Source organism: Salvelinus alpinus, chromosome 10 (assembly GCF_045679555.1).
Source record: "Salvelinus alpinus chromosome 10, SLU_Salpinus.1, whole genome shotgun sequence".
Taxonomy (NCBI): Eukaryota; Metazoa; Chordata; class Actinopteri; order Salmoniformes; family Salmonidae; genus Salvelinus; species Salvelinus alpinus.
Window position 1 is genome coordinate 46,694,528 of NC_092095.1, and position 121,896 is coordinate 46,816,423.

The 121,896-nt window shown below is 43.4% G+C and overlaps 3 protein-coding genes across 3 annotated transcripts; all 3 read left to right on the plus strand.

The window, feature by feature from the left end:
* Nucleotides 1–57,780: 57,780 nt before the first annotated feature.
* On the plus strand, nt 57,781–87,468 carry LOC139532095 (A disintegrin and metalloproteinase with thrombospondin motifs 5-like). Its single transcript, XM_071329235.1, has 8 exons — nt 57,781–59,558; nt 71,230–71,362; nt 72,027–72,194; nt 72,584–72,867; nt 79,614–79,797; nt 80,053–80,228; nt 83,051–83,226; nt 84,020–87,468. Exons 1-8 carry the CDS (start codon nt 58,464–58,466, stop codon nt 84,681–84,683), a joined length of 2,880 nt encoding a protein of 959 aa, XP_071185336.1. The 5' UTR covers nt 57,781–58,463; the 3' UTR covers nt 84,684–87,468.
* Nucleotides 87,469–91,351: 3,883 nt separating this feature from the next.
* Nucleotides 91,352–98,742, plus strand: LOC139532096 (A disintegrin and metalloproteinase with thrombospondin motifs 1-like). The gene is made up of 8 exons (XM_071329237.1): nt 91,352–92,409; nt 93,533–93,876; nt 94,122–94,254; nt 94,406–94,863; nt 95,359–95,545; nt 95,851–96,029; nt 96,285–96,460; nt 96,657–98,742. The coding sequence occupies exons 1-8, from the start codon at nt 91,785–91,787 to the stop codon at nt 97,393–97,395; spliced, it is 2,841 nt and encodes a 946-aa protein (XP_071185338.1). The 5' UTR covers nt 91,352–91,784; the 3' UTR covers nt 97,396–98,742.
* Nucleotides 98,743–104,279: 5,537 nt separating this feature from the next.
* Nucleotides 104,280–121,621, plus strand: LOC139532097 (cysteine and tyrosine-rich protein 1-like). Its single transcript, XM_071329238.1, has 4 exons — nt 104,280–104,753; nt 107,715–107,814; nt 109,300–109,460; nt 117,755–121,621. The coding sequence occupies exons 1-4, from the start codon at nt 104,672–104,674 to the stop codon at nt 117,880–117,882; spliced, it is 471 nt and encodes a 156-aa protein (XP_071185339.1). The 5' UTR covers nt 104,280–104,671; the 3' UTR covers nt 117,883–121,621.
* The last annotated feature ends 275 nt before the right edge of the window (nt 121,622–121,896 follow it).

Genomic DNA, 121,896 nt, shown 5'->3' on the forward strand with positions numbered 1-121,896 from the left:
GGAGTGTTTTCAATCCAAATCTACTAATAATATGCATATCCTAGCTTCTGGTCCTGAGTAGCAGGCAGTGTACTTTGGGCACGCTTTTCATCCGGACGTGAAAATACTGCCCCCTAGCCCAAAGAGGTTTTAAGGACAGATTTCCACTGGTCTAATGTCCATTGCTCATGTTTCTTGCGCCAAACAAGTCTCCTCTTATTATTGGTGTCCTTTAGTTGGGGTTTCTTTGCAGCATTTCAAACATGAAGGCCTGATTCACACAGTCTCCTCTGATGTTGAGATGTGTCTGTTACTTGAATTCTGCGAAGCATTTATTTGGACTGCAATTTCTGAACCTGGTAACTCTAATGAACTTATCCTCTGCAGCAGAGGTAACTCTGGGTCTTCCTTTCCTGTGGCGGTCCTCATGAGAGCCATTTTTATCATGTCGCTTGATGGTTTTTGCGACTGCACTTGAAGAAACTTTAAACGTTTTTGAAATCTTATGCATTGACTGACCTTCATGTCTTATAGTAATGATGGACTGTCGTTTCTCTTTGCTTATTTGAGCTGTTCTTGCCATAATATGGACTTGGTCTTTTACCAAATAGGGCTATATTCTGTGAACCATCCCTACCTTGTCACAACACAATTGATTGGCTCACAGAAGGAGTGAAATTCCACAAATAAACTTTTACCAAGGCACACCTGTTAATTGAAATGCATTCCAGGTGACTACTTCATGAAGCTGGTTGAGTGAATGCCAAGAGTGTGCAAAGCTGTCATCAAGGCAAGGGTGGCTTCTTTGAAGAATCTCAAATATAAAATATATTTTGATTTGTTAACTTTTTTGGTTCCTACATGATTCCATATGGTGTTATTTCATTGTTTTGACGTCTTCAATATTTTTCTACAATATAGAAAATAGTAAAAATAAAGAAAAACCCTTGAATGAGTAGTTGTGTCCAAAATTTTTACTGGTACTGTATAATAATTTGATACAATATTGAATTGGGCCTTTACTACTATAGCCCATAGAAACGCATTGAATAACACATTCATAAATTGCAAAAAATATCAATTATAAGGAATAAGGTTTTGAAGTGTCTGTCCTATATCTAGGAATTATAAGAAAGCTCAGGAAATATTTGTATTTTTTTGGACACATATTTAACCCCTTATTTTTCTTGGCGCAAAATTACCTCCATTGTTCCCTTAATTTGTATGGCTTACCTTCAGAGGAGCCCCTTTCCACAGTGGGGTTTGTAGCCCATATTAGTTTGTAGCCCAAACAGTTCGTACGCTACAGACATTTTCTCGAGAAGACCAATTTTCAGGACGTCTCATGGTCTGACAAACATCGCTGTAGCTCGGCCACCTTCCACTGCAGATGCGGAAGGCCGAAAGGCAGATGCGGTCGATTGAGACACAGCTTAAACTGACAGATTTTTATGGGGATTGTTTTATTATGTTGCTTAGATTGATGCACGGGTGCGTCAATAGACTCTTACTTTTTCTGATGTTTGCAAGTACGGCCCCAGAGAGTTTCCCACAGGCAGTATCGCGGACTGAATGGCTGATTGCACAAAAGGCCTGTTTAACTGGACTACTACAAAATGTATATCAGCTTTACCATTTACTTGCTAGTTGTTGTATATTATGAATTTCTTGCTGTTTGTATGCTGTTTGTATTATCAGTGCTCTGGTGAGTAAAACGTCCAATATATTTATTTATTACACATGAAGCCCTTTGCTCCACACCAGAAAAATGCAGTGAACTTAGACATCCAAAAGTTGGGATTGAACTGTTCAGTGTCAGTTCAATTTGAAAAATGATTATGTGAAATTAAATATTGTTTGCCTTTGCAACACAAATAGCTGAGTTACGGGTGTCTGGTCCATTAATTGGACCATGACTGAAACTGGAAAGGAGTCAAATGGGACTCTAAGTACAACATTGACATTATTTGTCTCAAGCAAAATAAAAATCTATATCAGCCATCTTAAAAACCAAAATAATTTCCATAGTTGTTAAAACATCTAACAAAGGGATAGTGCGACATTTTGGAAACTGAGACTTTTTTCTACTTAGCCATAGTCAGATGAACTCATGGATACTGCTTTTATGTCTGCTTACAGTTTGAAGGAAGTTGGCACTAGCATTTGCGTTAGCACAATGACTGGAAGTCTGCAGGAACAGCTAGCATGTTAGTTGCTCCTGTAGACTTCCAGTCATTGCGTTAGTTCAATAAAAAATATATTATAATAATCATAGTTGACTCAACTTTTTTTTATATACAGTGCGCTGGGAGCTGAAAGGAATAAATCATCACACAGGGCAAATTAACTTTAAACTTGATGATGGGCATCCTGAGTGGCACAGTGGTCTAAGGCACTGCATCACAGTTACAAGCTTTAATCAGAAGATGGGGAGAGAGACTTTTTATTAGCTGTAGAAGAATGGATTCACGTTTTCAATGCTAGGTAAGGATACTATTAGAGTTATTATGTTTCACGTTGGATTTATCAACTACAAAAATCTAGGATGTGTTTTTAATTCTGGTGCCGCTTTGCACACACAGGCTTGTTAGCTAGCTAGCTCAAAGGACATTCAATGTTCCTCCATAGAAGCCGCTGCTCTTAGGTATAATGTTGTGGAACTAATTCAAATAATGCATGTCATAACAAGATGCACAGCACTTCAAACCTCTTCCTCAACCCTATCTCGCTCTCTCCCCACTCGCAAAAATGTAAGTTGCCTCTTGCGGCATAGGCAATACTTGTCTGTCCATATAAACAACTAGCTTGCCTGCTCTATTCACACTGATTGGTGAAGTAATATAATGAGCTAAATGTAAAAAAAAAAACGTTTAATTTCACAGGTTAAAAAAGTAACGGTATAAATGATATAAACCGGTACTTGTTTTGGGTTCGAACCGGTTCAGAGCTGGTCGGAACAGTGGAAAGAAATTAATAAAAAATACAGTTGTTCTGTTCAGAACTAAACTATTGGAAAATTATTTTGGTTCTAACCGCTGATGGATACACACACATGCATACTGAGAGACCACAGATTTTCAGTGAGGCAGGGTAAGGCTGTGGCTTTTTTACTGGGAAAACAAATGTCAGTCGAGGGAGAGTTGGGTTGGACCACCATGGACCTTATTTGATCCCCCAGCTTATGACCCCCTATCTTATCTAGCCTTATCTTGGGGCTTGACATTCTCCAGATACAACACATCAGCAGCATAGTATTTTTTTGTCACACAAAGACACAGACACACACACACACACACTCCATTCATCACTGGCCCTTGAACTTGAGGAGTGAGGTTTATTGTATAGCGTGTAGTATCGGAGTCTGACAGCCCTGTCTCTAAGATGTCTTATTCATACCTTGGGCCTTGTAAAACTGAATTACCAGAGGGACGTCAAATGACTGAGTCATTCCCCAGCCCCTCAGCGACCGTTTTGGCTCCAGTTCAGCCCAGTGTGAGATGAACGATAAGGAGATCCCAATCTCTCTGCTGTCTCTGGCCTAGCGTGTGGCTCTAGTTTAGTTCCTCCTCATTAAAGTGGGTGGTTACTGATTACCATACTAGGTTACTTACCGCAACAGTATATCTTAGAGAGGGAAACCTAATATCGAGATGATATACCATTCTCCATTCCTTTGTCTATACGTTTGACATTTTACCAATGGATTGTCCATAGGGAGACAGCTTGGGGGACAAAAGGTGGTAAGTAATGTACAATGTATACCTAATGTATGTGAAACAAAATCAATGTTTTTCCTGCCCTTGTAGACTGTATGGTGTTCAAAACGTTCAACCTTAGCCGTAGTAAGTGTAAGAAAGAACACTAGATTGGTACTGGTTTAAGGCATTGAGTGAAATGTAATATAATCTTGCATACGGGCCGTAACCACAACCATGGCTGCGGGAACATGGTTTGGCTTGGGAGTGTTTTTCACTGCTCATACAGGAGTATTAAAGGCATAGTTCACAAATTTTGTGGAAGAAAAAGGTGTTTTTCCTCAGCACTTCCAGGGGTGCTGAGGCCAATTACCATACACAATACATGTACATTACACATGAAATTGAATGACTGTATGGTTGTGCCAAAGCAGCATTTTCACCCCCCACCCCTTCTTCACAGTGCTACTACGCGGTGACATAATTTTGTCTTACAGCATGTGTGTTTTATTTGTGGTCCTATTTAAGTTTTCTGAGCCAGGATCGAGAACCAACCACATATGTTTGGTTCGAGTGACTTTCCATTGGGTTTTCTTTCTTCTCTTAAACCCACACTGCTGATGCAGCTCTTTGGCTTCTGCAGTCACATGCTCCGTGTTTGCTAACTTCACTATTTAGTGGCCTACTGTAGTGGGACCCTGGCCAGCAGTGGGAAAGATGCCTCTTGAAACGCTCTCTTTGAGAATTTCTGGCTGAACTGTAAAGTAATAACTGAAAGCGATGGAAGCTGAGCCCTTCAGCTAAAAAACTGGTCTCGGTTTGGAAGAGCAACCAGAGTGCAAGGGAGGACAATGAATGCGTAGATCTTTTGAAGGCATAGGGTTCCCCTTGGGGACAATGTTGAGTCAAATGCTGGAGCTATTTTCTACTTCTATCCTTCCTACTGAATTCAATGGTAACGGTACTGTTACGGTTTGACTGCCTTGAGGGTCATATGAGGTTGTGTTTTATTGCTTTAGGTAAGATATGTATCTTAGGGTTAAAGTTAGGGTTAAGTTTAGGCGTTAGGTTAAAGTGTTAAGGTGAGGGTTAGGGAAAGGGTTAGCTAAAATGCTAAGTAATTGCAAAGTAGCTGAAAAAAGTAGTAAGTAGTTAAAGTTTCTAATTAGCCAAAGTTGTCTGTGATGAGATTCAAACTCTCAACCTTTGGGTTGATAGACGTTTTCATTAAAGGCTAACCCATTCACCCCGACCAACCACCGTACTTTAGCTTTTGACTTAAGTAACCATCTGTCTTAAGTAACCATACCAAATGTAACATATCATACTAATTTGAGTGTACCGGATTTACTTTACTATGTTACGTCTAGTCTACGTGACCAGGCTTCTGGCCCAGCTCCAGCTCTGAAGCCGGCTCCGCTTTCACTCCTGCCTTGTTTTTATTTGTACATCGGGCCGGAGGATGTGTTGTTGTATGGCTAGTAGGAAACACTCACCAAGGTATCTTCTAACAAGACCCGAGTTTTCCAACCCAGCTTGGAATAACAGACAAAGCCCCATTCCTCGTAGTCTCCCACCACCCCTCCATGACCCCCCTACCTGGTTCCTTTATCCTAGGCCTTAAGCCTCGGGCCCTGGCATGCTGCTCCCTTCACCTCCACTTCCTGGCCCCAACAACAAGATCTTGTTCGTGTTTTCTGTCTGGAGGGGGAACTGAGAGTGAAAACATTTCATGTCAGACCCAGGTGTGACTCTCATGAAATCCTACCCCTAACTCTCCATTCTCTTTCCAAGAAAAGTCATATACTATACGCAAGAGTATTCAACTCTTACCCTACGCGGTCCGGAGCCTGCTGATTTTCTGTTCTACCTAATAATTAATTGCAACTACCTGGTGTCCAAGTCAGTTCCTTCTTAGAGGGGAACAATGAAAGAAAAGAGGGGAACTGGCTTTGAGGTGATCACATGGGCAATAATAGTGGAAAGCTCAGGAGTTATGATCATATACTGCAGGAGGGCTTATGGCAACAATGCGGATGTTTTCTTTGTTCTCTAAATCACATGGACACCCCCCAACATGCACACTGGACTGGGTTGGAAACACACACACACACACACACACTCATTTGATCAGAGGCCATGACTCAGCCTTTAGCTGAGTGCCCCTCTCAACCTCTGATGAGAGAATGTTATTGTTTCAGCCCCTAGTCAACAAGGCCACGGGGGCTTTCCAAAAGAAACCTCAAAACCCCATAACTCAATGGGGCGACGCACCAATACCCCTTGACCTCAAGGTGCTTAACCTCAATTACAGTTTTTTACAATCACGTTGGCACTAATTTCAGAACCTTGTGGTCATTTTTCCAAACTATAGACACAAAACTCAAAACGGTCATCACTTGTAGCACAGGCTGTCCAATGTTCAAAACATTGCATTGTGCATTCATATCTTTAAAGAAACCTTGCACTTGCAGAATCATTGGTTCAAATAACTTATTCATCATGAAATACCATAGGAACATTCATTTATATCACCCACACACAAGATACCGATAGTTTCACTGTGTAGTTGTTCGTACAATCATTAAATATTGTAGTACAAAATATTTGACACGTTTCATTATGCTACTGCACGTAAATACATTACTGTAAAAGGACTAGTAGAGAGAATACTACAGACACAGTGGAATCATTGAACAAAATATGAAATGTATTGATGAAATACAATAAAATCACAATATAGGTTTCTTTGAAAAACTACAGTAAAACGTCAACTGCAGTGTTCCTCACCTGGCTTACTGTAAAAAGCAAGACAAAGGATTGATTACTGTACTTCTATATTTCCCTCAACCCTGTCTTGTGGATTTGGCCAAAGGTTCTCATTCACATCACAATGGATGTTTTCATTAGCCAAATATCTTGGGAAGAATCTTTGGGCATGGCGAATCCAGGCCTGACACTGGTCTGCCGTGATGTCATTGCATGCGTCATCCATGGCCTGGAGAAGGGTGGCTTGTTCGTGAGGGCGCCTATCATATACCTTCCACCTCCATGTGGAGAAAAATTCCTCAATCGGGTTAAGGAAAGGAGAGTATGGGGGTAAGTACAGGGTGGTAAATTGTGGTTGGGCCTGAAACCATGCTTGCACCATTTGACCATGGTGGAACCTGACATTATCCCACACAATGACATAGGTCATGCCATCAGCTCTACAGACCTGATTTATCTCATCAAGGAAGGTTACATTCGAACAGTGAATCATGTGGCTGCCTGCAACTCAATATATAGAGTATATAGAGTAGAGAGCTTTAGATGTTGTTCGACCAAACATTAGAACAGGCAAGATGAGTAATCTAAGCAACTTTGACCGTGGTATGATTGTTGATGCCACACTTGGTGATTCCAGCATCTCAGAAACAGCTGCCCTCCTGGGATTTTTACGCACTACAGTCTCTAGAGTTAACAGAGAATGGTGCGATAAACAAAACACATTCAGTGAGCGGATATTTCTGTGGGCAAAAACACCTTGTTAAAACTTCTTAGGGCTGCAATCCCGTTAACGGGATCGATATGACAACAGCCAGTGAAAGTGCAGGGCGCCAAATTCAAACAACAGAAATCTCATAATTAAAATTCCTCAAACATTTTATAGGCAATCTTGTTGTTAATCCCACCACAGTGTTCGATTTCAAAAAGGCTTTACAGCGAAAGCACTACAAACGATTATGTTAGGTCACCGCCAAATCACAGAAAAACACAGCCATTTTTCCAGCCAAAGACAGGAGTCACAAAAAAGCAGAAATAGAGATGAAATTAATCACTAACCTTTGATGATCTTCATCAGATGACACTCATAGGACTTCATGTTACACAATACATGTATGTTTTGTTCGGTAAAGTTCATATTTACTGTATATAAAAAAATCGCAGTATACATTGGCGTGTTATGTTCAGTAGTTCCAAAAACATCCAGTGATTTTGCAGAGAGCCACATCAATTTCCAGAAATACTCATAATAAACGTTGATCAAAGATCAAGTGTTATACATGGAATTTTAGATCCACTTCTCCTTAATGCAACCGCCGTGTCAGATTTCAAAAAAGCTTTACGAAAAAAGCAAACCATGCAATAATCTGAGGTCGGCACTCAGAGCCCAATCAAGACAAAAATATATCCGCCATATTGTGCAGTCAACAGAAGTCAGAAATAACATTATAAATATTCACTTACCTTTGATGATCTTCATCAGAATGCACTCCCAGGAATCCCAGTTCCACAATAAATGTTTGATTTGTTCGGTAATGTCCATCATTTATGTCCAAATAGCTACTTTTGTTAGCGCGTTTGGTAAACAAATCCAAAGTCACGAAGCGCGTTCACTAAAAGCAGACAAAATGTCAAAAAGTTTAGTAACAGTCAGTAGAAACATGTCAAACGATGTATTGAATCAATCTTTAGGATGTTTTTAACATAAATCTTCAATAATGTTCCAACTGGAGAATTCCTTTGTCTTCAGAAGTGCAATGGAACAGAGCTCGCTCTCACATGAACGCGCATGGTCAGCGCATGGTAGACCTTACTCAATCCCCTCTCATTCGGTCCCCCCTCACAGTAGAAGCATCAGACAAGGTTCTAAAGACTGTTGACATCTAGTGGAAGCCGTGGGAAGTGCAAAATGACCCATATCCCACTGTGTATTCGATAGGCGATGAGTTGAAAACCTACAAACCTCAGATTTCCCACTTCCTGGTTGGATTTTTTTCTCAGGTTTTTGCCTGCCATATGAGTTCTGTTATACTCACAGACATCATTCAAAGTTTTAGAAACTTCAGAGTGTTTTCTATCCAATACTAATAATAATATGCATATATTAGCAACTGGGACTGAGGAGCAGGCAGTTTACTCTGGGCACCTCTGGGCACCTTTTCATCCAAGCTACTCAATACTGCCCCTGCAGCCATAAGAAGTTTTAATGAGAGAGGTCAGAGGAGAATGTCCAGACTCATTCAAGCTAACAGAAAGGCCACAAGTGCTCAAATAACAGCTGTTTAAAACAGTGGTGTGCAGAATGGCATCTCTTAACGTACAACACCATGAATAATTCAGGCTGTTGTGGAGGCAAAAGGGGGTCCTACCCAGTACTAGATAGGTGTACCTAATAAAGTGTCCGGTTAGTGTACAGTAATGTCAAATCTGAAAACATGGTCTGGAAAAGTGGTACATGGGACCATAGAAACAGTGTCTCATAAAGAATGATGATGAAATATTACAGCCATAGATAATGTAGTCCAATTGGTTCATATTCCACGGTAATTGGTGTCAATGGATCTCGATATCCTGAAACGTTCATGATCTAAACATGGAATATTGTTTGTCAGTTTCCATAAAACTATGCATTAAGAGTAATGCAACAGTTACTTATCATTTTGAGCAGTTGTATCAATTGATAGTTAGATCATTGTAATGAAATGAATAGACAGTCATCTCAGATGTAATGTGTGAATTGCATTTTGAAATGGTTAAAGTTGTGTCATTTTGAACAGGTGATTTTAGTTCAATGAACAAAGGATCTTAGCTTTATGTGTATTGTATCCAAGCAATTGGAAAAAGTGTTAGAGTTTTGAAAAATTAACATTTTGATCATTGGTTGTGAGTTTTGTGTCTAGAGTTTTGAAAAATGACATCAAGGTTCCGAAATTAGTGCCAAAGTGATTGTAAAAAAAACTGTAAGGTCCTGGTATCCAGGCATATCAATAGGCCCTGTCTGTGGAATGTTAAAACCAAGGTGAACCTGCCAAGCGAGCCGGAGACTATACTCATGCAATAATCCAATAACACTCTAATGCAGGGTTTCTTAAACTATGGGTCGGGAAAGGTGGGTCACGAGTTATAAGAATACATCTATAATTACACTGTAATTATTCTTAATTTTAGTAGTTGGAGGACAATTTGGATCATGGGAGGAGCGTTCAATTTCTCATTTGGGTCTCGAAAAAAATATAAAGAATTACCTGCTCTAATGAAAGCAGAGTGACGCTAATTAAACTATTTATTTATTATATAGGAACCCCCCCCCACATCATCTTTACAGTATGGAAACGTGCGTGCCAATAATAGTTCTTACCGAATTAGAATAAGGACTTTAATAGTATGTAGGTTACCAAACATTTCTTTGAGAATGGGGTGCTGGTCTAGGTGAACATTGTAGATTCTGTGCCTTCCAAAAAATAAAACACGACACCCAAATATTACCTCAACAAGGACTTGAGTCCTGGTGTGCTATTTTCTTCTTAATTTAAAGGGCTGGTTGTATACCTTCAATTTCCCATGGTCCTCCTTGGTTGCCCAAACACTTTATCTCATGGCGTCTGTGTTGGCACAATCAGAAGGCTTTATTTACTCTCCCTGTTCACCCAGTATGAGGGACAAACAAACTCTTTCTATTCACCGGCAGCGGTGGAAGCCTGCAGAGAAAGCGATTGTTATTAATTTCCCAAGATAATTCAATTGCGCTCGGAGGACTAGTTCGGCATTCCTTACATGCAACGGCTACCCTGGTTGTAAGTCTACCATACCTCCTACAAACCACCATCCAGACCCCCAGAGACCTCCAGCAGGCCTGTACCGCATCTTCTGACCCAGTTCTGAACAGGTGTTTTGGGGTGGGTTGTACTGAGGGCTTTGTTGAGGATGTGTGGGTGAATACTGCTAGAGGGCTACAAAATGTATCTGGGTGAAACATTCATATTAGCATTAGCAAATGGGCTTGGGACCCGTGTGATGAGTTTTCATTGAGGACACAATGTATTTGGTGGTCGGTTGCGTTGTACAGTAAGTGTGTACTGGTGCAGTGAAAGGATATTGGCTGGTCATGTGTAGTAGTATTAGTTCATGGTTGATTAGTATTTGGGTGAAGGGATTATGTGCTTTTATGCACCTGTTGGTTGGTCTTGTGGTCAACGATGGGGAGTTGTGCATTGCTAAACCAAGATACGTGTCTGTGTGTTTAAAGTTTTACTTGTCAGGTGCAACGAAATGCTTAACTTGCAAGCAGTATTCAATATCAAAATAGTATAACTAATAAAATATTTAAATAAAACACGAGAAAAAAGAAATTAGAGAGGAAGCTATATACAGGGTCAGTGCCAATACCGAAATTACAGTGTGCAGGGATACTGGAGTATTTGAGGTAGATATGCACAGTACATGTATGCAGGAAATAATAGTATAGTAAACAGTATGGCAGGAGCATAAGTGGTGGGTGGGTGTATGGTGGTGGTGAGTGTGTGTAAGTGTGTGGGTGTTTGTTTGTGTGTGTGTGTGTGTGTGTGTGTGTGTGTGTGTGTGTGTGTGTGTGTGTGTGTGTGTGTGTGTGTGTGTGTGTGTGTGTGTGTGTGTGTGTGTGTGTGTGTGTGTGTGTGTGTGTGTGTGTGTGTGTGTGTGTGTGTGTGTGTGTGTGTGTGGGTGTGTGGGTGTGTGTGTGGGTGTGGGTGTGGGTGTGTGGGTGTGGGTGTTAGTGTAAGTGTGTGGGTGTGGGTGTTAGTGTAAGTGTGTGGGTGTTAGTGTAAGTGTGTGGGTGTTAGTGTTAGTGTAAGTGGGTGGGTGTTAGTGTAAGCGTGTGCATGTGCATGTAAGTGTGGATGTAAGTGTGTGTTTGTGTAAGTGTAAGTGTGTGGGTGTAAGTGTGTGGGTGTTAGTGTAAGTGTGTGGGTGTTAGTCTTAGTGTAAGTGTGTTAGTGTACGTGTGTGGTTGTTAGTGTGTGGGTGTTAGTGTACGTGTGTGGGTGTGAGCGTGTGGGTGTTAGGGGGAGTGTGTGGGTGTTAGTTTAAGTGTGAGTGTAGGTATGATAGGCGGATATACACTGAACAAAAATATAAATGAAACACGTAAAGTGTTGGTCCTATGTTTCATGAGCTGAAATAAAAGATTGCAGAAATGTTCTATAATTACAAAGAGCTTATGTCTCTCAAATTTGTTTAGATCCCTGTTAGTGAGCATTTCTCCTTTGCCAAAATAATCCATCCACCTGACAGGTGTGGGATATCAAGTAGCTAATTAAACAGCAAGATCATTACACAGGTGCACCTTGCGCTGGGGACAATAAAAGGGCTCTCTAAAATGTGCAGTTTTGTCAAACAACACAATGTCACAGATGTCTCATGTTTTGAAGGAACATGCAATTGGCATGCTGACTGCAGGAATGTCTACCAGAGCTGTTGCCAGAGAATTGAATGTTAATTTCTCTCAGCCACCGCAAACGTCGTTTTAGAGAATTTGGTAGTATGTCCAAGACCACGTGTATGGCGTCGTGTGGGCGAGCGGTTTGCTGATGTCAACGTTGTCAACAGAGTGCCCCATGGTGGCGGTGGGGTTATGGTGTGGGCAGGCACAAGCTACAGACAACGATCACAATTGCTTTTTATCAATGGCAATTTGAATGCACAGAGATACCGTGACGAGATCCGGACACCCATTGTCATGCAATTCATCCGCCACCATCATCTCATGTTTCAGCATGAAAATGCACGTGCCCATGTCGCAAGGATCTGTACACAATTCCTGGAAGCTGTAAATGTTACAGTTCTTCCATGGCCTGCATACTCACCAGACATGTCACCCATTGACCTTTGGGATGCTCTGGATTGACGTGTACGACAGCGTGTTCCAGTTCTCGCCAATATCCAGCAACTTCGCACAGCCATTGAAGAGGAGTGGGACAACATTCCACAGGCCAAAATCAACAACCGGATCAACTCTGTGTAGGAGATGTGTCGTGCTGCATGAGGCAAATGGTGGTCACACCAGATACTGACTGGTTTTCTGATCCACGCGCCTACCTTTTTTTAGTAAGGTATCTGTGACCAACAGATGCATATCTGTATTCCCAGTCATGTGAAATCCATAGATTAGGGCCTAATGAATTTATTTAAATGAACTGATTTAATTTCATGAACTGTAGAATTATTGAATGTTGCGTTTTATATATATTTTTCAGTAAACATGTAAACAGGGTTGAAAAGGGACTGGTAGCAGGAATGTATAAACACTTATGGTAATATACTAATGGTAATATTCACTGAGCGTACAAAACATTAAGAACACCTGCTCTTTCCATGACATAGACTGACCAGGTGAATCCAGATGAAAGCTATGATCCCTTATTGATGTCACTTGTTAAATCACTTCAATCAGTGTAGATGAAGGGGAGGACACAGGTTATAGAAGGATTTTACATGTAAACTCGAGAAAATGGTGACCAGTACCAGGATAAATAGATAGATACTCAATTCAATGAACAGCAGCACAGTGGTAGTAACACATCTAATCATTCATTATTTTAGCAGTATCGTACACTGTAAAACCATGAAACATGTGACACATGTATAAGCTAAACATCAGTCTTTAAAACCTAAACGTTAGGCATTTAGATTAGCCAAAAAGTGTTCTCATATTCAACACAGGTGTTTAGAATGTAAGATTAAACATGCTAGTCAGCTTTTTCCAGTCAGTTTCCAAACAGGAGAACACCTATGTACAGTATATCTCCTAAGTTTTCAGATTTTAAACACTAGTGTTTACTTTCCCATCATCCTGTTTATAGTGTATTTATTCATTAGAAATGGGATGTGACTTTCCATGCCTTTTATTCAGATCAGTGTTAGGAATGTCTGTCAACTTACCAACGTTTCAGCTGAACAGGACAATTGATTCAAGAAATGTTTTCAATAGTGTAGTGTTGTTGTTGTTCCCGAGTGGTGCAACGGTCTAAGGCACTGCATCTCAGTGCTAGAGGTGTCACTACAGACCCTGGTTTGATCCCAGGCTGTATCACAACCGGCCGTGATCAGGAGTCCCATAAGATGGCGCACAATTGGCCCAGCATCGTCCGGGTTACGGGAGAGTTTGGCAGGGGTAGGCCGTCATTGTAAAATAAGAATTTGTTCTTAACTGACTTAACTGACTTCAATAAAAATAAAATACTAATTTCTGTTAACTCAGAGTGAAAAAGAAGTGGGAGGGGGAACATTATCATATTTCCCAGCATACTTTGTTGCAGGTTGATTTTTAGAATAGTTTGTTATAATACAGTATCTATATTTCCTCATTCCTCATTCCTCATCAGGGGTGTAAAATACTTAAGTAAAAATACTTTAAAGTACGATTTAAGTAGTTTTTTGGGTATCTGTACTTTACTATTTATATTTTTGACAACTTTTACTTTTACTTCACTACATTCCTAAAGAAAATAATGTACTTTTTACTCCATACATTTTCCTTGACACCCAAAAGTACTCTTTACAATTTGAATACTTAGCAGTACAGGAAAATGGTCCAATTCAATGACTTATCAAGAGAACGTCCTTGGTCATCCCTACTGCCTCTGATCTGGTAGACTCACTCAACACAAATGCCTAGTTTGTAAATTATGTGTGAGTGATGGAGTGTGCCCCTGGCTGTCAAAAAATATATATATAATAATAAGGAAATCGTGCCAATCTGGTTTGCTTAATAGAAGTAATTTGATGTATAGCATTTACTTTTTACTTTTACTCAAGTGTGACAATTGAGTACTTTTTCCACCACTGTACTTAAGTACATTTAAAACCAGATACTTTTAGACTTTTACTCAAGTAGTATTTTACTGGGTGACTTTCACTTTTACTTAAGTCATTTTCTATTAAAGTATCTTTACTTTTACTCAAGTATGACAATTTAGTACTTTTTCCACCTCTGACCTTGATTGATGAATTGATCTTATACTATAGAAAGAAAGAAATACAGATAAATAACTTTCTAAATTAATCCAATCTGTTGGATTTATTGCACCTATTACTGAGATGGTTGTTCCAGTTTAGATGGTTTAGGTAGTCTTATTTGTTAAGTCCTTCACCATAGCAGTCATTCTGAGTGCAGGTTGTGGGTGATAACACTTTAAAATTGTTGGATATCTTCCCACTGGTTGGATTCTGATAGGAATTACCAATCACTTCACTAGCCAGCATATTGTGACTTGCAGGTCTTATTTGGCCCATAATCCAGAATTTTCCAACCAGAATGTTGAGAATAACTAGGCCATAACTACTAAGGCCTTAAGAAATGTATAATATATGGTCATAAAGGGTGATTGAAACACATTCACTTAGGCAGTCAATTGGTTAAGGCTTCAGGAATAGAATAATTAATTGAATGCAACAACCATGTCTCTGTCACTAATAAACACAGTCATGGTTGTGTATCTCTCACATTCACTCATAAGGCATGCTGGGAAATATATACATTTTAACCCTACAGTGTTAAAATGACACCCGGAGTGTTGTTTAAAACTTAACCGCCTTGTGCAGAATAAACGTGTTCATGTGTTTAAAAAGTGTTAACAGCGAATAAACATGTTCTGGTGTTTACAATCTAAACCCTATGATACATTTTCATTGAAATTCAAAATGCCTTGACGCATTTAAAAAGTGTTAGAGAAAAGTGTTTAGTTATGTGTTCACATCCTAAACACTTGTACAGTGTAAGTGTGAGGGGGAGCAGCAGTTGTTAGCCATTTAACACTCTTATGTCCAGGAGATGGAAGCTGTTTAGGAGTCTGTTGATATGAGCCTTGATGCACTGGTACCTCCTGCCGGACAGGAGCATGGAGAACAGTCCATGTCTTGGGTGGCTGGAGTCTTTGACAATTTTTTGACCTTTCTCAGACGCCTCCTGGCAGTGGTGGAAAAAGTACCCAATTGTCATACTTGAGTAAAAGTATCGATACATTTAATAGAAAGTAAAAGTAAAAGTCACCCAGTAAAATACTACTTGAGTAGAAGTCAAAAAATATTTGGTTCTAAATATACTTAAGTAAATGTAATTGCTAGAATATACTTAAGTATCAAAAGTAAAAGTGTAAATCATTTCAAATACCTTATATAAAGCAAACTAGACGGCACCATTGTCTTATTTTTAAAACGACGGATAGCCAGGGGTACACTCCAACAGACATAATTTACAAACGATGCATTTGTGTTTAGTAAGTCTGCCAGATCAGAGGTAGTAGGGATGACCACGTGTTGTCTTGATAAATGCATGAATTGGACCATTTCCCTGTCCTGCTAAGCACTCAACATGTAACGAGTACTTTTGGGTGTCAGGGAAAATGTATGGAGTAAAAAGTTCATTCTTTTCTTTAGGAATGTTGTGAAATAAAAGTAAAATAGTTTTAGCCTCCTGAGGGAGAGGAGGCACTGCCATGCCTTCTTCACGACTGTGCTGGTGGGAGAGGACCATGTTAAGCCCTCAGTGATGTGGACACCGAGGAACTTAGTGTGTGTGTGCTTGTGTGTGTGCTTGCGTGCATACCTGTGTATGTGTACATGCATTACAGTGTAAATGCATGTGTGTGTACGTGTGTGTGTGTGTGCATGTGTGTGTGTTGGTTCGTAGCCTGGTCTCGTGGTTAGACTGTTTAGACCTGGGCTCCAGGATCAGTGAGCAGTAGGAATCTGTGTTTGTTTGGCTTCTCTGGATCCGTCTCTTCCCAGCCCGGATCACTGGAGCATGCGATGGGAATTTGACCACCAGGTGGGTCTGTGGTCTGTACATATTGCCCCATCCATGGTCTTCCTGATCACTAGCGTTCCTGGGAATCCTATAGGATTCGATAAATTGGGAACTGGAAATGCTGCCTCTCGTCCTCATCCATCTTGCTTGTGCAGTACATCAACTCAAAGTGTTTATTCAACACAGACACACTCATGTACACACAGACACATGTACATGAACACATACACAAATACACACTGCACTCATGTACACAGACACACACACATGCACACACACACTCATGTACACAGACACACATGTACACACACCAACACACACGCTTACCTCCATCATCCATGTTGATGTTTTTGTGTATGGCCCCATTAACTGTGTCAGTATTTGCACTGTGTAATGTATGGTCTTGCTGAAAGCAGTGGCATAGTGTGCTGCAGAAGAGACTGGATGTTGACAGGACTTTACTGATAGGTTTGACTTCCTTGAGAAGAACCATGGTCTTAGTTTGACTCTGAGAAGCAACTGGAACCTAAGAGATCATCACCTGTAACCCCTAACTTGAGATCAACACCTGTAACCCCTAACTTGAGATCAACACCTGTAACCCCTAACTTGAGATCAACACTTGTGACTCCTAATTTGAGATCAACACCCGTAACTCCTAACTTGAGATCGACACTCATAACTCAGACTGTAAACCATGCTTTATGTCAACGGAAGATTTGCTGTCCCTACCCAATGTACTTCCATAGAGAGAGAGTGAGCTTAATTTCCTACTCAAATGTCTCCAGCCTATAGGCCAGCCTGCTTAGTCTGGCCTCACTAAACTAGCTCCTAACCCCAATTAGCCCTCTTGGATAGAGGATGGGGTGTGGGAGTGGGTTTGTACACTCTAATCCAAGGAGAGCGAGAGAGACCATTGTTTCAGAGGAACTCCAGACTGAGGGGTAGTAGTCAGTCACCCTCCATCTCAGCCCAGAGCACATAAAATCCAAAGGAAGGACTATTAACAGTAAAGCGTCAGTCACAATAAAAACATCATTAAATGGCCTTCCTCGATCGCCTCAGGGGAGCCCTGCCCAACGGCAAACTTTTAGGGCAAAATGCTACAAGAGAATATTAGATTAATGCGTTCCCCCTTTTTGACGTGGAGGGCAGGGGGTTGAGAGTAAGGGAGCTACCAACCATACTGACCACATCCGAGAAAGAGGAAATGTGTGAAGGGGTCGGAGACAGGGGAGCAGTGGTGAGGGAAGAGCAAGGGCCTGTATCCACAACATCTCAGAAAAGGTCTTAGGAAAGGTCTTAGGAATCCTGTTAAAACCTGTTTTAAGACAAAAAATCCCAGCTCAGAGTATATTTTAAGATGATGCTAAAACACAGCCCTGACAAATGGACCTAATGTGAAATCACTGTCAAATGCGCAAGAGATGCTTTTGCATGTAGGTCTAGATTATTTATGGATTGATCATAGGCCTGTAGAAATATCAAAACATTATTTGAACAACTCCAAAGCAATTGCATGTGGCACAGGAACTACTGACTTGCTGCATTTTTCTATTATCAGGACACCTGCTGGTAACTCTTAACTGGTTAGGACAGCTCATGAGCATAGCCGCGTGAAGTAGGGTTGCTGAGGGTGCTGCAGCACCACCTGAAAAATCTAAATAAAAACAAAAGTAGTGCACTGGGCCTTTACTAGTCCTGTATCAGCGGACAGATATAGCCATCTGTACCGCAGTCACAAAAAAAATCTGCATCGGCCATGATTATGTTAAGTTTAGATAGTTGGCTAGACTAACTACCAATCTCAAAAGTGTTAGCTGACATGGCTAATTTAGTCTGACATAACAAGAGGAAAACTGTTGAATTATGGACAACCAAGAATTGCAACTGGAGTATTCTAGAATTTTTACTGTCAAGAGTTCCCCCCAAAACAATTCAGAGTAGGTCGTCGCTTATGCCTGGAGCCGGCCCAGCCTGGTACTCTGCTAATGTCAGTAGTGTCTGGACACCTGAAGTAACATCTTAGACCACCAATACAATGCCTTATATTCAGACCCCTTGACATTTTCCACATTTTGCTACGTTATATATGTTTTTGCATTGTCATTATGGGGTATTGTGTGTATATTGACGAGGGGGGAAAAACGATTTAATACATTTTAGTATAAGACTGTAATGTAGCAAAATGTGGAAAAAGTCAAGAGGTTGACATGTGGAAAAAGTCAAGAGGTCGGAAAACTTTCAGAATGCACTGTATGTAGCAAATGCACCTTAAGTTGATACAGTGGCTCAGTGAGTTTTGTCAGAACATAGCGCTCGCATCACATGTTGAATCGGGACCTACGAAGAGCGAATACACTATGTCCAGCTGTGACCAACTGTATTCAGTATTTCTGTTGTTGTTATTATACTTTGTTTGATTGCTTGAGTCTGCCTGGAGTACCAGGTGGGCAGGCTTTGCACTTCTAGGACTATTCCATTGGTTACATTCATCCAGGTAAACTCAATCAAGCACAGCTACAGTTCTCACAAAGATTTCAAATAAACATTTTCAGGACTAGTATTAACACGAAAATCCCTCACACAGCTACCCCTAACGACCCCAAAATACTGCAATACCCCAATGGCTAGACCTCTGTGGTGATGGATAGCGCTGAATCCAGGTGAGTGATGCTGGGGGTCTTACAGTGTCAACATGGCGAAGGGGGAGGTGGGGAATGTGTGAACCAGTGCCCTGCCTGCCAGACACCAGTTAAAGGCACCATAAAGAATGCCGCTGGGCACAGACGTCAGTTCAACGTCTAGATTTGATTTACATTTGAGTTGGCAACTAATGTGAATTCAACGTAAAATCAACAAAAAAAATTACCATGTCATTGGACTTAGGTTAAAAGTGTGAAAAAATACAACATTCCTGTATGTTGATTGCTTTTTGCAAGTCCATTTACTTTTCCTCGTTGATTCAACATCATCACATTGAATATATTGGTAGAAATGACGTGGAAGCAACGTTGATTCAACCAGTTTCTGCCCAGTGGGATGCTAGTCGAGGCCCATGATTGTGCCTGGGCTGAATTATGCCACTAATTTACAGGGACTCCAGGTCTGTCCTGCATAGAACAATGGCCACTGTGTGAAAAGACTCATAACGCTGCTATTTGATTTGTCCCAAGTAGCTGAATGGAGTCTGGAGTTGGGTTTGGAATGTGGATATGAAAAAGTGTGTGGGGTGGGGTCTGTGTGTGTTGGGGGGGGGGGGGGGGGGGATTTCTGTGTGTGTGTGTGTCTTTCTGTCAAACAGAAATGTTTAACAGGTACGCAACTATTAACAAAAACAGAGTCTGAAGAGGATCTTGAATTGCCATTGTGTGTGTTTGTGTGTGTGGTTTTCTGGACTTCCTTACTGTTGACCCTCAATGACCAGCCCAGTGCAGACCAGCCTGTGTAGGTCAATAGTTAGCTTTGCTGTGGATGAATGGCATTCCCACTGAGTCATGTTATGGTAGTACGTGTTGTTGTGATGCACGGGTTGACTCAAAACCTGCAGTCCCCACCTTAATATCTGCTGAGCAGGCAGTTTTATGGTCATTAAATATTGTGTGGATGAAGGGCTGGTGGGTTGAATAAAGAGAAAACAATACCATACAAAATCTTGTAAATAAGAATTTGTTCTTAAACTGACTTGCCTAAAATAAATAAATGTATCATTCTTGTGCAATTTATATCTATAGGCTACAATGAGGTTTTTATTTCATTATTAAGCTATCTGGCATTAGTGCGTAAGTCTAAGCTTTAGAGCCTAACTGTATGTGCACCAAATAGCCTACACGCCAATCACCAAATGCTTTGGGGAACAGGCAAAAAAATATATCCACGAAGGCAAAAGGGACAATGTCAGAGTAGAATTCAATAAGAGAAAAAGCTGCGAAATGGAGTTGAAAATAAGGAGAAGGGAGGGCCTGAAAAGTGATGTTTGGGAAAGATTTGGTGAAGTGGTAATAGAGGATGATAACAGTGCCGGATATGTTAGTTTAGTTTAGTTTATTAGGATCCCCATTAGCTACTGCACATGCAGCAGCTACTCTTTCTGGGTTCCACATAAAACGTACAAATACACGACACAGTACAGAACAGTAATAGACAAGAACAACATAAGATATTATCTTAAATTCAAAAGTTATTTATATATATATATATATGGGAAAGACACCAAGACACAACACAAATACTATTTACACACTATTCATATATACATATTCATATTCTTATATCCAGTGCAGTTTGATCTTTAGAAAGAGGAGAGGCTCTGTGATACAAGATGTTTTTAAGCTAAACTTGCTTTTTGCCTGAGTAACCTCTGGTGGTAGAGCATTCCACGATGACAAGGCTGTATAAATAACTCAGCGACGGATTAAATCTGTTTTTGGTTTGGGTACCCTGAAGAAACCCATAGTGGCGTATCTGGTGGGGTATGTATGTCTGTTTGAAGTGTATGCAAATAGATTATACAAGTGGTTAGGCATTTTTAACACACAAATGTTTCTTAAAAAGACTAGAAGAGAAGTAGTCTACCCTCAACCATGAAAGACTATTGTGCATGTTGTTGATGTTAGTTCTGTGTGTGCAGTTTAGGGTTTTGAGCCAGCTGCAGCTTTGCTAGGTCTTTCTTTGCTGCACCTGACCATATTACCGGACAGTACTCAAGATGAGACAATATCATAACCTGAACATTTAGTAAAGTTGATCTTTGTGTCAAAAATGCAGAACATGTTTTTATAACAGACATACCTCTCCCCATCTTCACAACCACATTGTCAAAATGGCTTGACCATGATAACTGACTATCCAATCATAATTCTAGGAGTTCCGTTTCTTCAACTCATTCAATGGTCACACCCTTTATGCACAACTCCAGTTGAGGTTTAGATCTAAGAGAATCCTTTGAACCAAATACAATGCTTTTGGTTTTAGATGTATTTAAGAACAGTGTATTGTTAATTACCCATTCTGACACTGACAGTAACTCTTTGCTAAGACTCTCAGTGGCTGTAGGTGCTGATGTGTAGTGTGCAATCATCAGCATACATAATGATTTTAGCTTCTTCTAAGACAAGGGGCAAATCATTTGTAAAAATAGAGAAGAGTAACGGACCAAGGCAACTGCCCTGAGGGATCCCGCAGTGAACATATCTGATGTTAGAGAAGCTTCCATTGAAGAATCCTCTCTGAGTTCTATTGGATAAGTAACTCTCCAACCATGTGACGGCAGGTGATGTAAAGCCATAACAAGTGAGTTTTTTCAACAACAAATTATGATCAATAACATCAAAGACTGCACTGAAAAAAGCTGATAGTATTTCAACCACATAAAATACTGTAATGACAGGAGAAAAGCCGCATGTATCTAAAAATAGACAAGTATACTAATAAATAACCTACCAAAATGTTGGAAATTATAAGCAGAAACATAGCCTATCTACAGTGCATTCGGAAATTATTCAGACCCCTTGACTTTTTCCACATTTTGTTACGTTACAGCCTTATTCTAAAATGGATTAAATAGTTTTTTCCCCCTCATTACTCTACACACAATACCCCATAATGACAAATCAAAAACAGGTTTTTAGAAATTTGGGCAAATATATCAAATATGTAGAACTTAAATATCACATTTACATAAGTATTCAGACCCTTCACTCAGTACTTTGTTGAAGCACCTTTGGCAGCAATTACAGCCTTGAGTCTTCTGGGGTATGATACTACACGCTTGGCATACTGGTATTTGGGGAGTTTCTCCCATTCTTCTCTGCAGATTCTCTCAAGCTCTGTCAGGTTGGATGGGGACCAATGCTGCACAGCTATTTTCAGATTTCTGCAGAGATATTCGATCAGGTTCAAGTCCTGGCTCGGCTGGGCCACTCAAGGACATTCAGAGACATGTCCCAAAGCTGTCTTGGCTCTGTGCTAAGGGTCGTTGTCCTGTTGGAAGGTGAACCTTCACCCCAGTCTGAGGTCCTGAGCGCTCTGGAACAGGTTTTCATCAAGGGTCTCTCTGTACTTTGCTCTGTTGATCTTTCCCTCAATCCTGACTAGTCTCCCAGTCCCTGCCGCTGAAAAACATCCCCACAGTATGATGCTGCCACCACCATGCTTCACCGTATTGATGTTGCCAGGTTTCCTCCAGACGTGATGCAATCTTCATTTGATCAGACCAGAGAATCTTGTTTCTCATGGTCTGAGAGTCCTTTAGGTGCCTTTCGGAAAACTCCAAGTGGGCTGTCATGTGCCTTTTACTGATGAGTAGCTTCTGGCCACTCTACCATAAAGGCCTGATTGGTGGAGTAATGCAGAGAAGGTTGTCCTTCTGGAAGGTTCTTCCATCTCCACAGAGGAACTCTGGAGCTCTGTCAGAGTGACCATCGGGTTCTTGGTCACCTAGCTGACCAAGGCCCTTCTCCACCGATTGCTCAGTTTAGAGTCTTGGTGGTTCCAAACTTCTTCCATTTAAGAATGATGAAGGCCATCCTGGGGACCTTCAATTCTGCCTACATTTTTTGGTACCCTTCCCCAGATCTGTGACTCAACAAAATCCTGTCTCTGAGCTCTATGGACAATTCCTTCGACCTCATGGCTTGGTTTTTGCTCTGACATCTGTGGGACCTTATATAGACAGGTGTGTGCCTTTCCAAATCATGTCCAATCAATTGAATTTAACACAGGTGGACTCCAATGAAGTTGTAGAAACATCTCAAGGATGAACAATGGAAATAGGATGCACCTGAGCTCAATTTCGAGTCTCATAGCAAAGGGTCTGAATACTTATGTAAATAAGGTATTTGTATTTTATATTTTTTATACATTTGCTAAAATACTGTTTTTGCTTTGTCATTATGGGGTATTGTGTGTAGATTGATGAGGAAAATGTTTTATCCATTTAAGTATAGGGCTGTAACATAATGTGGAAAAAGGGAAGGGATCAGAATACTTTCCGAATGCACTGTATATCAAGCAAAAATAAATCCTGCACAGGTTGAAGGATTCCAGATTTCCAGCTTATTCCCTCCTGATTCCGGGAAACATCCAGCTGTGATTTTATGAATACCAGGGAATTTTGGGAAAATTTCAGGAATTTTGCAACCTTATTTGTGTTTGCTCTTGCACCAGTAATATACAACATTCATGTTCTTGCTTGATTTTCCATATATTAGTTCATGATTTAGGCATCTACAATGACTTCAGAAAGTATTCATACCACCTTCAGAAAGTATTCATACCGCCTTCAGAAAGTATTCATACCGCCTTCAGAAAGTATTCATACCGCCTTCAGAAAGTATTCATACCTCCTTCAGAAAGTATTCATACCGCCTTCAGAAAGTATTCATACCGCCTTCAGAAAGTATTCATACCGCCTTCAGAAAGTATTCATACCGCCTTCAGAAAGTATTCATACCCATTGACTTATCGCTAATTTTGTTGTTACAACCTGAATTTAAAATGGATTAAATATTTGTTTAATTATCTCGGACACAATACCCCATTATGACAAAATTTCGAGAATTTATTAAAATGAAATACAGAAATGTCTAATTTACATAAGTGTTCACACCCCTGAGTCAATACATGTTAGACTCACCTTTTGCAGGGATTACAGCTGTGAGTCTTTCTACAATATTTTGTGCACATTATTTTTTTTAATCTTCAAGCTCTGTCAAGTTTGTTGTTGGTCATTGCTAGACAGCCATTTTCAAGTCTTGCCATAGATTTTCAAACCAATTTAAGTCAAAACTGGAAAAAGGCAACTCAGGAACATTCAATGTTGTCTTGGTAAGCAACTCCAGTGTATATATTTTACATTATGGGCGGGAGTCTTGGTTTTACAGTGCCTATAAAAAGCAGGCTGGATGAGCACAGCCAATGACACAGGTTGTTAACTTGTTGAGAATTGCCTGGGATGGCCTAAATGGCAAAGATGCTATTTATAGAACGACAGGCTCCACAATAGCCAAAACTAAGAGCAACTTATTAAGAATTTCTCAAGTTATAGTTAGCTTATAGCTAGCTTCGTCTTCACAGATGGACTCTTTATTCTCAACCCATCAGATTGGAGATGGCGTTCCTCTCTCATCTATTTTCCTTCTCGCCTGTCCTATTATTTTACTTAATTTAATAACATTTTGGGGCTCCCGAGTGGCGCAGCGGTCTAAGGCACTGCATCTCAGTGCTAGATGCATCACTACAGACCCTGGTTTGATTCCAGGCTGTATCACAACCGGCCGTGATTGGGAGTCCCATAGGGCGGGGCACAATTGGCCCAGCATCGTTAGAGTTTGGCTGGGGTAGGCCGTCATTGTAAATATGAATTTGTTCTTAATTAAATAAAGGTTAAATATAAATAAATAGGGATGGAGAGAGTTTTAACACTGAGGCTAGCAATTAGCATCCCAGGCAAACTGACAGCTTGGGATGGTGAGACGATAACAGCTCAGAATGTTAAGGGCCCCATATGACAGATCCCTGTTGTAAACAGCCAATGATCTAACCGAGTATTAAAGAGTAGATGACAGACTTGTAACAAGAAACTGATGATAGATCAGAAAAGTGATGTGTTAATTGTGTTACGAGATGTCGCCAAGCCAAAAGATGGTGCTGCTGTTATGTGTGTCTGAGTGTGATACTATATAGTATTTGTGACACCCTGATCTGTTTCACCTGTCCTTGTGATTGTCTCCACCCCTTCCAGGTGTTGCTTGTTTTCCCAGTGTATTTATCCCTGTGTTTCCTGTCTCTCTGTGCCCGTTCGTCTTGTATGTCCAAGTCAACCAGTGTGGTTTTCCCGTGCTCCTGCCTTTTCTATTCACTTTTTGCTAGTTTGGTTTTGACCCTTGCCTGTTTCTGGACTCTGTACCTGCCTGCCTGACCAGTCTGCCTGCCTTGACCTTGAGCCTGCCTTCCACTTTGTACCTCCTGGACTCTGAACTGGTTTTGACCTTTTGCCTGTCCAAGACCATTCTCTTGCCTACCCCTTTTTGGATCAATAAACATCTAAGACTCCAACCGTCTGTCTCCTGTGTCTGCATCTGGGTCTCGCCTTGTGCCCTGATAGTATTAGTGAGCCAAGTTAGGAATGACTTCCTATGCACTGAATGGAGCTGTATGCATGCTACCAAGTGATGCTTAAGTAAAGACTTTCTAATCAACATTACCTTGGTCTTGTATAGAACAAATAGCACACAAAGCAAATGACAGAAAGATGGTGTAACACATCTAAGTTGGTCAGTGTCTAGTGTGTGTGCATGCATGCGTTACAAGCAAGTCCAACCTCACAGTACAAGCAAGTCCACAGGCCTGCACTTTGTAAGAGCAGGCAGATAGCTTCATAAATTCTATGTGAGCTTTTCCAAAATAACACCAACTGACATGGAAATAACAACTGCAGTCAAAGGTCGAAGGTGGAAGTGCATTTTGGTACATTGGTTCTCTCTCTTATGTTCCTTCTGTCCCTGGTGGACATTGGGGATGGTGGTAGCAGGAGGCCCTGGCAGCTAGGCCGCTAAGGTCACCTGTATGTAGTTGTGGCATGTTATGCTAGGTGCACTAGGGATGGAATGAATGTAAGATCACACTGAAGCTAGTATACTGAATCCAGACATGACTCAGCTTAGAATCGTCATCAGCCAAAAACTGATTCAGTAGAGAATGTATGCTAAACTTGGAAAAGCAGATATTTATCTTAACTAAGTTGTTTGTTCTACTCAAATGGGTAATGGTTGTCTCGGAAGTCTTACACGTGGCTGGGGACACCTGGAGGAGAACGCCGTTGACACAAATGTCTACGCACTACCTAACCTACAACACTATAGTCTAGTCAGAACCTTATGTTCACTTCCTTTGCAGGTGGCAAAAACTGGATAAAGCAACGGGTGACAGCGACCTCACTTCATTTTGGCCTTAACACTTCGTTCAGCTGTTGCTCAACCTACATCCATCCACCAACATTCTTGTACTTTTTTTTATGGCTTTTGGGCGGGCGAAGAGCTATTCTGAATTAATAGAAAGGCTGTCATATACGGTTACTTTAATATTGAATATACACACTAGATTTCATGTGGACTTTGAGTCAAGACACTAAGTAATCCATTTAAGGTCTCAATCTTGGATAAATAAAATGGGTAGGCAATATACTGGTCAATACATTTTAGAGCCTACAAGGCTATGAGCTTCACATGCTTGGGGAATGGGGAGAGAGTGCAAATACAGACATTTCTTAAAGGCTTATAGTTGAATCCACTCAGTGCACAGTTATTCAGGCCTTTTCACACTGCATTGTTCTTAGCCCCTGGCTTGCCTTAGCCCTTGGCTAAGACTGGCCCTGGGCTAGCTTAGCCTGTGTTCACACAAGCAGGGCTAACTGAAACCGACGGTCACTTTTCTGGAGTAGAGTATTCATATTAGGTGACTGTGATTGGCTCGCTCTGGGCTAAGGTTGGCGCTATCCTACATTAATATGTGTAAGCAGTCGCTTAGCCCTGGGCTAAAAGCTCTCTTGGTCCAGGGCTAAGGAGGCTCTTAGCCCTGGGCTAAGTGCAGTGTGAACACTATTGACAATTGCATGACATCTATAAAAAAAGGGGAACATTTTGAAAATAATATATATATAATTTTTAAAACATTTTTAGCACACTCTTATCCAGAGCAACTGGGGTTAAGTGCCTTGCTCAAGGGCAAATTAACAGATTCCTCACCTAGTCAGATCGGGGACTCGATCCAGTAATCTTTTGGTTACTGGCCGAATACTTTTAACCACTAGACTACCTGCCTCCCCCTTTAAAAAAATGGAAAAGTTAAAAAAAGTAATACCCTATACAAGTCTCTTTCACTCTTTAAAAACAGTCCTGGGAATTGAACCCACAACCCTAGTGTTTCAAGCAACATGCTTGCTCTACCAACTGAGCTAAAAAGGACCTCAAGCTTTATTTTTTGTGTTTTTTCCAAAACCCTATTCTTTCCTTATTAATTTTGAATGTAAGAATCGCTGAATGAACCAGAGGTAAATCATTTCCGCTTTTTTGGACTACAAGCTGGTGAGCTTGTGAGTGAGCTCTATGGAGCTCTAAGAATAACATCTCACGTGACTTCCTACTGTACAGACATAAAACTATGTAGGCCTTATCTTGGAACCCAGAATTAAATGTTATGGTAAGAGTCTGTCACAAGAGACTAAAGTAGGCCTACATGTACAGTGGATATGATAAGTATTCACCCCCATTGGATTTTTTCACGTTATGTTGCGTTACAAAGTGGGATTATATTGCGTTACACCCTCTTTTGTTTAGGCAAGCCTAAATTAGTTCAGGAGTAAACTGTGGCTTAAGAAATCACATAATAAGTTACATGGACTCACTCTGTGTGAAATAATAGGGGTTGACATGATGTTTTTATAACTACCCCTTCCTCTGTCCCCCATACATACAACATATGTAAGGTCCCTCAGTCAAGTATTGAATTTCAAGCACAGATTGAACTACAAAGATCAGGGTGTTTTTTGAATGGTTTATAAAGAAGGGTAGTGATTGGTAGATGGGTAACAATAACAAATCAGACATTGAATATCTCTTTAAGCATGGTCAAGTTAATAATAATGCTGTAGACAATGTATGAAACCACACAGACACATCAAAGATACAGGCGTCCTGAACTGAGCTGCAGGACAGGAAAGAAACTGCTCAGGGATGTCACCATGAGGCCATTGGGGATTTTAAAACAGCTACGGAGTACAATGGCTGTGATGGGAGAAAATATGAGGGTGGATAAACATCATTGTAGTAACTCCACAATAATGACCTACACTTAGAAAAAAATCTACAACCTTAAAAGGGTTATTTGGCTGTCCCAATAGGATAACTCTTTGAAGAACCCTTTTTAGTTCAATGTAGAACCTTTTCCATAGAGGGTTCTACATGGAACCAAAAAGGGTTCTAACTGGAACCATAAGGGTTCTCCTATGGGGCCAGCCAAATAACCCTTTTGGTACACTTTTTTCTAAGAGCGCAATTGAGCGAGTGAAAAGAACAATAACAATATATAGAATACAATGCACTAAAGTGATACTGAAAAAGAAAACACAGCAAAGGAATACACTTTTTGGCCTAAATACAAAGCCTTATGTTTGGGGAAAATCCAACAAAACACATCCATGAGAAACTGCCTCCTGAGTGGCGCTGTGGTCTAAGACACTGCATCTCAGTGCAAGAGGTGTCACTGCATCTCAGTGCAAGAGGTGTCACTGCAGTGCCTGGTTTGAATCCAAGCTGCATCACATCCGGCTGTGATTGGGAGTCTAATAAGGTGGCGTACAATTGGCCCAGCATCGTCCGTGTTTGGCAGGGGTAGGTGGTCATTGTAAATAAGTATTTGTTCTTATTAACTGACTTGCCTAGTTAAATAAAGGTTAGAAATGTCTTGGGTGGGCTGCCTAGGTGTTTTTTCAGGCCTCCTATGTCCAAACAATCAAAAAAACATATTATTATTTTTGGAGATGTAAAAATGTTTTCAGTGTAAAGTTAAATGACTAAAACTAGATCTAAAGTATGTAGAAAGGATAATGGACCTATATATTTTTAAATAAGATCATCTTTGAGAACTATCAATCACCAAAATAAAAGCTAGACAGGCAGAGAGAATCTAAAATTCAAATAATTATACATCCAGTTGTAGTTTTGTCATTGTATGGGGCCCACATTGATTTTGTTATAATGTTTGAGTCTCTCCGTAAGCATAAGCCATGGCAAAATGTGTAGAATTCCATGAAATTAGCTTTAAAACTGCACATTCTCTTTTAGTCCCATGGAAAGATGTGTAGAATTGCAGGAAATTTGCTTTAGAGGGCCTTTTCAAATCATAGTCGCACAACTCATGTAGCCTAGCCCATAGGCCTATATGTTTTGATAAGATTTGTATCACAACTGAAGTGGCCAAATAACTTCTTAAAATTAAGCACATTAATCCGCTTTACAACTGGTATAGAGCCTAGCCTAACTGGCATACATACTCAGAGCATGAGTTTCAAGTTTGGGGAAGATAATTTTCACCATTTAAAATGCACCTTTATAATAAAAGCATTACATGCATAATCGCATTTGAAGTCACTTATTAGAAGGGTGTTTTCCAGCTAATTGATTGCATGTTGGAACATTTATGCTGATATCCTACTGCTGTGTGCGCATTGCTGTGCTTATAATGTGAAGAAATAGCCTAATAGTTTGCCAACAATTTAAGCTAAACGTTCTGATCTGTTGCGTCAACCTCATTGCTTACAAAATGTTTTTTGATGCTAATGGTTCTATTCATTTGGGAACTATCTCATCCCACAACTGTCCCAGACTATGTTTGGAATATTTGTTTCTGGCACAGAATAGAATAGGTCAATTTTTGTACTAAGGGGGAATGACACACATAACAAGTCATTAATTTACTCCGCTAAGTCTGTAGTTTCAGCGGGGAAAAGTACACTAAAACTCTTTGCAGAAATATCCACGTTTTTGCAAACTTTGAATAGTCTACATCTTGCTAACCAATGAAGTAATCCAAAAGTATTCAGATTGCATTACTCATTTCGAGTAATTCAATATTATTATGTTACTCAAATTATATGCACATACACACACGTATACACACACACGCACCTTTTATACATGCCTTACTTGATGAATAAAATTTGAATTGATTTTAATGCATTGTCATGCTGACAATCTGTAATGCTTACACATGCCCTGATTAAATTGGTGTGTTACCCATAATTGACCATTCCCTGGAGTGGACACTTTTATCTTTCCCTTAATGCAGTGGCGATTTTAGCATGTAAATCTTGGTGGGGCAAAAAAAAAACATGTGGGATGCATAGCCACTACACAACACAACACTAAACAATACATTAATTGCACTATACCACTGCTACACCTGGCTATCAGTGGAGCCTTGTCTGGCAGTGAAACAGTTCATTCATGCCAAACAGGCAAACCCAAGAACAATTATTATAATTTTTTTAAATAATAATGTATTTGGGGCTAAAAACAAGTGGGGCTCTACCCAACACACACACACACACACACACACACACACACACACACACACACACACACACACACACACACACACACACACACACACACACACACACACACACACACACACACACACACGTTCAAAGTCACACACACTCTCACTCATCTGTGGTGCCATGAGTTATTATTTGTTTTGACAAAACAGTGAGAGGGTTTAGTTGGATTGGATTGAACAGACTGAAATAAATGAGTTAAAGCCACAGACTTGATGATGATAGCTACATCTCTAGATTTAACTGTTCAGGTGGAGCAAAGGTATAGCTAAACTAAGCTACACTCAACCCTCTCGTTTGATCTTATTCTCAAATAGTCTCCTCGTCTCCCGTAGACGTTTTTAGAAGTAGATGAGTCTAGGATATACTTTTCAGTCTCACCCACTGTATCCTACTACTCCAATTGCATTGTCTAAACCAGGCATAGTCATTGCATGTCTCGCGAGACACATTCGTCTCTCAGCGACTTAATTGGTGGCAATAATCTGAAAGAATGTGTTTTCCTCGGTCAGCTGAATACAGCGCTTAGTTCATAGAGCCGTGGTATCAGTGGCGGAGTGGTATTAGTGGCGGTTTCTAGCACCTCTGGCTCATCTTGAAATTGTTTTCTTCCTACAAATTTGGTTCTAGATCTTCAGGGGTTGGAGCTATTACCATCCCTGAAAGCTAAGACTTTCAGGAACAAGTATGTGTCTTCTCTTTCCATCTAAGACACAAGCTGTGCAGGACTTTTTAGAAGGAAGAGTGATGAATCTGCACAGGATAACTGAGGGAAATGAATTGATTCTCCATAAACGACCATACTTAAGATTGTTTGACGATCATGCCTGATGTTTTCCTGAACATTACAATAAATTCATTTAATATCATGAATGAATCAATTTGAGTTTGTGACCCCCTCCAACCCCCATTCTCCAAAAGTGATTCCCTCTGAAATATTAGTGACTAACACTGGTCTAAACTGTTCAACCTGGGACATGTTCACGAGGGAACACCGTAGTGAAACATTTTACAACGTAAAACAAAAACACGCATCTCTTATTAAGTTCAGATATTGCCTCCCTGTTTTCTCTATTTTGTGCCGTTCTGTCCCGTTTCATAACCTGGGCACCAGTCTGTGCCATCATGCCACGCCTTGCCACTCCTTGTGAGTGGCATGATGGCTCAAATAGACTGGTATGCTGGCTCTGCTTCATGCCTGCTGAACACAACCCAGGTGTGGTACTTTCTACAGGTGCAGCCAGTCAGGTGACTGTAGCTTCTTAGACACCTGGTCGACACGTTGTAAACGTTGTCTGTCTTGTAAACAAGCTGGTGTTAGAACTCTCTGCCTCTGGATAGCTTTCACATAAACATGCATCTTCCTCCTCCTCCTCTCCCCCTCCTCCAGACAGCTGCTCTTCTCTGTCCATATGGCCAACAGCTGCACAGACACACTTACATGCTCGTACACGTAAATACACACACACATACAGTGCATTCGGAAAGTATTCAGACCCCTTCCCTTTTCCCACATTTTCTTATGTTAGTCTTATTCTAAAATGGATTAAAAAAATACAAAACCTCATCAATCTACACACAATACCTATATAATGACAAAGCAAATTTATATTAAAAAAAATAAATAATAATAATACTTTATTTACATAAGTATTCATACCCTTTGCTATGAGACTTGAAATTGAGCTCAGGTGCATCCTGTTTCCACTGATCATCCTTGAGATGTTTCTACAACTTGATTGGAGTCCACCTGTGGTACATTTGAATGGACATGATTTGGATAGGCACACACCTGTCTATATAAGGTCCCACAATTGGAAGTGCATGTCAGAGCAAAAACTAAGCCATGAGGTCGAAGAAATTGTCCGTAGAGCTCAGAGACAGGATTGTGTCAAGGACAGATCTGGGGAAGGGTACCAAAACATTTCTGCAGCATTGAAGGTCCCCAAGAACACAGTGGCCTCCATCATTCTTAAATGGAAGACTTCCTAGAGCTGGCTGTCCGGCCAAAGTGAGCAATCGGGGGAGAAGGGCCTTGGTCAGGGAGGTGACCAAGAACCAGATGATCACTCTGACAGAGCTCCAGAGATCCTCTGTGGAAATGAGAGAACCTTCCAGAAGGACAACCATCTCTGCAGCACTCCACCAATCAGGCCTTTATAGTAGAGTGGCCAGTCAAATAAAATAAAATAAAATGTTATTTGTCACGTACACATGGTTAGCAGATGTTAATGTGAGTAGCGAAATGCTTGTGCTTCTGGTTCCAACAGTGCAGTAATATCTAACAAGTAATCTAACAGTTCCCCAACAACTACCTAATGCACACAAATCTAAAAGGGTGAATGAGAATATGTACATATAAATATATGGATGAGCGATGGCCAAGCAGTATAGGCAAGGTGCAATAGATGATATAAAATGCAGTATATACATATGATATGAGTAATGTAAGATACAGTATGTAAACATTATTAAAGTGGCATTATTTAAAGTGGCATTGTTTAAAGTGACTAGTGATCCATTTGTTAAAGTTGCCAGTGATTGGGTCTCCATGTAGGCAGCAGCCTATCTGAGTTAGTGATTGCTGTTTAGCAGTATGATGGCCTTGAGATAGAAGCTGTTCTTCAGTCTCTCGGTCCAAGCTTTGATGCACCTGTACTGACCTCGCCTTCTGGATGGTAGAGGTGTGAACAGGCAGTGGCTCGGGTGGTTGTTTTCTTTGATTATCTTTTTTGCCTTCCTGTGACATCGGGTGCTATAGGTGTCATAGAGGGCAGGTAGTTTGCCCCGGTGATACGTTGTGCAGACCGCACCACCCTCTGGAGAGCCTTGCGGTTGAGGGCGGAGCAGTTGCCGTACCGGGCTTTGATACAGCCCAACAGGATGCTCTCGATTGTGGATCTGTAAAATTTAGTCAGGGTTTTGGGTAACAAGCCAAATTTCTTCAGCCTCCTTAGGTTGAAGAGGCGCTGTTGAGCTGGGCCTCAACCCCAGAGGGCGGAGTTGAGGCCCAGGGCCTCCAGCTTGATGATGAGCTTGGAGGGTAATATGTGGTGTGGAATGCTGAGTTCTATTCAATGAACAGCATTCTTACATAGGTATTCCTCTTGTCCAGATGGGATAGGGCACTCTGCAGTGTGATGGCGATTGCATCGTCTGTGGACCTGTTAGGGAGGTATGCAAACTGAAGTGGGTCTAGGGTGGCCGGTAAGGTGGAGGTGATATAATCCTTGACTAGTCCCTCAAAGCGCTTCATGATGACAGTAGTGTGTGCTACGGGACGGTCGTCATTTAGTTCAGTTATCAATGCCTTTTTGGGTACAGGAACAATGGTGACCATCTTGAAGCATGTGGGGACAGCAGACTGGGATAGGGAGCCATTGAATATGTCCGTAAACATACCAGCCAGCTGGCGTGCTCTAAGGACGCAGCTAGGGATGCCGTCTGGGCCAGCAGCCTTGCGAGGTTTAACACGTTTAAATGTTTTACTCATGTCAGCCACGGAGAAGAAGAGGGGGGCGCAGTTCTTGTTAGCTGGCCGCGACGGTGGCACTGTATTATCCTCAAAGCGGGCAAAGAAGGTATTTAGTTTGTCTGGAAGCATGACGTCGGTGTCCGTGACGTGGCTGGTTTTCTTTTTGTACTGTAGTCTGTGATTTCCTGTAGACCCTGCAATATACATCTCGTGTCTGAGCCGTTTAATTGCGACTCCACTTTGTCCCTGTACCGGCATTTGGCTTGTTTGATTGCCTTGCGGAGGGAATAACTTCACTGTTTATATTCAGCCATATTCCCAGACCTCTTTCCATGGTTAAATGCAGTGGTTTGCGCTTTCAGTTTTGCGCTAATGTTAGGGTAGGTTTTAATAGTCACAGTGGGTACAACATCTCCAATGCACCTCCCTATAAATTCACTCACCAAGTCAGTGTATAGGTGGATGTTATTCTCTGAGGCTGACATATCCCAGTCCGCGTGATCGAAACAATCTTGAAGAGGATGCTCTCGATCCAACAGGATGCTCTCGATTGTGGATCTGTAAAATTTTGTCAGGGTTTTGGGTTAACAAGCCAAATTTCTTCAGCCTCCTCTGTCGGTGCCACTCCTCAGTAAAGGGCACATGACAGCCCGCTTGGAGTTTGCCAAAACGCACCTAAAGGACTTTCAGACCATGAGAAACAACATTCTCTGGCTGAATGCCACATCTATAGGAAACCTGGCACCATCCATACTGTGAAGCATGGTGGTGGCAGCATCATGCTGTGGGGATATTTATCAGCGGCAGGGACTGGGAGACTAGTCAAGATTGAGGGAAAGATGAACAGAGCACAGAGAGATCCTTGATGTTAACCTGCTCCAGAGCGCTCAGGACCTCAGACTGGGGTAAAGGTTCACCTACCAACAGGACAATGACCCTAAGCACACAGCCAAGACAACGCAGTAGTGGCTTCGGGACAAGTCTCTGAATGTCCTTGAGTGGCCCAGCCAAGCCCAAACTTGAACCCGATCGAACATCTCAGGAGAGACCTGAAAAAAGCTGTGCAGTGATGCTCTCCATCCAACCTGACAGAGCTTGAGAGGATCTGCAGAGAAGAATGGGAGAAACTCCCCAAATACAGGTATGCCAACCTTGTAGCATCATACCCAAGAATACTCTAGGCTGTAATCGCTGCCAAAAGTGCTTCAACAAAGTACTGAGTATAAGGTCTAAATGCATACGTAAATGTGATATTTAAAAATATATATATATACACATTTGCAAACGTTTAAAAAAAACTGTTTTAGGTTATTGTTTGTAGATTAATGAGGGGAAAAATCAGTTGATCCAATTTTAGAATAAGGCCGTAACGTAACAAAATGTGGAATAAGTCAAGGAGTCTGAATACTTTCCAAATGCCCTGTATACGCTCGTACAGACACACACAGAGCCCAGATAAGACAGCAGGCGTGGAGTGTTTACAGCGAGTTGTGTGATGGCCAACAGAGCCAAGTGTTAGCAGATGGACAAACACTGCTGCTGCTGCTACATCTGTGTTTTGGTACATCTAGTACTAGCTACTAGTAGATTTTTAGATGAGTGTGTGTCTATGGCTGTGCATGTGTGCATGCTCTTTAGTGTGTCCTAAGTTTTAAGGGTGAAATCCTATCTTGAACGCTATGCAGGCATGTAGCTCAAATGTATGTGCACATTTTCTTTACCCCTGTTAATCCATGCTTTACATGGGAGTTAAAGTTTGTGTGTGGGTGGGTCTGTCTAGTGTTTTATAAAACGGTTAGTAATGACCACTCAATGTGATTTGGTTAAAAGCCAAGCTGTGCATTGTTCACGAAATAGCACAGCAAATGCACACTAACTGTTCTATTTGAATTATAACTGTGTATCCCTGATAATGTATCAGTGTTTTTTCCTGTGCCGGCGTGTGTGTTGTCTGTGTGCCTCTGCCTGTGTTTGAGTGTGTGGGTGTGTGTGTTTTGTCTATGTGCCTGTGTGCCTGAGTGTGTGTGCAAGCGCGTGTGTGTGTGTGTGTGTGTGTGTGTGTGTGTGTGTGTGTTGTGTCTTAGTGCCTGTGTGTGTGGGTGTGTAACTGATGTTATTAATGCAGTAAAGGTCTAACAAAGTTGGAGACACTTTTGGTACTTTTGTATCCATGAGTGTCCATGTGACTTTTGAAATGTTTTAATACTTGAATGTAATGTTTTATTTATGTATTTAATCTTTATTTAACCAGGTTAGTTTCAAGAGAGACCTGGACCTGGAATGTGATTTGTAGATTTAAATAAAGTATTTGGAATGTGTTTCCACAGGTCTGGGCTTTGCCAGTCAGGTGATGATCCTCCATGGGTGTGTGTACTACATTGTGGTCCTGGCCTGGGCTCTCTTCTACCTGGGCCACAGCTTCCAGTCAGAGCTGCCCTGGGCTCACTGCAACAACACCTGGAACACAGGTACACCATGCACTGATACCCTTTTCACACTACTGAGTCAAACTGAGCCAAACAATATTTGGCTGGCCTGGTTATGCATCCAAAATAGTTGCTGGAACCGTACTGGAAGTTGGGGATCTTGATGGGTTATCTGATGGGTTAAAATGTCAAATACTTGAAAGCATTGGAGGTGTGGTTGATTAGGTTGGAGTTTGCATTTTTGCAACTATTCCAATGGTTCCATTGTACCGGAAAAACTAAATCAAGTGCAGCTCAATTATCCGGTCCAAGTATTTGAAGGTATTTGACCTACAGGAGCCTATGTACCTACAGTTGAAGTCAGACGTTTACATACACCTTAGCCAAATACCTTTAAACTCAGTTTTTCACAATTCCTGACATTTAATCCAAGTAAAAATTCCCTGTCTTAGGTCAGTTAGGATCACCACTTTATTTTAAGAATGTGAAATGTCAGAATAATAGTAGAGAGAATTATTTATTTCAGATTTTATATATTCCATCACATTCCCAGTGGGTCAGAAGTTTACATACACTCAATTAGTATTTGGTAGCATTGCCTTTTAAATTGTTTAATTTGGGTCAAACGTTTCAGGTTGCCTTCCACAAGCTTCCCACAATAAGTTGGGTGAATTTTGGCCCATTCCTCCTGACAGAGCTGGTGTAACTGAGTCAGGTTTGTAGGCCTCCTTGCTTTTTAAGCTCTGCCCGCAAATTTTCTATAGGACTGAGGTCAGGGCTTTGTGATGGCAACTCCAATACCTTGACTTTGTTGTCCTTAAGCCATTTTGCCACAACTTTGGAAGTATGCTTGGGGTCATTGTCCATTTAGAAAACCCATTTGCAACCAAGCTTTAACTTCCTGACTGATGTCTTGAGATGTTGCTTCAATATATCCCAATAATTTTCCTACCTCATGATGCCATCTATTTTGTGAAGTGCACCAGTCCCTCCTGCAGAAAAGCACCCCCACAACATGATGCTGCCACCCCCGTGCTTCACGGTTTGGGATGGTGTTCTTCGGCTTGCAAGCCTCCGCCTTTTTCCTACAAACATAACAATGGTCATTATGGCCGAACAGTTCCATTTTTGTTTTATCAGACCAGAGGACATTTCTCCAAAAAGTATGATCTTTGTCCCCATGTGCAGTTGCAAACTGTAGCTGCTCATGGCTGGCTGACGGATCTGGCTGCTCATGGCTGGCTGACGGATCTGGCTGCTCATGGCTGGCTGACGGATCTGGCTGCTCATGGCTGGCTGACGGATCTGGCTGCTCATGGCTGGCTGACGGATCTGGCTGCTCATGGCTGGCTGACGGATCTGGCTGATCCTGTCTGGCGGAAGGCTCTGGCTGATCCTGTCTGGCGGAAGGCTCTGGCTGATCCTGTCTGGCGGAAGGCTCTGGCTGATCCTGTCTGGCGGAAGGCTCTGGCTGATCCTGTCTGGCGGAAGGCTCTGGCTGATCCTGTCTGGCGGAAGGCTCTGGCTGATCCTGTCTGGCGGAAGGCTCTGGCTGCTCCTGTCTGGCGGTAGGCTCTAGCGGCTCCTGTCTGGCAGACGGCTCTGAAGGCTCATGGCACACGGGCGGCTTTGCAGGCTCAGTACAGACGGGCGGCTTTGAAGACTCATGGCAGACGGACAGTTCAGACGACGTTGGGCAGACGGGCAGTACAGGCGCCGTTGGGCAGACGGGCAGTTCAGGCGCCGTTGGGCAGACGGGCAGTTCAGGCGCCGTTGGGCAGACGGGCAGTTCAGGCGCCGTTGGGCAGACGGGCAGTTCAGGCGCCGTTGGGCAGACGGCAGACTCTGGCCGGCTGAGACGCACTGTAGGCCTGGTGCGTGGTGCCGGAACTGGTGGTACCGGGCTGAGGACACGCATCTCAGGGCTAGTGCGGGGAGCAGCAACAGGACGCACAGGACTCTGGGGACACACAGGAGGCTTGGTGCGTGGTGTTGGCACTGGTAGTAAAGGGCTGGAGACACGCACCATAGAGCTAGTGCGTGGAGGAGGCACAGGGCTCTGAAGACGCACAGTAAGCCTGGTGCGTGGTGTAGGCACTGGTGGTACTGGGCTGGAGCGGGGAGGTGGCGCCGGAAATACCGGACCGTGCAGGCGTACTGGCTCCCTTGAGCACTGAGCCTGTCCAACCTTACCTGGTTGTATGCTCCCCGTCGCCCGACCAGTGCGGGGAGGTGGAATAACCCGCACCGGGCTATGTAAGCGAACCGGGGACACCATACGTAAGGCTGGTGCCATGTAAGCCGGCCCGAGGAGACGCACTGGTGGCCAGATGCGTTGGGCCGGCTTCATGACATCCGGCTCAACGCTCAATTTAGCCCGGCAGATACGTGGAGCTGGAATGTACCGAACCGGGCTATGCACGCGTACAGGAGACACCATGCTCTCTACTGCGTAACACGGTGTCTGCCCGTACTTTCGCTCTCCACGGTAAGTACAGGGAGTAGGCGCAGGTCTCCTACCTGACTTCGCCACACTCCCTTTCAGGCCCCCCCCAATAAATTTTTGGGTTGTACTCACGGGCTTCCAGCCTTGCTTCCGTGCTGCCTCCTCATATCGCCTCCTCTCGGCTTTAGCTGCCTCCAGCTCTTCACGAGGGAGGCGATATTCTCCCGGTTGTGCCCAAGGTCCCTTACCATCCAGTATCTCCTCCCATGTCCATGAATCCTGTGTAGGTGGGTCCTGTTGCCGCTTGACACGCCGCTTGGTCCTAGATTGGTGGGTAATTCTGTCACGATCGTCTTCTTGAGAGAGATTGGACCAAGGCGCAGCGTGTGCAAAATACATCTTCTTTTATTGAAGAAGAGAGAAAACAAACAAGAAACGAACAACTATACATGAACTAACAAAATAACAAACGACCGTGAAGCTAAATAACGTAAGTGCACAGACAAGCAACGAACGTTCAACCTAGACAATTACCCACAACCAGCTAAAGCCTATGGCTGCCTTAAATATGGCTCCCAATCAGAGACAACAATAACCAGCTGTCTCTAATTGAGAACCAATTCAGGCAACCATAGACTTTCCTAGACACCTACACTGAACACTAAACCATCTACTCTACTTAAACCCCTAAACCATACAACACCCTAGACAATACAAAAACACATACTACACCATGTCACACCCTGACCTAACTAAAATAATAATGAAAACAAAGATAACTAAGGCCAGGGTGTGACAGTAGTCTGGCTTTTATATGTCGGTTTCGGAGCAGTGGCTTCTTCCTTGCTAGTCCCTGTTAGTCACGTCTGTGGAACTTGTTCAGTTTATGTCTCAGTTGTTGAATCTTGTATTGTTCATACAAATATTTACACATGTTAAATTTACTGAAAATAAACGCAGTTGACAGTGAGAGGACGTTTCTTTTTTTGCTGAGTTTAGAAACCAAATACACACAAAGTGGTAGTAATTTCATCAGCTTAGCTCACCAAGACAAATAAACTAAAGGATTAATTTCACCTTTCAATTTTCATCTCATGACTTGGCAAATTTATCTGTAGAACTTTTGGGTGCCATTGTTCCAAATGGCACCCAATTCCTTATGTAGTGAACTACTTTTGACCCGGGGAATAGGTAGTAGGGAGCCATTTAGGATGCATCCCCGACTCACAGTCCCCAGATATTTTACATAAAGAATGCCTGGATTGACGAGGAAAACACAGAGACCGTACCCCACTTAGAACAAAATCCCACACCTTCTGTTTCCCACACTGACAATCAGGTCCTGGCAATTACAAACCCAGGGTCGTGCTCATTAGGGAACATAATGGAGAACGTTTTAAAGCATTTTGCAACAGAAATTCTAAAATGTGCGTTTCTTATTGGACAGGTCCAGTTAGTCCCTCCCTGTTTCAGTCATTTTTGGGGGGGGTTTGTTTGGTGCACAATAAACATGACGCAGGCTTCTTTTGTAGCTGGACAGCTCTTTGGAAGTTGAAGCTGACACCGGACCATGAAGATAATTGATTAGACTCTTTTGAGCATGATCCCATCTGTTTATACCATTATGGAATGATTCATGTCTTGTTTTGATTGATCTGTCTTGATTGCATTGATTGATTGGATTGATCAATTGTATGGGGCTATATAGTATTGTTTGAAATATTAATTTATTCAGATTTATTGACTGTCTGACAGGCTTCTTGCCATTGTGTGCTTTTTAACATTGTCTCGTTAATTAATTTATAGATTAATTAGCAGATCAGATATTTGATTCATTGATTAACTGACTGATTGTGTTTCATTTATTTATTTATTGTTTTATTGATTCATTGTTATTTTTTTATACATAGTTTGAAGTTAGTGATTGATTGAGATTGTCTTATTCCCTGTGCCTGCTGAACAGTGCCACCAGCTTCCTATTGATACACCATCCAAAGTGTAATGAGTAACTTCACCATGCTCAAAGGGATATTCAGCATTTGCTTTTTTTTCTTCACATCTACCAATCGGTGCCGTTCTTTGCGAGGCATTGGAAAACCTCCCTGGTCTTTATGGTTGAATCTGTGCTTGAAATTCATTACTCGATTGAGAGATGGGGCAGTCATTAAAAATCATGTTAACCACTATTGTTGAACACAGAATGAGTCCATGCAACTTATTATGTGATTCATTAAGCACATTTTTACTCCTGAACTTACTTGGCATAACAAAAGGGTTGATTACTTATTGACTCAAGATCTCTCAGCTTTTCATTTTTAATGAATTTTTAACATTTTTAAAAAAGAAAATTCACTAACATTATGGGGTATTTTGTGTAAATCAGTGACAAAAAATCTTAATTTAATCCATTTTAAATGCAGGCTGTAACAACAAAATGTGGAAAAAGTAGAGGTGTGAAAACTTTCTGAAGCCCCTATCTATACAACTGCACATGTTACACACAGTCAGGCGACATTGACTATTTAATTAAATGTATTTAAACGCATCTGTATTTGTGTCTAACACATATATTATATTAGAAAACAACTACAGAAGCAACCCCCCCCCCCCATTGACTATTTAAATGCATCTGTATTTGTGTCTAACACATATATTATATTAGAAAACAACTACAGAAGCAACCCCCCCCCCCCACCCCCACCCCGACTGGGCCACATCTGCATGTCCACACCCTGCTCCTGAGCCCTGAAGCCTAGCACAGAGAAGATGGCAAAGCCTGCCAGGAAGATAAACCCAGTCAATAGTATAGTATACAAGTGTAATTACTGTGACTAAACGGTCATATGGAATTTCACTGCCTTCATGACTCGTGACCGCCCGTGGGGCGATAATACGGTCACCGCAACAGCCCTAGTTGTGATATGAGAATTGAGGATGGATCAACAACATTGTAGTTATCCTACAATCCTAACCTAAATGACAGTGTGGAAAAAGGAAGCCTGTACAGAATAACAAATATTCCAAAACATGCATCCTGAATGCAAGGCACTTAAGTAATACTGCAAAAAAATGTGGCAAAGAAATTAACTTTTTGGCCTGAATACAAAGCATTATGTTTGGGGTAAATCCAACACAACACATCACTGAGTACCACTCTTCAAATTGTCAAGCACGGTGGTGGCTGCATCATGTTATGGGTATGCATGTTATGGGCGAGGACTAAGGAGTTGTATTCCGTTTTTATCCTAAAAAAAGAAACGGAATACAACTAAGCACAGGCAAAGTCCTATAGGAAAACCTTTTTGTCTGCTTTCCAACAGACACTGGGAGATTAATTCACATTTCAGCAGGAGAATAACCTAAATCACAAGATCAAATCTTCACTGTAGTTGCTAACCAAGTCGAAATTGAATGTTCCTGAGTGGCCGAGTTACAGTTTTGACTTAAATCTGCTTGAAAATATTTTGCAAGACTTGAAAGTGGCTGTTTAGCAATGATCAACAATGAACTTGACAGAGCTTGAAGAATTTTCAAAAAAAGAATGGGCAAATATTGTACAATCCAGGTGTGCAAAGCTCTTAGAGACTTACCCCAAAAGACTCACAGCTGTAATCGCTGCCAAAGGTGTTTCTTATATGTATTGGCTCAGGGGTGTGAATACTTATATAGTCAAGATATATTAGTGTTTTATTTGTTTTTAATTCTTCCACTTTGACATTACAGAGTATTTTTGTGACAAAAAGTACAATTATATCCATTTTAATCCCACTTTGTAACAGAACAAAATGTGGAAAAAGTCAAGGGGTGTGAATATTTTCTATATGTGTCTGACTATGTGTTGTATGCCTCTGTTTGTCTGACTGTATGTCTGACTATGTGTGTTTCTCTCCAGTTTCTTCTCTGGAAGTCTGAATCTGAGTACTTTCCCAACCCTTCACCGAATGCGAACACGTTCAAGGCCGTCTGATTGGTCAAGAAACCGATGGGTTGGGCCACAGCCAGAGCACACGTGGGTAAAGCGGCGGTTTGAAAATTTGTCTTTGGCTTTGATACTTCGATTGATTAGAGACGATCCAATCGCTGATTACTTTGTTTTGTAAAACGCCCCTTGTGCCCCTAAAGTCTGTAGCGAATGACCAAGCAGCAGAATAATTTAGTGTGAGTCGTCAGGCTAGGTCAATGGATGGTTGTCTGTTTTACTGGCCACATAACTGGCTGGTTAGCTTGGGGGGCTGTCTACGTGACTGGCTACATGGCTAGCTGGGTGGCTGACTGGCTGGCTGGGTGGCTGGCTAGCTAACTGTCTGTCAGTCTGCTTGACTGTCTGTCTATCTGTCTACATTATTGGTTGTCTGTTTGTCTGTCTGTCTATTTGAACTAATGTCTGACTAGTTGACATATCCACTTACCGCTAGACACTGTGTTAGTGCATTATCCAAATGTCTTCTCCCAATTCAATTATCTCCCTCTAACTTTTCAATTGTATAGATCTACGATGTGGTGATACATCTGTGATGTAATGTTCTCTCAATCTCTTTGGATAGGGTGGTCTCTATGTGTTCCAGATCTATGACCACTACTCCTGCAGTGGGGCCAGTCTGCTGCTCCTGTCCATCTTCCAGTCGGTGGCCGTGGGCTGGGTTTTCAGTGAGTCCAGAGGTTGTGCACAATAAATACCTTATCACAACCTTAACACAACATCTTTCACCCGAATGTAGACTTAACACTGTACACCTGACGTGTGCCTCGAAACACAGTACTTTCTTTCTTTCTTTTATCTGTAGATCTCGCTTTGGCTTTCTCTCTCTATTGTGCAAATACACACAAAGTGAGCTAACAGTGGTGTTTAACTATGCACAAATCTTGACTGTCCTCTACCCTTACCTTCCACATTCCTACTCAGGTCAACAGTATATGAATCTGGAGTAGTCTATTGCGGGCTGCAGACATTCAGTATGAGCTGTAGTGTAGTGGAGACAGCGCCAGCCCTATTAAATGAGTCACTGTCTCCCCAGCCCCTAAATCTTCCCGCTGAACGTTGCGCCACACAGTCTCAGCCATGGGGCCCTAGGGAGCCCACAGTAGCTGCCTCAGATACTAACATGCAAAAAGCATAGACAAAGAAAAGCTCAGGCATGAATCTCCCTTAGATGATAACATGCTAACGCTAAGTCGCTAACACAGAAAAACTCCGGGGAACAGAAAAACCTGAGCATAAATCTTCTTCGAACGCTAACATGCTAACATTCTAACGCTAACATCCCAAAAGCTCCAGACACAGAAAAGCCTAGGCATAGATCTGCCTCAAATGCTAACACTAAGTCTCTAACATAGACAAGCTCAGACACAGAAAAGCCAGGGTGAAAATCTGCAGTGGAACTGCAGAGGGATTTTGGGTGTTCTACTTTAATTTGTTTCCATGTATGTTGAGAGCGTAAGAGACGATTGTTGTTTTACGATAAGAGCCCTAGCCAGGAGGTAGAGACATGGGCTGTAGATAGGAATGATGATGGGGACTGGAGCTGTCTCTCTGCTCTGGTGGATTCCTAAGCAGTGGGATCTGTGTGTGTGTGTGTGCGTGTGTGTGAGCGCACGCAGAATGAGCGCACGCGCGTGTTTCTGCGTGCGTTTAGCTTCATACATGCGTGCCTACAGTGCATTCGTAAAGTATTCAGACCCCTTCACTATTTCCACATTTTGTTACGTTACAGCCTCATTCTAAAATAGATGAGGGATTTTTTTTAATCCATCTCCACACAATACCACATAGTGATGAAGCAAAAACAGGTTTTTATAACATTTTGCTAATGTATAAAACATTTTAAACTGAAATGTAACATTTACATAAGTATTCAGACCCTTTACTCAGTACTTTGTTGAAGCATCTTTGGATTACAGCCTTGAGTCTTCTTGGGTGTGAAGCGACAAGTTTGGCACACCTGTATTTGGGGAGTGTCTCCCATTCTTCTCTGCAGATCCTCTGTCAGGTTGGATGGGTAGCGTCACTGCACAGCTATTTTCAGGTCTTTAAAAAAAAAATGTTTACCTTTATTTAAGTAGGCAAGTCAGTTAAGATCAAATTCTTATTTACAATAACGGCCTACCCCAGCCAAACTCTAACGATGCTGGGCCAATTGTGCGCTGCCCTATGGGACTCCCAATCACGGCCGGATGTGTATTGTGTGTAGATTGATGAGGGAAAAAGTTAATTTACTCAATTTTAGAATAAGGCTGAAACGTAACAAAATGTGGAAAAAGGGAAGGGGTCTGAATACTTCCCGAATGCACTTGGGAGAGTTGAGGTAGCCATGTTTTACTACTCTCTGAGCATCCCCGTGGAGAGCTGTGGAAATGGCATTTGTCCATGGTTGTTTAGACTGCGGTCAGGTCTCCAGTGGTTCCTCTATGGTCGTTACTTCCGTGGGATTTAAAGGTGGTCTATTCTATGCAAGGAGGAGCACTGCCAGAGCCCTGCAAAATGACCTCCAGCAGGCCACAAATGTGCATGTGTCAGCATATGGTCTCACAAGGGGTCTGAGGATCTCATCTCGGTACCTAATGGCAGTCAGGCTACCTCTGGCGAGCACATGGAGGGCTGTGCGGCCCCCCAAAGAAATGCCACCCCACACCATGACTGACCCACCGCCAAACCGGTCATGCTGGAGGATGTTGCAGGCAGCAGAACGTTCTCCACGCGTCTCCAGACTCTGTCACGTCTGTCACATGTGCTCATGTGCTCAGTGTGAACCTGCTTTCATCTGTGAAGAGCACAGGGCGCCAGTGGCGAATTTGCCAATCTTGGTGTTCTCTGGCAAATGCCAAACGTCCTGCACGGTGTTGGGCTGTAAGCACAACCCCCACCTGTGGACGTCGGGCCCTCATACCACCCTCATGGAGTCTGTTTCTGACCGTTTGAGCAGACACATGCACATTTGTGGCCTGCTGGAGGTCATTTTGCAGGGCTCTGGCAGTGCTCCTCCTTGCACAAAGGCGGAGGTAGCGGTCCTGCTGCTGGGTTGTTGCCCTCCTACGGCCTCCTCCACGTCTCCTGATGTACTGGCCTGTCTCTTGGTAGCGCCTCCATGCTCTGGACACTACGCTGACAGACACAGCAAACCTTCTTGCCACAGCTCGCATTGATGTGCCATCCTGGATGAGCTGCACTACCTGAGCCACTTGTGTGGGTTGTAGACTCCGTCTCATGCTACCACTAGAGTGAAAGCACCGCCAGCATTCAAAAGTGACCAAAACATCAGCCAGGAAGCATAGGAACTGAGAAGTGGTCTGTGGTCACCACCTGCAGAACCACTCCTTTATTGGGGGTGTCTTGCTAATAGCCTATAATTTCCACCTGTTGTCTATTCCATTTGCACAACAGCATGTGAAATTTATTGTCAATCAGTGTTGCTTCCTAAGTGGACAGTTTGATTTCACAGAAGTGTGATTTACTTGGAGTTACATTGTGTTGTTTAAGTGTTCCCTTTATTTTTTTGAGCAGTGTATACCTGTGTACACATGTGAGTACTTGTGTGAATTATTTGGGTACCTTTTTTTGCAGAATCTAGTTGTTGTGACTTTTCTCTGTGCATTTCTTACCCGACAAAGGGATCAGACTGATACACTGGTCCAAGATGAAACCATTGGGTCATATTCAGACAAGCAATCTGTGTGTGCAACTCTCCTTCTCTCTCTCTCCAGGCGACGTTTGTGTTCTCCTTGGTGTGCTGGATCCCTCTGTCCCTGGGGAAGGGCATAGTAGCCCCGGGGTGGCTCCTCACCCTCCCCTCTGTCCCCCCCCCCCCCCCCCCCCCCGCTCCTGTGCACTTTACGCCCTGGCCACCATCCCCTGCAGCCTAAGCCTAACACAGGTCAGTCACACAGTGACATTTTTACACCAACAACCAACTACTACACTTGGCCTTACCATAACCCTGACTCCCACATTAACTGTTACTCTTGCCCCTACCGTCCAACACTGCACTATGTGGACTGACTCTACACTTACTTACCTCCATCTCCCCTGTGACTTACCCTATGATTACACAATATATTAGTTGGTGTGTCTTGAAAATAAGTGGTACCTTCCCATCATGCTAGAGTGAATAGTTTGTCCAGTAATTCAGTGCACAAGACTGTACTAAGCATATAAGACATACTGTACAGTGCATTAAGGCATATGTTGTGTGTGACTAACAATCCGTCCATCTCTCCTGTTGACCTGTAGCGTTTCCGCCGGCTGTGTCGTCCTGCCCTCGACTCCAATTTGGCCATGGACCACCTCTCTCACCTTTGAACCCTGTCTGGCTCTCACCGCCGGAAACCCAAGGAGCCAATCTCAGATGTGATCTAGGGACGACCACCCTTGGTTTAGCCAATGATACGGTCTCACGGTTTCTGCGCACCAAATGGACAGATCGGAATTGGGGGTCAAGGGATGTTTTTATGGAGATGAGAAGGCCTCTGCCCCTCTGTTGTGTCCTCTCTGGTAAATGGAGACAGGATGGTGGTTGAAACTGTGATGGAATCCAGCCTGTATGCTGTTGGGCCTGGGATACGTCTACTGGGCTTAGTGACATGCTCCTGACTGTGTGTATTTTTGTGAATGAAGGAGAGGGGAGGGGGGAAAGAGAGGGAAAGGGAGGGAGAGATAAAAGAGACTCAGCCAGTCCCAAATCACTCTTCACGCTTTTTTATGTATTTCAGAACTGCAGTTTCCTCTGCTTGGAGCAACAGTGAAGTGGGCAGGGCAGTACAGATGTTTACTCTTACATCTCCAAGCAGTCTCTGAACATCAGACAGGATGGCATTGTCTCCCTCAATCCATGCAATGGCTACTGCTATAGGTTTCAGGAGTTTCAGGCTGCTTACCACTCTCTCCCAAAATACATCATCCAGGAGGATCCTCTTAATGGGGCTGTCCATATTGGCAGACTGTGATATGGCCATTTCTTGGAGAGACTCCTTCCCCTCCAGGAGACTGCCAAACATGATGACAGCACCACACCACACCACACTGCTGGGCAGCTTCAATCTGGTGCTCTTATTCTTCTCACTTTGCTTGGTGAGGTAGATTGCTGCTATACCTTGATTACCCTTCACATACCTAACCATTTTCTTGGCTCTTTTGTAGAGTGTATCCATTGTTTTCAGTACAATGATGTCCTTGAGGAGCAGATTCAATGCATGAGCAGCACAGTCAATGGGTGTGATGTGAGGGTAGGACTCCTCCACTTTAGACCAACCAGCCTTCATGTTCGCAGCAATGTCTGTCGCCAGTGCAAATACCTTCTGTGGTCCAAGGTCATTGATGACTGCCTTAAGCTCATCTGAAATGTAGAGACCGGTGTGTCTGTTGTCCCTTGTGTCTGTTCTCTTGTAGAATACTGTCTGAGGTAGTTAATTATTCCTTGCCGACAAACATTAGACCACCCATCAGAGATGATTGCATTACAGCCTGCTTTCTCTATGATTTGCTTGACGTTCACTTGAACTCTGTTGAACTCTGCATCCATCAAATTAGTAGATAAAGCATGTCTCGTTGGAGGGGTGTATGCTGGGTCAAAAACATTCAGAAATCTCTTCCAATACACATTGCCTGTGTGCATCAGAGGTGAAGCAGTTGCATACACAGCTCGAGCAAGACATTCATCAGCATTTCTCTGACTACGTTCCTCCATTGAGTTAAAAAAACTTCTGATTCCAGGAGGACCATGAGCTGTCACTATCGATAAGGTGTCTGATTCATCATTTTCACCTCGAATAGATGTAGAAAGACGTTTGTCAGAGGTTGCTTGTTGTGATCGCTGAGGGAACTTTATGCACTTGGCCAGATGATTCTGCAGCTTTGTTGCATTCTTCACATATGATTTTGCACAGTATTTGCAAATGTACACAGCTGTTCCTTCTACATCAGCTGCAGTGAAATGTCTCCACACATCAGATAGTGCCCATGGCATTATCCTGTAAAGATGAGATCCTGTAAAAATGAGTAAAAAAACAACAAATACAATTCCATGTACAGTTAATTAAGCCATTAGATTAAACAACTCCTTTGTAAGATAAATGTTTTAAAATGAAACATGTATGGAAACATGTGAATTAACACTCCTCAGTTAGCAGGCTCAAGCAAGCTAAACCCCACATGGTTTAGCAGATAGTAGTATAAATCCCCTCGCACGGTCCCCGCAGCTGGACAACTTTCTCATGGCTTCTGGAGGGAAATGCTGTAGGAATGCTCAACCGGTGTCGCTCATTCAGCCGACAGAAACTTTCAACCGGTTCTCCCCATTAAGCAGTGAGTCGGAGTCAGAGGCCGAGCCTTCTCTGGTCTCTACTCCTCCCGTTACGGGGTCTGAAACGCCGAAGCCTCCCACCATTAGCTCTGACAAATTGAAAACCCTAGTCATTGGCGACTCCATTACCCGCAGTATTAGACTTAAAATGAATCATCCAGCGATCATACACTGTTCACCAGGGGGCAGGGCTACCGACGTTAAGCCTAATCTGAAGATGGTGCTGGCTAAAGCTAAAACTGGCGAGTGTAGAGAGTATAGGGATATTGTTATCCACGTCGGCACCAACGATGTTAGGATGAAACAGTCAGAGGTCACCAAGCGCAACATAGCTTCAGCGTGTAAATCAGCTAGAAAGATGTGTCGGCATCGAGTACTTGTCTCTGGCCCCCTCCCAGTTAGGGGGAGTGATGAGCTCTAAAGCAGAGTCTCACAACTCCATCGCTGGTTGAAAACTGTTTTCTGCCCCTCCCAAAAGATAGAATTTGTAGATAATTGGCCCTCTTTCTGGGACTCACACACAAACAGGACCAAGCCTGGCCTGTTGAGGAGTGGCGGACTACATCCTAGCTGGAGGGGTGCTCTCATCTTATCTACGAACATAGACAGGGCTCTAAATCCCCTAGCTCCACAATGAAATAGGGTGCAGGCCAGGTAGCAGGCTGTTAGCCAGCCTGCCAGCTTAGTGGAGTCTTAAATTCAAGTAATAAAGTAATAAATTCATGAACTTCTTTGAGGATAAGATGATGATCATTAGAAAGCAAATTACTGACTCCTCTTTAAATCTGCGTATTCCTCCAAAGCTCAGTTGTCCTGAGTCTGCACAACTCTGCCAGGACCTAGGATCAAGGGAGACACTCACGTGTTTTAGTACTATATCTCTTGACACAATGATGAAAATAATCATGGCCTCTAAACCTTCAAGCTGCATACTGGACCCTATTCCAACTAAACTACTGAAAGAGCTGCTTCCTGTGCTTGGCCCTCCTATGTTGAACATAATAAACGGCTCTCTATCCATCGGATGTGTAACAAACTCACTAAAAGTGGCAGTAATAAAGCCTCTCTTGAAAAAGCCAAACCTTGACCCAGAAAATATTTTAAAAACTATTGGCCTATATCGAATCTCCCATTCCTCTCAAAAAAAAATGAAAAAGCTGTTGCGCAGCCACTCACTGTCTTCCTGAAGACAAACAATGTATACGAAATGCTTCAGTCTGGTTTTAGAACCCATCATAGCACTGAGACTGCACTTGTGAGGTGGTAAATGAACTTTTAACCTGTCTAGGACTGGTTAAACCCCTCGCCAACAGCCAATGAAATTGCAGGGCGCCAAATTCAATCAACAGAAATCTTATAATTCAATTTTCTCAAACATACAAGTATTAGACTCAATTTTAACGATAAAATTCTCGTTAATCCAACCACAGTGTCCGATTTCAAAAAAGCTTTTCGGCAAAAGCAGAACATATCATTATGTTAGGTCAGCAACTAGTCACAAAAAGCATACAGCGATTTTCCAACCAAAGAGAGGAGTCACAAAAAGCTGAAATATTGATTAATTGTGTCAGACTCTGCAAAGGCTCTGCATTTGTCCTCGTGCTCCTAGACCTTAGTGCTGCTTTTGATACCATCGATCACCACATTCTTTTGGAGAGATTGGAAACCCAAATCGGTCTACACGGACAAGTTCTGGCCTGGTTTAGATCTTATCTGTCGGAAAGGTATCAGTTTGTCTCTGTGAATGGTTTGTCCTCTGACAAATCAACTGTAAATTTCGGTGTTCCTCAAGGTTCCGTTTTAGGACCACTATTGTTTTCCCTATATATTGTACCTCTTGGGGATGTCATTCGAAAACATAATGTTAATTTTCACTGCTATACGGATGACACACAGCTGTACATTTCAATGAAACATGGTGAAGCCCCAAAATTGCCCTCGCTGGAAGCCTGTGTTTCAGACATAAGGAAGTGGATGGCTGCAAACTTTCTACTTTTAAACTCGGACAAAACAGAGATGCTTGTTCTAGGTCCCAAGAAACAAAGAGATCTTCTGTTGAATCTGACAATTAATCTTGATGGTTGTACAGTCGTCTCAAATAAAACTGAAGGACCTTGGCGTTACTCTGGACCCTGATCTCTCTTTTGACGAACATATCAAGACTGTTTCAAGGACAGCTTTTTTCCATTTACGTAACATTGCAAAAATCAGAAGTTTTCTGTCCAAAAATGATGCAGAAAAATGAATCCATGCTTTTGTTACTTCTAGGTTAGACTACTGCATTGCCCTACTTTCCGGCTACCCGGATAAAGCACTAAATAAACTTCAGTTAGTGTTAAATACGTCTGCTAGAATCCTGACTAGAACCAAAACATTTGATCATATTACTCCAGTGCTAGCCTCCCTACACTGGCTTCCTGTTAAGGCAAGGGCTGGTTTCAAGGTTTTACTGCTAAACTACAAAGCATTACATGGGCTTGCTCCTACCTATCTTTCCAATTTGGTCCTGCCGTACATACCTACACGTACGCTACGGTCACAAGACGCAGGCTTCCTAATTGTCCCTAGAATTTCTAAGCAAACAGATGGAGGCAGGGCTTTCTCCTATAGAGCTCCATTTTTATGGAATGGTCTGCCTACCCATGTGAGAGACACAGACTCGGTCTCAACCTTTAAGTCTTCATTGAAGACTCATCTCTTCAGTAGGTCCTATGATTGAGTGTAGTCTGGCCCAGGAGTGTGAAGGTGAACGGAAAGGCACTGGAGCAACGAACCGCACTTGCTGTCTCTGCCTGGCAGAGGGTCCTTTGAGTTTGCATAGAGACAGTGCAAAAAAGGGTCAACTCAGTGTGTGTAATCATTTTGTTAGCTATTTAGAAGTGTTAGGGCTAGGAGATAGAAGCTGTTCAGAAGACTTAGTGTCAGACTTGATGCACCGGTTCCACTTGCCGTGCAGAAGCAGAGAGAACTGTCTATGGCTTGGGTGGCTGGAATCTTTAACAATTTTCTGGACCTTCCGTTCACACCACCTGATATAGAGGTCCTGGATGGCAGGGAGCAAGGGCCCCAGAGAGTCCTATTTCGCTGGCGTAGGTACGTTACCTCTGTGACCTAGGTCCTAGGGGACACCCTGTACTTGTCACATACCCCCCTGGCTGCAACGGATGACAGAAGAGAGAGTGCCTCTGAACAGGCACACCACACTTTAGAGCGATTAAGAGATGGATGGAGGAGAGATGAAGAGAGGGAGGGCTCCTTTAGAAAGGATCAAAGCCAACTTGTCATCCATCACTCGAGAACAAATGTTGTGATCCTCATTAGTATGCCAACGTTCTTTATCGGATGTGTTTTTATCCCGGCGGACATTAGTAGCCTATTATGGATGAGAGAGGGAGAGAGCTTGTGAGTAAAAGAGAGTGTGTGCATCCCAAATGGCACCCTATTCGCTACATAGTGCACTAAATAGTGCACTATATAGGGAATAGGGTGCTGTTTGGGGCATAGACAGAAAGTAATCGAGATGAAGAGCTGTGCTCTGGGAATTCTGGAACCATCCACCATCACTTAGCCAGTTGGTTATGTAAAAAGGTCCGGTGTCAATTAGCTGTATTGGATTCCCCCACAGCAGGCGATTATAGAACTGGGTTGCCCCTGCTCCACATGTGTCTGTGCACACGTGGTTATGCACATGTTGTTTTGGTGATGAGTATTTTAGATACTATGGGACTCCTGCGCAGAACATGTGATCTATCATTGTAGTGTGAGCGTGTGTGTGTGTGTGTGTGTGTGTGTGTGTGTGTGTGTGTGTGTGTGTGTGTGTGTGTGTGTGTGTGTGTGTGTGTGTGTGTGTGTGTGTGTGTGTGTGTGTGTGTGTGTGTGTGTGTGTGTGTGTGTGTGTGTGTGTGTGTGTGTGTGTGTGTGTGTGTGTGTGTGTGTGTGTGTGGAGAGGGGGTGGTTAGTTCAGGCCCATATGGTTCCCAAGCATACATCCTCTATTTCAGCTGATCAGGATTAGAAAGGATCCCGTGTGTGTGAGAGAGATAGAGGGAATGAAAGGCAGAAACATATTGGAGGATGTGTGGCAGATGCAGTTTGTCCATGCCCAAGCGCTGTACTGTATGATTGTTTAGGTTGTCTTTGTTACCCACCCACCTCCTTTTCCTCTTTCTATGCCATCTAGGCTACTTTTTCTATCACTTTCCTACCCTCTCTCCCCTTCCATATAGTTGTTTTGCCATCATCACCAATTGCTTTATAAGTTGTTCTTTGTGTAGCAAATCACAGGATTTTGTGTAAGCAAACACACACAAAAGTACCGGTAGAAGCATTGACTGTCATTGGTTTACATGTAGTTGTAAAATTCACATGTATTCTGAATTCACCTCAGTGGTTTACAATGTATTTACAATGTTTTTTTTGTTTTTTTTTGTCAAATGTGTTGGTTGTGAAATCGGCAGAAATATTTTTGTCATTGGCAGACTTATCCAGAGCGACTTAAATGAGCAATTAGGGAAAGTGCTTAAGGGCACGTTGACAGATTTTTCACCTACTCGGCTCTGGGATTCAAACCAACAACCTTCCGGTGTTACTTGCCCAATGCTCTTAACCGCTAGGGTACCTGCCGCCATCCAGAGTTTATACACATCATTGGGTCTGACACAAACCTCAGCTGTCAGTGGGAGAGAAAGTCATGATTAACTCAGGAAATGTATTGTTCATAGAATTAAAATTCCTATAAAAAGGTTACCTATTACCATGCATTTATTTTTGTTTGTTAATCATTGAGAGGGGCGTCACGCAACAATGGACCATTTTCCATGTAATGTGGCAGGTTGACGTTTATTAGTCTTGTCCTTGAGGCAGAACTGAGCGATTTCTGCTAGATGGGCCAGCTGCAAAGTCAAAATTGGCTAAATTGTAAAAATTCATGAAAACAAACATTTGCATTTTTGATTTAAGGTTAGGGTTATGCATTAGGGTTAGCAGTGTGGTTAAGGTTAGGGTTAGGTTTAAAATCCTATTGTATGACTTTGTGTCTGTGCCAGCTAGTGACCACTCTGCAGAGCTGCCTCCAGAACAAGATTCCTGAGGAAAAAATGCTAACCTACTGTAATGCGGGGGGCCATTGGTTGTGTGGGTCATGCATGTGGAGGTGTGAGAGGGGGAGAGTCTTAGGGTGGCAGTCAGCACATGGTGTTCTGTTTAATGTTTTGGCCATGCTTAGAAGTCCACCCACACACACCCTCTTTCTTGCTCTCTCTCTCTCTCTCCCTCTCATACTGGATTAGTACAACAAGGGACATCTCAGGATTTTAGAGGGGGAGGATGGGCGCTCGGTAGAGGAGAGTAGGGTTCACCCACACAAAAATACACATTTATTGATAACCTAAAGTTTTAGCTAGGCCTTTTTCAAGGGGACAAATGGGGACTGGTGGGTTGGAGGGAGGGAGTGTGTGTGTGTGTGTGTGTGTGTGTGTGTGTGTGTGTGTGTGTGTGTGTGTGTGTGTGTGTGTGTGTGTGTGTGTGTGTGTGTGTGTGTGTGTGTGTGTGTGTGTGTGTGTGTGTGTTTGTGTGGGTGTTTGCAGCTAAACAGAAGAACGTTTCCATATCTCTCTCCCTCTCTCTCTCTCTGTATTTTGATGGCTCCTATGGGAAAACACTGTTCTGTGACTCAGCCACCAGTAAACTAGCAAACAAACACAGTGCTGGAGACGCATGAAGAGTCACACTTCCCCTCTGAGAGTTTGGCCCTAGAATGCTATGTATGATTCAGCTCTCTCCAAACACACATGCATGACACCCCTGACACACACACACTTCCCTGAAAACACAATCAATTGCCAAGACACACCCACACACTGACAGTCCCTCCTCACGGACCTGGGACTGAACTCCTCCCTTTGCAACCTGGTCCTAGACTTCATGAAGGGTCGCCCCCAGGTGGTGATGGTAGGCAACATAACCTCTTCGACCTATCCTTACCTGTCACCCTAGACCCACTTCAATTCGCTTACCGCCCCAATAGGTCCACAGACGATGCAATCATCATCACACTGCACACTGCCCTATCACATCTGGACAAGAGGAATACCTATGTGAATGCTTTTTATTGACTATAGCTCAGCATTCAACACCATAGTACCCTCCAAGCTCATCATTAAGCTTGAGGCCCTGAGTCTGAACCCCGCCCTGTGCAATTGGGTCCTGGACTTCCTGATGTGCCGCCTCCAGGTGGTGAAGGTAGGAAACAACACCGCCACTTCGCTGATCCTCAACACTGGGGCCCCACAAGCATGTGTGCTCAGCCCCCTCCTGTACTCCCTGTTCACCCATGACTGCGTGGCCAAGCACACCTCCAACTCAATCATCAAGTTTGCAGACACAACAGTAGTAGACTTGATTACCAACAACAACGAGACAGCCTACAGGGAGGAGGTGAAGGCTCTGGGAGTGTGGTGCTAGGAAAATAACCTCTTAATCAACATCAACAAAACAAAGGAGATGATCGTGGACTTCAGGAAACAGCAGAGGGAGCACCCTCCTATCCACATCAATGGGACAGCAGTGGAGAAGGTGGAAAGTTTTAAGTTCCTCAGCGTACACATCACTGACAATCTGAAATGGTCCACCCACACAGACAGCGTGGCGAAGAAGGCACAACAGCCCCTTTGGCTTGTCAGAAATTTGGCTTGTCACCTAAAACCCGCACAAACTTTTACAGATGCACAATTGAGAGCATCCTGTCGGGCTGTATCACCACCTGGTATGGCAATTGCACCGCCCACAACAGCAGGGCTCTCCAGAGGGTGGTGTGGTCTGCACAACGCATCACCAGGGGCAAACTACCTGCCCTCCAGGACACCTATAGCACCCGATGTCACAGGAAGGCCAAAAAGATCATCAAGGACAGCAACCACCCAAGCCACTGCCTGTTCACCCCACCATCATCCAGAAAGCGAGGTCAGTACAGGTGCATCAAAGCTGGGACCGAGAGACTGAAAAACAGATTCTATCTCAAGTCCATCAGACAGTTAAATAGCCATCACTAGCACAGAGAGGCTGCTGCCTATATACACAGACTTGAAATCATTGGCCACTTTAATAATGTCACTTCAATAATGTTAATATATCTTGCATTACTCATCTCATATGTATATAGTGTATTCTATACTAGTCTACAATATCTTAGTCTACGCCGCTCTGACATTGCTCATCCATATATTTATGTATTCTTAATTACATTCCTTTACTTAGGTTTGTGTGTATAGGGTATATTGTCACGGCCGTCAACAGAAGTAGACCAAAGCGCTGCGTGGTGAGCGTACATCATCCTTTATTTATTATGACGCCGACAAAAACAATAAACAATCCAAAACAACCGTGAAGCTAAAGGGCTATGTGCCACAAACAAAGTTAACCTCCCACAAAGACAGGTGGGAGAAAGGGCTACCTAAGTATGGTTCTCAATCATAGACATCGATAGACAGCTGTCCCTGATTGAGAACCCTACCTGGCCAAAACATAGAAATACAAATAATAGAACATAGAATACCCACCCCAAATCACACCATGACCAAACAAAATAGAGACATAAAAAGGATCTCTAAGGTCAGGGCGTGACATATATGTTGTTAAATTGTTAGATATTACTTGTTAGATATTGCTGCACTGTCGGAACTAGAAGCACAAGCATTTCGCTACACCCAAAATAACATCTGCTAAACATGTAACCATGTATGTAACCAATAAAATTTGATTTGTACTCTGATTCTTAACACGGGTGCCTCACAAGAGTGCATCCTCAGTCCCCTCCTGTACTCCTTGTATACCCACGACTGTGTGGCCTTACACAGTTCCCACTCCATTATCAAGTTCGCTGATACTACACGAGAGTAGTAGGCCTGATTGCCAACAACGAGACGGCCTACAGGGAGGAGGTAGGCACTCTGATGGCGTGGTGCCAGGTAAACCACCTCTCCCTCAACATCAGTAAAACAAAGGAACTGATTGTGAACTTGAGGAACCAGGCTGGGCACGACCCCATCCTCATCAATGGGGCCGTCGTGGAGGCCCCATTGTCAAAAACGTCAAGTTCCTCAGCGTACACATCTCAGAGGAGCGGATATGGTCAAACCACCTGGAGACCGTGGTGAAGAAGACACAACAGCAACTCTTCAACGTCAGGATGTTGAGGAAATTCCTCCCGCACACAAAGAGAAAGATGTGTTCCCAGCATTGTGGATATAGGACAGGACATACACACTTTTTGAGACAGTTGAACTGTGAGAACTTCTATTCTGAAAATGCCATAAATTATCCATCTCCACAGTTGTATAATTCTGACTTCAGACACTCCACAGCCCACTGTTACAAATGCCCCTTCAATAATTGAAAGAGACACACTTAGGAAGTTTAAAAAATAACAGACAAGTGTTAAATACACCCATTCAAATGCTGAGATAAAGAGTGCTATTTTCTATTTGGCCTACTATAACAAGAGCGGAAGCTTATGAGTTGTGGTGGTGGCTGGTGTTGTTGTTATTGTTGACATTGTGTGGCTGGTAGTAGTGATGATGAAATGAGCTCCAATAGACCCACACATCACCAGAGAGAATGCCCCTGCTCCCATCGCACAATAGCCGTTATTCTGTACAGTGAGTAGGCTAAACCCGCGGGCGACTGGGGTAGCTGGAGCGTTGTATTATAGCGCTGGTTTTCCATAGCAGTACATAGAGTGACTGTATATAACATAGCACTCCCTGTGACTGTAAATGACGGCACGTTTTTTTATATGGACTTCCAAAACACGGTGTATTTTTTTATATCTCACAAAGGAAGAAGATTTTGATGGATGACCCGCGAATTGAGCCCTTGCGCGCGCTCATATCTAGACTACACACACGCTCGCGCGCTTAAAAACGCACACAGATAGACTGCCACGCTCTTGCTGTCCCCACTAGTGGGAATGCTGAAGATATGGGTGACATTATTGAAAGATGCTTTGTTATAGTGCTCCTTTACTCTTGTGTTTGCGTCTCGGCGCCGGGGATAGGACCAAAAAATGGAGTTGAGTGGGACTCCAGACTCGGAAGCCTCCAGCACTTGACTTTGCTTTGATTTCGGCAGACACGAGAACGCAGCAGAGAGAGAGAAGAGGGGGGTAGAGTGGCGAGTGAGTGCAAAGGGGCAGGACTTTTTTTCTCTCCTCTATTAAGAGGAAACTTTTGTGTTTTGTTCTCCAAGTTCAGCTCGGTCCTCAAGCCCTGTTCTCCGCTGCTCTTTTCTTACATCTCCGCGACGTCTTTTCTTCCATACCCTCCGATGCCTTCATTTTTCTGTGTTTTTACACTTTTCATGGGAATTCTGGATATCGAGACCATGCGCATTCAAACGGGACCTGTTCTGAAAATTGTTTGTTCTTCGTTTCCATTACTGTTTTAGTTGGAATATAAATGTTTCGCCGTGCACTGCTAGTTTTGGGGTAAAGATGACCCGTGTATTTTGTGCTTTTGCTGGAGTCATGTTGGTGTTTCGGATTATTTTGCTGTGCATCGTGGAGTTGCATACTGGCTGCGATGCGGTGCTCGCCACCGGTCTCACCACTTTCCGGGCTTTCGCTCCACCTGCAAAAGAGGGTGTTGTGCGGACCGTCGATCGGATTTACCATGGAGGTGGGAAGGTTGGTTACCTACTCTACATGGACGGGAGAAGGTTTCAATTAGATATGGAGAGGGATGAGTCAATTTTGTCACAGCACTTCAGTCCGAAATATGTGATGGCCCTGATAGGAGCGGGAGAAAGCGCCGCGCCTCTGCACCGGGAGTGTGTGTACCGGGGAACCGTGGACTCCAACCCCAAGTCCCTGGCGGTTTTCAGCCTCTGTGGTGGGGGTCTACAGGGCTTTTTCGCTTTGAAACACGCACGCTACACAATCACACCCCTCATCCGAGCCAAGGGACACAATAGCGACGTGCGTTCGCTGGATGACAAGGATGCAGAGAGCGCTCTCCACTACTTCACGCAGGAGAGTTTCAGCTTCGAAGCCATGCCTGTGAGCGAGAGCTGTGGGACCAAGGAAGGGCGCGGGCGCATGGATGCATCGAGGAAACACCGACGTAAGGGCAGAGGGAAAGGGAAACGCGACCCGCACGGTGTCACCCTGGACAGGGGCAAGGAGCGAAGCAGAGCGCACGGCAGAAGATGGTGGAAGCAGTTCTCCAAACCTGCCTCTCCGCCCTCACTGGGAAGTCGGCGCAAGAGGTCAGTTTCGCGCGCCAGGCACGTGGAGCTTCTGCTGGTCGCTGACGAGTCCATGTCCAAGAAGTACGGCAAGGACCTACACCACTACCTGCTCACGCTGGCCTCCATCGCTTCCAAGTTGTACGGCCATGCCAGCATCGAGAACCCCATCCGTCTGTCCGTTGTGAAGGTGACCATGGTCACGGAGAAGGAGAAGGGGTTGGAGGTGTCCAAGAACGCAGCCGCCACGCTCAAGAGCTTCTGCAAGTGGCAGAACCAGCAGAACCCACTGGACGACGACAACCAGCACCACCACGACGCCGCCATCCTCTTCACCAGGCAGGTAAACAAACAAACAAAACCATAGAGTTCGATTCGCCCCTCTCCCCCCCGACAAAACACATACCACTGCGCGCCAGGTCCATCCCTTCCCACTCACTGGACTAGAGCGCATTTTACACTGAGGTGTTATGGTATGGTACTGCTTGCGTGACAGGCCGTTTCTGTACTCTTACCTGATATTCAAGAGAGTCATTTGGCTCAAAATATGTTTATTACATTGTTGTTATCAAGCAGAAATCTGCTTCGGTTTAGTGTTTCCAAATTGAGTGAGTGTGCGTCTCTCTCTCTCTATTTCTCTCTGTCTGTCTTGCACACCCTCCCTCCTCTGTGTGGGTTCTCGCATGTGTCTTATAACAACCCTTATAACAACCCTAAAAAAGAGCGTTTCCTCCGCTTGTGTTTTTATGGGCAGTCTCCTCTGTCTCAGACTCTCCCAGTCCCTTGACAACCAATGTCTCGAGCCCGTGTGATCTCTCACACCCGCTGCGCACGCACATTCTTCCAGGGTTGAAGGGATGTACTTGAAATCAGCTGAAGGTTAGAGTTCAGAATGTTTATCTCAACCAGAAAATGCAGCCAACCGACAGCCCTATGTTTTTTTTCTTTCCAGTTTTCTTTTTTCCCCCTCCTACATTTTTTTTCTCTGAGCAGAGCAGGGACTGTCAAAAATTCAAACACATATATCAAATCTAATTTTATTAGTCAAAGGTGTAGACCTTACAGTTAAATGCTTACTTACCTAACCAACAATGCAGTTTACAAAATACGAATAAGAATAAGAAATAAAATAAGTAGTTTTAAAGAGCATCAGTAAAATAACAATAGCGAGACTAAACTAAGCAAAAAAAGAAACATCCTCTCACTGTCAACGGCGTTTATTTTCAGCAAACTTAACATGTGTAAATATTTGTATGAACATAACAAGACTCAACAACTGAGACATAAACTGAACAAGTTCCACAGACATGTGACTAACAGAAATGGAATAATGTGTCCCCGAACAAAGGGGGTCAAAATCAAAATTAACAGTCAGTATCTGGTGTGGCCACCAGCTGCATTAAGTACTGCAGTGCATCTCCTCCTCATGACTGTACAAGATTTGCCAGTTCTTGCTGTGAGATGTTTTACCACACTCTTCCACCAAGGCACCTGCAAGTTCCCGGACATTTCTGGGGGGAATGGCCCTAGCCCTCACCCTCCGATCCAACAGGTCCCAGACGTGCTCAATGGGATTGAGATCTGGGCTCTTAGCTGGCCATGGCAGAACACTGGCATTCCTGTCTTGCAGGAAATCACGCACAGAAATCACGCACACTTCATGGCTACGGACGTGAGTGCTACGGGTCGGTAGTCATTTAGGCAGGTTACCTTAGTGTTCTTGGGCACAGGGATTATGGTGGTCTGCTTAAAACATGTTGGTATTACAGACACTTGCCAGTTGGTCAGCGCATGCTCGCAGTACACGTCCTGGTAATCCGTCTGGCCCTGCTGCCTTGTGAATGTTGACCTGTTTAAAGGTCTTACTCCCATTGGCTGCGGAGAGCGTGACCACACAGTCGTCCAAACAGCTGGTACTCTCATGTTTCAGTGTTATTTGCCTCGAAGCGAGCATAGAAGTAGTTTAGCTAGTCTGGTAGGCTAGTGTCACTGGGCATCTCTCGGCTGTGCTTCCCTTTGTAGTCTGTAATGGTTTGCAAGCCCTGCCACATCCGACGAGCGTCGGAGCCGGTGTAGTACGATTCGATCTTAGTCCTGTATTGATACTTTGCCTGTTTGATGGTTCGTCGGAGGGCATAGTGCGATTTCTTATTAGCTTCCAGGTTAGAGTCCTGCTCCTTGAAAGTGGTAGCTCTAGCCTTTAGCTCAGTGCGGATGTTGCCTGTAAGCCATTGTTTCTGGTTGGGGTATGTACGTACAGTCACAGTGGTTATGACGTCATCTATGCACTTATTGATGAAGCCAATGACTGATGTGGTGTACTCCTCAATGCCATAGGAAAAATCCCAGACCATATTCCTGTCTGTGATAGCAAAACAGTCCTGTAGCTTGGCATCTGCTTCATTGACCCCTTTTTTATTGACCGAGTCAATGGGGCTTCCTGATGTAATTTTTGATTGTAAAATTATGGTCAGATTTGCCAAATGGAGGGCGAGGGAGAGCTTTGTACGCATCTCTGTGTGTGGAGTAAAGGTGGTCTTGAGTTTTTTTTCTCACTGCTTGCACATTTATCATGCTGATAGAAATTTGGTAAAACAGATTTAAGTTTCCCTGCATTAAGTCCCCGGCCACTAGGAGTGCCACCTCTGGATGAGCGTTTTCCTGTTTGCTTATGGCAGAATACGCTCATTGAGTGCGGTCTTAGTGCCAACATCGGTCTGTGGTGGTATGTAGACAGCTACGAAAATACAGATGAAAACTCTCAAGGTAGATAAGTGTGGTCTACAGTAGAGGTCGACCGATTAATCGGAATGGCCGATTAATTAGGGCCGATTTCAAGTTTTCATAACAATCGGAAATCGGTATTTTTGGGCGCCGATTTGCCGATTATTATTATTTATTTTTTTACACCTTTATTTAATCTTTATTTAACTAGGCAAGTCAGTTAAGAACACATTCTTATTTTCAATGACGGTCTAGGAACGTTCTGCCTTGCAGAACGACAGATTTTTAACCTTGTCAGCTCGGGGGTTCCAATCTTGCAACCTTACAGTTAACTAGTCCAATGCTCTAACACCTGATTACATTGCACTCCACGAGGAGCCTGCCTGTTACGCGAATGCAGTAAGCTAAGGTAAATTGCTAGCTAGTATTAAACTTATCTTATAAAAAACAATCAATCAATGACTGTCATTGCTCCAATGTGTACTTAACCATAAACATCAATGCCTTTCTTAAAATCAATACACAAGTATATATTTTTAAACCTGCATATTTAGCTTAAAGAAATCTAGGTTAGCAGGCAATATTTACCAGGTGAAATTGTGTCATTTCTCTTGCGTTCATTGCACGCAGAGTCAGGGTATATGCAACAGTTTGGGCCGCCTGGCTCTTTGCGAACTAATTTGCCAGAATTTTACGTAATTATGACATAACATTAAAGGTTGTGCAATGTAACAGGAATATTTAGACTCATGGATGCCACCCGTTAGATAAAATACGGAACGGAATAAACGTTTTGTTTTCGAGGTGATAGTTTCCGGATTAGTCAAAGGTATATGGTTTAGAGAGAAATAGTCGACGCGTTATAATTCCTGTAATAACTTGCGTCTGAACTTGAAAGGGGTTCCTTCGTTATTTTACCATTCATGTCTTCCATAGAGAATGTCTTGATCTACTTCAAATAAGGTCTGTATTTCGCGGAGGAGCAGACTGACAGGGGACCATGCAGACAAGCTCTGCTTTCTGCACTACAACCTAGAACTTCTTAACTGGGAATATTGAAGACCCATGAAAGCTGGTGGTTCGTTTTAACATATGTCCTCATGTTATTTGAGACAAAATTTATTTAATTTATGTATTATATTAAGTTAAAATAAAAGTGTTCATTGTTCATTCAGTATTGTTGCAATTGTCATTATTACAAAAATGTGTGTGTGTGTATGATATATATATATATATATATATATATATATATATATATATATATATATATATATATATATATATATATAAAAAAATAAAAAATAATCGGCCGATATATCGGTATCGGCTTTTTTTGTCCTCCAGGTATCGGTATCGGCGTTGAAAAATCATAATCGGTCGACCTCTAGTCTACAGCTTATCATGAGATACTCTACCTCAGGCGAGCAAAACCTTGAGACTTCCTTAGATATCATGCACCAGCTGTTGTTTACATATTTGCATGGTCTGCCACCCCTTGTCTTACCAGACGCCGCTGTTCTATCCTGCCGATACAGCGTATAACCAGCCAGCTGTATGTTGATAATGTCGTCATTCAGCCACGACTCCGTGAAGCATAAGATATTACAGTTTTTATTGTCCTGTAGTTTAATCTTCCTCGTAGGTCGTCAATTATATTTTCCAATGGTTGCACATTAGCTAGTAAAACGGATGGCAGGGGGGGTTTATTCGATCGCCTATGAATTCTCAGAAGGCAGCCCAACCTCCGTCCTCTTTTTCTCCGTCGTCTCTTCACGCTAATGGCGGGGATTTGGGCCTGTTCCCGGGAAAGCAGTATGTCGTTCACGTCAGGCTTATCTCGTTAAAGGAAAAAAAAGCTTCTGCCAGTTCGTGGTGAGTAATCGCTGTTCTGATGTCCAGAAGTTATTTCCGGTCATAAGAGACGGTAGCAGCAACATTATGTACAAAATAAGTTTAAAAAATAAGTTCGGCATGGCAGATTATTTATGGCAGATTTCAAGTTTTCATAACAATCGGTAATCTGCCTTTTTGGATGCTGATTATGGCCGATGACAGGTTGACCACCTGTTAGGCGAGAGCAGCATCAAAAGGACCTTGTGGCTGCAAGGAGCCAAGCTAAGTTGCTATCTAGCATTAACCTTATAAAAAACAATCAATCTTCACATAATCACTAGTTAACTACATATGGTTGATGATATTACTAGGTTAACTAGCTTTTCCTGCGTTGCATATAATCAAAGCGGTCCCTGTTAATTTATCATCGAATCACAGCCTACTTCAACTTCGCCAAATGGGTGATGATTTAACAAAAGCACAATCGCGAAAAAAAAAGCACAATTGTTGCACAAATGTACCTATCCATAAACATCAATGCCTTTCTTAAAATCAATACACCGAAGTATATATTTTTTAAACGTGCATATTTAGTTAAAATAAATGCATGTTAGCAGGCAATATTAACTAGGGAAATTGTCTTGCGTTCAGTCAGAGTCAGCGTATATGCAGCAGTTTGGGCCGCCTGGCTCGTTGCGAACTGTGTGAAGATTTCTTCCTAACAAAGACCGTAATTAATTTGCCAGAATTTTACATAGTTATGACATAACATTGAAGGTTGTGCATTGTAACAGCAATATTTAGACTTAGGGTTGCCACCCGTTCGATAAAATACGGAACGGTTCTGTGTTTCACTGAATCAGTAGGTCAAAGGTCAAATAAATAACATTTAAAAAATCGTCCGATTAATCGGCATCAGCTTTTTTTTGGTCCTCCAATAATCGGTATCGGGGGATTGAAAAATCATAATCGGTCGACCTCTAATTATGATGGTAAATGTGCTCACTGTTGCCCCTAGTGGCCGGTTGTGAAGGTATTTCCGGACGTCCTCAGGACATGGACAAACCTCCAATATCTAAGTCAGTCTTGAGCGGTCTGCCTGCGTTTATAGCACACACATCTCAAACCCACTAAGCTCTCTGCATTTTTCACCCCTCTGGTGTGGTTTCTTGGTCTGTCGGCTGTGGTTGAGGTGTCAGGATTGTGGTGCGTGTAACTAAGTCATGCAAGGTCTTGTTGTGCTGGAGACGGCTGCTAATACCAGGGAATAACGACTTTTTTTGTCACTGGCGCCCAGGTGGAAGCTGTTGGCAGCGCCATGTGAGCATACCTGGGCTTGGCAAGTTGGCGGAGCACGGTGTGCCAACTATTACCACCACCACCTACATGGGCATGGACTTTCCACCCACTTGACAGTGCTTTCCTTCTGCGTCACCGGCAGGGGGTAGGGTGGCATGGTTGGTACAGTGGTTGGAACAACGGGCACGGAGATACCTGGCGCTGGCTCTACCCAGGGGCAAGTGACAGGTCATAACAACAGTAACAACTAAATAGCATGACAACATTGTAACACCTGCAAGGTGTTTGGAGTGGACCATGACTTATCAATAGGTCAAAGGTCAGTGAATCCCCTTAGCCAATAGGATTTGAACTCTGATTCCATGATTGGCTGTAGTGTTCGATCACTGTATCTTTAAAACAAAACCCTTCCATTCAGTTGTCTCTCATTGCTGTAGCTTGTCATCAAAGAAGTAAGTGTCGTAGCTTGAGTGAGTCACACTCATTCAATAGAAGTCAAATCCATCATCAGACTGCATTCTCGCAGTCAGAGACAAGACCCATCCATTCTTTGGAGATGTAGAGGGGGGGAGTTTATTGGAACATGAGGTTATTCATGCATGGGTCCAATTACTCCGGTCCCAACACCCCCGTGTCCTGAGTGAGCTGACCCGTGTGCCTGTGTCACCGGGCTCTGTGCATGCCGCACCAGGACAGAACAAGAGACACATTGAGGGGACTCTGTGTGTGTATGCATTTGTAATTTGTATGTGTGTGCATTTGTGGGATTGCGCGTGTGGGCATGCGCGCGTGTATGTGCGTGCCTGTGTGTGATTATTAGTGGTTACGTCACAGTGTGACCCGACGCATGACTGCTCTCGCCAGGGACCGGGACATTAAACAAAGCCTTACTGTGAGGAGAAGAGCTCTCTACTGACAGAACATAGAGCAGGGATCATCGACTAGATTCAGCCGCGGGCCTATTTTTGTTCTTGAGCGGATGGTCAGGGGGCCGGGACATAATTATAAATAATTTGTAGACTGCAATTTAACCCACAAGAAGCCCAAACAGATTTAATATTTGACTAAAACATAATCCTTTCAAACATTGCTTACATTTGTATATGATCACATACTGTATATCTCTCTATTATGCGTGAGAATACTTTGAAACAGATTTCCAAAATTAAAATCACTTGGAGTTGATTTGTTGGTGTTTTTACGGTCTATGTCCAACAATAACAAAAGTAATTTTTAAAAAACACTTCGTTTTTTGCTCAGAAAACTTGGGGGGCCAAATAAAATTGGCTCGCAGGCCGCCAGTTAAGGAACCCTGACATAGAGAGAGACAAAGAGCCCAGAAATAATCAACTTGAAATAACCAAGAAAACATAATTAATTACATGAATATGCAGCATGGAAATATTCACCATAAATATTACATCCTCAATCAAATCATTCAATCAAATGTATTTATAACGCTCTTTTTACATCAGCCGATGTCACAAAGTGCTTATACAGAAACCCAGCCTAAAACCCCAAACCGCAAGCAATACAGATGTAGAAGCACGGTGGCTAGGAAAGACTCCCTAGAAAGGCCAGAACCTAGGAAGAAACCTAGAGAGGAACCAGGCTCTGAGGGGTGGCCAGTCCTCTTCTGGCTGTGCCGGGTGGAGATTATAACAGAACATGGCCAAGATGTTCAAACGTTCATAGATGACCGGCAGGGTCAGATAATAATAATCACAGTGGTTGTAGAGGGTGCAACAGGTCAGCACCTCAGGAGTAAATGTCAGTTGTCTTTTCATAGCCGATCATTCAGAGTTATGAACAGTGATTTATAACTAGGTCAATATCACCTTCTCTCAATACACTGTACTGTATGTCAATTGAGATTGTCATGTTTATTGTAGTCTCTTTGATTGTTCCCTCGTGCACTAGGACATACATGTTTACGGTTTCCTTGTTGCCAGAGAGAGAGGTAGAGAGAGAAAGATAGAGGGGCTACCAGTGATAAAGAGAGGACGCCGAGAAAGAGAGAAGGAGCGAGACTGTGTGTGGACTCTGAGAAAGAGACAGGGAGAGGGAGAGGGACAGAGGGAAGGACTCTGAGAACGAGAGAGTGTGTATGCAGAGAGCAAAGAAAGCATAGAAATGTTAGGCTACATCTCCTTTTTGTTGAAGGTTACGTATCTGTTGAAGGTTAAGGGCACGTATTCGCGAAACGTCCCAAAGTTGGACTACTGATCTAGGATCAGATCCGCCCTCTTATTCATAATGAGAAGTTCAATTATTGTTGTTTCCATGTTAAAGTACAGTACCCTGCAGATGTCCCTGTTAGTTTCACCAGACAGACAGACATGTCACCCCAGAGGTGCGCAGCCCGGTGGCTTTGCACAAACCAATAACACCTAGGACATTGTCACTTTATACACAAAACACACAATAACCTTATGCAGGTGCCGGGTCTGAAAAGTTCATTCATAATCTGTGATACAGAGTAGCCTATCACACACTCTCACTAGGCAGCTATGGCATATAACAAGATGTTCCTGACCAATCACGTGGACCGAGTGATAGGTCGAAAGTTGAATGGCGGAGTTTATATAGGCATGAAATATAGGACCTGTGAAATACCCCAGTCTTATAACAAACAGAGGAGATATAGGCCTACCTATAGGAGAAGAGGACCGGGAAACTCACACACCTTAAACACATGTGCGCATGTTCGCACACACGCACACACACACACACAATAAGCTGACACACACAGTACACACACACAATCTAAAAGCACACACGCACACACACTGTAAGCAGAAACACTGTAAGCCGACACACACTCACACATACACACTCAAAACAAGCATGAGCGAGGAGGAGAAGAGACAGGAGAGCACATAGGACACACTCTGTTCAAGTCAAATAATACACTTGCGTACATACTCAATTCTCCACGGCACATATGATAGAGTGTGTGCATGTGCACTGGAGTTGGAATGATAGAGTATGGCCAGATGGATGTTTTGGAAGGGGGTCTCTCTGTTGCTATCTGATTTGTTTAGTAGACAAAACAATGCCATGGAGTTAAATGATCACCTGGCAGTTAAGGTCTGGGATGATATTCACAAAGCATCTCAGAGTAGAACTGCTGCTGTAGGATTTTGTCTTTTTAAATCCTACCTCTGGAATGACAATCACAGTCTCTCTGATAGGCTGATATGGTTGAATATGAAGGATACTATCATGTTATTGGACGAAGGTAGCCGCTTAGACGTGTGTCATAGGTCACTGGGCCAGGAGTTTTGTCAGGGCCTGACCAGGAAAAACTTTGAAGGGGTTGGCTCTAGCCTAGTACAATTGCCATTTAATAGGCTAATGTCACTCTCACCAATGATTGGCAGGCCATTAATTTCACGGTTAGTTGACGATTACGTTGTTGACACTGATTTTTGAGTGACAAGTTGTTGTGTGTGTGTGTGTGTGTGTGTGTGTGTGTGTGTGTGTGTGTGTGTGTGTGTGTGTGTGTGTGTGTGTGTGTGTGTGTGTGTGTGTGTGTGTGTGTGTGTGTGTGTGTGTGTGTGTGTGTGTGTGTGTGTGAGCGTGTGTGTATGTGTGTGTGTGTGTGTGTGCATGCGCGCTAACGCCACCAACCGACAGTGTGTGTGTGCGTGTGTGTCTGTGATTGACACTCTCCTTTACTCAGAGTGGAACTGTGTTTTCCGAACGAAGCTAGGGTGTGTTCCCCGGTTGACCCGAGACTCACACACACGCACGGGTCAACCGGGGAACACAGTTCCACTCTGAGTAAAGGAGAGTGTCAATCACAGACACACACACACACTGTCAGTTGGTGGCGTTAGCGCGCAATGCACACACACACATACACGTACGTACACATGTACATGTACATGCAAACACAAACACACCCTAACTCTCTTTCTCACACACACACTCAGCCTTCTTATATGATCGTCTACTGACCTAAATACCTTATCACCGGTGCTGAGGTTGTTTTTCTCAATGTTTCCATAACGGCCCATTCCCTCCATTCTTTCCTCCTCTCTTTTCATTTCCTCCATCCTCCCATCCCTTTCCCCAGGTGTCTGATTCCATAACTGTATTTCTCTTGCTCTCTCTTTCTAACCCTCCCTCTTTCTTTCTCTCGTTCACCCTCTCATACAGTATGTCTGTGAAAGCCCCTTAGGATAAAAAGGGGAAAATACCAAGCTGGAAACACACTGAAGAGCGGGAGGGAGAGGAGAAGAAAAGAGAGACAGAGTGAAAGTGAGAAAGACACAGAGGGAACATGAGAGAGACAGGGACAGAGTGTAAGGGGGAGTGGTAGTCAGGGGTAGTTGGGGGTGGGGGCAACAAGTTCAAGTGAACAAAAGAGAGGGAAAGTGAGAGAGAAAGAGAGACAGGGACAACTAGTAAGTAAGAAACAGGAAAACCAACACATCTATGGTGAACATGTTGGTTTCTACAATGTCCCTCCCGATTGGCTAGGGAGATTAAAACCCTTTCCACAATGTCCCTCCCGATTGGCTAGTTCATTTGATAGTGACAACAAGGAGTATAAAAAATGTCTATTCTCTCCATCTACACACACATCAGGGGGCAAAATCTTAACAATGACCAACACAACGCATTTAGTGAAATGGAATCGGACTGGACTGTATTTGACTTTGTTTTTATTTCTCCTTTAGTAAGTAGGAGACTTTCTCTTTTAAGAGTTTCTGTCTAAAGCAAGAGTGTGTCTGAAATGGCACCCTATTCCCTACATAGTGCATTACTTTTGACCAGAGCCCTAAGATGTTCACTATATAGGGAAATGGGGTACCACACTAGGGCTACGACCGAAATGGCACTAATGGCCCTATGGACCCTGGTCAAAAGTAGTGCACTATGTAGGGAATTGGATGCCATTTCGGACACAGCCAGAGTTTGTGTCTAGAGTATGTGTATGAGGCGTTCCACCCTGTTGGTCATGTGTTGGAGAGCCCAGAACAGAACATAGACGGGTTTGTTCCTGAAGTGTTCCATCTGAGACAAGTAAATACACACCCCAGAGTCTCTCACAAATGGCACAGTGGGCCTGTCAACACCTCTTATCAAGGGATTCATCCTGTCCCCAGGATGTGTGTGGGAGGGGGGCCCGGGGTGGTGGGTGGAGTGGAGAGGAATGTGTGTGTGTGTGTGTGTGTGTGTGTGTGTGTGTGTGTGTGTGTGTGTGTGTGTGTGTGTGTGTGTGTGTGTGTGTGTGTGTGTGTGTGTGTGTGTGTGTGTGTGTGTGTGTGTGGCCTTATCTCATTCATACATGACACGTGCACTTTTACAGTTAGTAATGTACACACTGTATGTATACTGTGAGAGTGTGTGTGTTGATGTGTGTGCATGCCTATGTGTGTCTGTGTGTGCATGCATACTTGTGTCTCCATGTGTGTGTCCGTGTGCGTGCATGTGTGTGTGTGTTTCGGAGAACGAGACAGTCGGTGGCATAGGGACACAGTGTTTGATTGACTGATTGATTCCTCTACACAGCAGAGTAGCTTCAAGCCCTCTGGGCATCATCTGTATAGATCTGTGTGGGAGCTGGAACACTGGTCAATACACAGTTCCCTATGAGAGAGTGAGAGAGAGAGAGAGAGAGAGAGAGAGAGAGAGAGAGAGAGAGAGAGAGAGAGAGAGAGAGAGAGAGAGAGAGAGAGAGAGAGAGAGAGAGAGAGAGAGAGAGAGAGAGAGAGAGAGAGAGAGAGAGAGAGAGAGAGAGAGAGAGAGAGGAGAGAGAGAGAGAGAGAGAGAGAGAGAGAGAGAGAGAGAGAGAGAGAGAGAGAGAGAGAGAGAGAGAGAGAGAGATTGATTGAAGAAAGAGCAGAAATATAGTGAACTCAATAGCATCAACAATTATGGGTCAAATAAGGTCTATTGGCATATGATCTTCTTTCATTTCTCATCTGTAATCTATCCAGCTTGTCCTTGCATTGTCTGTGTTTTGGTGTGCGTGTGTGAGTCCTGCAGTATATATGTGTATAACTTTACACTAACTTAAAATCAACATTTAACATGATACATACATTCAATCTCAGGTGATGGACAAAGTAAAGCAATGTGCAGGCAGGTATTTTTATGTAATATCACCCTTTCCACCAACCCATTTGCTTGTGCCCCCTGTATAGGACCTGTGTGGGCACCACTCGTGTGACACACTGGGCATGGCCGACGTTGGCACCATCTGCTCACCAGAGAGGAGCTGTGCCGTCATAGAGGACGACGGACTCCATGCCGCCTTCACCGTGGCACACGAGATAGGTGGGCACCGCTCACACACCTGCATACAAACATACACACACACACACTCAATTACCTGCCAATACACACTCACATTCCCACACATTTTTTTAATGTATATAAGTACATGCAAACACACATCCAAACTCTATTGCTATCATTGTCACCAGGGGTCTCTTCATAGTCCCCAAATCCAGAACAGACTCTGGGAAAACACACAGTACTACATAGACCCATGACTACATGGAACTCTATTCCACATCAAGTAACTCAAGCGAGCAGTAAAAGCTGATGAAAAAAACAGATGCAACTACAGGTTATGGAATGAAGTGGACTGCGAAGAGACACAAGCACAGGCACACACACGCATACGCAGACACACGCTAACACACGTACATTGTAATGTTGTAATATTGTGGTATTATACATTTTGTATTGTAGATATGTAATGGTAGAGTAGTGGTGTAATAATGTGTTGCATGTTGTACTGTTTTATTAATTTTTTGTGATGTAGTTGCCTTAATCTTGTTTGGACTCCAGGAAGAGTAAATACATGAATCTTGATAATTACAAATACAAATACACACTCTCAAGAACACAATGCTCACTGTGTAACAAACACCCACCAAAAATGATTTGTATTCCTGTCTGCCTGCATGTCCGTCTCTCTGTCTGTGAACCAAAGGTCACTTGCTGGGCCTGTCCCATGACGACTCCAAGTTCTGCGAAGAGCGTTTCGGCGCCAGCGCGGACAAGCGTCTCATGTCGTCCATCCTGACCTCCATCGACGCCTCCAAACCCTGGAGCCGCTGCACCTCAGCTACCATCACTGACTTCTTTGACGATGGCAATGGTAAGACATGAAGAGGGAGATGAGTGGAGGAGAGCAGGGAAGAATGGCAGGATAGGATAGAGGGGGGATGAGGAGAGGAGAGAATGAAATCCAGAAGTATTTTGGCACTGCAGGCATAGAGTTGACTAGCCCTGAACTAATGGTTAGGGAGGTAACCAAGTCTTTATTGTAAATGTCAGGAGATTACCTCAATGACTTACTTGGTTAAACAATGAGGGTTGGGCTCACCTACTGTACATAGTTAATGTGCTGTTGTCTTTGCCAAATTGAATCCAATGTCCCTTCACACCTATCGAGTGGCAGATTAGAATGATCGCTGGTTTGACAAACCAGACAGATAAACAGTCTTTGGCATTGGACACCATGTCCACCCCTCTCCCCCTCTACAGCCGAGTGTCTCCTGGACACTCCTCGCCAGCCCATGCTCGGCTCAGAGGAGCTGCCCGGCCAGAGCTACGACGCCGTGCGCCAGTGCCGCCTGGCGTTTGGGCCTGAGTACACGGTCTGCCCGGGCATGGACGTATGCGCCCGCCTGTGGTGTGCAGTGATACGCCAGGGCCAGATGGTGTGCCTTACCAAGAAGCTGCCCGCCGTGGAGGGCACGCCGTGTGGCAAGGGCCGCATCTGCCTCCAGGGCAAGTGCATGGACAAGACCCGCAAGAGACACTACTCGGTAAGGACAGGGCGGAGGGTGAGAGGGAGGGAGGGGAGGAGAGGGAATGGGAAGCAACAACGCAATGGGCTGACAGCATAGACAGAGTGAAAGGTAGTGAAAGAGCTGAGTACTACTTTATTATGATGTATTATTCTCTAGAGAGGGAAGGAGGGAGGGAGGGAGGAAAGGAGGGGATGGGAAGGAGAGGAAGAGTGTTGAGAGAGGGAACGGGAGGCAACAATGCAAAAATTATAAATAAAATGTACAAACACCAGATATGTGTTGTTTTACAGGATCAGCCATAGTAGTATGGCACCCCTGGAGCACATTAGGGTTAAGTACCTTGCTCAAGGGCACATCAACAGATTTTCACCTTGTCGGCTCTGGTATTCAAACCAGCGACCTTTCGATTACTCACCCAACGCTATAACCGCTAGACTACCTCCTGCCCAATAGGGTGACAGCATCTCAAATTATACTACTTGGTGAGAGGAATGAAGGTGGGAGAGAGGGAGGAGTGTAGGGAGAGTGGTAGTAGAGGGGGGCGGGTGGACTGTGGAGTAGGGTGAGTAGGGTGAGAGTGCCAACAATAGCATTGAGAGACACTATAAAGCAAGGAGAGGAGGAATGAGGGAGGCAGTATAGAGAGAGGGACAGAGAGAATGAGAGGCAGGGATGGAGTTAGGTGAAAGTGTGGACAAGAGCCACAGGAAATATGCACTGCGTACAAAACATTAAGGACACCTGCTCTTTCAATGACATTGATTGACCAGGTGAAAGCTATGATCCCTTATTTATGTCACTTGTTAAATCCACTTCAATCAGTGAAGATGAAGGGGAGGAGACAGGTTAAAGAAGGAATTTTAAGCCTTGAGACAGTTGAGACGTGGATTGTGTACATGTGTCATTCAGTGCGTGAATGGGCAAGACGAAAGATTTAAGTGCCTTTGAAAGGGGTATGTTAGTAGGGGCCAGGTGTAGGGCTGTTGCGGTCATTAAATTTTGTCAGCCGGTGATTGTCAAGCAAATAACTGTCGGTCTCATGGTAATTGACCCTAATTACCATAAACACAGTTAGCATCTCCTAGCTTCCACGCATAGCCTACAAGCCACTGATGCAGACCTTTGGAACATCTACATTTTAAGTCTAATAAATCCATGTAATATAGGCCACACCATCACAGTAAATCCATGATTTATTTTAGACAGGTCTAAGGAAAGTTCGGCCCTGATCTGGCTGTCATATGGCTGTGGGCTACACTAGTTCATTTAGTAGACAAGATTTGCTTAGAATTCCGTGGCAGTATTTTATATTATTGTATAGTATGAAGAATATAATTGAAAATAACTGAATATAGTAGAAAGGATATTCTGCGGCTAATCTATGTTGAGCGGTTAACAAAGAAACCGGTACTCCTATATGCTTAATTTAGAGTTATTTATATAACTTTAGTTGTGATACAAATGTTGGGCTATATGTTTTGATTTTTAATACATTCTAAGGCTTCATGATGTGACTTTAATGATGATTTGAAAAAAGTTGCATGAAAGGCATGAGCGCTGCTTTGTTTTTTAGAGCAGGCTGTACACACTTCATCAGTCTCTCATTCACAATTTGACAAGCACTTGATAGTGACTAGAATTTCCCAGCTCCATCCCTTTTGTGTGGCTTTAATGCCCCCTAAAAAACTCCATGCCAGTGGCCTTTGTGCCCTTGGGCTGAATATAATAATTATAATTCCCTTCCCCCGGCTGCGTGACGAAGCACCTCTCACTCACATGGCTCTCCGTCATCTGATTGGGTCTTTCTCACAGGCTACAAGTGAAGATAGACACATCGGGAATGCAACTGCACTATCCAATCCCGAGGCGCATATTGAACATATTGGAAGAACTGTCCACATTTACTTTTCGTCAGCCAACAAGATGATTAGGCTTAACAAATGATTAGGCTTGACCTATTCTGAGCAAGAAATAAATATTCCAAACATAGTCTGGGACAATTGTGGGATCCCAAATTAATACAACCACTAGCATCAAAAAACCTGTTTTAAGCAATGAGCCTGACAACAACAGATCAGAACATTTAGCTTAAAATGTTGATAAACTATTAGGCTATTTCTTCACATTATAAGCTCAGCAATGTGCACACGGCAGTAGGCTATAAGTATGAATGTTCCATTAGCAGGAAAACACCATTCTCTATAGTGACCGCAAGTGTGAATATGCATGTAATGCTTTTATTACAAAGGTGCATTTTATGGTGAAAAAGTTCTTCCCCAAACTTGAAACTCACGCTCTGAGTATGTATGCCAGTTAGTCTGTACACCCGTTGTAAAGCGGATTAATGTGCTTAATTTTAAGAAGTTATTTGGCCACTTTAATGTCTTGATACAAACCTTGTCAAAATATATTGGCCTATGAGCTAGCCTACATGAGGTGTGTGACTATGATTTTTAAAAAGTCGCCAAAAAAAGGCAGGCACTGTTTCTTGCCTTAAGCTGGGCATCATTCACAAGTAATAATATATCATTCACAAGTGATAGGCTAATATTGTCACCCATCAGACTATTCTTGATTTAATCTAGTCTTTAATACACGGTGTTCTTAATGTTTTGTACTCTCAGTGTAGCGGTAGAGGGAGGGTAGGAGAGAGTTGGAAAAATTAGAAGGTTTCCATAACGTTTACTGCACACTGTAATTTATTTGGGCTTTACTGTCACGGACTCTCAATGAATCTAATTCCATTGAATTTGATTTGGAACAAGATTACCAGAGGAGTGACTGGGTGTATTTTTGGCAGGTCGGAGAAGGAGGGAAATAATGTTTCTTTTGTATGTGGGCGTGCCTGTGTGTTTACTATGTCTCCCTCCTCTCAGACTGTTCTCTTAGCAGGCTGTTTCTATTGAGTCTTTTCAACTTCTGAGTCCCTGACTTTTCAGTCACTCTTATGACAAGCAGCACAGAACTCACTACACTTTAATCGTCACCACCATTTTGTTTGTCTTTGTGTTGAAACATTACGTTCAACATTTTTTTATTCTATTAGATTTACAGTGTAAGAGTGTCACTTCATTTTGAATTATTAAACGAGACGTCCCACCTGAATCACTGTCAACAGAATATACAAAGCCTACTGTATATGCTTTGGGCATTCATATTTTGACTTGTGGCTATTGACACTAATGATATGTCAGGCTATAGTCACCTAACTAGAATATAGTTCTAGACCAACTAGACATCTATATTCAGTGTTGGGGAGTAGTGACCTACATGTAGTGCAACTAGTAATTTAACCACATTTTACAGAAGCTTGTTTGTGTTTTCAGTAGTTAATTACTTTTTTGCCATGTAGTGGTGTAGCTAATCACTGGAAACATACACTACTTTAAAAAAATATATGTGGTTGTTGGCAATAATTCCCTTTCTTTTTCAGCAGCAGATCTGCCTAATTCTAACTTGAAACATAGTTGTTGTGTTTAATAGGCAAAATTACACATTCTGTTAACGTCTGACTCCAGTGATCTGTTCTTGCAATTTCAGATTCAGTAACTTTAGTTAAGTAAAGTATATTTTTCTTAAGGGTAGATTTAGTGTAGTTTAACTTCTTCCCGTGTGCAGTATTTGGTAGCTTGGTAAACTATATATTCAGAGTAGATTCCCAAACACTGTCTATATTGTATGTCTAGACCAACTTGGTAGACACCTAACTAGAATATACAGTAGATCTATCTAGACCAATGGTCTATTTCAAAGTAATCACAAACAAAATGTTCAATGAAAATATGCATGTTTATTTTGGATGGGAAGAGGAGAGGGGAGCTGATGGGATTGGAGGATAGGTGAGGAGAGCATAGGAGAGGGTAGGAGGTTTCACACCTGCTGGAGGGGGTTCCCCCTACTGGGCCTAAGGGTGAAGAGGAGGGGGGTACAACGACCCATTGAGAGCTGCAACAAAATAAAAACAGGACATAGGTTAGGTTAATCCTAGGATCAAAGGTGAGGGGTTCAAGTCCATTGTTAGTTTATTGATTATGTGTTGGGTTAGGGCTATAAAATGTTCTACTCCTGACCTTAATGCTACATAGCAACTGTCCCTTTAGGATTTCATCTCTCTTTCATTCTCGACCATCCTACTCACCAGCCTCTGTCTCTCATTCACCAACGCCTCTCGCTCCTTCTTCCTCTCCAACTCCTTCTTCATCCACTCCTTGTCTGCGATGTCCTTTTCTCTATTCTCTATCTCTCCGTTCTTTATGTCCAGGAGTTTGGCTTGATTTGCCATAGTCCTCCTCTCTCCATCTCTTCAACATTGACTCCTGCCCCAGTCTATTCATTTTCATCCTCTGAGCTCCAGCCGCACTCCGTTTCCTTCCACCTACTCTCTCTCCGTCCTCAGCCTCTCCTTCTCCTTCTCCATCTTCCTTGTCTTTCCCTCTGTCAACTCTTTCTCCAGCTGGGTTTCAACCTCTCCACTTCCTCTCCCTTCACCTCCACCTCCTCCACCTTCACCTTCACATCCTCTGCCCAGTTCTGAACATTCTCCTTCTCCTCCCTGACAGCCATCCTCTCTTCCATCAGCCACTTGCTTTTTAGAACATTCAGAACTCCTCCGCCATCTCCTTCCTCTCCTCCGCCATCTCCTTCCTCTGCTCCGCCACCTCCTTCCTCTGCTCCGCTACCTCCTCCTTCTCCTCCACCACCTCCTTCCTCTCCTCCGCTACCTCCCTCCTTTCCACCATCACCTGCTCCTCCCTCTTCTCCACCTCCACCTCCTTCCGCTCCACCTGCTCCTCCCTCTTCTCCATTACCTCCTCCCTCCTCTTAAACTCCTCCTGCATCCTCCTTAACTCCTCCTCCTTCTTCTGGTTGGACTCCGACCTTTTCTTATCCTCCTCCATGGCTTTGAGCTGAAGGATAGTCTGTAAGAATGATACTCCGTAAGTCAGTAAGAGAGTACATGTTAATTTTACAGCCTATTTCAGCCCAACAGTCAGTCATGATGACCCACTCAGACCTGGGTTCAAATACTATATGAAATCTTTCAAATACTTTGAGCGTTGCTCTATACTGCTTGGAGTGCCAGATGGGTGGGGTTTACCGTTTTGGGCCTATTCTATTGGTCCATTGAGGAAAGCTCAATCAAGCACAAGGTCCTGAACCCAGGTCTGAACCCACTACAACTAACAACCCATAGAATAAGAATAAATCGAACCCATATAATAAACCAATAGAATGAAGTGTAGTGTGATAGAATATAGAATTATAATTAATTATTGTAATTATATAGGTTGTTAGTTGTAGTGGGATAGAATTAGAATGAATAGAACCCATAGAATGAATCATTCTAATTCTATGGGTTGATAGTTGTAGTAAGACAGAATTCAGAATTAGAATGAATAGAACCTGTAGAATGAATCATTCTTATTCTATCTATCTAAATAGAAATAGAATAGGCTAAATAGTATGTTGAATATTTCGCAGGTGTTTGCAGCTAGTAGCAGATACTGTTGGTAGCAGTCCAAAAATAAATGGAATCTGATTTGTGCCTGGATGGCGTAACATTGGAATTTTTACACCATCCGTTGCCATGGTAAATGGGCATGTCGTAGAGGTAAATCAGGATAGATGTATCTCTGTGATGTCATCACAGTTCTGGAATTGCAAATATCTGTCATGGCCGTGAAAAGAAGAGGACCAAGGTGCAGCGTGGTGAGTGTACATACTTTTAATAGTAGATGTCGCCAACAAAACAATAAACAATACAAAAACAAACCGTGAAGCTTAAGGCTATGTGCCATCAAATAAAGTTAACTTCCCACAAAAACAGGTGGAAAAAAGGCTACCTAAGTATGGTTCTCAATCAGAGACAACGATAGACAGCTGCCTCTGATTGAGAACCACACCTGGCCAAACACAAAGAAATAGAAAACATAGAACATAGAATACCCACCCCAAATCACGCCCTGACCAAACCAAAATATAGACATAAAAAGGATCTCTAAGTTCAGGGCGTGACAATATCAACATTCTAGATTATATAATAATGATATCAACATCTGTGGCATCTACAATGATAGTAAGCCCAGTAATCAATAAGAAATAATAATACAAATGTAAAATTAAAAACACAGAACAAACAAACAAAGAATAGAGGCAAATCGTAAAAAATCAAGACAGTTCAAATCAGCTTTCTCTCCCCCAATCCTAACCTTAACCATTAGTTGGGAAAATGCTAAACTGACCCAAGATCAGCATCTAGGGGCAACTTCACCCTATACCCTCAAGATGTTGTAGGCTAGCATGTGAGCTAGCATAGCACAATTCAACAGTCTGACTTTGCCTTGATGTACTGGGTCGCCTTTGAACATTACTTTCATTTCTATCATCATGCCGCCCCACAACCCTCTCAATGTATTCAACTTGCACAGACAATCACATGCATGCAGATACACAAATGGATCACACACAAACACACATAAACACATGCATCACACATGCACAGACAAATGCATCACACACACACACAGACACACATTTTACACGTGGCTTGGCTGCCGGGCAATCCAACTTTTAACGTGCTCACTAGGCAAGAATAACAGTACTCGCTTATCTCTCTCCTCCCTCTCCCTCTCCTCCTCTGTTCTCTCTCCTCTCTTTCTCTCTCTATATCTCTCTCAATCTCTTTCCTATCACCACCATCTCTCCTATCTCTTCTTTCTCTTTCATCTTCCCGCTCTCCTCTCCTCATTCTCCTCTCCAAGGCATCTAACCATGGTAGTTGGAGTTCGTGGGGTCCGTGGGGGGCATGTTCGAGGACGTGTGGTGGAGGGGTGCAGTTCGCCCAGCGTCTATGTAACAACCCTCCGCCCCGAAACAATGGGCGCTACTGCACCGGCAAGAGAGCCATCTACAGGTCCTGCAGTGCCACCCCGTGCCCCTCGCCCAGTGAGTGTAGTACTGCAGATTGACTAGCTGACGTGTGTGATCACATAGTTGTATAGACACGCATAAGCACACATTAGTATACATTTGCTCAGGCAAATACACAGGCTTACAATAGACCAATGAATGGTAAATATTTTGACTCTCTCTCTCTCTCTCTCTCTCTCTCTCACACACACACACACACACACACACACACACACAGTCTGAAATTCTAATGTTCCCACTCTAACATGTGGTGGAACTTTCCTCCTCTAGGTAAGAGTTTCCGCCAGGAGCAGTGTGAGGTGCGGAACGGCCCCCAGACAGACCCTAAGGGGATGAAGACCTTTGTGGAGTGGGTACCCAAGTTCGCAGGAGTGCTCCCCAAAGATGTGTGCAAGCTGACATGCCGGGCCAAGGGCACAGGCTACTATGTGGTGTTCTCGCAGAGGGTGAGTGAATAAGAGAAGGGCACTGGGGAGTGAAAGAGTGTGAGTGAGGGTACAGTACTTTGGAGTGCTGTCTTCCACTACCACTAGTCCACTACCTATGTTAGCAAGACTTGTAGTGTCCATTCTGCTAGTATGATAATGATAATGATGATGATATTGATATAGCCATGATAATGATATATACATACAGTGCCTTCAGAAAGTATTCACGTCCCTTGACTTTTCCCACATTTTGTTGTGTTACAAAGTGGGATTGAAATTGACTTAATTGTCATTTTTGGTCAATAATCTACACAAAATAGTCTGTAATGTCAAAGTGGAAGAAAAATTTGAGCATGTATAAAATATAACAATAAAAAAAACACTAATATATCTTGATTAGATAAGTAATCACCACCGTGAGACAAAACATGTTAGAAACACCTTTGGCAGCGATTACAGCCTTACAGAGGCTTTTTGGGTAAGTCTCTAAGAGCTTTGCACACCTGAATTGTACAACATTTGCCAATTTTTCTTATTCTTCAAGCTCTGTTAAAACTGTAACAAGGCCACACAGGAACATTCAATGTCATCTTGGAAAGCAACTCCAGTGTAGATTTGGCCTTGTGTTTTAGGTTATTGTCCTGCTCAATTGTGAATTCGTCTCCTAGTGTCTGTTGGAAAGAAGACTGAACCAGGTTTTCCTATAGGATTTTGCCTGTGCTTAGCTGTATTCCGTTTCTTTTTATACTAAAAAACTCTCTAGTCCTTGCCGATGACAAGCACACCCATAACATGATGCAGCCACCACCATGCTTGAAAATATGAAGAGTGGTACTAAGTGATGTGTTGTGTTGGTTTACCCCATACATAACGCTTTGTATTCTGGACAAAAAGTAAAGCCACATTTTTGTTGCAGTATTACTTAAGTGCCTTGTTGCAAACAGGATGCATGTTTTGGAATATGTTTTATTCAGTACATGCTTGGTGTACATGCATGGTGAAATCCTTCCTCTCCGGCAACTGAGTTGGAAAGGACGCCTGTAACTTTGTAGTGACTGGGTGTATTGATACACCATCCAAAGTGTAATTAATAACTTCACCATGCTCAAAAGGCGGTGGCCCGTTCCTGTAGGTTCATGCTCTACAACATCCGCAGAGTACGACCCTGCCTCACACAGGAAGCGGCGCAGGTCCTAATCCAGGCACTTGTCATCTCCCGTCTGGATTACTGCAACTCGCTGTTGGCTGGGCTCCCTGCCTGTGCCATTAAACCCCTACAACTCATCCAGAACGCCGCAGCCCGTCTGGTGTTCAACCTTCCCAAGTTCTCTCACGTCACCCCGCTCCTCCGCTCTCTCCACTGGCTTCCAGTTGAAGCTCGCATCCGCTACAAGACCATGGTGCTTGCCTACGGAGCTGTGAGGGGAACGGCACCTCAGTACCTCCAGGCTCTGATCAGGCCCTACACCCAAACAAGGGCACTGCGTTCATCCACCTCTGGCCTGCTCGCCTCCCTACCACTGAGGAAGTACAGTTCCCGCTCAGCCCAGTCAAAACTTTCCGCTGCTCTGGCCCCCCAATGGTGGAACAAACTCCCTCACGACGCCAGGACAGCGGAGTCAATCACCACCTTCCGGAGACACCTGAAACCCCACCTCTTTAAGGAATACCTAGGATAGGATAAAGTAATCCTTCTCACCCCCCCCCCCCCCCCCCCTTAAAAGATTTAGATGCACTATTGTAAAGTAGCTGTTCCACTGGATGTCATAAGGTGAATGCACCAATTTGTAAGTCGCTCTGGATAAGAGCGTCTGCTAAATGACTTAAATGTAAATGTAAATGTCAAAAGGCCATTCCACATCTGCTTTTTTTTGTTGCACATCTATCAATCGGTGCCCTTCTTTTGCTTGAAATTCAATACTCGATTGAGGGACCTTAACAGATAATTGTATGTGTGGGGTACAGTGATGAGTGATAGTCATTCAAAAGTCATATTAACCACTATTATTGAACACAGAATGAGTCCATGCAACTTATGTGTTTTAAGCAAATTTTTACTCCTGAACTTATTTCGGCTTGCCATAACAAAGTGGTTGAATATTTATTGACTCAAGACATTTCAGCTTTTAATTGTTTTAATTTCAAAAATGTTCTACAAACAAAATTCCACTTTGACATTATAGGGTATTGTGTGTGATCAGGCTGTAACACAACAAAAAATGTAAAAAGTCAAGGGGTGTGAATACTTTCTGAAGGTACTGTACATGATAATATACCCATGATGATGATGATGATGAAGATGATAGATTTATTTTATGTACCGCTATTCATGCAGAATCTCAAAGTCGCTTTAAAAGGGAGATGGTCTTCAGATAAATAATGATGCAGTTCAGTAAAGTAGAGTTGAGTAAAGTAGAGTTGTAAAGTAGAGTTGAGTAAAGTAGAGTTGTAAAGTAAAGTAGAGTTGAGTAAAGTAGAGTTGTAAAGTAAAGTAGAGTTGAGTAAAGTAGAGTTGTAAAGTAAAGTAGAGTTGAGTAAAGTAGAGTTGAGTGCAGGTGGCGTCGATAGTTCATCATACAGCCAGCGAGAGAAAAATAACAGTCAGACTGTCAGGCTCTTCATCAGGCACCTCTGTCATTTAAGTTCACAGCTACTCCTCCTTTGTAGGTAGACACCAAATCTGTAGCACCCATCTGGGTAATGCTGGGTAATGCTTCGGCAGCTATAAGCGCCTGTGAGACCACCACACCTCGGCAGTAATCAGCAGCAATCTCCTACGAGGCTAGCCTCTATGATGATGAAGACTACCACAACAACAAATATGATATCTCCTTCTCCAGGTGGTGGACGGGACAGAATGTCGGCCGTACAGCAGCTCAGTGTGTGTGAAGGGCAAGTGTGTGCGTACCGGCTGTGACGGCATCATCGGCTCCAAGCTGCAGTTTGACAAGTGTGGCATCTGTGGAGGGGACAGCACTGGCTGCATCAGAGTGATAGGCAACTTCACCAAGAAGAGGTAAGGGAACCCACATACACTCACTGAAATTGAAAAAACATTTGGTGTTTACATGTGTATTTGTCCGATGCACAGCACCAAGAAAAGACAAATCAAAACTGAGATTTTTCACATCAAAGTTAAAAAATGGCCTTTGCTTAATTATTCAAAATTCTAGATATTTGGTTGGAGGCAATGATTCTTGTTAATTGTGTAATTTCTCTCACCTGTAGTAAGTTGCAGGTGCATATAGGTAAAAATAGCCGTTCAAACATTTTGAAAAATAAAAACATTCTGCTCCGTTGCACTCAATTGTAAAGTGAAAGGGTGCGAGTAAACTGTATTTTAACACGTCTGTACATCTTGAGTACATTTGAAGGAATGGTCTATAGATTGTCTTCCTCTCCAGCTTTCATTCGACACATTGACGCATTCTTCTTAAAGATATCAATTTCTCACACTCACTCTTTCACTCCCTCTCACATCCACCCTTCTCCCTCATCTCTCTATACAGCGGCATGAAAAAGTATGAACCCTTTAGAAATACCTGGATTTCTGTATAAATTGGTCATAAAATTTGAAATTCTGCTATTTCAACCACACCTGTTGTTGACAAGTTTATAAAATTGAGCACACAGCTATGCAATCTCCATAGACAAACATTGGCAGTAGAATGGCCATACTGAAGAGTTCAGTGACTTTCAACATGGCACCATCATAGGATGCCACCTTTCCAACAAGTCAATTTGTAAAATTATCTCCTATAAACACTCTCCTGTAACTGCTTTCTCCCCTCTCTCCCTCCCCCATGCAGTAAGGGCTACACAGACGTTGTGAAGATCCCAGAGGGCTCCACCCACATCAAGGTCCGCCAGCACAAGCCCAAGGATCAGCCCCAGTACACAGCCTACCTGGCACTGCGTCGTCCCGGTGGCGACTACCTCCTCAACGGCAAGTTCATGATCTCTACCTCAGAGACAGTCATCCCCCTCAACGGCTCGGTGCTCAACTACAGTGGCTGGAGCCAGCGGGATGAGTGGCTACACAGCATGGGCCCTGGGGCCCTCAGAGAGGCCCTTACAGTTCAGATTCTGGCCACGGACTCCAAGAGGCCCCTGGATATCCGCTACAGCTTCTTCATGCCCCGTCGGGTTTTGGCTCCACCACCGCCACCTCCCCCGCACACCTCCACAACCACATCCACCACCACTACTAGAACCATCTCTACAAGATCAAGCAGTAGAACCACATCGGCCCCGTTTTCAGCCATGGCTCTCTCTACAGCCCCAGGGGTGTCGACGGCGTCCTCTGGGCCCCAGTGGGTGACTGGCCCCTGGATGATCTGCTCCAGGACTTGTGACACGGGCTGGCAGAGCCGCACGGTGCAGTGCAAGGACCCGCAGGCCAAGCTGGCCAAGGGTTGCCCTCTGGGCGACCGCCCCACCGCCTTCAAACAATGCCTAGTGAAAAAGTGTTGAAAGGACCAGAAACTAGACTCCCCTGAAAGTAGGGGGTACACACAGACAGAGACACTGGTTATTGACAGTCAACCCCTCCTCTTCCTTATCCCCCAACCTACTATTCCAGGCCCTGCTTGGCACAGCTACAGACATACGGCGGATACATGTGGACACTTCCGAATAGTGCAGCCGCCCAATCAACAACCACCCACTTGCCAAATCCCTCCTCTATCTGAAGGTTTCATTTGTATTCCTCTGTTAATGACACATTTTGTTTGCTTTTCTGAATGTTCTTGCTACTGTGGGTTTTTCATGATTGTCCGCTTTGTCTCTTTGTCTTGTGTGACTGCACACCGCTGGACCATGGGCCTCCGTACTAGTCTGTTGCGTGGTACTTTTTCTCCACTTCCCTTCGGGGTCCCCTTTTTCTTCTTGCTCCTCCCACGGCCGATTCTCCACATACGATTGGTCTATCCAACTTCCTGTTTGGATTGCAGACCAGGAAGTAGGCTGGGGGCACAAGCAAGAGCAACCAATCCGTACTGTAACCAGTCCAGAAATGGGGTTGAACCGCACTGCAAACATCCCAGGTCTGCAAATGGACATAAAGTGATGGAGTGAGGTCTATCCATCTTCCTGTTTGGATTGCAGACCAGGAAGTAGGCTGGGGGCACAACCAAGAGCAACCAATCCGTACTGTAACCAGTCCAGAAATGGGGTTGAACCGCACTGCAAACATCCCAGGTCAGAAAATGGACATACAGTGATGGAGTGAGTTGGGGCAGAGTTGTGCCCAACAGCTAGTGCTGAGCGATTAACTTAAATTGTGTTTTTATTTTGGTTTTTAAACAACTAATTGACAGACTTCGTTTCAATTATTTGAATTCCATTTAGTTATGTTTTTGTCTGTGAACTCAATGCGCACATTGTGCAGTTTCTCTAGAAATAAATCAACTGAATCCCGAACTGTGCGATGTAGTTGTAGGGAGTTGTAGTTTCCAACAGGCCAATATAAAAAATAATTTAGTGCAGAAAACATGCTAGTTAACTACAATGATCATAATCGATTGCGTACGTACTTGTCCGGTCTGTGTCTTTCTTTTATGCCTGCTACATTAGGTTAGTACAGAAGAATACGCGATCGAGAGGGATAGAGAGCAGTTACTTTGCGAAGTATCTCTACCTGAAAATGCATAATCTAAGTGGTTGATAGTTGGTAATCAGCAGCCTATTTTACTTTTAAGAACTACTAAAATACTGATTTGGCAGTATTTAAAATCATCAAATTAAACAAATGTAATATTGAAATATTTGAAATATTTTATTAAAGTAAAGTAATGTGAATAAATGTTGTTACAGCATTCAACCCACATAATGCATAGTGCATTTAATAATTTTTTAAAAATATTGATATTTTAATAATCAAACCAAAACCGAACCGACCTCAAAAAGCACTAATCGCTCAGCACTACCAACTGCCAATGCCCAGTGACACCTATAGAGTGACTCTGGGCCAAAAGACCATGGTGACCCTTCAACGCTGACCTTTGTGGAGGTTAAAGGTTGTAATTTTATGGGATTACATAATGTGTGGGGCTAAGCTTGACGTGTGTGTGTGTGTGTGTGTGTGTGTGTGTGTGTGTGTGTGTGTGTGTGTGTGTGTGTGTGTGTGTGTGTGTGTGTGTGTGTGTGTGTGTGTGTGTGTGTGTGTGTGTGTGTGTGTGTATTGTGAACATACAATTGTGAACATATAGTGTTTTTGTCATACTCAGTGTCCTAAACTATTTTAATGGACTTTAACCCTCAGTTCCATTTGTATCACTATGCGGGTGCTAGAGGGTCGCTACCATTTTGTCACTGTGTTTCTTTGGCTCTCCATGTCTGTCTGTGTCTGTTTGTCTGATTAGGAAAAAAGCAATTATTGCTAGTATGACAATGTGTGCACTGGATACTCGCAAATACAGCAAGAGGGAAACTAACCCAGTCATACCTGACCAAATACACTTCTACAGCTCGCTCGCTCGCTCTTTCTCTCTCTATCTCTCTCTCACTCGCTCACCCTCCCGCCCTCTCCATCTCTCATTCAACATGTTGACACATTCTTGTTTAAGCTATCCATTTCTCACACTAAGTCTTTCACTCACTCTCACATCCACTACCATCCATTCTCCGTCAGTCCCTCTATCCCTCATGAGCTTGTAATGCTAAACCACACACCTTTTCAAGGGTGATGATAGACATGCATTATACTGGATACATATGGGCTCTTGCCACATAGACACAACTCACTATTTCTCATTTCTCATACACAGGCACAGACACACATTCACATAAAGAATACACAACACCCCCAAATTACTTAATTACGAGTATTTTTACTGTATTAGTCTCACATTAACGCATAATACACACATTTGTATACACACCTTTTAACTCACACACTACAATACACATTTAGATAGAAACACCAATATCACACATGTACAGAAAATTAAACCACACGCATACATACAAACACACACACACACATACATACTGTATATGTATTACTGTTTGACTCTTCCCATGGGAAAAGACCCTTTCGTTGAACGACAGAAACACAGCACTGAACTTGTAATTTATTGTTTGTACAACTGGTATGTGAAAAAAAAAACGTGATGAATTTATTTATTATAATGGCAATGTTGTATCATATTTACTATTTAACTAAGAATATGACTGTGCAGAATAATTCATTTTTAAGAAAAGTGTGTTTTCTCGTCATCTACATGAATATATGTACATTAAATGTATATATTTAAAAGCTCTGTCTGTTTCATTCATTTATAGGACGTGTTCAGAACTTTTTCTTTTTTACTAGGAAAGAAACCTCTTTTGAAAGGGCGACTTGAATTAAAGTAGCAAAGTATCCTCTCTCTCTCTCTCTCTCCCTCTCTCTCCCTCTCATTCAGCCTTTTTACATTACATACAAGAGGATAAAGCCTTGTTGCCAGGTCTTGTTAGATTGTGGCATGTGGTCTTGAAACCATGCATACAGCTGTTACAGTGAAAGTTGTGCCCCGTGACAATGTGATCAAAACTACTCCTGTTGGCGCATGCGACAATGCACTCAGGTCAAATGGAACGTACGGTAATCAGTCCATTCAGGAATTGATTTTGAAATCCCTGCTCAATCATTAAAAAATCGTCAATGACAACGAATGGCATTTTTCATTTTGTGAATTGGAATTTTGAGCACGATGGAGACGGACGGCCAGACTACACCGATCTACAACAGTATAACAGCGACAGTATAACAGCTAGGAGAGAAGAACTCAAAGACCATTTCCACTCTTTGTGAAGAAGAGAGAAAACAACTGATAGGTGATGAAAGTATAACCATTATAATTCACAGCATAAGTCACAGTTAAGAAAGGCAACATAAAAACCTAGTTGGCTTTTGTTTAGTGTCACTGTAACGGCTTTCGTCTTCCTCCTCTGATGAGGAGTAGTAGGAAGGATCGGAAGACCAAAATGCAGCGTGGTACGTATCCATAATGACTTTTAATGAGAATGAATACGACAAAATACAAACTAACAAAGTGAAACAAAATGAAAACCGAAACAGTCCCGTAATGTGAAACACACAAACACTAAACAGGAAATAACCACCCACAAACCCCAGGTGTAAAAAGGCTACCTAAGTATGATTCTCAATCAGAGACAACTAACGACACCTGCCTCTGATTGAGAATCATACCAGGCCAAACGAAAAAAACAACATAGACAAACGAACATAGATAACCCATCCAACTCACGCCCTGACCACACTAAAACAAAGAAACAGCAAAAGAACTAGGGTCAGAACGTGACAGTCACCCTCACCTCATGGAGTTCAGGGGAGACCATACCCTTGCTCTTCCCTTCTCATTATTCAATGGCTGTGCCTCATATACCTGCCTTTACTAAGGCGTTGTCTTTAACTTGTTCACTACGCGATTGATGATGATTACGATGATGATAGATCATTGTACCACAATCCCAGGTCAGATGAGAGTAGAAGTGTGTGCGTGTGCAGTGCTGGCATGCGTGCGTGCGTTTCCCCTGTTGCTATTAAGAAGACATCAAAAGGGCACAGGGACTACTGTATGAACTACTCCATGATGAGTAGCGGCGGATGGAGTTTGATATGCAAATGTCCAAACGTCAGATTTGACGCACACACACACCACTACACACACACACTCTAGAATGTAGTGACATTCGTTCCTTTTTATAGCCAATGGGGATGTAGTGTACTTAACCTTCACGGCCTCATATAAATTAAAATGTGTGCTAAATGTTGTGTAGTAGACTCCGTCTCTCCGTATGACGTGTCCACTAAGATAGCGTAATAACTGCTACTCCCTTAAGAAACTGATATGTGTTCAAGAATCAAGGTGTAGCTGCATATGCTATTATATAATAGCCCTAACTCCCTTTACAGAGGCAGTATGGGGTTCAGTGATCGCTCATTTAAAAGTTGAAAAATGGATGTAGAAATCCCAGATTGTCCCTTTAAGGGCTGATATGTTCACTATGTTCTAGTGTAATTTATTGCTCCTTTCTAGGGACTAGTAAGAATGCTGTAGAGTCGCTGTAAGTCCCTGTGTGGCCTGTAGAGTGTATGAATTGATGGAAGTTACAGTCCCGTGGTACTGAAGTCAGAACACTGAGGTCAAATGTGATGTTGTGCTGCCATCTGCAGGCTATAGGGCTTTTGTAACCAAGAAATGATCTTCACCTACACAATAATACTACATGACTACGCCTTGCAAACCCTTTTCTGTGCCTAAATGTAATACCCAATAAAAACAAAAGCAACAAAAACCTATTGCCTTCACTTGTGTTCCCAAAATAACATTGGACCTCAGAATAAGTCATTTAGAGACAGCAGAGGTGCCATGTCCATTGAAATATATGCCATTGAGCAGACTCTTTTATCCAAAGCGACTTATAGTTACATATGTATAAAAAAAATTGTGTGGGTGGCCCCGGGAATTGAACCCCAAATCCTGTCATTGCAAGTGCCATGCTCTACCAACTGAGCCATACAGGACAAGATGCAATTCACATCATTAATTCAAAGATATTGGATTTGGCCATCAATGACCCTTCAACAAAAAATTGGGACTAAATGCCCCTCTATGCCACAGAAGTGTACAGTTGAGGCTGGTATCGTGGCCCTGTTCATTTTGTGGCCCTTTTGGACATGATTTAGAATCCCTAATGCCTCCATACCTGGGTTAATAAAGATAGAAGTTATGATCTTACATACAGCCAATTAATATTTTTGTCCCTTACATGTGTGACATGCAATGCACACAAATAGCATGTGCCATGTATTGGATTTATGGCAGTAGTAGAGCCATAGCCATGGTCCTTTGATACTTTTTCCACGGTCCACGTCTGACATCTGTTGGAGAACTATGTCACGACAACTATTCCCTCTCCCCGACCTGTTGCGCTTAAGGTGGGCCGTCACACTTCTCCCCTCGAAATGGTAAGTTCAATTCGCATGATGTGGACTCCAACTAATGCGTTATAAAACGCATTTCGTGAATTGATTATAAATGTTTCCCTCATATACTCTACTTGCCAGGCCATATTCATAACAGACTCGCAGTTCACTAAGAGGGTGAGACCACCGTGTATGGCACTTTATCCATCTTATCTCTTGATCTCTTGGCTATTGGTGTTCCTGCACTGTACCTGTGACGTCTCGTTTTGTTCCCATACGGTATGTACCACTTGTCTGTCCTGTCATCTGGGTGAATAGACTAAAATGTACATGTAAATAGACTTACCAAACATAAACACGGCTGGGTTTTGTATTTTATTGGTGTGTCATGTATCATTATTCAAACGTGATATATAATACTTAGCAAATAATTACTCTGTCACTAGGAAGGGACGAGTAATCTGTCGATAATTATTTTGGGAAGGTTCCAGAGTTCTGGATTTACACAAGTGATGCGGTTTGCACCGTATGTTTGAGAAGAGGAGCTGGGAAGACGAGCGCGGGGAGGGGAGGGGGTGTCCGCCCAAGGAGACGGGCCACGGCCTCGGAGAGTTGAGTGGAGGAGATGCGTCCAAGGGACTATTCCACCTTAAGAACTCACCGGCCCCTCTGCGCTCCCTCTCCCGAAGAGCTACGGAATCCCACCCGGCCGCCACGGCGCACAGCTCGCTTGACACTGCGGCTATGCAAACGACTCCTAGCTCCGGGTATCGAGCCCAGGTGCGATGGGTGCCATGTCTGACCTGCTATCCCCAGATCTCCAGTTTCACAGACACCACAACCCTGCCACAGACAAACCACTGCCACCCTCATGAAGTATAATTTACATTCAACGTGTGGGTATAGCCGAAAGCAATATGAGCACAGCGTAAAAGTAGCAGGGGCGAAAAGTATGAGAGTTTTTAGTGTAAATGATGAGAACATTTAGGGGAAGGACGGGGTATGGGGAGAGGAGTGAGGGCTATAGTCCCGCCTACAAGCGGAGCAGGGGGAAAAAAGTTTCCTGGGCCAAACGCGACCCACTCCACATTGATTGATTATTATGGCACGTCTCTATGTCTGCGTTTTGTTGCGCACGAGATTTCGCCTCTAAAAGATCAAGGCGGCGTCGGGAAGGGGTGGTCCTGAGTTTGGGGATATATAGGGAGCCGGGGTCTGTCCGTCTTTAAGGCAAAATATGAGCAGAAACTAGACGGCACAGTAGAAAAAAAACTGCCCCGAAGTCACATAGAAACTCAAACAGCTGTTGAGTATCCAAGAGAGGGCTGAAAGAAACACCAACGTTCCGAATAGTTGGAATTGATCTATTGCTGAGCTTTTTTCTAGCAAGAGAATATAAGAAGACTCGAGCTTGAAGCGCTAAAATATGAAGTCTGAGCTGTAGACTATTTTGAATGGATTTTGCACTGGATTTGTTTCCGTTTTAGTTTTTTTTTTAGACTTACTTCATTACTGGAGGTGTTTTAGTTCTTGGACTGATGTTTTTTAGTTATTAGTGGAGTCTTTTACGGATTTTACTTGCTTCCGCCAGACACTTCAATATCACTTTCTCTTTCAGTTAGAAGGGTTTGACACGGAATATGATGTCGTTCGCTTGCGTCTGGTTCAGTTTGATTACGGCTCTGTGCGTGAGAGCGGCGCACGGCACATGGGAGGAAAGTACAGTTGTACCGGTCAGACTCGACCCGGTTCGGCCCGAGAGGGAAGCCGAGCAGGGCCGGACCCTTTCGGTAGAGGAGCGAGAAAAGGAGTCGGAGATGCGAGTCTACCGGTTGGACGTATTTGGCAAACGGGTGGTCTTGAAGCTAGAGCCGGATCAGACCTTCCTGGCACCTGGGTTTGTGTTCCATGTGGTGGGGAGCCCCGAGTCGCAGGCGCAGCGGGAATCTGACAGCAGCGCAGCCGAGACTCAGTGCTTCTTCTCGGGCACGGTGAACGGGGAGGAGGACTCCGCAGCTGCTCTCAACCTGTGCCACGGACTACGGGGCGGCTTCTATCTCCAAGGTGAAGAGTACTTCATCAATCCCAATAATTCGAGTGATGCACAGCCTATGGATGGGGACCTCCACCTCATTCGCCGAAGAGGTCGGGAATATTTTGCAGAGGAGAGCAGCTCAAAGTGCGGGGTCAACGAGGAAGAGGACAGGTTGCCAGAGAATCAGGAGACAAAAGTAAACCATGGAACCACTAAACCCGACCACCCAGGTATGCATTAACACTTATAAAACCTTTGACTTGGATCCATTTAGGAATAGGCTGACTTTACATCATATTCATAGGCCTACGTCTTTTAGTAAGAAAAACAATAAGCCAAGCTGTTCCACATAGTCACTTAGTTGTGTTATGTGTCTACATCATGTATGGCAAACGAAATGGACTCTGGCCCAATTCCTGTACCGGCCGTGTCCTGGGGCTTCAATTCCTGGAACGGAGGATTTGTCTATCCAAACTACCTCAACTTCTGTCTTGGAGTGATCCGTAAAATAGCCCTTTTACTCAAACATCTGAGCCTCTAATAATTACACCGCGCAGGCTATATATTTAAATGTTGAGGTAAGGGTGGATAAGTCGATACTTTGACCGGTGCACAGCGAGGGTTAACGGGGAATGGGCTCAGCTTTGACAGTATACGCAGGCAAGAAGGGGGAGGGTAATGCTCGGAGGAAGTGAGCGGGGAGTGACGGAGGGAGGGAGGTACGGGCCTGGGACGGGGGCTGGTGGGGGTGAGACGTGGAAACTAGTCTCGCCTCCTCCTGGTACTGCACGTTACAGGTCAGCACTGTCAGACATTTCCCAGAATTATTTTTCTTCCCCCTCACGCATAATTTCCGCCCAGTGAAGATCAATTTGGGAATGTAGTCATTTTGAAGAGGGCCTCTGATGGTAAGAAGCCTCGTGAAATTTCACATGTGAACTCAAGTAAAAACATGTGTTTTTGGAACACTTCACATGTAATAATCACATGTGAAATGCATGTGGTTTTTCGTAAGGGGCTGCTGAGTCACCCAGTGAGAGCCGCTGGAGCTGCTCCAGACACATCTGGAGAGATGATCTGCTCTGTGCTCAGTAGCTCTTCATCTGCCCTAGAAAATACACATGTGTAGCCTACAAACCCGTGATTGGCCTGTAGTATCACATGGTACAACTCACATAAAATCTCTTGTGACTACTCAGATATTTGCCATAAACAATTTTACATTTCATCTTTAAGTCTAACAGTTCATCAATTTAAACCAGAGAAAACAGGCTCTCACAAGAGAGCTGTATTAAAAGTCGGATTCTAGGCCAGTTTGTCTGACCTCTCTCCCTTCTTCTCTCTTTCCATCAGCCCACCACCAGCGGTCCAAGCGCTTCGTGTCCACGCCTCGCTTCGTGGAGATCATGATCGTGGCCGATCAGTCCATGGCCGAGTTCCACGGTGCCGGCCTCAAGCCCTACCTGCTGACCATCATGGCGGTGGCATCGCGCCTCTACCGCCACCCCACCATCCACAACTCCATCAGCCTAGCCGTGGTCAAGCTCCTGGTGGTTTACGAGGAGGAGAGCGGCCCCCAGGTGTCGTCTAACGCTGCCCTGACCCTCCGCAACTTCTGCCAGTGGCAGCGGCAGCACAACCCACCCAGCGACCGCCACCCAGAGCATTACGACACGGCCGTGCTCTTCACCCGAACGGTATGTTGCTTTTGCTTTTTAGCACTGTTTTCACAATGTTTTTACACCTATGTTTACTGTGGTAACAGGCAACACCTTCACAACTACTAGGGTTGATTCTGCTTTCCAAATGGCACCCTATTCACTATATAGTGCACTACTTTTGATTTGAAACAGGGTCCTGCTATGTGATACGGGTTTTGTGTCTGTATGGGGGAAAGCAGTGAGTTTGACAGATGTGTTTTGTCCCTTCTCACCCCCTGTAGGACCTGTGCGGCGCCCACTCCTGTGACACGCTAGGCATGGCGGATGTGGGCACGGTGTGCGATCCGGAGAGGAGCTGCTCCATCATCGAGGACGACGGGCTGCAGGCGGCATTCACTGTGGCACACGAACTCGGTAAGATGCCACCCTGATGCCAAGCTGACACATATGCACCATACATTCACATCTCTGTCACGAGCCACACACAGTACACATCTCCTCTCTCAGTCCCAAACCAACCCTTTGTCTCCCCTCTCTCCATTCCTCCATCTCTTTTGCGCTCTAGGCCACGTGTTCAACATGCCCCACGACGATTCCAAGCAGTGTGCCAGCGTCAACGGTGACCATTGGGGCTCGCACATGATGGCGTCCACCCTGTCCAACCTGGACCAACTCCAGCCGTGGTCGCCTTGCTCTGCCCTCATGGTCACCTCCTTCATGGACAACGGACACGGCCAGTGCCTATTGGACAAGCCCCACAAGCCCCAGTCGCTCCCAGCCACGTTACCCGGAAACGTGTACGACGCCGACCGCCAATGTCGCCTGACGTTCGGGGAGGAGTCACAGCACTGTCCCGGCCTGAGTACCACATGTATGGCACTCTGGTGCACAGTGACCACAACCAATGGACTTCTGGTCTGTCAGACCAAGAACTTCCCGTGGGCGGATGGGACGCTGTGTGGCCATGACAGCTTCTGCCTGGCGGGACAGTGTCTGAGCAAGACGGAGGCCGCTCGTCACCAGGTGGGTGTTAAGACTGTTATAACACAGCCCTGTGACAAAGTCTTAAAGTCAATGGGAGTGATGGGATTGGTCCATTGGGGGGAAAGGAAGCATAATGCAGCTTTGGGATTGGTTAGTGTTAGCTACATTGGATTAGGTCCAATGTTATGTCTTTTTTTAATATCAGGCTAGCTATTGGAGTGTTGAAATTTATAGGGCCCTCAAACTCAAATCTGGACTTTGAAGCCAGTTCCACTGCATTTTTTCATTGTTCCCTTATTATCAGAGACTGATTTAGACCAGGGACACCAGGTGTGTGCAATTCATTATCGGGTAGAACAGAACACCAGCAAGCTCCTTACCTCATAGGGTAAGAGTTGAGTACCCCTGTTATAGGGGCTAAAGTGTGTGTAACTATTAGCTTTTTAGCTACAGGACTACCTATAGGACTATTGAAATGTTATATGGGCTAGTGTGTGTGACTATGAATAACGATGGTGTCCTCTCCTGTTGCAGACTCCAGTCAACGGTGCTTGGGGTGTATGGGGACCATGGGGAGACTGCTCGCGTACCTGCAACGGAGGGGTGCAGTACTCCTTCAGGGACTGTGATAGCCCCCTGCCCAAAAACGGGGGCAAGTACTGCGAGGGCAAGAGGATCCAATACCGCTCCTGTAACACACAGATCTGCCCTGAGAGCAACGGTAAGAGCCTCTACTAGCCTCACTTATTACATACTTAGTTCATGCTTATTACATAGCTAATACAGTAATTACTCTTATTACACACACATATTCATATATTTATACTTTGAAATTATACAACCTTATTTAGGCACATAGGCCACTGACTTGCATATTGTACCCATACTTATACTTTCTACACATTCGAGAATAGCCATACTTGAATATCACAGCCTACTGTAAAGTAAACATAAGGCTCAAGCTAAACTAACAGTGAATATCACACCTCTCTCTCTCTCTCTCTCTTCATCCCTCTTTCTCTAAAGGTCTGTCGTTCCGCGAGGAGCAGTGTCTGGCCCACAACGATATTTCGTCACAGATGTCGTTCGGTTCGGGAGAGGGCGTGGAGTGGGTTCCCAAATATGCCGGCGTCTCACCCAAAGACCGCTGCAAGCTGGTGTGCCGGGCCAAGGGCACGGGCTACTTCTTCATTCTGAAACCAAAGGTTAGTCAGGTCACACCACAGACACTTTTGCAAAAATGTAGACAAACACTATCTAGGCTAGCTAGACTAGCTAACACTTTCTAGGCTAACTAGGCTAATACTGTCTAGGCTAACACTGTCTCTAGGCTAACTAGGCTAAGCTAATGCTGTCTAGGCAAACACGGCTAACATTTTCTAGGATAACTAGGCTATCACTGTCTAGGCTAACTAGGCTAACACTGTCTAGGCTAACATCTGTTTCTCTGCAACTGTCAGGTGGCTGACGGTACTCCCTGCAGCCCGGACTCCACCTCAGTGTGTGTGCAGGGTCAGTGTGTGAAGGCGGGCTGTGACCGGATCATCGGCTCCAGCCGTCGCTTCGACAAGTGCAGCGTGTGCGGAGGCAACGGCTCCACCTGCAAGAAAGTGTCGGGTGCCCTGGAGCGTGCCAGGTGAGAACAATGACCTATGACCTCAAAACAGCCATCTTTGACTTGAAATTACTGTTTTCTAGTTGAACCCATTTACTATCTTTTACTACAGTCTGTAGAATCCTATTTTTCTCTAATGAATCTATCTCTATCACACCTCTTAGCACTGCCACATATTTTCTATGTTGTTTGACCTTTGTGTGTTTCTGTCCCTCAGGCCTGGTTACCAGAACGTTGTGACCATCCCCGCTGGCGCCACTCACCTGGACGTGAAGCAACGTGCCCCCGGCGGGGGTCGCCATGACAACAGCTACCTGGCAGTGTTGCGCCAGGACGGCACCTACCTCCTGAACGGCGACTACAAGCTGATGACTCTCGAAACAGACATCGCCCTCAAGGGGGCGTTGCTACGGTACAGTGGTAGCTCCGCCTCCCTGGAGCGTCTACGCAGCTTCTCGCCCCTCCCCGAGGCCCTGACCATCCAGGTGTTGTCTGTAGGCGACTCGCCCCGCCCCCGTGTCAAATACAGCTACTTTGCGCCGAGACCCGTTTTTGCGTCACCTAGTGGCGGAACGGTGGCACGCCGCCAGTCCATCAATGCCATCCGGGAGCTGGGGGAAGCTGAGTGGACCCTGCGGGAGTGGGGCCCATGCTCGCAGAGCTGTGGGGGCGGTACTCAACAGAGGGAGGTGCTGTGTCTGGATTCCCAGGGGCGGCCATCGCGGGAGTGCCCGGAGGAGCTGCGCCCGTTGGCTTCGTGCCCCTGCGCCCCACACCCCTGTCCTTCGTGGTTCCTGGGGGAGTGGTCGGTGTGCTCCAGGAGCTGTGGCCGCGGGTTCCGCAAGCGGCCGCTACGCTGCGTGGGACACAACGGGCGTACACTCGCCCACGAGAGCTGCGACCACAAAGACAGGCCTCGACCACTGCTGGACTTGTGCAACCAGAGCGCCTGCTAAGTTTGTCAGCTCACCTCATTATTACGTCCCTAAAGAACAACTCATGAAAGAAAGAAAGAAAGAAAGAAAGAAAGAAAGAAAGAAAGAAAGAAAGAAAGAAAGAAAAAAAGAAAAAACTAAAACAACCTTATCGTCATGAACTTTGCGTCTGAAAACACAGTGACCTATCATGAGAATGTTTACATCCCACGCAGAGTGCTTTCGTGGGTGTTTTCTGGGGTCCAAAGTGGCCGACTGATTGACTGACACTGCAGAGCCAACAACATATCTCTCAACTCCCTCCAGCCACTTTGAGGGTAGACTTTAGTGTTGTTTGGGTCTGCTCCGTGGCACTGCCACCCCTAGAACACCGCATAGACTTGGTGCAGCTGCCTGCTGGGCTGGCACGGGGGCACATTGCAGGCACACTGTGCCCTTCTCCCTCCCTCCACCCCCCACCCATGTCAGTGGAGCTGAGATGGAGTAACAGTTTCAATGGACACTTCTCTTTCGAAAAAGCATGCTGCTTTAGGTGCCAATGACATGCTTGTGTTCGTGTGTGTGTGTGTGTGTGTGTGTGTGTGTGTGTGTGTGTGTGTGTGTGTGTGTGTGTGTGTGTGTGTGTGTGTGTGTGTGTGTGTGTGTGTGGGCTGTCTGTCCTAGCTGGACTGGACAGACATCTTGGGGGGACTATATGTATCACTGTACAGAATTGGTTACCTTGGGGTGAGGATGTATGTATATGTATTAGAAACAAATGAATGGTCTCACTGCCACACATTCCACTCTCTGTATCGGTTGGAGGCACTTCCTGTTTCAAAGGGTGCGGAACCAAAGACAATCCGGATTGTCCCTCCTAATCCATACGACTTTGTATGCAACCAAACTAACTCAATACAGTTCATTTCAATCAACTTGGGTCATTCCTGAACAAGTTGATATGTGCTGCTAACATTCCAGTAGAATCTCCCAATAGACTCATTCCAATAGACGTATTATTCAATATGCATCCTGGACTGAACAAAAGCAATTTCAAAGCCATATCACTCCGCCCCGTCCGAGACAAAAGAGGTGTGTGAGCAAGCGAACGCGTGTGCGTGCGTGTGGCTTCTCTCCTGCTACTACTTCATAAGTAAGTCTCTCCTGCCTTCCGAGAAGGTTTTTTTTTATGATGACGTTTTGTGCAGAATATCCAAACATTATTTATTTTTTGTTAAGTATAATCTTGTTGCTTTTTATTATTATTGTTGTATTTTTATTTGTTATTATATTGAAATAACAGAAGGATGTAGAGTATATAGAGTATTTATACAGTATTATATATATGGTCCTAGGTTTATGAATAATAAAGCATCACGTCGACCTATATACTGTTGTCATGAGTGTGGTGTGTCTTGGTATTCTTACACATCCATACACACACACACCTCAATATATATGACTCTATACACAAACCTCAATATATCTGACTCTATACACACACCTCAATCTATTGCACTCTATGCGCGTGCACACACACTCACACACGTGCAAACGTACTCACAAACATGGCCCTCGTCAGCAAATATATGGTGGATTTGTGTAATAAACCTAATCCCATTATATACTCAATTGTCTGATCACATTTCTCTTATGGACAGTGTGTAATAAACATATCATCCACTAGATGGCCGTGTTTCAGTGGCCCCTCCTGACTTCCTCTGCGTCTCAGGATAGGAATGCTGATCTCAAATCAGTTCCCCCTGTCCATGTAATCTTATGCATTATGGTCTCAGCACTCCTATACAGGCTCTGATGTAGTATCAGTTTAGCCTTTTAGTCTATAATGAATTAATAGATAACATAGACAGCAGGAACCTGTTCCTAGATCAGTACTCTTATTCTGAGAAGCTTTATGAATATGGCCCCTGGATGTAGGATTTGCAAAAAAAATTGTCCATAATGAATAAGATTATATAGACAGCAGAGACCAGATCCTAGATCAGCACTCCTACTTTGAGACGCTTTGTGATTACGGGCCAAGACTCAAAGGAAGTCATTACTCTGTAATTATGGGAGAAGAAGACTCCAACATCACTGTAATTTGGGTAACACCATAATGGTTCTCATCTCAAATGGCACCCTAATCCCTATATAGTGCACTACTTTTGATTGACCAGGGCCCATATGGCTCTGGTCAATAGTATTGCACTATAATGGGAATAGGGTGCCATTTGGGACGCACACAACGTGTCAGCAGATTCTGTAAACAACATGTTTGCAGAACAGAAAAAGAATGTCCTGGATCTGTATTCCCTCTAAATGTAGCTTATGCTGACTATAAGAAAAAAAGAGCCAAAGAAGGGAAATGAAAAGAGAAGCCCAAACCGTTCAAGCTCAATGCTAACTTGTCCACATTTCAGTGATATACCGTTTCAACCACTGAAAAGACTGACTTACAATTTATTTAAAGAGCATTTCAAATATACTACAACAGAGTCTGTATAGGACTAGATATATTAAATGGTGTGCTCTTCCCATAAGCACTGTGGAGTTGCCACCGAGTTGGCCTACCACAGTTGTGTTGCTGTTGTTGCCAATGGAAAATGCTTCTTTCCTTGGTAACTGGGACTTTCTTTATAGAATACAATTACACTATTGTTGTACTTCTGTTTAGTTTTCCCATCTCTGCCTGCCGGTGCAAGACAAAACCAAAAACTCCCACCAACCCACACTTAATTAATTAACTGCCTAAAACTCCTGACATCTGTGAGCAATTATGAATGGGTGGCATTTCTGTAAAAGGTCACGGTTCCCTATAAGGTTAAGAATGACAAGATGCCACTGAGGTGTAGGGTGAAGTTACCCCTAGACTATGGTCGTGGCATAGGCGGAAATCCCAGGGGGGACGGGGGGGACACGACCCCCCCATCTTGGGAAAAATATGATTTGTCCCCCCAATATATCACTGTAAACATAACTATGTAATTTCAATAATATTAATAATACGCAATGAAAGCACTTGTGCTGATTATTGACACTTAATAGCGCGTTTTTAAGTTTCAAAAGATTGCGACCCCCCCCGCCCTTTGCCTCACAATGGTTTGATCCACTGCCAGTTCTTTAGCTGGCAAGGTAATAGAGGGTTCGTATCTACTGTCCGAAAGGGACATGTACGTAACTGACGTGAGGTTAATCCAGTCAATCCACAGCAGGTCCATAGCAATGTTATTTATTTATTTTTATGTTGGCAGGGTTCACACACTAGCTGAATTTGCAGAGCTAGCGCGCAAACTAAAGCAAACATTAACTATAAAGCTAGCTAGTACCTATTCCATTTATGTGGCGTCGTCAAAGATGGAATCTTTGCTATTGTCAGTTTATTCCAAGATCAGCATGCAGCTGTAGTGTTTCGACGTCCCTGTGATAAGGTTAGCGATAAACTGAAGTCCAAACTGAACAGAACAGAACTACACTCTCTTCTACCATTGTCTTAAATATATATAATGGTCTCGTTGCAAAAGATAAATTGTCGCTAGTGAACTTTTTTTATTTTATTTTATTTCACCTTTATTTAACCAGGTAGCAAAGATTATAGCAAACACACAGAAACGGAATTGGTGCTCGCTAGCTTTACAAATTCAGCTATTGTTGGAAGCCAGCCAATATGAAACAAACTATTAAAATTACAAAAGGTTGCAGCATGTGTTGTGTAAATGTGTGTGTGTGCAGCTAGGCCAGCCAGCCAGGTAGAAAAATGGCAGAAAAAAGTAAGAAGACGGACATCAGAGTATTTGTCAGTACACCAAAACGCATAGTAAGAACTCTAGTATCCTAATATCTCAAAGACTAGTTGATAAAATGTTCATAAGAAAGAAGTGAAATGCTAATGGAAATGTTTCACAATGATGTCATTAGGCAGAGCAGGCAACAGATGGCACACAGACAGCAGAGCTGGGGACAGATATGCAGGGACAGATTGGCAGACAGGGAGTCTCAGGTAAGTTTGTTGAGTCTTTGTTTGGCAACATTATGAAAGGTTCTCAATTTTTTTGACTTGTAAAATAGGGACATAATTGGAAAATGCCATGGATACCCCCACTCTCAACTTAAACTGGTGACTAAACTAAGATTTGTTTACGGCAATGGTATTGCTGTTGTGATTAATTGTGTAGTTTTGGGTACCGGTAGTTAGGAGTACGGCAAACACCTTATTTATTTTCTAGGAGACAGACTGTGAGTCAGTTAGGGTGGTGAAAGGGAAAGAGCCAGGGAGAGAGACTTCAGAGGACAGTGTCACAGCCACGGCAGGACCAAGTGTCACCCTTGTTGCCAGCAGCACCAGTATAGGGGACAGTGGCACAGCATTGTCCAGTTACCACAGTGATGGCACAAAACCATATCAGCCACACCCACAATTTATAGAACCGCAAACTCTTGCCAACAGTGTGTTGACGTTTCAAGAGAGATGGTTTCGCGATTTCCCCTGGCTACATTATAATCCATCAATAAAAGGAGTGTTGTTTTCACTGTAGCCAAGGGTTTTCAAGCCAGCCATCTTTTGGCCAAAGAGCAGATGCTTCCTTCATTAGTGCAGGATTTAGGAACTGGAGAAAAGCCATTGAAAAATTCACAGCACATCAAAACTGCCAAACCCACCGCCACTTTGTAATTGTAACAGCACACCAGCTAAATCCAATCAGTGTCCAGTTATCCAGCGCGTGGGGTAAACAGCAGGATGACGCAAGGCATTGCTTGATGAAAATTGTTAGTTCGGTGCGGCATGTAGTAAGACAGGGACAAGCCTTTAGAGGCCACACGGATGACAGTGGGAATTTATACCAGATTTTGAAACTTAGGGCAGAAGAGGATGATCCCATTTTACTGAAGTGGTTAACAGAGCGTACCACAATGTACACAGGCCCCAAAGCACAGAATGAAATTCTGAACATCATGGCCAATAGTCATTCGAGGCATTGCAGCTGAGATTAGGTCTCTTCCGATTGTACAATTTTCATTAATTGTTGATGGTACTCAAGATGTCTCTGGTGCTGAACAGGAGAATGTCTGTCTGCGTTATGTTGACCATGACCATGTCCCTCACAAGGAGTTTATTGGGCTATACAGGGTGTCTGAGACAACAGGCGAGGGCATTGCGAAAGTGGCAACTGATGTGTTGTTGAGGAAACCCGCAAACATATGCTCGGTTCTTTTGTTCAGTAGTGTGTATAGCAGTGGTTCTCAACCTTTTTGGGGTACTGGAACCCCTGCATATTTTGAGGCAAGGCAGGCAAGGTTTTGAGCGGTCCTCAGGGACTTCCCCTCTATATTATATGTAAATTTACTGGAAACCTTGTGGTACTGACTACATTCATTACACTTTTTTATTTCACGGACCCCTTGCAATTAGTCCATGGACCCCTGTTTGAGAACCCCTGGTGTAATTGATATTTGTTCTTTTGTTTAGTAGTTTTCAGTACACTTACAAATTATTTATTTCATGTTATTTTATTTAAAATTGCATACTTTGTGCGACATACTTGTCCATAGCTGCTGTTTGAAGAGTTGAGACACTGACTGAAGGATATTTTGTTTGATTTATTTGGGTTTTTCATTGAAGTAGTTATTTTGCTTTTAGAACTGTACTTATTTTAAGCTGTTTGTTCTTGCAAAGATATTGTAGTAGACTCAGGTCAGGTGCACATATTTAATGACTATATAAATGTATCAGAAAAAGTCAAATTAAAAGGTCAATTCAATACGGAGACCAACTTTGTGATGGTTCTCAATGGAGATTCTTTTAGATGTGATCACACCATGTTCATTGTATTTATGAAAACTACACCCATACAGTGTACAGTACCATTGTCACCTACTGACCTTTCTTGATATTGCTGGTTGTAAGTACGAATACCTGCATACATACTGGACTGGTAAGGAGCACTGCTATAACTATTATTAGTAGTAGAATAATGATTTAAACATTGGAACAAGTTGGGAAAACCCTTCAGTTAACTACTGTACCTATCAATTATCCAGTTGTAGGAATTATGGTTCCTCAATATACATTTAACATATAACAACGTATGCTATGTGTTACAGCACTACTTTTGGTGTCCCCCTCAGGAATTGCTCTTGAGAAAATGTTATGTAATTGTCCCCTCCAAGGTTGATATCAGATTTTCGCCCCTGGGTCGTGGGTCAGTTTTGCATTTCCCCCACTAACGGTTAAGCTTATGATTGGGGGTGGGGAAGCTGATCCTAGATCTGCACCTAGAGGAAACTTTAACTATAACGAATGCATTACATTTTAGAATGAATCTATCTATGTATCCAAGCTCTCCTTTCATGCATCACGGCAAAGCCAAAACCGCGATTCAAGCTTATTCTGTCTTTATTAGAATAAGGATATATATTCGTAATAAAGAGATACTGGACTGTTCTCACCTAAAACAATTAGTATTTTATGCAGAATGAGTGGCCCTATATTAAGGCATAACCATGTTTGACTGTCACCCAAGGTAAATTGGCCTATGTTGATTAAAGATGGTGTTTGAGAGGGGGGTCATCCATCCTACAAGCTTGAGCAACCCATTTAGCCTACATTTTACAAGATGAAATAGTTTAGTTCTAAGTTATATCAAACAAACTTCGTGCTCCTTGAACATTTAAAATAGAGGTTCATGGATGTTTTGTAGGACATATTGAGAGGGTGCGGGTGGATATGGTTTGGTTTATGACTAGGGACGTTGGTAAACAGAGTTTAAAAAAAGAACATTTCCTCTCAAAATGATCGTGAGGTGTGTGTGTACACGACAAAGACCAATATATATATATTTCATTTCCAAAGTGGTCGTGATAGTGGGGGCGGCGGCGGCGTCCTTTATGTCGGAGAGATGCAAATGTTATCGAGGTACTTCCATCCCTTTTCCCACCCAGTCAACAGAGTAATTTGAGAAAATAGCTGCTGCGGGGGAGGGGAAGCGCTAGGACCCACTCCAGGGGAAAAGGGAACAGAAGAAAACAACGAGGAAAGACTGAAGGAAACACTTTTAGAGATACGAACACATGAAAGAAGAAACGAATGAGACTTTTCATTCTGATTTAAGCATTTTTATGACTGGAGCAAAGATCCATTAATTTGCGTTCATGGCTCTCTTCGATGGAACTTTTTAGAGAACTCAATTGATTGCGCATATCAGCGATGTTTCGGCGAGCGACTATATCCCATAGTCTTCTTCGTGGGCGCATATTAATGAAAAACACGGACGTTATCGTTTGGGAATAACTGTGCGCAACATTTAGAACAAGTAGGCCTATGTTATCAGTCGATATGGACAGAACGGAGGCAGCGGGGTGGAAATTCCTACGGGACTCTCTCCTACTTTGTGTTTTTGCCGGTAAGAGTTCGTTCATTTGTCCCTGGTTCTCTAGGGTGCTTTATCGTTTTCAACGTGCGCAAATGTTTTATTATCAGCAGAAGTGTTCCTTTAACAATGGTTTACTTTTTATTAGGCTAATTGTGAATGTGAACTCATCAACCCAATGCATGGACGGTTTCACAACGTAAACGAACGGTAGCTATATCTAAATGAAACAGTGCTTTAATGTAGCCGATGATTAACTTAGACATACTACCGTTCATTTACTCAATGGTAAAAGAGTCCCTCGATACATAAAAGTACTGTAGCTTACCGTATGTATCGCCACCTCTACATTATAAAAAGGCTCAATTGAGTTTTAATCTCATAAATGTAACCCAACAATAGGCATACAACCTTACATCAAAACTCTGAAGCGATCTACATAGAAGAAGATAAAGTGTGTGCGAGCTTGTGTGTGTGGGGGACGGGGGACGGGGGGGTGTACAAGCCCTGCTCAGCACTAGTCGCAGAACTATACTGCCATTGTCCCCAGCGTAAAAAGCGACAGGACCCGGAGGTAAGGACCTAGACCTCAAGGGACCACCCATATAGACTCCCATCGTTGGATGACATGCACATCAAAGTGGTTACACTTCACAGGGATAAATATGTTTGCAGCTCAAATGGTTGTGGTCAAAAGTAGTGCACTACTGTATATAGGGAAGAGGGATGTACCCAAATTATGTTTACTCTGTTTCAAGATTACTATTGTAGGCCCACACACGCCTTTTCGGGGTTGGAAAACAAAATCTGCCATCCGTTTGTGAGGGATCTGTTGAAAATACACCAGCTTTTGAACAAAGTGAGAATAAAGCTGGAATGAAGATGAAAATCATTGAACACACACACACACACACACACACACACCAGTAATTTGTGGGAGTATGCTTGAAGGTTGAGAAAAAGCAGGGCTGTGTCTGGGTTAAATTATGTGGTTGTTGAGGAGGGCAAACACTGAGATATAGGACACACAACCTTTAGACAGACCGTGTGTGTTCAAATACTCTACAAAAAATAATCAAATACAAAACCACAAGTCGTGTTTCCAAATGTCCTTTATTTCAAGTGCTTTCTCATTTTGAGACCCCTCTCCCTGAGCCATCCCCATTTGTTTAAAGTTGTCACATATCCGTGTGTCTCCACTGAAGGACTCTCACCACCAGCTCTCCAAAGCCTCAGAGTGGCTGTAACCTTCAGTGCTTCATCTTTGTCGTGCTCACATACACAGAAGGTGTACACACAGGTTTACACATTTTTAGATTACATTTTAGTAATTTAACAGATTCTCTTATCCAAAGCAATTTACAGTGAGTGCATTCACCTTAAGATACTGTAGCTAGGAGAGACAACACATCACAATCGTATCAGGTACAGTTTCCCTCAGCAAAGTCAGTTCCAGTGAGAAAAGAGAAGTGCCTCTTTTTTTTTACACACACACACACACACACATATACATATATATATATATATATACACACAGAGAAGATTTACACACACACACACACACTCTCCACCCAACCACGGCTAACTAAACCACTGAAAACCAGGGTATACAAAGGGAAAAGCTTTGGTGAGAGAGAGGTATCTGCAGGTTTAGACTAGTGCAGAGAGAAAGAACACAGAGGTGAAGTTAGTGAATAGTGTAGTTGACAAAGTATACGCTTTCATACAAAGAAAATATTTTCTGAAAAGAGAGTTTACATACACTAAGTTGACTGTGCCTTTAAACAGCTTGGAAAATTCCAGAAAATTATGTCATGGCTTTAGAAGCTTCTGATAGGCTAATTGACATAATTTGAGTCAATTTGAGGTGTAACTGTGGATGTATTTCAAGGCCTACCTTCAAACTCAGTACCTCTTTGCTTGACATCATGGGAAAATCAAAAGAAATCAGCCAAGGCCTCAGCAAAACAATTGTAGACCTCCACAAGTCTGGTTCATCCTTGGGAGCAATTTCCAAATGCCTGAAGGAAGGTACCACATTCATCTGTACAAACAATATTACGCAAGTATAAACACCACGCAGCCATCATACCGCTCAGGAAGGAGACGCGTTCAGTCTCCTAGAGATGAACGTTCCTTTCTGCGAAAAGTGCAAATCAATCCCAGAACAAAAGGAAAGGACCTTGTGAAGATGCTGGAGGAAACCGGTACAAAAGTATCTATATCCACAGTAAAACGACTCCTATATCAACATAACCTGAAAGGCTGCTCAGCAAGGAAGAAGACACTGCTCCAAAACCGCCATAAAAAAGCCAGACTACGGTTTGCAACTGCACATGGGCACAAAGATCGTACTTTTTGGAGAAATGTCCTCTGTTTCTGATGAAACAAAAATATAACTGTTTGGCCATAATGACCATCATTATGTTTGGAGGAAAAAGGTGGAGGCTTGCAAGCCGAAGAACACCATTCCAACCGTGAAGCACGGGGGTGGCAGCACCATGTTGTGGGGGTGCTTTGCTGTAGGAGGGACTGGTGCACTTCCCAAAATAGATGGCATCATGAGGTAGAAAAATCATGTGGATATATTGAAGCAACATCTCAAGACATCAGTCAGGAAGTTAAAGTCAAATTCTTGTTTTGTAAGTTTAAGTGCAATATGGTTGTTTTGCTCTAGCGAAAACTCTTAATTACTCCTTTAAAAGGCTTGATTTTAGTGACATTTCCATATTTAGAAAAGGTTCAATTAAGCGAAAGACAAAGTTTTAAGTGTATATGCCGTAGCTGCTCTCCATTATGTTTTTAACCTTTTGTAATATGAACATAGCATTGTGATTTTGTCCTTTTAAAAGGTTTTGGAAATCTTGATTCCAAAGAGAACACTCTACCTTTCTCTCAGCATGTTAGATGCAGAGAGTGTGTGTGTGCAAGTGTCCGTAGTAGAGGTAGGTGTGTGTGTGCGTCTCCATATAATGTATTGCATCACTCCTGCAGGTCACAGTGAGGCCCAGTGTGATGGCTGTGTGGAATACTGCTGTGAAGGCTCTCCCCCTTTCTGCTGCTCCTACTACGCCTATATGGGAGATGTCCTCTCGTAAGCACACACACACACACACACACAATGTCACCTTCTATACAAACACACATGCTCATGTAACAGTATAACTTTAGACCGTCCCCTCGCCCCGACACGGGCGCGAACCAGGGACCCTCTGCACACATCAACAACAGTCACCCACGAAGCGTCGTTACCCATCGCTCCACAAAAGCCACGGCCCTTGCAGAGCAAGGGGAAACCCTACTTCAAGTCTCAGAGCAAGTGACGTAACCGATTGAAACGCTATTAGCGCGTACCCGCTAACTAGCTAGCCATTTCACATCCGTTACACTCAGTCACCCTGAATCTATAAACACACACACTCCAACTACACACACACAAAATCACTTCTCTACCACTTCACCACCTGCCCTTTCCACATGCAGCGTATGACCCCTCTGAGAGTTTTGACCTTCGTCATTTGGCACAAGACATCTGGCCTCTCACTTTCTCTGTCCTCTTTCTCGCCAGAGTATAACACATGCTTCCTGCTTCAGTCCACCAATGAAGATAATAATGATATTAAAGTGTTGTGTATATGCATGCAACATTGCTAAATAAGTGGGGGTTTCACAAAAAAAGTGCTATTGAATAGGCCCATTGAATGTGGACTCGTTTTATCTAGCCATATAATGTAGCTCTTTCAAGGCCATGGTTGTCATAAGGTAATGGGGAGGAATAATGGTTCCTTGTTTCAGGAGAGATATCTCATCTCATTCTACAGCTTCTCCACAGCCTTTTAAATGGAGTTTGACCACATACATACACAAAAGCACACGTATATGTACACACACACGCTAACACACACACATACTCACACACATACACACAGGTCTGAGTCATATAATCAGATGTTTGAGCAGATCTCCATGGTTGCCCACAGACATGTTTGGTCCGGTGTACGTTATAGGCAGCTGCTCCCAGCCTTTTTTCTCAGCCCTAGATGGCCCTATCCCAAAATGCACTGCTTCTCTATAGAGCAGGGTTGTATTCATTGGAGCACACTGTAGCAAAACATTTAGCAACAAAAACTGAAATGTTTCATATTGCACGTGTCCCTGTTTCAGTCTGTTTTTTTTATTTATTTGGTGTCTAGTGAATATGACCCAAACTTGGGGTCAATTCACTTTTCAATTAAGTCACATCATACATTTACATTTGAGTAATTTAGAAGACACTCTTATCCAGAGCGACTTAAATTAATGCATTCATATTAAGATAGCGAGGTGAGACAACAACATATCACAATCTTAGCAAGTACGTTTTCCCTCAACAAAGTCGTTTTCAACAAATAGCCTTTTTGGGGGGAGGGGTGGCCGTGGGATTTATTTAAGATACTCTTTAAAGAGGTGAATTGAAATTCCATGCAACATTGATTTGTGAGAAGACTAATTGGATGAGATGACTTACCAGCAGCCACAAACTAGAATGAAAAGGGGAGTATTCAGTCAAAGTGACTGTGTTTGTGTGTGTGTTTTCTAGGGGCGCGGCTATCTCGGGCATCGTGTTTGGTGTGGTGTTTCTGATGGGAGCGCTGGCGGCCTTCTTCCTGTGTGTGTGCATGTGTGTGAAGAATGGGCGCGGGGCCCGGGTGGACGTGTTCAACACCTCCTACATCAACACTGTGTCCCAGGGCTACCCAGGTAAGACTGATCTAGGATCAGGTCCCTCCTGTCCATATAATCTTATTCATTATGATCGAAAGGGCTAAACTGATCCTAGGCCAGCTCTGAGTCCATATAGTTTCAAGTTTTATTGGTCACATGCACAAGTACAGTGAAATGCTTAAAGGTCCAATGCAGCCATTTTTATCTCAATATCATATAATTTCCAGGTAACAATTAAGTACCTTACTGTGATTGTTTTTCCATTCAAATGGCAAAAAAATAAACAAAATTAGCTTCTTAGCAAAGAGCAATTTCTCAAGCAAGAATTTTGCTACAACTGTCTGGGAGTGGTCTGAGTGGGGAGGGGAAAATTGAAAACGATCTGTTATTGTCAGAGAGGTTTGGATCTACACAAAATACACTGAACAAAAATATAAACACAACATGTAAAGTGTTGGTCCCATGTTTCTTGAGCTGAAATATAAGATCCCAGAAATGTCACTCTAAAAGGGCATTATCATCATTTTCACAATTTCACAGTATTATTCCAACCTCATAGTGTGGAAATATATATAAAACACAAGAAAATCTCATTTTTGACTGCACTCATCCTTTATCCCCTTATACTTGTGTAAATTGGCCAATATGGATAGGGTCAAATATATTTAAGAATAACTATAAAAAGCATATGCTTTAGCATGGTAGCAATTGAAAGAGAACACTTTGGAGATTATGGTGAAATTATCAGACCAAAGGTGAGGTCAAAACAGTTCACCTTACACGAGACTGATTCCAAACATTACACTGTTCAATCAATCAATCAAATGTATTTATAGAGCCCTTCTTACATCAGCTGATGTCACAAAGTGCTGTACAGAAACCCAGCCTAAAACCCCAAACAGCAAGCAATGCAGGTGTAGAAGCATGGTGGATAGGAAAAACTCCCTAGAAAGGCCGGAACCTAGAAAGAAACCTAGAGAGGAACCAGGCTATGAGGGGTGACCTCTTCTGGCTGTGCCGGGAGGAGATTGTAACAGAACATGGCCAAGATGTTAAAATGTTCATAGATGACCAGCAGGGTCAAATAATAATAATCACAGTGGTTGTAGAGGGTGCAACAGGTCAGCACCACAGGAGTAAATGTCAGTTGGCTTTTCATAGCTGATCATTCAGAGTATCTCTACCGCTCTTACTGTCTCTAGAGAGTTGAAAACAGCAGGTCTGGGACAGGGTAGCACGTTCGGTGATCAGGTCAGGGTTCCATATCCGCAGGCAGAACAGTTGAAACTGGAGCAGCAGCATGACCAGGTGGACTGGGGACAGCAAGGAGTCATCAGGCCAGGTAGTACTGAGGCATGGTCCAAGGGCTCAGGTCCTCAGAGAGAAAGAAAGAATGAAAGAGAGAGGGAATTAGAGAGAGCTTACTTAAATTCACACAGGACACTGGATAAGACAGGAGAAATACTCTAGATATAACAGACTGTCTCTAGCCCCCCGACACAAACTATTGCGGCATAAATACTGGAGGCTGAGACAGGAGGGGTCGGGTGACACTGTGGCCCTGTCCGACGATACCCCCGGACAAGGCGAAACAGGCAGGATATAACCCCACCCACTTTGCCAAAGCACAGCCCACACCACTAGAGGGATATCTTCAACCACCAACTTACTATCCTGAGACAAGGCCGAGTATAGCCCCCGAAGATCTCCCCCACGGCACGAACCCAAGGGGGGGTGCCAACCCGGACAGGAAGATCACATCAGTGACTCAACCCCCTCAAGTGACGCACCCCTCCTAGGGACGGCAAGGAAGAGCACCAGTAAGCCAGTGACTCATCCCCTGTAATAGGGTTTGAGGCAGAGAATCCCAGTGGAGTGAGGGGAACCGGCCAGGCAGAGACAGCAAGGGCAGTTCGTTTCTCCAGTGCCTTTCCGTTCACCTTCACACTCCTGGGCCAGACTACACTCAATCATAGGACCCACTGAAGAGATGAATCTAAAATAAAGACTTAAAGGTTGAGACCGATTTTGCATCTCTCACATGGATAAGCAGACCATTTGCATAAAAATTGAGCTCTATAGGATAAAGCCCTGCCTCCAGCTGTTTGCTTGGAAATTCTAGGGACAGTAAGGAGACCTGCGTCTTGTGACCGTAGCGTGCGTGTAGGTATGTAAGGCAAGACCAAATTGGAAAGATGGGTAGGGGCAAGCATTTAAACCTTAATCAGCCCTTGCCTTAACAGGAAGCCAGTGTAGAGAGGCTAGCACTGGGGTAATATGAACAAATTTTTTGGTTCTAGTCAAGATTCTAGCAGCCGTGTTTAGCACTAACTGAAGTTTATTTAGTGCTTTATCCGGGTAGCCGGAAAGTAGAGAATTGCAGTAGTCTAACCTAGAAGTGACAAAAGCATGGATGAATTTTTCTGCATCATTTTTTAACAGAAAGTTTCAGATTTTTGCAATGTTACATAGATGGAAAAAAGCTGTCTTTGAAACAGTCTTGATATTTTCGTCAAAAGAGAGATCAGGGGTCCAGAGTAATGCAGAGGTCCTTCAGATTCAACAGAAGATGTCTTTGTTTCTTGGGACCTAGAACTAGCATCTCTGTTTTGTCCGAGTTTAAAAGTAGAACATTTGCTGCCATCCACTTCCTTATGTCTGAAACACAGGCTTCCATGGAGGGCAATTTTGGGGCTTCACCATGTTTCATCGAAATGTACAGCTGTGTGTCGTCCGCATAGCAGTTAACATTATGTTTCCGAATGACATCACCAAGAGGTAAAATATATAGTAAAAACAATAGTGGTCCTAAAACGGAGCCTTGAGGAACACCAAAATTTACAGTTGATTTGTCAGAGGATAAACCATCTACAGAGACAAACTGATATCTTTCCAACAGATAAGATGTAAACCAGGCCAGAACTTTATCCGTGTAGACCAATTTGGGTTTCCAATCTCTCCAAAAGAATGTGGTGATCGATGGTATCAAAAGCAGCACTAAGGTCTAAGAGCATGAGGACAGATGCAGAGCCTCAGTCTGACGCCATTAAAAGGTAATTTACCACCTTCACAAGTACAGTCTCAGTGCTATGATGGGGTCTAAAACCAGACTGAAGCTTTTTCTAAAATGTTTGAGAGAAATGGGAGATTCGATATAGGCCGATGGTTTTTTATATTTTCTGGGTCAAGGTTTGTTTTTTTCAAGAGAGGCTTTATTACTGCCACTTTTAGTGAGTTTGGTACACATCCGGTGGATAGAGAGACGTTTATTATGTTCAACATAGGAGGGCGAAGCACAGGAAGCAGCTCTTTCAGTAGTTTAGTTGGAATAGGGTCCAGTATGCAGCTTGAAGGTTTAGAGGCCGTGATTATTTTCATCAATGTGTCAAGAGATATAGTATTAAAAAACTTGAGTGTCTTCCTTGATCCTAGGTCCTGGCAGTGCTGTGCAGACTTAGGTAACTGAGCTTTGGAGGAATACGCAGATTTAAAAGAGGAGTCCGTAATTTGCTTTCTAATGATCATGATCTTTTTGTCAAAGAAGTTCATGAATTTATCACTGCTGAAGTGAAAGCCATCCTCTCTTGGGGAATGCTGCTTTTTAGTTAGCTTTGCGACAGTATCAAAAATACATTTTGGATTGTTCTTATTTTCCTCAATTAAGTTTGAAAAATAGGATGATTGAGCAGCAGTGAGGGCTCTTCGATACTGCACGGTAGTGTCTTTCCAAGCTAGTCGGAAGACTTCCAGTTTGGTGTAGCTCCATTTCCGTACCAATTTTCTGGAAGTTTGCTTCAGAGCTCGGGTATTTTCTGTATACCAGGGAGATGTTTCTTATGACAAATGTTTTTTGTTTTTAGGGGTGCGACTGCATCTAGGATATTACGCAAGGTTAAATTGAGTTCCTCAGTTAGGTGGTTAACTGACTTTTGTACTCTGACGTCCTTGGGTAGGTGGAGGGTGTCTGGAAGGGCATCTAGGAATCTTTGGGTTGTCCGAGAATTTATAGCACGGCTTTTGATGATCCTTGGTTGGGGTCTGAGCAGAACTCCTTTCTAAGGAGTTTTTCCTAGCCACCGTGCTTCTACACCTGCATTGCCTGCTGTTTGGGGTTTTAGGCTGGGTTTCTGTATAGCACTTTGATATATCAGCTGATGTAAGAAGGGCTGTATAAATACATTTGATTTGATTATTTGTTGCGATTGCAAACATAATAAAATGTTGGTCCGATAGTCCAGGATTATGAGGAAAAACATTTAAGATCCACAGCATTTATTCCACGGGACAAAACTAGGTCCAGAGTATGACTGTGGCAGTGAGTAGGTCCGGAGACATTTTGGACAAAACCCATTGAGTCGATGTTGATTTTATGTGCAACTCACATTTACTTTACTTTCATTGAAATGGCGTGGAAACAACATTGATTCAACCAGTGTGTGCCCCGTCGTTAGCTAAGTTATAAAATATGATCTTACGGTGTCAGGCTTTCAAAAGGCACTTCAGACAAACAGATTGTAATTTTGATGCACATAGAATGGAGTCATTAGTGCATTCAAGTGCATGTTTAACTGGAACTGAAAAGGAACATTGTTACATCAAATGCCTGTTTGCCTAAGACTGATGCCATGCAAGCGCGTGTATGCACTTACTCATGCATACACACACTTGCATTCAAACGAACGCACGTGCACAGACACGGACACACATACACAAATGTAAATTGTGCCACACATGCACACAGACGCATACAGTTGGCCTTGCTGTCATGATTTTTGTTTTCCTTTGTTTTTCTCTCTCTTGTTCTTTTTGTTGGTTGTTGGCGCATTGGGTCGGTGGTGGTTTTGGTTGGGTTGGGGGGGGGTGGTGGCTTAGGGGGGATAGAGATGGGGGGTGGGGGGAGATTTTTGAGGGGGACTTATGGGGGGGTTCTTGGATGGTTGAGGGGATCTGTGGGTGGATGGTTGGAGGCCTGGCATTTGAGAGCTTGGGCCGGTGGCCGAGAGGTTGCTGGTTCGGGTCCCCGATTTGACTGGGTAGGGATCTATTCTTGTGCTATTGGGCGGGGCGCTTGACCCTGGTTGCTCTTGTGGGTCGCTCTGGGTGGGAATGTCTGCTAGATGACTGAAAGTAATGTAAATGTTGAGCAGCTTCATTGCAGGTATGTTAAAAAAGGTGCATGTTCCGTGGATATGTTTTTATTTTTTATATAATATAACAAACATAGGCTCAATCTGTTCAGGACAACCCAGGGTATAATGCATGTCATCCTTGTAACTGTGGATCAAACATAGTGATCACAAACGTTGATACTGAAAATTACATGAGTTTCCAAATATGGAAAAATTAAGTGCATTTTTGGACTCACGGGTGTGTGGTTTGCTTGTATGACATCAAAGCTGTATTTATTATAATCCTCAATGTCTCATCTTTCAGAACACATCCACTCCTCTCTATTTACAGCGTTTCCCTCACACAGACAACAACTAACGTGCAAAAGTAGCACAATTAGAGGGAGAAATGGGAGGATCTTCTTGTCACGCGCAGAGCTCAAGTTTATAACTGCTGTCAGTCAAAACCCATACAGCGCTGTGAAGTGGAGAACCTGAGCTCTGACGTCATGTATAGCATGTTACTGTACAGCCACTGCGTTCCAATGTAGGCGCTTATCAATGCCATTTTCAACCCGTATACAGGATGACAGGGGCTGTGAGTGGAAAGGGTTACTACCTTGCAAACCCAGTGCAGTATTCAGTATCAAAATACTATAACAAATAAAACTGAGAAATAAGAAAGGAATAGAAAAAACATAAGACTGTAAGCTATATACAGGGTCAGTGCCAGTACCAAATGTACAATGTGCAGGGATAATGGAGTAGTTGAGGTAGATATGTACATGTAGGCAGGGATTATGAGAAACTGACTGGTAGCAGGATAAATAATAATAATAGTAACCAATATAGCAACAGCATATGTGGTGGGTGGGTGTGTGCGTGATGGCGAGTGTATGTATGTGGTTGTTAGTGTGTGTGCAAGAGTGTCAGTGCAGGCGTGCGTGTGGGTAGAGACCTGTGAGTGTGCATACAGTACCAGTCAAAAGTTTGGACACACCTACTCATTCAAGGGTTTTTCTTTATTTTCAGTATTTTCCACATTGTAGAATAATAGGGAAGACATCAAAACTATGAAATAACACATATGGAATCATGTAGTAACCAAAAAAGTGTTAAACAAATCAAAATATATTTTATATTTGAGATTCTTCAAAGTAGCCACCCTTTGCCTTGATGACAGCTTTGCACACTCTTGGCATTCTCAGCTTCATGTGGTAGTCGCCTACCAGCTTGAGAAATTGCAGCCCAAATAAATGCTTCACAGAGTTCAAGTAACAGACACATCTCAACATCAACTGTTCAGAGGAGACTGCGTGAATCAGGCCTTCATGGTCGAATTGCTGCAAAGAAACCACTACTAAAGGACACCAATAAGAATTAGAGACTTGCTTGGGCCAAGAAACATGAGCAATGGACATTAGACCGGCAGAAATCTATTCTTTGGTCTGATGAGTCCAAATTTGAGATTTTTGGTTCCAACCACCGTGTCTTTGTGGAACGCAGAGTAAGTGAACGGATGATCTCCTTATGTGTGGTTCCCCAATGTGAAGCATGGAGGAAGAGGTGTGATGGTGTGGGGGTGCTTTGCTGGTGAAACTGTCTGTGATTTATTTAGAATTCAAGGCACAGTTAACCAGTATGGATACCACAGTTTTCTGCAGCGATACGCCATCCCACCTGGTTTGGGCTTAGTGGGACTATCATATGTTTTTCAACAGGACAATGACCCAACACACCTCCAGGCTGTGTAGGGGCTATTTTACCAAGAAGGAGAGTGATAGAGTGCTGCATCAGATGACCTGGCCTCCACAATCACCCGACCTCAACCCAATTGAGATGGTTTGGGATGAGTTGGACCGCAGAGTGAATGAAAAGCAGCCAACAAGTGCTCAGAATGTGGGAACTCCTTCAAGACTGTTGGAAAAGCATTCCAGGTAAGGCTTGTTGAGAGAATGCCAAGAGTGTGCAAAGCTGTCATCAAGGCAAAGGGTGGCTATTTTGAAGAATCTAAAATCTAAAATATATTTCAGCCTGTACTCCTATAGCTCCTCCCACCAGCCTCCTCTGATTGACTCCATTCCAGTCTTTACTATGAGCCATCCTCTCCTCAGCAGTCTCCATTCCAGCCATTATTATGAGCCGTTCTCCCCTCAGCAGCCTGCACTGGTAGAAACATTCTAGACTTTAGTATGTGTGGTCATTGGTTTAACACTTTTTTGGTTACTACATGATTCCATATGTTATTTTGTAGATTTGATGTCTTCACTATTATTCTACAATGTAAAAATAAAGAAAAACCCTTGAATGAGTAGGTGTGTCCAAACCTTTGACTTGTACTCTACATTCAGCACATATAGTCCTTGGTGGGGATTGGCAGCTATTGTCTATCTGTGTAGAAGTCTCATTACTTGGTGGTATAAGCTGTCTCGGAGCCTGTTGGTACGAGACCTGATACTCTGGTACCGCCTGCCGGACGGAAGAAGAGAGAACGGGTGGCTGGAGTCTTTGGTAATTTTTCAGGCCTTCCTCAGACACTGCTTGGTGTGTATGTCCTAATCTTATTCATTATTGTCTAACAGGGCAAACTGATCCTAGCTCAGCACTCCTACTATGAGACTCTTTATGAATACATGCCTTAACCACTGCGCCTCCACTAACCGGCTGAACCGAAAACCAATTTACCCATTTCCCTGCAATGCAATGATTCCATCACTAGAGGACATTGCTCCTCCACCAATGACCAACACATACTGAAGTCTAGAATGTTTCTACCAGTGCAGGCTGCTGAGGGGAGAACGGCTCATAATAATGGCTGGAATGGAGACTGCTGAGGAGAGGATGGCTCATAGTAAAGACTGGAATGGAGTCAATCAGAGGAGGCTGGTGGGAGGAGCTATAGGAGTACAGGCTGGAATGGAGTTTTTGGAACAGTATCAAACACATAAAGAAAACACCAGACTTCAGACTTCCAGCCTGAACTCCTATAGCTCCTCCCACCAGCCTCCTGACTCCATTCCAGTCTTTACTATGAGCCATCCTCTCCTCAGCAGTCTCCACTGGTTTCTAAAGCCCATCAAAACAGATACAATGACATGGCAGGGTATGTTGTACTTGTATGTTGTATGTGTGTATTGGCATAATCTTTATTTATCCAGCAACTACTGATGATAAACATACTCTTTTCTCTGTGTCTGTCTGCCTCTCTCTCTCTTTCTCCAGGACCCCCACCTCCCTACACCTATGAGATGTACCCTTCGGCCATGCGCCCCCCTCCCTACACCCCCACCCCACCCAGGATAGACAGCTACTCACCTCCCCCTCCGTATCCAGGCTGTAACCGCAAATGACTTGAAGACAAAATGGAGAATCCTGACCAGGCTACTTGCCCTTCTGAAGGAGCACATCTTGGATTAAGTTTATGCAGTGTTCTAGCAGAGAAAGATGAGACTGTAGGCATTGCCTTTAGAACCTCTGGATCACTTAAAATGACTGCATCTGGACTGGACCACCTTGACCGTTTCTTGTGGGTGTGATTGGTTCAATTGAACTGACTGGTGTTTCGGGGGGGGGGGGGTGAATCCCTCTGAATCACTTAAAATGACTGTGTGGATCCACTTTTGACTATTTGATGTAGGGGTGTGGTCAATCCAACTGATCAGCTTTTCAGGGGTGAAAACCACTTTAGTTGTATTTGACTCATATTTTATGGCAATGAATATGAGTGAGGGGACAAAGTACATAACTTTATTTGAAGATGTGGATCTCTGTTGTACCATTTCTCTGGTAGAGATGCCTGTTAGCTGGCTTTCCTTCAGGTCAGTGCTCTTCCCTATCTTATTTCTGCAAGGCAAGGGAGAGAACTGTAGCCTCATCCTAGATATGTTTGTGCTGTATTGCCAATTGCTTCATGTGGAAATTACCTGAGGACATGGCGAGACAGTACAAACAAATCTGGGACCAGGCTAGGAAAACTGTGTAACACTATGAATTGTACTATAGAAATAGGATGGTTAACATACGTGTCCGGGGTGAAGTTTCCCCTAGGTACAGATATAGTATCAGCTTCCCCTCCCCCTAATCCTAACCTTAACTATTGTTGGAGATAGTACAAAACTGGCCCAAGATCTAAATCAAACTTTATTTAATCACATGCGCCGAATACAACCTTACCATGAAATGCTTACTTACAAGCCCTTAACCAACAATGCAGTTCAAGAAAGAAAAAATATTTACCAAATAAACTAAAGTAAAAAATAATAAAAGGTAACACAATAAAATAACAATAACGAGGCTATATATGGGGGGTACCGGTACTGACCTCCTCCTATAGGCTGTCTCATAATTGTTGGTAATCAGGCCTACCACTGTTGTGTCATCAGCAAACTTAATGATGGTGTCATGTTTTGCTGGATCTGTTGGGGTGGTTGGCAAATTGGAGTGGGTCTAGGGTGTCCGGGAGGATGCTGTTGATGTGAGCCATGACCAGCCTTCAAAGCACTTCATGGCTACCGACATGAGCGCTACAGGTGGTAATAATTTAGGCAGGTTACCTTCGCTTCCTTGGGCACAGGGACTATGGCGGTCTGCTTGACATTTGTAGGTATTACAGACTCGGTCAGTGAGAGGTTGAAAACGCCAGTGAAGACACTTGCCAGACACTTCCGAGCATGCTTTGAGTACACGTCCTGGTAATCCGTCTGGCCCCGCAGCTTTGTGAATGTTGACCTGTTTAAATGTCTTGCTCACATCGGCTACTGAGAGCATTATTACTTCCGGAACAGCTGGTGTTCTCATGCATTCTTCAGTGTTGCTTGACTCGAAGCGAGCATAAAAGGCATTTAGCTCGTCTGGTAGGCTTGTGTCACTGGGCAACTCACAGCTAGGTTTGCCTTTGTAATCCATAATAGTTTTCAAGCCCTGCCACATCTGACAAGCGTCAGAGCCGGTGTAGTAGGACTCAATCTTAATCCTATATTGACGCTTTGCCTGTTTGATGATTCGTCTGAGGGCATAGCGCGATTTCTTAAGTGTCCGGATTAGTGTCCCACTCCTTAAAAGCGGCAGCTCTAGCGTTTAGCTCAATGCGGATGTTGCCTGTAATCCTTGACTTCTGGTTGGGATATGTACACTACAGTTCAAAAGTGTTTTTACATTTAAAATAACATCAAATTGATCAGAAATACAGTGTAGACATTGTTAATGTTGTAAATGACTATTGTAGCTGGAAACAGCAGATTTTTTATGGAATATCTACATAGGCGTACAGAGGCCATTATCAGCAACCATCACTCCTGTGTTCCAATGGGACGTTGTGTTGGCTAATCCAAGTTATAATTTTAAAAGGCTAATTGATCATTAGAAAACCCTTTTGCAATTATGTTAGAACAGCTGAAAACTATTGTTCTGATTAAAGAAGCAATAAAACTGGCCTTCTTTAGACTAGTTGAGTATCTGGAGCATCAGCATTTGTGGGTTCAATTACAGGCTCAAAATGGCCATAAACAAAGAACTTTCTTCTGAAACTCGTCAGTCTATTCTTGTTCTGAGAAATGACGGCTATTCCATGCGAGAAATTGCCAAGAAACTGAAGATCTCATACAACCCTGTTTACTACACTCTTCACAGAACAGTGCAAACTGGCTCTAACCAGAATATAAAGAGCAGTGGGAGGCCCCGGTGCACAACTGAGCAAGAGGACAAGTACATTAGAGTGTCTAGTTTGAGAAACAGATGCCTCACAAGTCCTCAACTGGCAGCTTCATTAAATAGTACCTGCAAAACACCAATCTCAACATCAGCAGTGAAGAGGCGACGCCAGGATGCTGGCCTTCTGAGTTGCAAAGAAAAATACATATCTCAGACTGGCCAATTAAAAGAAAATATTAATATGGGCAAAAGAACACAGACATTGGACAGAGGAAGATGGGAAAAAAGTGTTATGGACAGACTAATCTAAGTTTGAGGTGTTCGGATCACAAAGAAGAACATACGTGAGATGGGGGTGTGTTGGTGGTGGTAGAGTGGGAGATTTGTACAGGGTAAAAGGGATCTTGAAGAAGGAAGCCTATCACTTCATTTTGCAACGCCATGCCATACCCTGTGGACGGCGCTTAACTTGAGCCAATCTCCTCCTACAACAGGACACTGACCCAAAGCACAGCTCCAAACTATGCAATAACTATTTAGGGAAGAAGCAGTCAGCTGGTATTCTGTCTATAATGGAGTGACCAGCACAGTCACCGGATCTCAACCCTATTGAGCTGTTGTGGGAGCAGCTTGACTGTATGGTATGTAAGCAGTGCCCATCAAGCCAATCCAACTTGTGGTAGGTGCTTCAGGAAGCATGGGGTGAAATCTATTCAGATTACCTCAACAAATTGACAACTAGAATGCCAAAAGGTCTGCAAGGCTGTAATTGCTGCAAATGGATACACACCGCCGCCCCTCGTCTTACCAGACGTAGCTTCTCTGTCCTGCCAATGCAGTTTTTAATGTCCCGTTGGTAGGATAGTCTTGATCGTATATCATCCGTTTTGTTTTCCAATGATTGCACGTTGGCCAATAGAACGGATGGTAGTGTAGGTTTATTCACTCGCCTACGAATTCTCAGAATGCAGCGCGACCTCCACCCCTTTTTTCTCTGTCTTCACGCAAATGACAGGGATTTGGGCCCGTTCCCGAGAAAGCAGTATATCCTTCACGTCAGACTCGTTAAAGAAAAAATCTTTGTCCAGTTCGAGGTGAGTAATCGCTGTTCTGATGTCCAGAAGTTATTTTCAGTCATAAGAGATGGTAGCAGCAACATTATCCTTAAAATAAGTTACAAACAACACGAAAAAACTAACATTTGGTTAGTAAAACGGCAGCCATCCCCTCCCCATCTAGGGGCAACTTCACCCTACTCTGATCAAGGCTGCCTGTATGTGCACAGTGAAGACGGGTCTTGACCTGCTCTCGGAGGACTGTGGAATGGTGAGTTAATGATGAAATGAATCCTGTGATGTTTCTCAACAATCTTTCAGTGTTTATATGTTGTCACTATGAACATGTGCAGGATGAAAGTTAAATTAAAGTTTCCAAATCGTATTGTCTACTCTGCCTCAATAAATACCCAAGAAAACGTCTAAATTCAGTACACCAGTCAATAAGGAAGTACTCAAAGCCCCCTTGTTGTTAGTAAAGTCTAATTAAAATGAAGACGATTGAAATGAATTGTGCCTACTCGAATTTGCACAATGAGCTGTCCATTGATTGTGCGGGGTCTGCTGCTTCAAGGTTCAGCACCACAATGTAAGTTACTCAAATCTGGCTTATTGTGAGGTCAATAACTCTAATAAATACATAATGTGCAAGAAACATAT

Bases quoted from the DNA above. Each gene is read 5' to 3' on its own strand.
- LOC139532095 (XM_071329235.1), top strand. From the start codon at position 58,464: ATGACCCGTGTATTTTGTGCTTTTGCTGGAGTCATGTTGGTGTTTCGG. The intron at 59,559-71,229 runs GTAAACAAACAA...CCCCCTGTATAG, and splicing joins CCATCCTCTTCACCAGGCAG to GACCTGTGTGGGCACCACTC. The intron at 80,229-83,050 runs GTGAGTGAATAA...CTCCTTCTCCAG, and splicing joins ATGTGGTGTTCTCGCAGAGG to GTGGTGGACGGGACAGAATG.
- LOC139532096 (XM_071329237.1), top strand. From the start codon at position 91,785: ATGATGTCGTTCGCTTGCGTCTGGTTCAGTTTGATTACGGCTCTGTGC. The intron at 95,546-95,850 runs GTAAGAGCCTCT...CTTTCTCTAAAG, and splicing joins GATCTGCCCTGAGAGCAACG to GTCTGTCGTTCCGCGAGGAG. The intron at 96,030-96,284 runs GTTAGTCAGGTC...TGCAACTGTCAG, and splicing joins TCTTCATTCTGAAACCAAAG to GTGGCTGACGGTACTCCCTG.
- LOC139532097 (XM_071329238.1), top strand. From the start codon at position 104,672: ATGTTATCAGTCGATATGGACAGAACGGAGGCAGCGGGGTGGAAATTC. The intron at 104,754-107,714 runs GTAAGAGTTCGT...TCACTCCTGCAG, and splicing joins CCTACTTTGTGTTTTTGCCG to GTCACAGTGAGGCCCAGTGT. The intron at 109,461-117,754 runs GTAAGACTGATC...CTCTTTCTCCAG, and splicing joins TGTGTCCCAGGGCTACCCAG to GACCCCCACCTCCCTACACC.